Consider the following 114,938-nt stretch of genomic DNA (forward strand, 5'->3'; position numbering starts at 1 on the left):
CAATTGCTAGTATAATTTGGAAACCGATGATCACCACAATGGGGTGAAGCATGATATTCAAAAGACCTGTTGCACTGGGGCTCCACCCAAGCAAAGTCTCCTGTGCTGGCCTGTGTTTTTAACTGTAGCTGTTAGCCTAGAGATCTACTGGTTGTGGTGTTGAATCTCGAGTTTGCCATTTCCCCCCAAAGTTTGGAGCTTCTGCAGCTCAGTTTGTAAGGAGGGATGAGTTAATAGTCCCTTAATGGCAGTGAGACCTATTCCCAGTGACATGGGGGAAACCTCCTTGTAGAGCTCAGGATAGGCTTTCAAATATTGTACAGTCCATATAGGCACAGTAAACTTATTTACAATAGTAGTTATATTACAGAAACACCGATTAACGTAAGGCACCATGGGTTGTATCCAATGTTCATTAATCAATACAATATTACATCTTGTTCTTACACACACACATGATTTACCAGCACAGACAATAATGGACCCCTCTTCCTGGATAACATTGAAAGAACAGAGAGACTTATTCCCGGGTTGTGGGAAGAAGCATTCATCAGGTTCCTCCAATGCTTGGTCTTCACAGCTATAACCCAAACCTTCTTTTCTCCTACACCCTTTTACATTTACACATTATTTTTCTGCCAGGCCCAAGTGTTAGGATCTCCGGAGTACATTACTGAGTTATCATTAATCTGTAATCCCAGGGGGACTAGTGGGTGGATTACTCTAATTTCTTTTCCCGCCACAGTTATCAGGAATAACTGCAAGCTTTGCTGGTGTTGATTGTATGAAGCATTAACTAGTCTCCACCAGGGCCAGATGACTAATTCTTCCTCCATTACATGGGGCCAAATCAAGTTGATTGCCTCCATGGGAATGTGTCCTGCTATGGCTTGCCGAATCATTCTCATGATTACATTCCGGGTGAGAGTCTGAGTTTGCTCAAAGAACAGGAGTACTTGTGGCACCTTAGAGACTAACAGATTTATTTGAGCATAAGCTTTCCTGAGTTTGCTCATACACTGAGGTCAATGAGACATTATTCTGGAGGGACTATACACAAGATGTCATTAAACTCTTCATCTTTTTCTATGAGTCTTTCCCACCCAGGAAATACCTTACTTATTAACTGCTGTTCCTCACTGCTGTTGTTTATCTGCAGGGTCGGCAGTAATTTTGAAGTTACGGAAGAACTAGCTTCTGTGCATAGTATGCATGGAACAACCACAGGTGAAGAGATTTTCAAAGACGTTGAAAAGTCACTTTCTCAATACAATCTGCAATGGAAACAACTGAAGTGTGTTACAACCTATGGACGTAGAAACATGTGCGGTTCAAAAAAAGGTTTGGTTGGACAAATCTACAAAGCTTGTGAAAGTGCAGGCTGTCCCAAGCCTATGATTCTTCATTGCATTCTTCATCAGCAAGCATTGTGCAGGAAATATTTGGATTTGTCATGTGTTATGGAACCCGTAGTTTCAACCATTAATTTCATTCGCTCACATGGACTTAACCATTGTCAGTTCCAAGCATTTCTGGTGGAAATAGAATCATAATATCACAGTTTGCCCTACCACACTTCAGTTTGATGGCTTAGCTGTGAGAAGGTTTTGTTGCGATTTTTCGAGCTTAGAACTGAAACTGAAATGTTCTTAAATAAAAAAACCCGACCTCTACCTTTACTCAGAAACAGTGAATGGCTTTGCACTACCAAGCACATGATTAACTTCAATCTTAGACTACAAGGGGAAAACGGGCTTATGTGTGACATGTACACCCAGGTGAAAGCATTCAGGCAAAAACTAGTTATTTTCAAGTCCCAACTGACGAAGGACTGCTTTGCTCATTTTACATATTGTGAAAAGTTCAACCAAGAAACTGAATCACGATTCCCAACTAGGTTTGCACAAGAAATCATTCTGATCTGAAACTACAGTTCCAGGAGTGTTTCTCACCTTGATGTGAATAAAGGAGAAATGCAGATTGTGATCTCGAAAAACTGCCACCTGAACTTCAAATGGAAGTGATTGACCTGCAATCCAATGACTTGTTGAAGGACAAATATAAGGAAGGAAATCTGATAGAGTTCTATAAATGCCTGCCAAGTGATCAATATGCTCATGTAAAAAACTTTGTCCGTGGATTAACGTCAGTGTTTGGCACTACTTGTGTGTAAAAAAACATTTTTGATGATGAAATATGTGAAATCCAACTACAGATCGACCTTGTCTGATGAACATTTACAATCAATTTTGATGATAGGGAACACTAACTTTGACCACAGCTAAATGCAATTTTGTCAGGTAAACATCAGTACCATTCTTCTCACTAATCCTAAAATAATAATTCTTTTTTTAATGATTTTGCATATATTTAATTTTTTCACAGTTGCTTCGGCCCACGAAGCCCCTTCAAAAATCTAATATGGCCCTCATCTCATAAAGTTTGGAGACCCCTGCCTTAAATCACCATTCCTGTAAAACACACAGCACTTGTGAGCACTTATAATACAACAAAGGTAGGTTTATTTAAGTGGGAATAAAGATGTAACTAGAAGTGAGAGAAAGTGATGGAAACAAATGGTTACAACATAAAACAAACTAAAAAAATATGACGCTGGATCTACATGTCTCAATAGTTCCCTTTCCTAGTTAATAAAGTAGGCTTCTCCCCACCCCTCCACCCCCCAAAGTTCGGTCTGTTCCACAGCTGCCTGGTTTCACAAGAACCATGATCAAAACATTCATGAAACCCCCCTGCTCCTCAAGGGGTTTCTCAGTGAATGGATCCAGAGTGCTTCTCCCTACATTCTGTTATACTGAAAAAGCCTTTTGTCTTTAGTCTTGGCCAGGGCACTCTGCTGTAATGGTCTGGTTCACCTCCCAATGGTTTAGATCATTTGCACTTGGTTTTCCATTGACTGTTCTGGGATGTGGCACAAGTAGACAATAGAACCTTGCATTACCTCACTGGCTGACTACAGAGGGGTGATGACTCCCTCTTGTTTGAAAGGGTCATCATCGAGACACATTACTCCTGTGACTAATTTCTACTCCAAGTCCATAAAGCAGACTTTCATTATAAATACAGTATCCATAAACATTACCTGCATACACATCTCACAATGATTATGGGTCTTGACAAGTTACCAGCTTTCTGTAGATACCAACACATTCCTCTTTACAGATAAATCTCCTGTAAGACGTTTTTGGTGTGGTGAGAGTTATTTGCAAAAAACAGGAAATCCTTTGCCAAGGAGCCTCTGTGTCACAACAGATGCTTAGCAAAATAAATCAGTGGCATAAAATAAAATCCTTTCCCAGGTTCTTCAAAGAAACCTATTCGGTCATCTGCTGTGGATTTGACTGGTATGTACAGTGGCTTCCCATTCTCCTTAGTCTACTCTTGACAGCCTGGGTCTCTTCTCTGGAGGCCAGCAACTGAAAAAAAGACTGAAATCCAAATAGACAGAAAATCATCTTTCTTCAGTTTACTATCAAATGTTTAGTTACAATTATGACTGGAACTGTTCAGAAATTAATCAAAATTTTCTCCTCTTTCCTTCCCTGCTCAGTGCCAATGGCTCCTTAGTGGAAAATAATCATTTAAACCTTAGACGGGACAGGGTTTTACATCTATTTAAAATGAGAGTTGGGCCCAGCGAACTTTGATGGGCTGGAAGAGAGCATGCTGAGAGCCTCCTGTGAGAAAGGTGGGGACTGGCAAGCTTCAACAGATTGAGGAGGGAGTGCTCAGATAAAGAGCCTTTGCCCCTTACAAACTTTTGTACATTTAGATAGTACCCATCCCAAAGAGCTTCAATCTTACTGTTGTCTATATAGGCCTAGCACAATGGGGCCCTGATGTCAGCAGGGGCTTCTCGATGTTATAATAGAGGCAGAAGAAGAAATCAAGAGCACCAAGTGATGCATGAATAATTTGTGCCAAGCCATCAGACCAGACCTTCTCCAAGGAGGGAGAGCGAAGATCTATGCACTTACTGCAGAGCACTACAACCAAAGCAAGAGCAATGTGAAAGGGATGGGAAATTGCTGCGATCATCCCAGGTGTTTTAAATGGCATCTAAATCCCAGCTGTGGGGAGAGATCCGGGAAGCGATGCTTGTTGTGTCCAACGGAGGAGATTCAACCCTACCTCGAATAGCTCGGCTGCCCCCCCCCCCAGCCCCCTGTCAGTGAGCCAGGTGCTCTCCCAGCTCCACGGGGGCCCGGCCCCACACCGGAGTCGCCAGCACGTCCGAGGGGCGCAGGGCGGCCGTTGCGCTCTCCCAGCCCTGGGCCCCCGGGGCCTCCAGCGCTGGGCGGGAAGGGGCTTTCCTGACCCCCGTCCCGCCCGTGGCTAGCCCCGAGGGGACTCCCCATGGGCCAGCCCGCGGGGCCCGGCGCTAGTCCCGCACAGTGCCCCCGGGCGCCCCCTCTCCCCAGCTCCGGGGCGCGGAGCAGCTGCCCGGCCGGCGGAAGCGGGGCTCGGCCAGCGGGCGCTGCGCTGCGCTCCCGGGCACCGCGCGAGCCCAGCCCGTCCCGCACATGGTGCCCGCCCAGGCGGCGGGGAGGGCGCTGGATCCCGGCGCCGGCCGGGGAGAGCCCCGCTGCGCCCCCGGCGGGCTCGCGGCTGCGGGAGGAGCCGGCGCGGCTGCCCTCGGCGCGGTGTCCCCGGGGAGGGCGGGGGGAGGCGGCACACGCGGGCTGGGCTCGGCTCGGCTCGGCTCCGCCCGCTGCCCGGCTGCGGGGCGCTGTTGCAGGCTCCGGCGGGCGGGCGGGTGGCGCAGCGCGGTGCCCGGGTCTGTGCCGGCGGCGGGCAGGAGGGGCCGCGGGCTCCCCGCGAAGAGGCGGATGATGAACAAGCTCTACATCGGGAACCTGAGCCCCGCCGCCACCGCCGACGAGCTCCGGCAGCTCTTCGGGGACAGGAAGCTGCCCCTGGCCGGCCAGGTCCTGCTCAAGTCCGGCTACGCCTTCGTGGATTACCCGGACCAGAACTGGGCCATCCGGGCCATTGAGACCCTCTCGGGTAAGCGCCCGGGTGCACCGAGGCCAGGGGACCCGCGGCGCCTCGCTCCCCCGAGCCTCGCCGGGGAGCGCCCCCGATCCCTGCCCGGACCCTCCCAGCCCTGCCCCGGGACACCCCAGCTGCCCGAGGACCCCTTTCCCCGGGGAGCCCCAGCGCGCCCCTCTCCCGCGCGCCCCCCGGATCCAGCGCCTCCTCCCCAGGGAGCTCCAGGGACCCTCCCTGCCCCTCCCGGGATCCCTTCCTGACCCCCTTCCGCGACCCCCGGCTCCCCCTTCCGGGGATCCGCCGCAGGAATCCACTCAGCTCCCCACGCCCTGCTGGCCCCCAGCCCCACGGGGGTCCTGTCCCTCGCCCCGTGACCCCCGACTCCCGCCCGCGGCACGCGGGTCCCCCCTCGCCCCGGCCCTGCGGGACCAGCCGCTCCCGCCCCGCTCCCTCGCTTCCCTCCAGCCGGGCTATTTTTCCCTGATTTTTTTCTCCGATTTTATTGAGAGGAGCCGGGGCCCGGGGTCCGCCGTCCGGCCGCCCCCTCGCCACCCTCCCGGCCTCGGGCACCTTTTTACGAGGTGCCCTGCCCCAACTCGCCGGGGGCGCGGAGCAAAGAGCGGCCGAGAGGCAGCTGGGGGGCCCCGAGCGAACTGTAGCCCAGCCAGGGAGTTGGAGCCACACGGCAGCGCCAGGCCAACGCAGCCCCAAACACAGGGGACCCTCTGGCAGCCCCGGCGGGCCACTCCGGCCGAGCTGGCGCCCCGTGCCGGGTAGGGGGAAAGGAGAGGCAGGAGGAGAGCAGGAGAGGAGGCATGTGGGGCTGGGCTGCCGGGAGATTGCCGTGGTGTTCCGCCAGCAAGCGAGCGCAGCCCCGCGAAGTCCTGCTAGCTCTGGTTAGCGGAGTGGGCGGCAGGAGCCCTGGGAGTGGAAGCATGGCTGCCCCAGTCCTTCATTTTGAGGGCTCCGGACTCCAGCCTCTCCATTTGGTGCTGCTTGTGAAAATGACTATACTGTTGTCAGGGGCCCCGGGCGGGGACCCCTGGGCGCCCTCCCGCCCCCGGGCAGCACCCCCTGACCCCCCAGCAGGCTGGCCCCCTGCCCCAGAGCTCTCCACGCAGTTCGGGCTGCAGGGTAGATTTCCTGCCCCGGCTCCCAGACCGTGCTTCGGACGATGCTGAGTCTCTGTTGTTGTTGTGTTTTAAAGGTAAAGTGGAGCTGCATGGCAAAGTCATGGAGGTGGATTACTCGGTCCCTAAAAAGCTAAGGTAAATCCCTTTCCATGCATTCTCTGTCTCGAGTCCGTGTGAGGGGCGGCGAGTCCCAGAACGGTTCTGGCTCCTTGGCAGCGGGGTTGTTTGCAAGGGTGCTGAAGGTAGTTGCAAGAGTTGCATTTTTACTTTCATTATGGCTAGCTGCGTGCCCTAGCCATTGATTTACTTTTGAAGTCTGATGGGCTTTCCTCTCTCCACGCGGGTTGGGATGGAAAGCATTTCTTCCCAGTGCAGTAACTTGTTTACCAAATGCAAAAAGCCCCCCCCCCCTTTAAAGATCACAATGGTAACAAAGGCTTTGTGGAAGACTTCCTGTGGCAAGTAAGTAGTAAATATTTACTGTGTCAGCTGAAATTCCCTAGCTAAAATTACAATTAGTTAGTTTTTGCTTTTCTTTCCTCTGAAGTGCTTTCTGCTGAGGGTAACAAAATGTCCTTTGGATAAGTTAGTCAATATCTCGCAAGGCTTTGGAGGAACATCTTGATTTGTTTTGAGAGTTAAAGAAGTTAAAAGCCCTTTTTGGCGTGGCAGCTGCTTATGAGCCAAAGTTCTGAAATGTTTGTAACCAAAAGGCACTAGTGTGGGATGTGTGTAAACAGAACTTTCTGGGGATGGCATAGAATCTAATGCATGTCATTTAGATGGCTGCAGAGTGGTCTGTTCATGCGTGGGCAGATGGGGTCTCTTCTGTCACTGACTTCCTATTTGCATTTTCCTTGAATTAGTTTTTATTCTGATTGCGCCGTATGACACTTCTTTGCTTGGTCACTATTGTTCCCTCAGGACACAGCATATTCATAAAAACTTTTTGTGGTCATTTTGGTTATGGGTGTGAAGCCCTTGATCCAAATAAATCCAGTGTACTGTCTAATTTGTTATAATGTCATGTAAACAACTTGTAGTATTTTACTAGGGCAGCTGTTTAACACAAACTTTTATAAATGTACAAGATCTGCTGCCGTCTCTTGCTAAACCTCTAATATAGTGGTGGGCATTTTTTACCTTGAGAAATATAATTGCAAGCACTGTCACAGATCTGCAGTGGTATAGAAAGGCAGTAGTGATTTTTTCTGAGAGGCCTGCCTCTTGCAGGGATGGTACAGTTGAACTGTATTTATAAGGGGAAAAGGTGTTTTAGAGAATTTGTGGCATAGTTTGCGTGTTGATAGTCAGATGCAAAACCTTTTGAACAGTGGAGGATTTGCAATATTATCTAGTGTATGTTATTTTTAAGTGTCACAAGACGTGAACTTCACAATGCTCAGAGAGCGTGGGGCAGGGCATCTTTTCATGTGCAGCTTGTTGGTTCTGTTCCTGCTCTGAGTCCCCTCCCCCAGCAGTGGGTAAAGGGAAAGCTTTAAAGCAAATTTCACATTGAAAATGATTTGGTTGCCTAACGGAGAACACAGTAGGCTGCAAAATGTGGCTTGCATTAAATGCCAGCTTTGTAAAGAGGTTTTAGCAAAAGAAAAATAATCCAGGCTTTTGTTTCTGCAAGCTGAAGTTTCTCCTTCCTTGTTCTTTTTTAGAATAATAAACACCTAAATATATTTATGTTGCTGATTTGAAGTGTCTTTGAAATGAATCTTTTAACCAGGTTGTAGAATGTGTAATTAAAAAAAAAAAGTCTAGAATTTATTCTATAGCTCAGCAGTCAGAGTGTTCTTTGAACATGTGCTCCTGTGAAATGTCTGAAGTGGCACTCAGTGAAAATGCAGGCTTACTGTACAAATTGTATGCAAAGGCTCTTCTTGAATGTGTTAATTTGCTGATGCTGCTTCTTTAGCTTCATGCTGGGTATTTTCAGTGTGATTGTCAAGTATTATTTTTAGAATACGGTACATGGAAAATTAACTTAGGCAGCTTGATGAAATTTGGTGAGAAATGGCTAATGTCTGGCACTGGGTTGATATTGTTGGTTGTTGCTAATGCACATATGTGAAAGATGTGACAGTGTTCTGGTTTCTTATGCAGTGAGCATGCAGAATTTTACCTGGAAATAAAAAAGATTAACTCTCAAATATTTCAAAGAAATTAAATCTTTACAGTAAGTTTTTCTCTGTGTTCTTGCACTCTTAGGACTTCTTTAAGAATGATCGAGCTAGAGCCCAGTTAGTTAGAAGGGCAGTTCTCTGGGGATGTATTAGCTTCCAGGTCTGTTACATATGTTACACAAAGCAAAAAGATGTGAACAGTAAAAGCTTGGGGATCCCTGAAAAAAAAAATCATTGAACAGTTGAGAGAGAGAGAGAATCTAATATTTCTTTTGCCTTTTTCTGCTATATGTTCAGCTGTCCCTGAGGGTTCTATTTCAGTTTGGTTACTTGGTTTTCTCAGATTGTTGAGCTCATGTTTGGATTTGATCATGTCATTTTTTGATCTCTGAAAAAGCTGTTGTTAATATAAAGGTGTCTTTGGCCTAATATTAGTTAGCTTGGACATTTCATCCTATTTTTTATAACATGGTTTTATCATGGAATAAAGGCTTACATAGGCTTACATTTAGTTTTTCTTTGTAGAAAATCCACAAACTATTCTAAGACTTGTAAGAATTAGAATTTGTGCAGTGACTTCCATTCATGCAGCAAAACTTCCATTGATGTCAACGGCACCAATATTTGGGGACCCTTAACCTGCACACACAGGACCCTGCCCAACGCCCCTTGCTCTGGCAAAATTGCCAGTGGCTTTGTAGGGAGTTTTGTCTGAGTTAGCTGTGTAGATCTGAAAACTTTCCATGTTACACACAAGCTGATACTGTCCTACAGTTCTGATGCTATGTGAATGTAAAACTATTGAATAAAACTGCAGAGAACTTCCCCTAAATGCTAGCTTTGTCCCAGGTTAATTAGATGTATTATTTTTAAATCTTTTGGTCCAAATTTGTTTTGTGTTTTATGGTTTGGTTTTGTTACTTTTTATGTTGTGATATGTTTGGACTGAAAGTGTAGCATTGTAGCGTTTGGATTTAATAAAGAGGGAAAATCTCTGTTATGCCTGTTATTGAAATGTATCTGAAATATGTCTTGATGTGTAAATAATACGTTTTATTCTCGGTATTGTGTTTAGTTAAAATTTCCTTTAACCTTTTCAAGAATTAGATTTCAAAAACAGAAACAAAAATAACCCTCATTCTCATCTGTATGTTGTTATGTAGCTAAGAAATAGTGTAAAATAGTCAGAAGTAGCACTGCAAACTCCACTTTCTATACACGTCCTCATGGTAATGTAGAAGGGTTGGAGGTTACAGGGCTGGAGGTAGTGAAAAATAGCATGAAGTAGTGCAGAAGAGCTTATAAATTTGTCTTTCATGAGTTAAAAATCAGTAATTGTGTTCTCTCTACTGCAAGGGATTTTTGCCTCCTATAAGAATGTTAAAGAAAACAGTATCCCAATTGTTTTTTGTTTGTATGTACTACATTGTGCATAGACAAACTAATTAAAAAAAACCCCACTTTTTATCATGTCAACTTTAAATTCTCTGGTAACAGAGAATGCTTCATTTGCTTAAAATCATATTGTTTCAAGAATTTGCTGAATGAGAAGCTGTGTTTAAAAAAAAAAGTGCTGTAATTATGCTTTTTATGCTTTGATTCTTAACTCCAGATGCTGAATACATTGTTAATAATAATAAACATTAGAAAACTGTGAATTGTGAAATATGAACAAAACAAAATCTGTTAATATTAACTTTCATGTAATGTGTATTTGGCAGAAATAAAACAGATTAGTTTAAATAACTCAATTCAATGTTCACAATGTTTTAAATTTCCAGTTCCTTTATTTGAAAAGTCTTCTTTTTTGTTTTCAATATTATTTTAAAAAATCAAAATGTATAACATTAGTATAATCTAGAACAATGCACTGGGTGAGCTAATTAGAGAAGTCTTCAAATCTAATTTAGTAGAACATTTAAAAAAAATTACTGTTCTATTTAATGGCAAAACTTAAGTGGAATATTATATTTGTTAAAGTAAATCAGAAAAGTAAATATCTAATGCATACAGATCTAGATTTTTGCAATTCAATCAAAGCAATGCAATTAAAAAAAAAAAAAAAGACCCTGTTTCTAATAATCTGGAAACCTGCTGCACTTTTATGAAACTTGTCTTCATTTAAAATCCTTCCTTGCCCATGGCATGTCCTGATCCTCTTTTAGTGTTTTCTGTGAATATGGAACAGTTGTTCAGGAGATAGGGGCAAGGAATATCTGCCAGAATTACACTTGTGGATCTAATCCCGGAATGACTAGGAGAACAGTGTTCTTTCACAATTTTCAAAAGGAAAACCCTAGATCTTAGCAACTTTTAAAATATCAAATTAGAAAATTCCAGGCTGAAAGATACTGTGTCTCTGTAGTGCTGGAATCCCCCATTAAACAGTTTGCTACCCTTTTAAGAGGAAAAGGAGCATTAATATGGTGTACAAATGAATTCTGAAATAGAAAACTGTGCAAATGGTTTAAATATATCTAGGTATTTGCTTTAGTTGTTGAAATAATCAAAACACAGAGGTTTTTACAAAGAAAAATGTCCATTTTAGGGGTAGATTTTATTTTTGAAACTTCAAACTAGTTGATGTTTAAGTGTGAATCACCATTCCAGTCTGAAACTGAATGTTCACAACTGCCCCAAGTGGTTAGAGGCTCTGGTCTGAGCTTTGTGTGTAATTGTCATGATTCATTTTGGTGGTGGTAGTTTGAAATAAAGCAATATGTATTTTTTTAAAAAAAGGATAGAGGGGGCAGAGTGTTGGGATGGCAGTGGTGGTTAAATATTTTAGTACTGCTGTATCAAGGGGCAGATTCACATGGCACAAAGTGTGGACTACCAGAGGGCTAATGTCATGACCATCTGGTTGTTGTTTTGTTTGTCCCTGACCTGTATAATTGTGACAAAAATGATTTACATGTAAAATGATCCTGTTTAGTGCTTTAGCTAAGGAACCTCTCCCTTGATCAAGAGAAGTCCAATCAGGAGACATGACTGACACTTTTACATCTTTAGTTTCTCCCGCTTGCCTCCTTCTTGCACATACACACACAAGTAATTCTGTGTGGGATGCAATGGAAGAAATATGACTTTGCTGATCTGGGAATGTTTGACTTTTCCAAAGCCCATTCATACCACATTTTTCAAATATTAATCAAAGATTTAAATGTCACCTGCCCTTCTGGATTCCTAGAAAGGGGCAGGATGGACCTGAGTCATTTAGTGTTAAAAAATGTACCCGAGAATTTTACAAAGTGGAATCAAAGGATTCATATAGATACCGAGAGGGTCTTCTGGCTGCTGTGTGAACTGAGTCTCAAACCAATTTGCGCTCTGTCTACAGAGCACAGCTAACTGTATATGGAGTATCATTTATATCTTCTTAAACAGCCATGATTTAGTCACAGTTAGACATGAGTTAACTGGTTTATGGAAGAATGATGAAATTGAATGTATTTTTAAAATAATACATACCTTCCCTATAGCAGTGAAGGCAATTGTAATTAGTTGGCATTTGGACTGTGTTTTGAAAATGTGAATTGCTGCATGTGCCGAGTATTATTATTTTAGCAAAACAGAATGACACTTAGTGGGACCCAGGACTGAAAATATTTATTTCCTCCCCCCCCTCAAAGCTCACTGTCATTAAAACACTTTTTAAAAAGCTCTTTTACTTTATAATTCCACTGGTTGCTTTTGCAAACTTATAATTTGCATTTGGTGGCATGTATGGGTTCTATTTTGGGCAGCCAAATTGCAATGTTCTTCCAGCATTATTTTTAAGGTTTTCTTTTTCCTCTTCTGATTGTGAACTTCATTCTGGTTTTCCACATATTGTACCAGTGAGAGGGAATAGTTGCAATTTTTGTGTACGAAGATGTGGGAGAGAACTGGAGAGCCTATCATATGGGATTCCCAAATGGAGGAAAAAAGCTTGAGTGGTTTGCTCCATTATCTTGCTTCAGACCGTGCTTGTAGTAAATGCCATTTCATCAGGCAGGATAGTCCATTTTAAACTAGTGAAATGTACTTTTCCAAGAGGTTTTCTTCATTTCAAATTATGCCTTACATGATGCTTATCTGTGCCATACTCTAGTATGCTGGGGTTTGTTTCTTGATGACAAGATGTTCTCTTTTTTTTATAAGCATTCCACATGCTGCTGAAGAAGTCTAAATGTCTAGAATGGAATTAAGTTACAAGTCTCCGTGTCACTGTGTATAGGCAGCTATTCTCCTTTTACTATGTGTGTGTAACTTCTTTGAGTGTCAGGTACACATGTTTATGGAGAGGAGATTAGACCACTATGTAAAACATACCAATCTTTATCTTTATCTGCTTGTTGGAAACCCATGAATACCTATTTGCACAGACAAACTATTGTAAATACACCTGCTGAACCTTTGAATCTATAGTTTAGCGTTCTCTCGCTGCTTGTTTAAAGCAAAACGTAAACTCTTGAAGAATCTATCTCAGAAATACATCTATACAAATATTGTGGCTCATCTGTTGTGTGTATGTGTTCCTCCTCTCTTCCTATCACCAGCATGTGGAAGGCTATGTCTTGATAGGGGTCTGATTTGTGTCAATGGATGTATTATCCTGTCATAATCAGGAAAGGTGTCTACTGGGAATAAGAGTAGAGTGTTACAATTCCTAAAGAGCAACACACTGTTTTCTCCAAATGCCTTACTTGGGGGTATCTGGGGCTGAAAGTTCTGTGAAATGTGAGGAAGGAGCTTATGAAAAAGTAGTTCAGCAAAGTAAATTGTCTGTAGTGGCAACAGAGAGACAAGGTGGGTGAGAACATGTATTTTATTGGACCAACTTCTGTTGGGGAAAGAGACAAGCTTTCCAGCTTGCCCAGAGCTCTTCTGCAGGTCGGTGAAAGATACTGGTAGTGATGACAGGTTTTCACGTGTCACTTCTCCATTAGCCTGTTCTTTCCCCATTTTCCTCTTTGTGTTGCTGTTGGGGTGTGAGAATTGGAAGTAAAACTGAGAGAACAAGCCATTTATATTGTACTCCCATCCATCTCCCCATCCCTTTGCCTTCAGATAGCATAAGAAAAAAATCACTTATTTTTATAAAGTCAGTAGTGGATAGTTTGTTCCAGAAGCTGTGGTAAACGCCAATCCTAAATTAAGAAGCTCATTAAGTCACTTAAGCACACGGTTACTGGAAATTTTATCCATACAGTATATTGATCTAATCTGGAGGCAAAATACAGACTAGAGTGCTACAAGGAAACGTCCATCCAGGCCACCTTAGTTCCTATCTCAGGTAGCTAGTTTAAATGATCTCCAAACAGCTTTCAGTGTAATTGTATTAGAGACTCTCTCTCTGCAAAGTGACCTCCTTTGATTGGTTGCATGCAATGTTGTTGTGGTACTATAGCTCTGGAATGGCAATCTTTTCCATAGACGGGGGAGGAGGAGGGGTAAAGCACCTATATTTAGTAATGGTTAAAAACTAACATTACTGAGAGTTTTTGCCCGAGCCAGCAAAAGTTGGCATCTGTAATTTGGAGGAACTTGATTCCTTCCTCGAAGGAATCTCTCTGGTATGTTATAGCTATGTGCACTGATGCAATTTGTTTGATATAGATTGATCTCTATTTCTCTCTATTTCATATACCTCCCTAGCTGTACAATAGGGATAACAATATTATTTTCTTTCCCCCACCCCACCCTCTTATCTGTCCTGTTTGTTCAGCCTAAGAGCTGTTTAGGGAGGCACTATCTCTTATTTTGTATGCGTACAGCACCAAGCACAGTGCATGGCACTACTGTCAGACAATCAGAATACCAAGTCCCAGTGGCTATAAGCTTGATGTTTGTGGGGTGTATTGCTGGAAAGAGATCCAGCCAGCTACATCCTTCTGGGGAGACGTGCCGCTTGCTGCAGTGAAGTCTGCAGACATGCGAGATTTGTTCAGATGAGAAATGCGTAAGTAAGAAGTGAAGATTTTCATTCCACATTGAGGGAACTGATGCATGCAGCTGGCACTCCTGTTTCTCCACCCAAATTCTCAGGGGCCAGTGAGCAGTTTAATGCTGAAGTGGATGGTCAGAGTTGAGGACATGGCCGGTCTCCCACAGAGCTGCTTGTCACTGCTGTCCAATTCCCTAGGCCTTGGGTTATGGTGTGGAGATGGTGGCAGAGTGACCCGCAGATAGCTAGCAGGCTACTAGTGGAACCTCCGCTATGGTTTTTACAAGATGGCATGAAGCTGGGCTCGTCTGCTGCCGGCTGCGCCTGTAGGGCAGGCTGCGGAGGCTGCTCGCAGCCCTGGTCAGAGGAGAAGTGTTACAGGAATCCTTGCTTGATGAGCTCCTGCTCTGGTTAGAGTGGAAGCTGTTTAGCCTGGAGTGACATGTGTCCTCGCAACACCTCTTCTCCAGATCCACAGCCCACTTGGCACCTTTCCTTCTCTCCTCCTCCCTTCACCTCTGCTGCCTCCAGATGCCTGCTCCGGCTCCAGCAAATTAACCCCCACTCACAGTGTCAGGATCCCATTCTCCTGCCACCTCCTTGCTCCCGCACTGGCTCCTGGGGGCCTCTCCTGCGCCATCTACAGTCAGGCTGCTCAGATGCCTTCCAGCCTCTCTGCCTGCACAAGCCTTTCGCTCCTGTCTGCCTTCCCCTCCCTGCTCATACCTCTTTGCCTCCATCCAAGTAATCTGCCCTTAGCCTTGGCAAGGCCAGCTCCCACCCTCCAGACTCAGCTGGTTCTTCCTGCCTCTCTCTGGCTTCCTTATTGGCCCCCCCAGGCCTGGGTCAAGCAGCTCACTGCCCTCCTTGCTCTTTAGACCTGGCTTTACCAGTCGCTGCTCTGAGTTCCTTCTTCCTGGCCTCATCTTTCTTTGTTCTTCCTCTTTCCCCCTTCTCCCAGGACTGCCATGGCAGGGATAGTCTGTGTGGTCAGCCCCTCTGGGCACCAGCCCTCTCCTCCTTCCATGCTCCAGTTGCTCGGGGGAAACTCCTCCCTACCTGCCCTGCTCTCACTGCCATTCAGTCCTGGCATGGCTGCCTCCTGAGCGCTCTCTGCTGAGTGTGCTGGAAAAAATGCAGGCTCCTTGCTCGCATCCTCTTCTGTCAGCTTGTTCCCCCTTTTTTAGAGCAGCCCCGCCCCCTTGAGCCCAGTTCTGTCACCCTCAGCGATTCCTGCATGCCCAGCCCCAACCCCCTCTGCTCGCCCAGCCCCTCTGCTTTGTCCACCTCACCAGCATCTGTGGAGAGAAGTGACTGGAACTGGGGCGAGCTACTTCCTGTCACCCTGCTCCACCCTCTCCTCCTTCATTCTGGTTCCTGACACTGAGGTTTCTCTCTCACCCCGGACCCTCTCTCCTCCACCTGCAGGCTCTTCTTGCTCCCCCATTCACTGCGTCCCCCTTCACTTCCAGATACCTTCCTGGATGTTCTCCTGTGCTCTTGTTTCCACCTCCCTCTCCAAACATCATCCCATTTCCCTCCTCCCCTCTTGTCCCCAAATGTGCCATCCACAGCCCCAGCTTTGACCTTCTCCCCTCTCATTTCTTTTTGGGCCCCTCTGCCACCTGGCTTCTGTTCTGTCACCCTTCCCAAATGACTTGCCAGTGGGTGAGTCAGGTTCTGGCCACATGCCCTGCTCGGGGGAGCCATTATGCTAGCTCTGTGCCACCTGGGGTTTCTCTCTAGACAGGGCCGGTTCCCAGCTGGCCAGAAGTGAAGGGTTCCTGTCCTCTGTGTGCCGGCAGAGCCGCTCTAAGGGGCTGTAGTGGAGCAGAGAGTGTGGCCCCTTGTGCCTGCAGCTCCCTCCTATCTCCATGGTACCAGGTGAGCCCCCTGCATTCAGAATCCCCCTTAGAACTCACTCCTCGGACACCAGTAATTGCCCACCGTGGTAAGGCGCTGCCATGCCCTTCGTCGTCTGAGACTGGCTCCCTCAAAGGATAGAGCCTTTGCCCACCAGCCGTCCTGGGCATGGTGTCTCCACGAGGTTTTTCCTGGTTGTCTTTGGCTGGCCCCTAGGTGGGTGTGGGGGGTTGAGGGGTGAGGGAGGACAGGGAGTGGAGGAAGCGCGTTCCCCCCCAAGATATTGGTGCCAGGGCTCAGCAAGCACAGAGGCCACCCCAGACTGTGGGCACCACTGTAGCTCAGCCACCTGAAAGGGTCAGAGAGGGTTGAGATGGCTTTGCACCCGTTAGCACAGCTGGCACTGGGGGAGCTCATGCAGTGCATGATGCCATAAAACGCTGCCCCCTAGGAATTCCAGGGGAAACGTGGCTTCCTGTATCACTGCCTACTCAGGACTATGCCTTAATGGCACGACCCAGCTCCTAGATTACAAGCTCCCTGGGGAAGGGACTACATCTTGTTTGTGAGCCTATGGCCATAGTCTCCAGAGCAGTGGCCCTTTATTGTGTAGCATGAGGAATCCTGCAAGGTGCTTGTTGATTAATATCCATTCGCCAGCTCTTAATTATGGAATCCTGAATATCCTGAGTATAATTTTATGAATGGCCTTAGACAGCTTGAGAATGAAACAGTACCATGTGGCCTTTGTGACATTGCAAGCTACTGAATGAATGTCTGTTGGTGGGGAGGAGGGCAGGGAGGAGCTGGCATTGTTATGCAAACGGCGGAGTTTGAAAATTGTTTCCTCAAAGGCTTGACATTAGTAGGGCCTGTGAAAGTCAGGCAAAGAACAAACACAGCCGGATGGTTTGATGTGGATATGATCAAGAAAAAACATGCTACCAAATTAACCTCCCCCACACCCCCCAAAAGGAAAAAAAGAAAAAATGGTTTGAGAAGGGAAATTGGCATTCTGAATCCTAAGTGAATGACAAGGACTTCTGGGTTACTCCAGAGCTATTCTTACACTGAAATACTTGACACAACATTTTGGCAGGAATCTCAGGTGAGCAGCGAATATTGAATTCCTGATGACAATAGAAGATACATTCCTTGTTTTCCAAGTGGAATGTACAAAGAGGGACACTAACCACGTGCTTCTTGAAAGTGCAGACTTCTCTGTGTATTGACATGTATCAGTGTAGTGGGGTGGTCACCCGCTCCTGCCCTGAAGGGCTTGAAATCAGCCCTGGGAGAGGGCTCAGACTGTGAGAGGGCTGCTGATAGGAAAGCAGCAAGCCTCCGCTGATTGGGGAAACAGCCACAGCTGTGGCCACACCCCAATCAGGCCACAGCTGGCCCTATAAAAGGCCAGTGAGCCAGGAGCTGGCAGAGTCTCTCTCTCTAGCTGTAGAGGGAGACGGACCTGGCTACAGGGACCTGAGCAGAGTACCTGAATGGAGCAGGGCGGGGGAAAGGCAGAGGAGCTGGGGAGCTCCAGCCTGGAGAGCCCCAGGTTGCAGCCTAGCAGAAGGCCAACGGGTACTGGGGGTTGCGGAGGGCAGCCCAGGGGTAGGCAAAGGCAACAGGTCCAAACCCAACCTTGCGGGTGATGAGTAGGCTGATACTGCAGTCTGCCCCAGGGCGTGGGGCTAGATGGTGACTGGCAGTAGCCTTACGACTGAGGCGATGTGGGGGTTCCCTGGGGAAGGGAGACCCTGAGAGTGAGGGGTTACTGCTAGGGGGCAGCAACCCAGATAACGGGGCACCGGGTCTGGGAGGGATACGGGGGCCAGCGGCAGCAGGACACTGGCCTGCAGAAAGCACTCCTGAGGCTGGACAAGCTAATTCCCTGAGAGAGAGGGTGAGTCCCACACCATCACAAGCAGTTTACTGAAGGAGACCTGCTTCTGTCTCTGGACTCTTCGGTGTCCATGGGACTGACGACTTCAGTGCTTTTACATCGAAGCAGATCAGAGGTACAGCACATAATTGGTGTTGCAGAGTGTATTGTTTTCTGATACCACTGAAAATCTTAGATCTGGTGTAAGATACAGGGAAGATGCCTAGAGTGAAATTAGAGTATATACTTTAGTATATATTCACCATTAATGAACTATTAAAGAGTAAATCAGAAACACCATTATTCCGATGTGCAGCAATCTTGAAATTTTGTAACAAGGGGAGTTGTCACAAGTCAGTTACAAAGTCCAAACCAATTTTTATACATCTATATGCACGCACACTTGGTGCTTTAAAAGGGCCAGTTTCACAAAGCTGAAAACAATTATGAGCCAAATCAGTTGGGAGGAAGAATTTAATCAGAAAAATGTGAATGATAAGTGGGAATTGTTTAAGAACACTTACGAGATGCCCAAAAAGCCACAATTGAGGAAGAAGGGCCATACTGGTTTAAAAAATGACCTGGTTTAGCGGGGAAGTGAAGGCAGCTGTACAGAGCTGTGTGTGTGTGTGTGTGTGTGTGTGTATGCACATATACAAATGGAAGAAAGGGGAAGTTGACAGTAATGAGTATAAATCAGAAGCTAGGAATTGTAGAAATTTTGATAAGGGAACCAAAGGGAGACAAGGAGAAATCCATGGCCAACAGAGTTAAGAACAATAAGGAGATTTTTAAAGTATATTCAGAACAAAAAGAATCCTGACAATGGTACTGGTCTGTTACTAGATGGAAATGATAGAATTATCAATAATAATGCAGAAACGTTAGAAGTGTTCAGTAAATATTTCTGTTCTATATCTGGAGAAAAAACAGACGATGCAGCCTCATATGATAGTGATAACACTCTTTCCATTCCACTAGTCTCTTTGGAGGATATTAAACAGCAGCTACTAGAATTAGACATTTCAAAAAAAGCAGGTCCAACAAAACTTGCATCCAAGAGTTTTAAAAGAGCTGGCTGAGGAGCTTGCTGGATCATTAATGTTGATTTTCAATAAGTCTTGGAACTTCCAGAAGACTGGAAGAAAGCTAATGTTGTGCCAATATTTTAAAAGGGTAAATATGATCACCCATGGAATTGTAGGCTTGTCAGTTTGGCATTGATCCTGGGCAAGATAAAGGATGTGATTAATAAAGAATTAAAGGAGGATAATATAATTGTCAGTCAGTGTGAGATTATGGCAATAGATCCTGTCAAACTAACTTGATATATTTTTTTGATGAAATTACAAGTTTATTGATAAAGGTAATAGTGTTGATGTAATAGACTTTTGTAATGTGTGAGACTTGGTATTGCATGAAATTTTTATTAAAAAAACTAGAAAGATATCAAATTGACGTGGCACACATTAAATGGATTAAAAGCAGGCTGATGAATCTCAAAAATGTAACCGTAAACGGGGAATTGCATTGAACAGGTGTGTTTCCAGTGGGGTCCTGCAAGGATCAGTTCTTGGCCCTATGCTTTTTTACATTTTTTATTAAAAACCCAGAAGAAAACTTAAAATTATCACTGATAAAGTTTGCAGATGACACAAAAGTTAGGGTAGTGGTAAAGAAGAGGGAAGATCACTGGTACAGAGCAATCTGAATTGCTTGGCAAACTGGGCATAGGCAAACAATGTGCATTTTAATATAGCTAAATGTAAATGTATACATCTAGGAACAAACCATGCAGGCCATACTTACAGGATGGGGGACTCTATCCTGGAAAGCAGTGACTCCAAAAAAGATTTGTGGTTGTGGTAGATATTCAGCTGAACATGAGCTCCGAGTGCGATGCTGTGGCCAAAAGGGCTAATGCGATCCTGGGATGCATAAACAGGGGAATCTTGAGTAGGAGTAGACAGGTTATTTTATCTCTGTATTCGGCATTGGTGCGACGGCTGCTGGAATCCTATGTCCAGTTCTGGTGTCCACAATTCAAGAAGGATTTTGATAAATTGGAGAGGATCAGAGAAGAGCCACCAGCATGATTAAAGGATTAGTAGACATCTTTTAGCGATAGACTCAAGGAGCTTAGTCTATTTAGTTTAACAAAGAGAATGTTAAGGGTTCACTTGATCAGTCTGTAAATACCTATCTGGGGAACAAATATTTACTAATGGGCTCTTCAGTCTAGCAGAGAAATGTCTAACACAATCCAATGGCTGGAAGTTGAAGCTAGACAAATTCAGACTGGAAATAAGATGTCAATTTTTAAGAGTGAGAGTAATTAACCACTGGAATAATTTACCAAAGGTCATGGAGGATTCTCCATCACCGATAACTTTGAAATTGGCTGTTTTTCTAAAAGCTCGGCTCTAGGAATGATTCTGGGGAAGTTCTCTGGCCTGTGTTACACAGGAGGTCAGACTAGATGATCACAATGGTCCCTTCTGGCCTTGGAATCTATGAATCTATTTCTTACATCGGGACTGTAGCTGAAGGATGCTGTGAAATATACTCCTTCCTTTCTGGATTATGGTGCCGCAGGAATAAGACTGCAATAGAATTGACAGATACTTTCTGTGCAGCACGTAACCACTGTTCTTACTGTGATGTTTCTTTGTTAAATTTATCTGATAGAAAAACAGCTTTTCTGATAAGTGTGTATTGAGATCTCTGTGGGTATAATATACCCTTCCTGGCTGCTCTTCAAATTCCTTGATTGCAAACTGCAGTGGGCGTCTGGAGTGTGAAGGAAATCGGTACCGAGCACATCTATGTATCTGCGTTATATTTATCCCTAGCTCAGTTTGACACTTCCACTGCTATATTTCAGCCTAATTTTTACAGTCAAATTCATACCTCTAAATAAAGGTTTATGAAAGAAATGTTACTAAATTCATACCAATAGTTGCACTTGAATGAAAGGAAGGTGTAGCAAGAGAGATGCCATGAGGGCATCTAGTCCTAATTTTAATAAATCCTGTATGTAAATAGCCTTATTTTCATACTGTGTTAAAAATCCATACATATCTTTAAAAAACCAACCTCACATGTTAGATGAAATCAACAAGATGGTTGCTGAGTACAGACATTTAGGTGACTCTGTTGTTTGTACCTGTTTGCAGTCCCTGGATGTTCTGATAGCATTTGTGGTTTTTCCGCAGAGAAGTGGCTTGTTTCTGTTCCAGAGTACATCGAACAGCCTTTGCACTGGCCAGCTTGTGTTATTTCATTTGCTTTTATTGTCTACAGATCTAGCCAGCTATCGTTTGCCAGGTGCATGGAGATTATCTCTCACTTGTTTTATATTTTTTGTTTGCCCAATAACCAAAGATCGCTCCCTCCCTCCCCTCTAATGAAGATTAAGACTTTTTACACACAATTCCTCTACCAGCTGCCAGAGTTGTTTTGCCATCTTTGAAACTGGGTGAGGTCTCATTTTTCCAAGTCTGCTCTGTTGTGGTTAGACATGGCCTATAAGTGGAAAATGTATCTATCTATCTTTTTTTAATCACAGATTTTCCATGAAAGGTGCCACCTACTGTCCTGTACTAGTGGCCAGATTCCTTTCAAAGTCAAATACAATGTGAAAGGGTCTATTTGGGTTCAGCATTCTACCACTGAAAAAGAAGACCAAGCCTTGACTTTGCAGCAATTCTCTAAGTGTGTGTGTGTGCGCGCATGCACAGTTTTAAGATGACAGAAAATGTATCTGATCGCACCTACAATGAGCCCTGGGAGCTCAGCAGTAAGAGAATGCGGCTTTCATTGCTTCAGCTTTTTCAGCTCCATTGTTGATTTGATTGCTCAAAACATTAGGCCTTGTCTTTATTTCAAAGGTGTACTTCTACCAGCAAATCCTCCCAGGGTAGATGATGTTCTACTAGCAATAAATGCTTTGTCTGGTCTGACTTATTCCAATTCCCTGAGCAAATTAGTTATACTAGCACAGGAGTGTGTTGCTGCATAGCTGTGTCTACACTAGGGCTTGTGCCGGCACAAGCCCGGTCAGCAAACAGTCCCACTCCTAACCAACATAAGCAAGATGGTGCCGGCAAGCCTTTGATGTGTAGACTGGGCCTGAGACAGTCTGGCACAGCCTCGCTCTCCCCCTGAAGTAGAATTGTCCTGTTGATCACACAGAAAAGTGAGGGAGCAGCAGGGATTGAGCAAGGGAGGCTCATGGAGAGAAGAGGCCAGGAAGGTCGTTGAGCAGGTCTGGGGAAGGAAGATGCCCCAGAGTGTAGTTTAACACAAAACACCCTAGGAACTTTCAATCCCAAGTAATAACCTGGAGCTGTCAGTACGTTACATACAACAGGACAAGATACTGCACTGCAGATAAGTAAGGGCAAGTGCCATCCCCTATGCCTGCCCCATGCCCTCTTCCAGGGGACGGAGGTAAAAGCATTCAGTGGCTATGTCTTCCCTGCAATTAGACACCTGTGGCTGGCCCATGCCAGCTGGCTTGGGCTTGGGCTAAGGGGCTGCTTAATTGCAGTGTAGAGGTTCAGGCTCACGCCAGAGCCCGGGCTCTGGGACCCTTGCAGGATACCATTGTCAGTGTAAGCAGAGCCTCGGAGGAGTTGTAGATCCACTAGTCTGAGCCTAACCCCTCCTCTGCCCGGCCTCTGTGTCAGCAGGACCTCGCCCTAGAGCAGGGCTGCCAGGTGCATGGAGAGCAAATGGGGGCTCGTGGCTATGCCCCCCCAGTGCCTGGATACAGCACCTGATCTGCTGTGGATACTCTTGGGGCTGTGGTCAGCACTGGGCCCTGCATACAAGAGCCCCTCCCTGTTCGGATCCTCTCTGGATCCCTCACGGAGTAGGGCTGAGGATTAACCCCTGCCAAGGGCCTGTTGGCAAGGCAGCATTCCTCCTGTGCTTCCATTAGGAAAGAGTCTGCGTCTCTCCTTCCCCACTGAGGCCGTTGGCATTCCTAATGCCCACTGGGGCCGTCTGTTCCTAATACGGCCCCAGAGTTTCAGCCTGGTCCTGTAGCTTCCCATGTCCCCCAGAACGTCCCCTGGGGCACGGAGCGGGGATCACCTAACTCGGACCTACCACGCCGGCCTCGTGTTGGTAAGCTGTCGGGTACGGCTGCTTGGAATAAGGGATCAGCTGCCATGTGCTTGTCTGCACTGTCCTCTGCTGGACAGACCTGCCCCAGGCTATGGGACTGTCCAGGGGCTGCCCTGTTGGCATAGGCCCTTGGCCTCCATGAGCTGTACAGTGATCTCCTTTAGCTTGTGGTCCTGGCCTACGTTTGTGGAGATGGAGATCCTGTGCTCTGTTCCATGGTGTCACCTGTTTGGATTAGCAGGTGGCTGTGTGATCTGTTGTTTGTAGTCACAGTGCTGCCTGGGAAATATGTTGCTGTCATGCTGTGGGTGGGGGTGGGTGTCTGGGCCATGCTCTGAGTGGGGGCGAGTATACAGGCCAGGTGTCACGGTCTCAGCAGAGATCTTGTTTGATCTAATTAACAAAAAAGAACCGAACCACACAAGGACAAAATCAGAAAAGAATTCAGAGAAGCTATGGAATCTTTCCATGCTGAGGCCAGCATGGTAGAACCCTAATACAGAGGCCATAGATTGAGCCTAGACCAGTAAAAAGAGGCTGGTACATACCTGATGGAAGGTAAACCTAATTTCCTAGAATGTTAGGAAATTTTGCATTAGTTGGCTCAAAGCTTCATAATAGGCTGGGAGCTGAAAAAGCCAGTAATCTATTAAAAGTGTATCAGGAGCTAAAGGCAGATCCAGAAAAATGGCAGGGGCCCTACCTCGTTAGCGAACAGGAAACTCCAAGGCGCGCCCTGTGCACTGTGTGTTCCGTTTCCTAAAACCTGATGGGTAGTTTATTGGGGGAATCGTCAGGTTGTTTTAGACAACCACCACCACCCAAACCAAAGCTGACGATGGGACTTGGGGAGAGGTTGGGAGTGAATACTAACCACCCTGGTGCTTGGAGACTGGGCATGCTTCATGGCAGCAGCACCACCACCTCCCCCTCCTGCTTTACCATCTGTGTGGCGGTGTTAGTGCTAGCGTGCTAACAATAGCCAGCTGCTGTGTTCTCGGGAAAGGGAGCAGATCTGATTCAGACACGCACAGGTGGCTGGGCCGTGAAATAGGACTGTGCCTTTTTCTACATTGACTGTATTTCTGACTGGAACTGCACTCGCAAGAAAGACCATAGATGTTCAGAGAAAACACGTCTGCAGGCCTAGAACGTCAGGAACTAATCCAACTTGATCAGCGTTGTGATTCCCAGGCCTTGCGATGCAAGGAACGGTTTGCCTAGCTATGTAGTTAATCAATTGCATTGTCATGCTTAGGTTCATAGAAAGGGGAAAAACGCCCCAATTGCCCTTTCATAGAGATCCAATGTAGGGTGTTCAGATGGAGGGTCCAAGAGATTCAGGTGACTCCACAGTAGCTGTGCATGGCAGGGGCTCCTAGGGGCTATTTCAGAAACTCACAACTGACAGTCTGCAGGACATGGAGCCAAAGATGCTCTGCGAGAACACCCTGGGGCCGGGGCAGCAGGGGAGAACCACAATACCCTGTGATTCTGGAATGGAGGCAGGGGGCGATGGGGCAGAAGCAAAGAGGGAAAAGGGAAGGCAGAGAAATAAAAAAAAGGTTGGAAATAAAAGTAAGGAAGGAACTCAGAGATGGAAGGAGAGAAAGAGAATGGAATGAAGAAATGGAAAAATGTTGAACCCCACAATTTTTGTGTTTGTGTTCCTACACTGAGGTCTGCTAACTATTGCAGTGCTAATTGCAACTTATATTTAAGTATTTTTCTGTAAACTGTAGCCTCCTGCTGTATGCCTGTAGTTACTGGTTTTATTCTTCTACAAAACAGGTCAGATGTAATGCGACTGTTGGTTTATCAATATGGTGGTTATTTGATTTTGTGTTTGGCTTTCTCTGAATACTAAAATTAGACAGTTGATGCACTCCTAGCTGGGGGCTATATGGCTGTTGGCATGGCTTGGAGAAAGACTGAGCAGAGAGGGAAAGAGGAGAAGAAGAGATGAGGAATACAAGACCCTTTTCTGCTCCACAATCCTCACTGTTGCACTCTGGAAATCATAGGAAATTCTACATTTTGAGGAGTTGGCCTCAGACTTTGCCCTTAACTTTTAACCCCGCCAGCATTCGACTGTTCGCCAGGAGTATGTATCGCCTGCCTCCAGCTGCTGACGGGGTCCCCAGCAGGAGAGGCATCTGGCCCACAATGGACATCTTATGTCTGGCACATAAAGGCAAATGATTCCTCTAAGGGTTTCTGTACAGCCCGTTTATCACAGCAGGGCCTATGTGCTGCACAGAGAGACGAGATCTGCAGAACCAGGACCCTGGACATCAGACAGTCATAGATTGGGGGCCAAGAATGGCCTCTTTCCCATTATGATAGTCTCGCCTGACCCCTGCACACGGAGTTTGTCCAAGCAAAGGTTAAGGGGGGTAACTCTGTCAACAACCCTTAAGAGACCCAGGAGCCCAAACCCCATTTTCAGAAATGATGTAGGGATTTAGGCTCTTAAGGATGCAGATGGGTGCCTTGGGGGATTGATAAAAGCACTGAAGCAGGTTAGGTGCCTAACTCCCATTGGGAACAGAGCAGGGGTGGAACTCCCCATTGGGAGTTGGACACCTGACCTGCTTTGGTGCTGTTGTCAATCCCATGCGATGCCCTTGTAACTGTGGCCTGTTAAAGCCAATTGCCTTTCAGTGGGACATGGGCTGCTCAGGGCAGTCTCACTTCTGAAAATGGGACTTAGGCTACGAGCTGATCTGCACTGGAAATGTACATTGGCCTAGCTGCGTCACTCTGGGTGGTAGACAGCACAGGGCGACGGAAGAATCTTTCCATTGACTTAGCTACTGCCTCTTGGGGAGATGAATGGGCTGACTACAGCGAGAATGTCTGTCGCTGGCATAGGTGTCTAGGCTGAAGCTGTAGCATTTGAAGTGTGGACGTAGCCTACGTCTTGCGGCAGCATGTTCAGAGTGTGTCACTACATGCCACAATGAAAAGCAGGCTGAGTCCACACTGTAGTGTGTAGCTAAACGTGTCAGGGAAAGGCTCTGGCAGGGGAGAGCTAAACCTTTCCCTGCTGTCTGCCCTCTGCCAGAGCCTTCTGTACTGCTGGAGTCTTTCCCTGTGGCAGTGGGGAAAGGCTCTGGCAACGGGACATTGTGTTGCTAAGAATAGCACTGCTTGGGCCCTGTGGAACGTACCTGGGTACCTACCCACAGGGTTCAGATCTCTCTGTCTACACTGCTCTCTGTACCAGTACAAGGGGGCGTGATGTGTATGTGCTCTGCACGCCAGGTAGACGTACACTTAGGCATTTTTGAACATTTTACCCAAGTTGATTTGCTCACTCTCAGGACCTACATGGGGGAGAGATTTCTGTTAGCAGAGGGCTCCTCACTCTAGCCAAGAAAGATCCCATGGCTGGAAGCTGAAGCTACACAAATTCAGACCAGAAGTACGGTGCAAATTTTTAACACTGAGAGGAATTGACCATTGCAACAACTGACCGAGGGACGTGGTGGAGTCTCTGTCACACCCGGTCTTGATGTAAAGACTTCGGGTCTTTCTAGAAGAACTGTGCTTGTTCACTCACAAGTCCTGGGTGTGATGCTGAAGTTCCTGGGTGAGGTTTTCTGGCCTGGGCTATGCAGGAGGTGTCAGGCAAGATGATCCAATGGTCCCTTTTGGCCTGGGGAATCCAAGGCATTTGGTAGGAGGCTGGCAGGTTACAGGCATTGTGTAGATTTCCAGGAAGGACTTTTAAAGGCATATTTTAGTGGAGGAAAGTGGAACCTTGTCTAGCTGAAATGCAGTGTGTGTTTGACTACGTTGAGGGGAGGGATAGCTCAGTGGTTTGAGTATTGGCCTGCTAAACCCAGGGTTGTGAGTTCAATCCTTGAGGGGGCCATTTAGGGACCTGGACAAAAAATCTGTCTGGGGATTGGCCCTGCTTTGAGCAGGGGGTTGGACTAGATCAGGGGTCTCAAACTCAAATGACCCCGAGGGCCGCATGAGGACTAGTGCATTGGCCCGAGGGCCGCATCACTGACACGCCCCCTTGCTGCCCCTGGCCCCACCCCCAATCCACCCCTTCCATGAGGCCCCGCCCCTGCCCTGTCTCTTCTCCACCTCCTCCCCTAAGCGCGCGGCTCCCCGCTCCTCCCCCCTCCCTCCTGGAAAGTGCTAAGCGCCACCAACAGCTGTTTGGTGGCTTGGCGGCGGGGCACTTAGGCGGCGGGTCCCGGAACAGAAGGGGCCCCCCGCCGCCGAAGACCGGGCTGCGCTTCGGCGACGGCGGGTCCCTCTTTTCCCCACCCCGGCCGGTCCCGCTTCCCACCCCGGCCCCGGCCGGTCCCGCTTCCCTCCCCCACCCCCCGGCCCGGCCCGGCCCCGGCGGGTCTCGCTTCCCTTCCCCACCCCCGGCCCGGCCCGGCGAGTCTCGCTTCCCTTCCCCCCCACCCCCAGCCCGGCCCGGCAGGTCTCGCTTCCCTTCCCCCCCGGCCCGGCGGGTCTCGCTTCCCCCCCCCCCCCGGCCCGGCCCGGCCCCGGCGGGTCTCGCTTCCCTCCCCCGGCCCGGCCCGGCCCGGCCCCGGCGGGTCTCGCTTCCCTTCCCCACCTCCGGCCCGGCCCCGGCGGGTCTCGCTTTCCGGCCCGGCCCGGCCCCGGCGGGTCTCGCTTCCCGTCCCCCCCCCCCGGCCCGGCCCGGCCCCGGCGGGTCTCGCTTCCCGTCCCCCCCCCCCCACGGCCCGGCCCCGGCGGGTCCCGCTTCCCACCCAGGCCCCGACCCCGGCGGCTCCCGCTTCCCCCCCCCCTTACCCGAGCGCGTCTCCGGCGAGTCCTGAGCTTCATCCCGCTCAGAGCCGCGTGGTGAGGGGGCGGGGCTGTGAGCTCCAAGCCGAGCGCAGCGCTCAGCCCAGAGCTCCCAGCCCCGCCCCCTCCCCACGCGGCTCGGATCGGGGCGGGGCTCAGGCGCTCGGACGGAGACTCGGCGCTCTATGCGCCGAGGCTCCAGGAGAGGGGCGGAGGCGGGAGCCTCCGCTTTTCTCTTGGGGGCCCCTGCGGAGCCCGGGGCAAATTGCCCCTTTTGCCCCCCCCTCTGGGCGGCCCTGGGGAGCTCCGTGGGCTGCAGGGAAGAGCTCCGCGGGCCGCATGTTTGAGACCCCTGGACTAGATGATCTCCTGAGGTCCCTCCCAACCCTGATATTCTGTGACTAGCTGCCTGTTGTTCTCGGCTGGCCTGTGACATGTGCCTGCGAACAGCAGTCATGGGGATTTGGGGGAGCGGAAATCATTACATGCATCCCAACCCTCCTTCCCAGACAGGTTCTGGTTTCAGTGGCCTAGTGCCATCCTTCAGACACCAACCAACCGCTGGGATGGGGAGGGGGTAACTTGCATTCTGCTGGGTTTCCTTAGTCTCTTCCTAGGAACTGATCCTTCTGGAGCTGACTTGTTCTTTCAGTCAGGGTAGCCCTCCATGAGCACCCTGGGCCAAGGTGTGATCCAGTCTGCCTGCAGAGTGACGCTGTGGCACTAGCTGTGTTCCTCCTGCTGCGTGCATGCCTCAGCCCTGACTGCTTGCACTGGGTACTGATGGCTTTTGGGCTTTCCTCCTCTGCTCAGAGCAGAGCTAGAGCTCTTTGCACTTGTGGGTGGGGAGGATGGGCACCGGTTTCGTGATTTGTGTTTCTAGAGCCCCAGTCACAGATCAGGACCATGGACAAAGGCAGAACAAAGACCTGGTCCCTGCCCCAGAGATCTTCCAGTCTAAGCCCCCTACTAGCATCATGCCTTTGTGTGGAGTGCTGCCCCCTGCACTGGGGGGCACGCTGGGCCGGGGGACGTGCTGCACTCTGGGAAGGGTGTACACCACGCTCCCCTCAGCGCAGCTCTGCTCACAGGGACTCACGGTCTCCCCTGTGGGTTCCCCCCAAGGTTAGAGCTCCCCCTCTCGGGCGCGCTGTGTCCTTCCTCTTTCACACACAAGTGCACTGGGGCAGCCCGGCTGTGGCCCCTGGAGTGCAGGTAGATGTATGGGTAGGGCAGTGAAGGGGGGCCAGGTGGGGAAGTGGCCAGGTGCAGACAGTTGGCACTGAGTGTGTGCGACGCTACATAACCTGGAGTTAGTCATAGAGTTTAAGTCCAGAAGGAACCACGAGATCTGATCCGCTTGTGGGTACCAATTTTGATGGAGCGCGAGCCAGGATGCTGCTGCCCATGACCAGGCAGGAGCTGCCAGAAGCATTCAGCTGCTGGGTTTCTCCATCTTAAACAACAAGGAATCCAATGGCACCTTAAAGAAACTTGATGGCTGTGCTGCTGCGGTGGCTCGCACGCGGCCCCAGTTCCTTGCACCACCCCGCCCCTGGGCTCGAGGAGGGGGTTTGCAGCGAGAGAGAGCCCGAAGTGCTGAGCGCAGGATACGGGCTGACGAGATTGTCTTTTCCCTCTGCCTGCCACCCACACTGGGCTTCTGTGCCCCAGCCCCCATGCACGGCTTCCAGCATGGACCTCTGCACCGTTCATGTCATTAGAGCAAGTGCGTGGCCTGATGACATGCAGCTCTGGGTTCGCGGCTCTGGGGCCTGGGTGGGTCTTAGCTGGGTTATTTCATTGGGAAGGTGAATGCTGCCCTTTCCGTTATTGCTGCCAGGTTGTCACTCACGCTGACCGCTCCCCTGGCATGGAGCCTGTCCCAGCCACAGTAGCAGACTGGTAACGCTCACTCCCACCTCTGGCGGAGAAGCATCCTTCCCTTCTGAGTGACGTGGGAATCCCAAGGCCATGACAGCAGTGGGAGCTGCCAGCCATTGCTGCTGTGCCAGTGGAGGCAGTGCGTGTGCCAGCTGCATGCCAGGCACGGGATCAGGGCTTCACCTGAAACTCAGTCACTCCAACCAAGGTATGGGGGCAGGGAAAGAGTGGAGCGAATTGGAAAGAGGCAGCGTCACTTGTTTCTGTTAAGCCATTGATTTCAAATAAATTCTTACGCTCCCCTGGTCCATGCTGCATGTTCCATCCAGTCTCCAATGGCCTGAAATGATGCTTTCCCTTCTTAATCAACTTTGGGCACTCTCTCTCTCTCTCTGGGGCTGCCTGGTCTGAATCTCCATGACATCCACTTGCAAACTAATCCCAGCCCTTCCCTGAGGCTGGCCCATCACTCCTCATTCCTTTATTGATTATTGACTGATCATTTACTGCAGTAACCCTGTCGGTTCGATTTTCTCTGTGCCCACAGCCAGAGACTTGGAACATCATTGCTGGGAATGGAAGGAAATCACCATGTTCTTATTGAGGCTGTAGAGAGAGCACAATACACCCTGGAAATACTCTGCCATTTCTACTCCGCAATCACACACCTGCACTGAGAAGCAGCTGTAATGAATGGACTTGTCTGTGGCTGTGGGTAGTTCTGGCCTTTCTTCTTGGCAGCTGCAGGACAGAGAACAAGGCTGCACATTAGGAGCCTCCTCTCTTAGGCTCTTAGGGCAGGAAGTTTAACATAAGGAGTTACCTTGCAATGCAAGTGAATGGGTCTAGTCACAGGTCCTCAGCAGATGGCCAAGCCCCACCCCCTGCCTCCCATGCAATGGGAGGCACGCACACACCAGGGTGATCGGGGGTGCTCACAAGGGATGGTCAAAACTCACCATTTCTGTTAGGCAGGAAATTTTGACATTTAAAAATTTCTTTTCTTTTGGAACTGAAATGAAATCCCTGTTGCTGCAATGTGCCTCAAAGCAGAACTTTCCCCCAAATTTTGTTTAGCATATTGTGTTCTGGAAAAATTGCAAAATGAAATGTTTGTTTAGAAAATTATTTCCCCCACTTTTATATTATTATGTTTGCATTATTTTATGCTGTCAGTACGAATAGTGCATAGTATGACGTGAATGTTCTCCTACAACATCATACAGTAAAAGTATTCTGTTTTGTTTTATTTTTAAAATGATTAAGGGCAGTGCTACTTAATACTGATGAAGGCATCTTATTTTCTAGATAAAAGTGTCTCCTGTTTGCATGGTAATGAAATAGTTTGGCACTTTGATGTTTTGAACAAAAAAAGAAGACAGTGTACTAATTAGAGAAGCAGATGTTTTCAATATCTTTGTCAGTCTAGAAGCATTTTCCAAGGATATTCTAGAAAATAAGATACTTCACTCTAAGTACTAAAATTAAATAAAATAATAGGCAATTAAATAATTATTCAAAGTAATGAATTAAAACAAATACAATTCTTTTTTAAAATGGAAAAAATAAAATCACTTTTGAATAAAATACCATATTTAGATGAAATTTTCATTTTTTTCCAAAATGAAAAAAATGTTTCTTCCAATGGTTAGTTCCATAGGAGGTTTCGTCAATGTCCACAGGCCATCACAAAAAAGTTACTTCCCTGAAATGGCATTTTGCAACAGAACCCAGCCAGCTCTGGTGCTGACCCAGTGCAGATAGCCATGGCTTCATCATTTCCCTTCCATGTAGCACCTTCTGACATACGCATCAGCCAGTCATTCAGACCCTGCAATACCCCCTCTCAAGGCCTGATGAGAGAGCAGGAAGAGCTAGAAGTGGTGGTGTTACACCAAGAAAGGTGATGGGCAGCTGCATCCCTGTCGTATGTACCCCAGGGTCAAGAAGAGCGGCTTGGGCCACAAATGCCTCTTCTGGGCATGGTCTACAGTTTCTTAGCGAGGGTCCAGACAAAGGAACAGCACCCCAGAATTCCCCAGTCTGTGCTGGTGCCTTGGGCCATCAGGAGAAGAGTGCTGTGTGTAGGTAGGATGGTGCCTTCCACTGCGATCTTTCGAGCAGTGGCTCCCTCTTGAGACCTTCACCAGGCCCACACTTCAGTCCTTAAGCCTTGGTTAATATCCAGGTGGGTTTGGGAGTCTCCTTTTGAGCTATTTGTGTTGCCTTCCCTCCATTTTGGACTCGTAAGCTCCTTTTCTGGGTGGCCATGTCCTGGTCTTGCACACTTCTTTGGTCCTACCTTCTCAGCGTTCTGTCACACAGTGCCAAGGACTGGCCCAGCATTCCCCCTGGAGGTGCAGTGAGGGTGCTTCTCAGCCCAGCTTTTGTCCATGTGTGAAGGCCAAGGCGGAAGAGAACTGTCGTGGCTTCTGGAGGGCCCTGCAGTTCTGTCTGGAAAGAATGACGGATCTTTCAACTGCAGACAGCGTTGCTTATCTGTAAAGGTGCCAAAGTAGGATATACCATTGGGTCACGTCCCTCCTTGGATAAAACTGGTGCTCCTCCACTGAAGCCAGTAATGCCGGTTGACACCAGCAGAGAATTTGACCTATTAAGAGCAACTCCGGCAGATGGTTCTACTGGGGTACAGAGAATGCTCGCTGATCTCAGCGGCTAGAGATGCCAAAGGGCCGGATTGCTTGTCTCTGCTTGTCTTGCAGTATCGTTATAGATTGGACAGCTTTGTCTGGCAGGAGCAGCGCTCGGGTGAAGAGTTCTGAGAGCAGCGATATCTTGATTTGCTTCCTTCCCTGTCGGATGGGCAGGGGTGCCGGAACTATTTTTGTAGTGGGGGTGCTGCTGATGGTGTTTGTTATTACTACTTCAGGCCAGGGGGACAGCAGCGCCTCCGGAACCACTGTGCATAGTTGTATTTTGTGATGTTCAGTCTACTCATGAGATTGTTAAATCAGACCACAACTATCCAGAGTGAGTGTGGTGCAGAGATTAGATTTCTTACAAGGTGTGGTGTAGAGCTTTGACCCTGCGATTGGCACTCAGGCAGTCTGGGCTGAGCTTATCTTGGGTAAGTCACCAGAGTAGACCAAAATGACCAAATTGGAGAGCCTTGGGGAAATCCAGATTGGAGAATCCAGATGTGTGCCTTGATTTCCAGAGGTGCTGATGTAACCTAAGCGAGCCCAGTGTGGTGATCAGGGCCCCTCTAGTGGTCTGAGCATACAGAGGTTGATGAGTCTGCTAGAGCTTTGGCTAACAGAGTGGAGCCTTTTAGCTCAGACAGTAGAGAGAGGCTCCTGCATTTAGAACCAGAGGTCCCCAGGTTCAATGCCCACTGCCAACAGCCCACCCAGGGACATCTAGCTACACTGACATATAATAATCCTCCTCACAAACAGAGTGGCCTTTAGCTCACAGCCTCTGGGCACGTCTATGGATCCTGGTGGAGTTTAGGCTGTTTTCTCTGAAGTGGGGGGGTGGTATTGAAAAAATATCCCTTTCAGAGCACCAGTGAGCTCCCATCCTGCTCAGCATCACACACCAGCAGGAAAGAAAGGAGTCGGGAAGAGCAACGCCAGCCTGCCCGATCTCTCACCAGCTTCCGAGCGTCACAGCCATCAGATGCAGTAACACTGGTGTCTGCTGAACGGTCAAGTACCATTGCCATGGACACCGCTTTGCTTTATGTCATTGACCGTCGAGATCAGTGCAGCCTTGAGCCACGACCAGAACAGAAAGTGCTTCTGTGCCTCGTATGCCTGGGAGAGACCCTGCTCCGGCCTCAGGTGTGCTCCCAGGCACCGCGGGTACGGCTGTGAAGAGCCACCAAGTGCCTGGCCATGTACTACTCCCTGTCGCCTGAGTGGTTATCTGGAACCTTACCAGGCTGTTTGGGTCAGGAGGTTATTCAAGTTAGGTGTTTCTTGGAGTAATCCTGTGCATTTACAGAGCACGTCCATCAAGGCCTGTTCCCCTGGACCCAGCAGGAGCAACCGACAGCCAGCAGTTTCCATGCTGGCAATTCCCAAGCCTCCCTTTGAGCCAGTCCTGTGCTCCAAGGAGCTCTGTCTGCTCCCTCTCAGGGCCGTGCTCACCACTGCTGCTCTCATGTTCGCTGCCTCCTCTTGGTTTTCCGGTCCCTTGCTGCTGCTGACACATGCAGCTGCCCCCAGTCAATCCCCAGCCCCAAGGTTGGTCTATGTGGCTGGGCTGCTCATCGACTTTGCATGCAGCCTAGTGCCTTGGGCGTTGGCTTCCACTATCCCCAGTGATCTGACTGCATCAAGGAGTTCAATTGCTTCTTCTGTTTGGCCCAAATGAAGGATGGCCGGCATGTCTGTGACTGTCTAGCAAATGCATGCTTGATGGCAGCCATTAACCCTTCCAGCACCACTGCCCCAAGCTGCTGTTTCACGTACTCTGTAGGCTGACAACAAGGATGGGGCAAAATTCACTGAAACCCGTTCTTTGATCTTTCATTGTGAGTGGGAGGTTGCAAAGGGGAAAGACAGTAGATTCAACTCCCTCCAATCCACGCTGGTTGCTTTCTACCTGCCGTCTTAGCACTTTAAGTACTTCCTCTCAGGGCTGCTCGGGGGTGGGGGGGCAAGTGGGGCAATTTGCCCCAGGCCCCGCAGGGGCCCCCACGAAAGTTTTTCGGGGCCCCTGGGGCGGGGTCCTTCACTCGCTCCAGGGGCCCCAGAAAACTCACGGGGCCCAGGCCCCCCCGGAGCTTCTTCCGCTCTGGGTCTTCAGCGGTAATTCAGCGGTGGGGGGTCCCTTCCACCCTGGGACCCACCACCAAAGTGCTCTGAAGACCCGCGGCGGGGGGTCCTTCTGCCCCAGGACCCGCTGCTGAAGTGCTGGGTCTTCGGTGGCAATTCAGCCCGCGCCGCTGAAGACCCCAGGCCCCCTGAATCCTCTGGGCGGCCCTGCTTCCTCTTTGGGTCTGATCCAGCTCCCCTTGGCAATGGCAACATTCCTGGTGACTTCATGTCAGAAGGGTCAGGATCAGACCCGGTAAACTCCAATCTGTTGTCTTCCTCCAGCCTCCGCACCCGTTCTGTCCAAATATTGTAAATTACACTGGGGATTTGCGTTACCAATCGCTTGTGAATTTAATAATAGACAGAGGTCACTAGTCTGGACTGAGCAGGAGGCTGGTGAGCCAAGTGAGCCTAATACGTAACCAAGCCCAGGATAATTTAAGATCATAAGAACAATTATATGGCAACAATGTGACACCTTGGACGAGCCCAGGGTGGAATAGAAACTGTTTCCTTCAGTGACGTTACTCCTGTCATACACCAGTGAAGGGAGAGCAGGTCCAGGTTTCCTCTTCCACCTGCCCACTGCCGAAGAGCTAGAATGAACCTGCCAGGCAAAATGCCCTGTGCAGAGCGGTTACAGGTTTGTGGGTGCCAGCTGTTCCCCTGAGTGTTACTGCAGTTCACCACGTGCCAGGTTAATATCTCTGCTCCCTTTTGTCTCCTCTTTCTGGGTTCATCTTTTTCCTCTTTTCATCCTCTCTTTGTTCTTCCTTTCTTTGGGTTCAGTGCAGCAGCTGCAAAGAAAAAGAGTGTCCATTGCAAAGAAATATTTACCAGTGACATCTGCTGCATGAAATTAACAAGGATGGTATAACCTGTGCCTCTCTACATGCCTGTGTGCATGTGCGAGTGTGTGTGTGGGGAGGGGGTGGGAGGGGGGGTTGCAGGCTCCGTAGGTACTGGATGAATTGTTTCCACTACTGACATTCACTTTGATGGCCAGATTTTCAAACTGGCTGAGCACTTCTATCTCCCGCTAACCTTCGTAGGAGCTGGAGGTGATTGACTCTGACTCTGTTGAAAAACCAAGTCACTGGTGTTTCGTTGTCACTGAGGCAAGCTATTTAGCTGCCTTTTGCCCGTGACCTTGCTTGTCTTTTGGGTTTTCCCTCCTGAGCTTTGTGGAGAGCCGCAGGAGGAACTGGGCTCTGTGTCAGAAGCTGACCTGCTGTTGAGTGGCGCTGTCAGAGATGACGCTTGGCACAAAGAAAGCGAGGGACCCTTTTCTGAAGATGGAGTAAGATGGGTTGTATTTATAGTCCCAAGAGGTCAGGAAGGACAATGATTTCCTTGCAATGAAGTTGCGATGGAAACTGCAGAGCAATCAGCCACTGGCGGCCTGAAAATAGCCATGTGGCTGCTAATTCAGGGACCATGTAAGCCTTTGTAATTCTCTGTCTAATGTAGCTTTCTTCAGTAAGGCCAGAGCATTGGATGGGCTGGGTAAATTCAGCCTCTCACCCCCTGCAAGGCCGGAAGGGGCTGTAACCCCATTGTACCAACTGCCCAATTTCCATGAATTCCCAAGTGGCCAAGACAGCTTTGAACATCCCACAGGTCAGAGAGGGTGGCTGGGAGAGCATGGGATTGAGCCCAGCACCTGATCTACAAGTCCACCCTCCATGATGGAGCAGCTGGGGTTGAGTCAAATCTATCCTGTGCTGAGGAGGGTCTGATGCGCCGTCCATGCCAGCCGCTGAAGCTCTATCAGCATCTGTCTCTCTGCTAACCTACCCCCAAGCATGTTTCCACTCCAGGCACTCTTAGTGCCTACTTCACATTCAGTAACATCTGCCTGAGCTGATGCCTGGAGGAACCACCTTGGGCAGGGCTGTGTGCTAGAGCCAGGCTAGCACACAGACACCAGCCATCCAGTGTCGCGAGTTAGGGGGATCAGATAGTCCAAAGCGTGTGAAACTGAATCTTTCCTGTGAAAACTTTAGCTGTCCTTAGCAAAGGCTGAGATCCAAACTCTGCCCCGTTCGTCATGGGTGCGGTGTGAGTGATCCTGCAATCCACTGACGTGGGCATGAGAGAACTGGCAGCTGGGGCCTTGCCTGGAGCCAGCTGCCCTGCTCATGAGGTCTGGGGCCAAGCTGCCAGCCAGCCCCGTGAGCAACAGGAGACAGCGCTGTGCTCTCCAAGGACAGGGTGGCTATTCGCTGCTTTCTAGCTTCTGTCCTTTGCCTGCTGCTTTCCTAGTTCTGCCGCTTTCCTACAGTCACCAGGGAATCGCCTAATGTGGAGCTGCAAAACGCACCAGGACTGCTTGAACCCAGACCCAGTGTGACAACTCGCCGGAGCACAACTGCAGGATGTGTGAGAGAGAGGTACAGAGTGGGACCGGGGTGGGGGTGGGGGCAGTGCTCAGCCAGCCGAATGGTTCTTCACAGCAGGGTGAGTTTTCACCCTTCAAGGCTGCTGCCCTGGCTGGCACAGGTGATTGATCAGCTGTGTTCCAGCACACCAGCTTCTGAGGAGGACAGTACACCTAGCAAAGCACTAGTCAGGATCTGTGGCTGAGGTTTCCAGTGCTGCCTAAGGGGTTTGGAGACACAATTCCCTTAAGTGTCCTGGGAACTGGGTATCCAAATCTCTTAGGCTGAGATGTCTGAAGCTGCCGATTTGGGGGAAATCCCAGAAACCTGCCTAGTTGGAGGGAAGAAGCAGAACAAGATCCCCGAGTTGGGACAGACGCTGCAATGAGTTGTCCATAGTGCAAGCGATGAAAGAAGGTTTCCCCTTTGTATTGCACCGCTAACTGATAAACCCAGGCGCACGCTGTCTTGGATTTTGCTTGTGGTTCAGCGTGCTCACCACTCACATACAAGCCTTCTTGCAGTAGAAGGTCCAGCATATTGATGTTGGTCTTGTTGATCTTCATTATGTTTTTGAACTAATCACCCACCTGTTACTGTCTGACTGGTTCTGGTTGTTTTTCAGAGAAAAGCCCCAACAAGCTAACAAATGAATGGGAGTTCTGTGTCTGTCTCTGCAGTGTTTGAGCACCTCCCAAAGCATTACCGGGTTGCTCCTGGCCCTTCAAATGGGTTTGGGAGATGTTCATGTTACCCTGTGAAATATGTCATTTTCCTGCACCAGTCTGTCCCACTGTTCTGTGGCAGAGACCCACCCATCCCTGGGAGAAGTGAGACTCATCTGGAGGGCCAGGAAAGCAAGGGACTTGGTGTCTGATGGGAAATGGGCACACATGATTGTGTGCCTGCTGGGATCCCATTCACCTGTCCTTATGGGCTGATGGGAACCAGGCTAGATGGGTCCACTGATTTGTGAGCATTTTTCCCCCCAAGTAAAATCTGGTTTTGTACCAGTAATGATCAAACTTCTGGCCCCGACGCTATTTGTCACCTGATTAGAATGTTGTTTCGTGTTTCCCTCTCGGCATCTCCTCCAGCAGCAGGACCAGAGGCTTCTCTCGGTTGTCTCTGGCTGTAGAAAACAATGGGATATTTTACAGTGCCTAAGGCAGGGCTCAACTGAGCTGTTGGATTTGGTTGGTTGGGAGACTCTGATTGTAGCCAGCTGGGGCTTCACTTCTGTGCCTCAGGTATACTCTGCCCTCAGCCCTCCCTGCTGCCGTGCTCCCTGTCTGGGGGTTCGCCAGCTCAGAGCAGGGCACTTTGGCTCAGCTGTTACCCCAGGACGTGTCCTGATGGTGCTACTCAGAAAGGAAGAATTCATCCCAGGAGTGCCTTATCACAATGTCTTGCCTCCCATCGGCCTCCGGCTGGAATGGGGTGGGCCCACACAGAAGGAGCAAGAGTCAGCAGAGCCTCTTGGGGCCTGCGCTCCCAACCCAGGAGGGAAGAGGCTGGTGAGCCTTGTCCACACGAACGAGGTGCGCTCCAGCCCAAATCCAGATTCTGCAGCTCAGAGCCCTGAACAAGCGCACATTTCATCTGGGCTCCGAAAGAGACGTAACAAGATACTGCTCATTGGTGTGTCTATCCAGGGGACAGCAGGAAGTACTAGATGCTAGCAGCCGATGCTTGGGAGATTCCAGAGCACATCTATATGAATAAGGATCCAGCTCTGAGATGCTGTTCCAGGCAGAACATCTGGCGCTTCGCCAGTCTAATTTGAACACAAACAGCAGGATCTTTGAGTGCCGTCGTGTGCTGTGTTTGCTGCTGCTGACCAGGGACAGGTTAGTTTAAAACACTGACTCCACTTTGATTTCAGTGCGAGTTCTGAAAACCAGGACACCTATTTCAGTGCCAAAGTAGTAGGGATTTCAAGGGCAAGCTTTCAGCGCACACATTGGAGCATATGAGCTCTGCTGTAATCCAGGCACACTCTGTTTGTGGATGTTCATCTCTGAAGGAAGAAGGGTAAAAAGAAGAGGATGATTTTAACTAGCCAGCCAGCAGAATCATGCAGCAGTATTGTATCAATATTAGACTTACCTAGGGTGAGCGCTGTTCAACAGCACCTCCTAGAGCACAGGTAAGTGAGTGCATCTTGGGCCAAGGAAATGGAAGGTGTTGTCATAACTAGGACCCTACCAGATTCATGGTCCATTCTGGTCAATTTCACAGCCATAAGATTTGAAAATTAGTCAGTTTCACATTTTCAGATGTTTACATCTGAAATTTCAGGGTGTTGTAACCGAGGAGATCATGACCCAAAAGGGGGTTGGGGGGGTCGCAAACCTGTTGTAGAGGGGTCACGGGGTTGCCACCCTCACTTCTGCACTGCTGTGGGTCCCATCTCCTAGGTGGAGGTGGGTCCCATCTCCCCCATGCTGCTGGGAGCGCCCAGGGACTCCTAGCTACTAGTCCTGACAGGGCTGGGGAGGGACAGGACTTGCTCTCCCCCTGCACAGCCACTTTCAGGGGGAGATCAGACCCACCTCCAGGTACCTGCCCTGGCTGCAGGGCACTCCCCGCAGCATGGGGAAAACAAACTCACCTCCACCTCTGGCAACCTCTTGCAGCTGCAGGAATCTCCAGGGCTGCTGCCCAGCCCTGAAGCTTCCTGCAGCTGGGGGAGGTACCTGGAGGTGGGTCTGATCTCCCCCTGAGAGCGGCTGTGCAGGGGAAGAGTAAGCCCCATCCTGCTCCAGCCCACAGGGGACTAGCAGCTGGAGCCATGGGCCCTCCCCTCCAATAGCTCTATTTCCCAGAGGAGGTCTGATTTCATGGTCTGTGACCTGTTTTTCACAGCCGTGAATTTGTGGGGGCCCTAATAATATATATTTCCAACAGCAGCTGCATACATCAAACCAGATCAAAGGCGTAGGGCAGACCCTCGGCTGATGTGAATTGTCGCTGGCATTGCTGGGCCTATCACTGCTCACACCAGTTGAGGATCAGACCCTTCGATCTGCTCAGATTTTCAGAGCTGAAGCATGTTTGCCCCATGTCACTTCTTCATTGTAGGACAGTCTTGAAATTCTGCTGTTCTAGGGTTTGTATCTGTCTGTGATCTATTGCTCACAACGTGCAGCTGGGAGGGGACTTTTATCAGCCCCTCTAAGACCCAACAGCATTTGATCTGGTGAGTAGATGAATGTGAAGCCTTGAAACAAGCATGTCTGTCGACCACAGGGACTGGCTTCTTACATGTGTATGCGGCACCCAGCGTGATAGATACAGATCCCGACGGGTCTGGGCATTACGTGTGTGTGTGTGTGTGTGAGATTGTTGTATTTATTACTGGTGTTAGTGTAGAGACCAGGCCCCCATCATGCTAGGTGCTGTGCAGACCCAGAACAAGGCGACAGTCGCTGTTCCAGAAAGCCTGCGATCATGAGGTTTCTGTATCCTAGATTGTAACTATCCCTTCACTTTTCTAGAGCCCTTGCACTGTGCATGCCAATAAGGTATCCTACTAATAAGCATTGTACGCTCTGACCTGCACACCATATAAGATGCTCATGTGTCAATGGCCCCAGAGAGCAGGGGCCCTTTGCCTGAGGTACCAGGGTAGTGGTGTGGCCAGCTCTCGCAATGTCTTCTCCAGGAGTGCGATTTGGCCAGGACTGGAGCCAGTCTCACAATGATTGAGAAGCCTTGATGGGGCAAGGGACAGATGTGGGGCTCAGAGTGAATTGTGGGGCTGGGGGAAAGGGGCAGATGGGAGGGGTCAGCACTGATGTGGGGGTAGGGGGTGTATAGTAAGTTATTGGGCTAGGGGGCAGACATGGGCTGTGGGGGCAGGACACAGAATTAATGAGTTAGAATGTCAGGGTTTGGGGAGAAGCTGGATGCTGTGTGCCATGGGCGGGCACACGCGCGCTCACATGCATTTTTCAAAATCCACAAATGTTCCCCAAAACACATTACAATCTTTGGCCCCAAAATCATGAGGGTTTTTGGTTTTTTTTAATCTTGTGATTTTGGGGGTCTGGCTCATGATGTTTGACGTGGTTGGAGAGCAGTAGAGGGGTGGAATGGATAAAGAATGCCTGAGCCCCAGAGTGGGGCTGAAGCATGATCCTCACTCCATAACCTCAACCTAGCTCCACATTTTTCATAGATTGTTTTTAACCCAGGTGAAAAGCACAATAGGATCCTATAAAATAATCATATGCAACTGCAAGTAAGGTAGTTAGACATCTGACTGGGTGCTGCTGAAGGCACAAATAATAGTGAGTGAAGTGTATAGATACACGATGTCTGTCTACTCCTTCTGGGAAGTTTGGCTTGTAGAGTTTTACCATGGCCTGTTGCTTTTGGAAAGCATTTTACTCTCTCTAAATATAATCCAGATAGACACCTCTGTTGTCAAAGAAACCACCCACTTGGGAGTAAACTCATAACCTTCATCTCCCCAAACAAACCCCTGGGTGGCTTGTGCTAAAGAATCGCTCCTGCCCTCTTGCCTTGAGTAGGGAATGTGTATTTAATGTCATTAAACCACTTGGAGAGCACCCAAGAATAGAGATCTCCCTACCTAACGTGGCCTCACTCTGCCCTCTGCCAGTGCCACTAACTCAAGTGCCATCATCTGCATTTCCAGGAAACGGGATGACACAACCGCCCAGCACAGAGGTCAGGCGAAGGTAGGGGTGTATGTTCTTAGACTCTGCCAGGAGAGATGCCCTAGGCAGCTCTGTGCCGCCTGCCGTTGCATCCCGCCCATAGTGCCCAGGTGGAGTTTAAAAACCCATCAGTTGGAAATTGCTCTCAGTGCAGAGGGGAAGCTCCAGGCCTGGCACACCATGGACCAGTCCTCCCCAGATTGGCCTGATTGGTGGGGAGGGCTGTGCCAGGTGCCATGCTGTTGGGGTGAATTTCAGCCCTGCTGAGTATTCATGTACCCCACGTGAGCCCGTGAGCTTTCTGTGCCAATGGGGAGAGGAGAAAACAGCCCCAGAGCTGGGATGCTGCCAGGCCAAATCCAGTTCTGCTCCATCTAGCCCAGCCTGCTGCCCCACAGAGGAAGGTGCAAGGAGCCCCCTGAGTGGCTGAAGATGGAATGACCTGCTGTGGGGGATGGCTCCCTGACAGAATGATAGAGGATGCCCTAATGCACATGGGTTTATATCCCTCGTCCTCATTTCTGTCGGTGTTTGGAGCCAGGGTACTGAAGCATCCCAGCTCCAGGAACACCCTCCATCCGACACTCTGCGAGAGCAGCAAGCAGGCTCTCCATGCCCCAAACGTGGCTGCGGGTGATGATTTCCCTCTGCTCCGGCATGGGGTGCAGAGATTAAACTGTTGGTAGCATTCCCCCCAGCACTGAGATATCTGGGCAGAGAACCGGTTGGACTGTAAGATGCAGTCGGATCAGAGCAATGATGAGAACATATCAACATGGTGGAGATGATCACAATGGGGCATGAGAAACCTATACAGCAGTGGAGAAGAAGCCTCCCTCTCTCGTTATTCTTGCTAACCTTCCTGGAAGTGAAACAGGGGCTGCCTCTAGGGACATTCTTAGAGGAAACAAAGGTCACAAAGGGAGATGCATTAGGTGGTATCAGCCTAGACCAGGGGTCAGCAACCTTTCAGAAGCGGTGTGCTGAGTCTTCATTTATTCACTTTAATTTAAAGTTTTCCGTGCCGGTAATACATTTTAATGTTTTTTAGAACGTCTCTCTGTAAGCGGTGGATGTGGTATACCTAGACTTTAGTAAGGCATTTGATACAGTCTCGCATGATATTCTTATCAATAAACTAGACAAATACAACTTAGATGGGGCTACTATAAGGTGGGTGCATAACTGGCTGGATAACCGTACTCAGAAAGTAGTTATTAATGGTTCCCAATCCTGCTGGAAAGGTATAACGAGTGGGGTTTCGCAGGGGTCTGTTTTGGGACCAGCTCAGTTCAATATCTTCATCAATGACTTAGATATTGGCATAGAAAGTACGCTTATAAAGTTTGCAGATGATACCAAGCTGGGAGGGATTGCAACTGCTTTGGAGGATAGGGTCAAAATTCAAAATGATCTGGACAAATTGGAGAAATGGTCTGAGGTAAACAGGATGAAATTTAATAAAGACAAATGCAAAGTGCTCCACTTAGGAAGGAACAATCAGTTTCACACATACAGAATGGGAAGAGACTGTCTAGGAAGGAGTACGACAGAAAGGGATCTAGGGGTTATAGTGGACCACAAGCTAAATATGAGTCAACAGTGTGATGCTGTTGCAAAAAAAGCAAACGTGATTCTGGGATACATTAACAGGTGTGTTGTGAGCAAGACACGAGAAGTCATTCTTCCGCTCTACTCTGCACTGGTCAGGCCTCAGCTGGAGTATTGTGTCCAGTTCTGGGCACCGCATTTCAAGAAAGATGTGGAGAAGTTGTAGAGGGTCCAGAGAAGAGCAACAAGAATGATTAAAGGTCTAGAGAACATGACCTACGAAGGAAGGCTGAAAGAATTGGGTTTGTTTAGTTTGGAAAAGAGAAGACTGAGAGGGGACATGATAGCAGTTTTCAGGTATCTAAAAGGGTGTCATAAGGAGGAGGGAGAAAACTTGTTCATCTTAGCCTCTAAGGCCTGGTCTACACTAGGGTGGGGAGTCGAACTAAGGTACGCGACTTCAGCTACGCAAATAGCGTAGCTGAAGTCGAACTACCTTAGTTCGAACTTCTTACCTGTCCAGACGCCGCGGGATCGAAGTCCGCGGCTCCCCCGTCGACTCCGCCACCGCCGTTCGCGGTGGTGGAGTTCCGGAGTCAACGGGAGCACGTTCAGAGTTCAAACTATCGCGTCTAGATGAGACGCGATAGTTCGAACTCCGAGAAGTCGAACGCTACCTGTCGACCCGGCCGTAAGTATGGACGTACCCTAAGGATAGAACAAGAAGCAATGGGCTTAAACTGCAGCAAAGGAGGTTTAGGCTGGACATTAGGAAAAAGTTCCTAACTGTCAGGGTGGTTAAACACTGGAATAAATTGCCTAGGGAGGTTGTGGAATCTCCATCTCTGGAGATATTTAAGAGTAGGTTAGATAAATGTCTATCAGGGATGGTCTAGACAGTATTTGGTCCTGCCATGAGGGCAGGGGACTGGACTCGATGACCTCTCGAGGTCCCTTCCAGTCCTAGAGTCTGAGTCTATAAGTCTATATATTATATAACTAAACTATTGTTGTATGTAAAATAAACAAGGTTTTAAAAATGTTTAAGAAGCTTCATTTAAAATTAAATTAAAATGTTGATATTACGCCGCCGGCCCGCTCAGCCCACTGCTGGTCTGGGGTTCTGTTCACCTAGGCCGGCAGTGGGCTGAGCAGGGCCTGCAGCCGGGACCCCGGCTGGCAAGGCTCTGGCAGCCAGAACCCCAGGCTGGCAGCGGGCTGCGTGGGGCCAGTGGCCGGGACCCCAGACCGGCAGTGGGCTCAGCAGCTCAGCCCACTGCCGCTTAGGGGTTCCATCCGCTGGCTCCTGCCAGCCGGGATCCTGGCTGCCGGACCCACTCAGCCCGCTGCCGATCTGGGGTCCCAGCCCTGCCCTGCCCACATACAGTGGGTACCTACCTTCTCCCTGGTTCTGGCCCATTCTCTTCCCCTCTCTGCACTGAGCTGAGGGTGGGAGTGGACTGAGCACAGGGCTGGGGGTGAAGGATCTGGCCAGGAGCTAGAATGAGGGAGGGGGCTCAGGGTTGGGGCAGGAGGTTTGGGTGTGGGGCACTTACCTGGGCAGCTCCCATTTGGTGCGAAGGGTGCAGGTGGGAATGTGGGGGTGGGGGGTGCAGGAGCTCCCATTTGGTGCTCAGGGTGGGGATGTGAGGGGTGCAAGAGTCAGGATGTGGGGGCTGCATGGGGGTGGGGGGACTGGGTATGTGGGGGAGTGCAAGAGTCAGGGCAGAGGGCTGGGGGCATGTGAGGGGGTGCAGGTGTCAGGGTGGGGGGGGCTGGGTATGTAGGGGGTGCAGGTGTCAGGGTGGGGGGGGCTGGGTATGTGGGGGGTGCCAGAGTCAGGGCTGGGGTTGTGGGGGGGTGAATGAGTCAAGCAGAGGGCTGGCTGTGTATGAGGGGGGTACTGGGTTCAGGGCAGGGGCCTGGGGTGTGTGCAGGGCACAGGGCTTAGGGCACGGGCCTGGGTGGTGTGTGGGGCTCAGGGCAGAGGGATGGATGTGTGTGGGGGGGTCAGGGCAGAGCCCCCCCTCCACTCCTGTGGCCCCCAGCCAGCTCACCCACTTGGGGCCCCACTGCACACTGTGGCGCACCGCATGAGCGCAACTAGCGCCCTCCGGCAAGAGAGTACGGCTGTGTCTGGAGGAGCTGCTCCGGGTGGCGCATGACCCCGCAGTATGCGAGCTCCTCGCCCCAGGGCTCTCTGGCCACCACCAATTCCCACTCGCCCGCACCTGCTCAGTGCCGCCAGGCCGCGGGGCTCTCCGCTCCTCCCAGCTCATGAACAGCAGGTCATCCATGGCCGGGGCCAGGCGCCTCCTCCCGGGGACGCTCAGCAGCCGGCGCTGTTGCTGCTGCTGGCCTCTCCCGCCTCCACCGCCCCCACTTCCTGCTGCCGGGAGTCGAGACCAGGTCCCGCAGCGAACCCACTCGCCCGGCCCGCTGCCAATCCGCCATGGCCAGCTATATCAAGGCAGCCCAGGTGAGCGGGCCCCTCCGTGCCCCCGGGCAAGGCTCCTCGCCAGGTGAGGGGACTCAGGAGCCCACGGGCAGGCCGCTGAGGCGGCTCCTCTCTCAGGGGGCGCGGGCTCTGCCCCTCACTGGCTGTGTGTCCTCGGGGACTCCGGCAGGCAGCAGTGTGCCATTAAAAATTGACTCGTGCCATAGGTTGCCGACCCCTGGCCTAGACCCTGACAAGTGTTTGTCCCTGTAAGCCAGGTTCTGAATAAGCTCTCCACTGCCCTCTAGTGATGAACTGGGTGAAAAGGCCTCAGGAGCAGACTGTATTTGCATAGACACACCTACTCTGCCTAGTTGATCAGCTGACAGATCTGCCTTGCCAAAGCGTTCAATTTTGGCTGTTTGGGTTAAAATTCACTTTAGTCTTAAATGCGCAGGTAATAAAACATTGTTATCCTTATTGTATGTATAAAGGGCAGCAGAACTGTACTTAATATAGCCTAATTGAGGGGGTCAGCCTAACTGTTACCACACTTGTTAAGCAGGGAGTGGCAAAACTTAAATAAAAGAGTGGGTGGGGATAGGTGTTCTTATTTGGAGGAGTGTGGTGTTTGTTTAATGACCCTTACATCCCATTTGATCATCTTCCTTTAGTAAATCAGAGTCAATTGAGAGTCTTGTCTCTACTCAATGATCAGTAGAGCTGAACTCATTCATGAGCAAGTTGGAACCAGAGTCACCCAGGTGGAATAAAAGCCACTCCCTTCTTGTCTGAGCATCATCAATGATGGCAGCAGTACGATTTTGGAAGGAGGATTTATGACTGCATTTGTGTGCCTTTTGCTGGCTTGGCAGCAGTATTTTAAGTCCTCAGTACGACACATTGTAGGTCCTACATACACAACGCTGATTTGATTTTTCTGGTGACAAGGCGATGGGTTTTAAAACAGCAAGCACAGGCATTTAGCGTAATGTACAGCCTCCGATATTGCAGACTGTTTTCTGCCTGAAATGAAATGCAGGTGTAAAATGTGGGTGGCTTTTTGCCTCTGCAGTTGCATCTATAACTGTAAGTCTTGCTTCTGGACTGCAGTCACAAATCAGGCAGTTTTCTGTCTAGAGAGGTAATTTTGTAGGTACATCGGGGCTTGCATGTTGTGCTTGCACGTTAAAACCTCTCCTGACCATTAGGGGATGCGAAAAATGACACTGCATGATAAGTTGCTGGTGGCGACATTCTACCACTATTTATCAAGGGCAGGGGTCGGCAACCTTTCAGAAGTGATCTGCCGAGTCTTCACTTATTCACTCTGATTTAAGGTTTCGCGTGCCAGTCATACATTTTAACGTTTTTAGAAGGTCTCTTTCTATAAGTGTATAATATATAACTAAACTATTGTTGTATGTAAATAAGATTTTTTAAATGTTTAAGAAGCTTCATTTAAAATTAAATTAAAATGCAGAGCCCCCCCCCCCCCCCCGAACTGGTGGCCAGGACATAAAAATCTCCACCTTCTTAGGTCTGAGTTTGCCCCCTGGTTTTATCAGGCCCATGTCACAGTGGCTTGGTGAGCCTGGAGCTTTCTCCTGGAGGCGGCTCTCTATGGCTCCAGAATCTGTGTTGGGGGTGTTTTTTTTTTTTTAAATTAGCCTCTCACCTTCATGGTTATGAATAAATCTTCAAAATGTGAACCAGAGTGTCACTGATGCCTGAGTCTACAGACAGCTAGAAACAAAAGCCCATAGATCTACAAAATGTCCCATTCATCTCGTTGGCGTGTTAACTCAGAAGCCTAATGATGATGACTTAAATGTCAACACTGTTAACTATTTCACTGCTGATCAAGGCACATTGTAAACATAGCACATTTTGTTACCTATCTTACTAATAACATTGTAGAACATCGTGAGAAGTGGAAGAACTTTTAACATCCAGCTTATGCGTCTTCCCTGCAAAGGTGCTAGCCTTCCTCCCAGCAGGAAGTACTTTCACTTTCTCTCCGAGTTGGTTTCGCTCTCAGGTGCTCAGTGCTGCAGTGATTGGGGTTTTAGATACATGGGAGGGATGGTTTGTTGGTTTAAAATACTTGCTTTCACTGGAGTTAAGCCAAAACATGGTGGCAGCCTCTCTGCCGAGCTGCCTGTGTTAATCACAAGCTGGTTTTTACATCCATTATCAGTTATCACTGTCTTTTGAGCTGCATTTCCAGCTGGGCAGGCTGGTGCTGCTAATCAGTGGGGCAAGGGTATGTATAACACAGCTTGCTCCAGGGTGCCCAGGCCAACGCTGGAGCTCCAGCATGTTCACACTCCGTAGTAAGTGCTGCCTCTCGTCACTCCAGGGATGAGGGAGCTGCTCCAGCCACCTCTCAGCATTGCCCCCAGGACTGGAGAGCATCATCAGCCTCCTCTTTGGTTTCCTGCTCTAAGCTGAGGTGGGGGTGGAGAAGCCCTCAGTGAACGTTGGCACAAAGTCCTGCAGTCAGCTTCTGTTCTGTTGCATGAGTGTAAATCCGGAGCCACTCCCATGACCAGGCACCAAGGCCCTGCTCTGTGTATAAGCAGGCGAGCCCCAGATGGCATCAGCAGCTGTTTTGCTGAACAGGGACTTGCAGGTTCATCTCGCCACGCCAGGTTTCAGTGCGTCCGCAGTCACTGCGAGCGACTTCCTGCGCTGTCCCTTGTACTGGGTGTGAAGCCAGTCATCGTGGTGCTTTCAGAATGGTGCTCGAAGGGAATGGAAAAGATGCAAATGCTTCCAAAGCCAGTACGGTTCTGACGTTTGGAGCACTGTGTGAGCTGTTGTAGCAGTGACTTTGCCTGCAAGGGTGCGGGAATGGGCTATTGAATACCGGCTGGTCTGCAAACAGAGCAGTGGGGAGCTCACAGCCACTCACAGCCCCGAATTGACTTTGCTCATGTATTTGACCAGTGTAGCATAGGGTTAATTGTTTAGGAGAATGTTTCATCGGCTGTTGGGTGCATTGGTACATGTCTATATCAGCAGTGAAGTCTTAGGGCCTCTCTGCAGCAGGCATTTAACACAGTTTTGGAGGAGCCCAGTTTGAACACACTTCAAGCCCAGCCACATTTGCTGGCCAGGTTGTGTTAGAACCTGCTTTGGCTCTTTGTGTAACCAGAGCTGTTTGCTTTGTGTAGGTGGGGCACCAGAGACGTCCCTGCAGCACTGTGCTATCCAGCCCTGCTGACAAGCCGAAGGAAAGGGCTGGGAGCTAGGAGCTGTACAGGTTAGCCAGGCTCTGTTGTACAGTCACAGCTGAAACCTGGCTCACGAAGGGCTGGTCCACACACAGGCTGTGTGTACCTTTCACTACCCTGCAGTGTAGATGCAGTTACCAGTGTAAAGGTGCTTTGTACCAGGATAGCTGCTCCTGTACAGGATTGGGGAATAAACTATACTGGGAGAAGGCTCCTTTATGCTGGGATAATTGCAGCCACACACGGGGTTGGACTGTTTGGTAGAAAATCACACCCCTAACCAAGAGTTTAATAAGAACAAAATCTGTGTGTCGCCTGTAGTACCTCTTGGGTCATCATGTCCAGCTGTACCTTCACTAGTAACACGCAGCCCTTGGACGACACCAGCACGCTGGATGGGACAAAGTTCAGGGAGAAGGAAGAGGCAAAGCATGGCTTTGTGTGCCCAGGTGCCCAGCAGGTGGCGCTTTGTGGAGCAGTGCCCACACCCACATAGCCTCAGGGCGGTCACAGCCACTGCCCAAAGGGAAGAGGGCCCCTACAGGAGTCCCCATAAAGCACTGAGAGGCCTGGTCTGCACCCAGCGCGGAGTCCCTGTAGGGCAGAAATGCTGTGGGCAGTGCAGCCGCAGGGCGGGCAGCTGGGTATGGGCTCCGGGCTCCAGCCCCCAGCTTGTTTTCATGGCCCGAGCTAGAAACGCCCAGCACACGCTAGGTGCCAGTGCTGCCCCTACTCTTGGGGCATGGCGGACCCCGCGCCACACAGCACGGGGAGCAGGACTGGGGATCCCGAGCACGGGAGTGTGCCGAGTGCCAGCGTGAGCAGAGCCCTACACTAGGGTGACCATCTTTTCAAAATTAAAAAACTAGACACGTGCAGGGGCCTCGCCCCCCCCCCAGCCCTGCCCCTTGCTTCTCTTCCCCCTGACGCTCCGCCCCCTGGCCAGGCCAAAAGTGAAAGCCAGGCAGTGGTAAGAGCCACTCGGAGCCGTGGACCCTCCACCTGCACTGGGGTGCCTGAGAGCAGCCCCAGTCTGTGTCCCTGCCCCCTGGGGTGGCTCTTATCACGACTTGGCACCAGTTTGCAGCCTGGCCAGGTGGCAGGGGCTCGAGGGAGAGGAGGTGCGCGGCCTCATGGTGGGAGGGGAGGCTAAAGCCCATCTCAGCACCATCCCCCCTACCCCCCAGGAAGATGCTAGGGCTGCCCCTAAGCCTCGGGCAGATGCAGAGCAGCGCCTCAGGGAATCTGGGACAAATGCTGTCCCGGAGTCATCCAGCCCGGGACCGGGACTTGAACTCTGCATTTCAGGACTGTCCTGCCCAGTTCGGTATGGGTGGTTACACTACCCTGCGCATCCCCGCCGCTCTGGATGCACCAGCCACCCTCCCCGCCCCGGCATGGGACACAAGCACTGTCATGGCTATGCTACTGCTCCATGGCAGGTGGAGGCACTGTGAGGCGCTGCCAGCACCCAGTCACTTTGCTCATGCTGTGCCTGGCCAAGGGTCCCACATCAGAAGCTCCCAGCTGACACGGAGAGGTAGTCCACACTGGGATGTTCAGTACAGGGACAGAGTGACCTCCAGAGCCCTGCTCCCCCGCAGACACCTCCCCTCCTCTGCGCACAACCTGGCTGCTGCCCTAGCAATCCTAGCAGGGCATGAAATGTAGATCAGCTCATCTCCCCTTGTTGCTGACCCACCTGGAGCCCTGCCCCCATGTTCCAGCAAGCAGGAATTGGGGCATCTGGGGCAAGGCAGACTGACAGCAAACGCCCTGCTGATGGCCACCTTTAACTGCAGTGAGGGGGAAGCTGGGAGGAGACACACCCTGGCTGGCGTGGGGCACACATCCAAGTCATGGGAGCAAACCACTAGCAGGCAGCACAGGCTGGAGGCAGTCAGAGCCCGGCTGTGAAGGACACTGGCTTGTGTGGCACTGCTGTACCCTCGTGCCCGGCTGAGGCCTGTTGATTTGCTCAGGCTCTGCCAGCCTCCCCCCTCAGTAACCTGGTTTTGTTTGTGGGTGTCTCTGCCTGATGGTTTCCTGCCCTAGGGGCGGGAATGAAGGTTGGTTGACTCATTTCCTGCACTGTCCTCGGCATTGCTGCTGACTGGTGGTTGCATCTCAGCTGGGCTGTGCTTCCCACCCGCTAGGCCTGGAGCAGAGGTCACCCCTTGCTCTGTGCTGTCGAGCTCCCAGGCAGGGCTTCTGTTTTGCAGCAGGCTTTCAATCAAGTCCAGGACCCTTCCCTGTGCCGTGCATTGTCAGGGAGCTCTTGGGGCAGGGCCAGCAGCACAGGGAGCTGAGGGCTTTTCTCCACAGGCCAGGTCAGCTGGGCAGTCGCAGCTTAAGCCCTGCTGTGCTGCCCCAGGAACGGCTGCCAGCCGGCCCAAGTGGACCCTCTACCCCTTGGCCCTGGAGGGGCCAGCCACAGGCTGTGGAAAGTCATATTTGTTTGCAGCTAAATAATTTTGTACCCAGTGAGTCTCATTTCCCTGCTCCCCTTCTGCTCCATCCCGCTGGGGAAGGGGGAACCCCCAGCTCCTTTACAGTGGGCATTCAGCCTGGTGGCCAGAACCGGACCTGTCAGTGGCTGGGGACAGGGGCCCAGTCCTGGCATAGGCCCCTGAGTTCCTGTGCTCCCACCCAGTGTGGTTGGCACAGTGCGCTCAGGTCCTAGCCTGTGTCCCCGTCTTCTCAACCAGCCCAGGCAGTGAGTGTCCTTGTGGGGATGGGATTTCCCAGCCAGCTGGGTGCTGGGCTACTGGGACTTGTGGAGAGACCCCGCCCCCATCCCCTCCTTTGGCATCCCCAGGCTGACAGCTCCTCGCGGTGACCCCAGGGTTACCCTCCTGCCACCAGCAGGAGTTGGGAAGCAGTTTCCCTGGAAGCGATGGATCCTGTCTAGTGTGGTGCTGAGCCAGGCCCGGAGCTGCCCTGGGTGCTGAGCCAGGCCCGGAGCTGCCCTGGGCGCTGAGCCAGGCCCGGAGCTGCCTTCTGTGGTAGCTGCCAGCCACCCAGCATTGAAGTCTCTTTCTCACTGAACCGTGAGAGGCCAATGGCTCTTTTGCTCCCACACGGCCAGGACCCTGGAGATGAGGTTGCTCCAGAACTGTCCTGGCTCTGTGCACTCCCACTGCATCCCAACCTGGGGTGCGGAGTAGGTCTGCACGGCTTTACCAGGAGGGAGCTGTTCTATTGGCAGCATCAGGCTGGCTGATGTGAGCTCGATCCTGTTGCTGGGCTCAGATGCTCTGGGGAACATCAGCCCCTCCGAGCGAGGCTAAGGTTGAATTGGCTTCCCGGTACTTTGAGGGGCTCTGAGTGAATAGGCACCAGCATGTTCCCTGAAGTCATGGCACCTACCTGGCTTCTCACAGAGTCATAGATTCCCAGACCATGAACATCTAGTCTGACCCCCTACACAACACAGGCCCTAGGACTGCCCTGAATTAAAGCCTGTTAGAACTTCAGCAGAGCTTTTAGCAAAACATCCAATCCTGATTTAAACATTGTCCATGATGGAGAATCCTCTGAGACCCTTGGTGAATTCTTCCAGTGGTTAATTACCCTCCCTGTTAAAAATGTGTTGCCATGTGGTGGGTCTGGTGCATTTCCTGCCAGGCATAGTTGCTGAGCTGCAGGAATCCTAATCCCTGCGAGCAAGGGTTAATCAGCAGAGCGCATTTGAGCAATACAATTCTATAAATAAACTGAAATATGATACACCCCTGAAGATCTGAGCTGCTGTTTATTTCTTGTCTTTTAAATATTGTGGGCTGAGAAATTTCAGGTGAACATCTGAAAAATTAGTAGTAAAAAAAATCCAAGTCCAAATTCCATAGCTGTTCGTTTTTCTCTCTTGCTTCCTCGCAATATAAAATGGCTGGATTGATTTTAAATTGCCCAACTCCAAGTTTCCACTTTCAACCCCAGCAGAGTTTGAAATCCCGGGCAGTGCAGACCAACGCTGAACTAGGACTATAAGAAGCTGGTCCATTCAGAAGCCTTGTTTCCAGGGAGTAGCTCACCTGTGCTTCCCATCAGCCTTTTTTCACCAGGATGTCCATGCAGAAGCATCTCTTGCTGTCCTGGGTGCTGATGCCTTGAGCTGAGATTAGTAAAGTGGTGTTTCCCAGTGGGCAGGAGCATAAATCCAAAAGCCGTTGCTAACATCTCCAACTTCTGCTTTCAGTGGAATTTCTTTATATCAGGTCTGGTTTGTAACTTAGGAAAGTCTGGCCAAATGGCTCTGACACATTGCACGATCCTGGTGCCGGGACAAGGGCCTGTTACATGCTTTCTTGTGCTGATTCTGCCCTAGCTTTTACAGGTAAAATACACTTGTGATTAGTAAAGGGAAGGATGGTGTTTAGCCTGTGGATTCCTGCCAAGAGCTGAGAGGTCTGGCCTAGGTCGGGGTAACTATGTCACACAAGGGTGTGAAAAATCCACACCCTTAGGGACAGTTACACCGACCTTACCTTTGTGTAGACAGCACTATGTTGATGGGAGAGCTTCTCCTGTTGACGTAGCTATTGCCTCTCGCAGAGGTGGATTAACCACGCTGATGGGAGAGCTCTCTCTGGTCAGCTTAAAGCATCTCCGTTAAAGCACCACAGCAGCATAGCTGCGCCAGTGCGGTGTTTTAAGTGTAGACTTGCCCCAAGTGTTAGAGCTCATACCCGTCCCACCCAGCCTCTGGAGGCAGCTGCGCTGGGGAGTCACCGCTTTGCTGGCTTGCACCATGGCTGTCTGCATAGAGTTCTGGGTGATGCCGGAGAATGTTTCAGGAGGGCAGCACCCCTATAGCGAGGGGCTGTGAATACACCCTGTGAGGAGGAGCCTGTGGTTGCGGATGGGGAGTTTGATACTCAGCTGCTAAAATGTGCGAATTGCAGTTGGTTTAAAATGAGACAAGTGCCGGCCTCGCTGATTTCCTGGCCTGCATCTCCTGCTGAGATTAAAGAAGCAGCTCTGAGATCCTCCAAAGCGGTATTAGAATCATAAAATCATAGAATATCAATGTTGGAAGGAAACTCATTAGGTCATCTAGTCCAACCCCCTGCTCAAACCAGGACCAGTCCCCAACTAAATCATCTCAGCCAGGGCTTTGTCAAGCCTGACCTTAAAAACCTCTAAGGAAGGAGATTCCACCACTATTTAGAAAAGTTTTCCTAATATCCAACCTAAATCTCCCCCACTGCAACTTGAGACCATTTCTCCTTGTTCTGTCATCTGCTACCACTGAGCACAGTCTAGATCCATCCTCTTTGGAACCCTCTTTCAGGTAGTTGAAAGCAGCTATCAAATCCCCCCTCATTCTTCTCTTCTGCAGACTAAACAATCACAGTTCCCTCAGCCTCTCCTCATAAGTCATGTGCTCCAGCCCCCTAATGATTTTGTTGCCCTCTGCTGGACTCTTTCCAATTTTTCCACATCCTTCTTGTAGTGTGGGGCCCAAAACTGGACACAGTACTCCAGATGAGGCCTCACCAATGTCGAATAGAGGGGAATGATCATGTCCCTCGATCTGCTGGCAGTGCCCCTACTTACACAGGCCAAAATGCCGTTAGCCTTCTTGGCAACAAGGGCACACTGTCGACTCATATCCAGCTTCTCATCCACTGTAACCTCTAGGTCCTTTTCTGCAGAACTGCTTCCTAGCCATTCGGTCCCTAGTCTGTAGCAGTGCATGGGATTCTTCCATCCTAAGTGCAGGACTCTGCGCTTTTCTTTGTTGAACTTCATCAGATTTCTTTTAGCCCAGACCTCTAAATTTGTCTAGGTCCCTCTGTATGCTGTCCCTACCCTCCAGCATATCTACCACTCCTCCCAGTTTAGTGTCATCTGCAAACTTGCTGAGGGTGCAGTCCACACCATCCTCTAGATCATTAATGAAGATATTGAACAAAGCCGGCCCAAGGACCTACCCTTGGGGCACTCCGCTTGATACTGGCTGCTAACCAGACATGGAGCCATTGATCACTACCCGTTGAGCCCGACGATCTAGCCAGCTTTCTATCCACCTTATAGTCCATTCATCCAGCCCATACTCGTTTAACTGGCTAGCAAGAATACTGTGGGAGACGGTATCAAAAACGTATTGATGTGCTAGGAGTGATATGTGACAAGGTGGTGCTTGTACCAGTTTCCCAGGTGTCCCTAGTGTGTTCACCTGGGACCAAAGTGTCTGCAGCCACCCAAGAAGTATGTGCACCCAGCACACACACACACACTGCTCCAGGGAAAATACACATGTACCATAGAGGTTTGCCCACGGGGCGCACTCTCCTGCACTGATGTTGTGGAGCATGTGCCCTCTTGTGGCCACATGGGGAGATGTCAGGATGCTGGTGATGGACACAAACTGCTGGATCTCACACACCTGGATTCTTCTTGTCTCTAGAAACCTTCCCTAGAAAGAGGTAATATTGCTGGCATTTATATCAGATCATTCACTGTGTGTAAATAGGCCTTTCGCACACTGCGCTGGCTGCCTGGGCTGGGTTGCTTTGGGCTTTTTCCCATTCTCCGGTCCTTTTCCCCTTGTCTTGCTCCCAATCCAGTCGGCAGTACAGCTCCCATTGACCGTAGCTGGGCAGGACCAGTCCCCACTTTTTGCTCTCTGCCCCCCTCACTTGCTCCTCTCCCCTCGTCTTTCTCTCCTCTCTTCTGTATAGTCCATGTTGGTCCCCCCGGTTATTTCAGCAGTCCTGCCTTGTTCTCATCTGGCATCCATTCCTCTTTTGTGTTCACTTTCAGTGGCAGGTTCTGCTCTCACTTTACCTGCCTCTGCCTCCCATTGATATCACTGGGCAAGAGCAGACCTGGGCCCCAGGTGTACCCCTCTGTCTCTGGAGTTAGCTGTGGCATTTGACCTTTAGTCTGGTTCTCTTTTTATTACTCTCAGTTTGTTTCCTGGGATCAGGTGATTGTGGATTTCTGTTCCAGGGAAGCCCCTGCATTTTTCTCTCCAGTGCTTTCCATTTCCCTAGCACACTGCTGTCTTTCCCAGTTGCATGCATGTCACATAGACTACTCGTGCCTCCGATACTGGAGGGTACAATCAAAGGGGAAGACACGTGACTGCCCCATGTGTCTCCTCTGCCCAGTGACACCTCCACTCTGCACCCAGCCCAGGGCTGCCGTGCTCTCCCCGCCCCACGTTACTGGGGAGGGGGGGTGGGGTTCTGTCCTTCTGCTACTGCGCCTCCGCCCCAGCACGTTCGGCTGCTCTCCCTGGCACCTGGGCAGGGGGCGGGAGGGAGCCACTTCTCACAGGACTGAAACTGGCCGCTTGGGGTGGCTGCTCTGTGCAGCATAGCAGCTGCCTCAGAGAGCCCGGCTGGGGAGGTGGCGGCAGCCTACCTCCCGCCCCCAACAGGGGCCAAGTGAGCCGGACATGTGCTGGGAGGGAGAGGGGACTCCGACTCACTCAGGCCTGGTCCCCGGGACTGGGGGGGAGGGGGGGGCAGAGCGGCCTGCTGCCACTGCCTCCTGAACTGGGCTCTCACAGGCAGCCGTCGCACTGCACAGAGCAGCAACCCAGGGTGGCTGGCATGAGAAGTGGCTGGTCCTGCCCCTTCTGCTCCCTACCAGGGACAGGGGCCGAGCGTGCAGGGGGGCAGGTGCAGCGGGAGAAGGACAAAGCCCGTCTCCCTTCCCCCACGCCAGGCCAAGCAGAAATCCGGGGGGGGGCATGTCCCCCGTATGCGTTACCTATGCCCTGTCCCCAGCCTGTTTCCTGACTGATATGACAGTTTGAATTTGCCAAGACTCTGCCTGTCTTTTAGCTCAGCACAGCAACACGGTCACCGCTACAGTGGCCCAGCTACTGTGTTGACACTTCCTACTGCGATGGAAGGGGTTTTTCTGTCAATTGTAGTTAATCCATCTCTCCTAACTGCATCTATGCTAGAGACCTAATACAGTGTGAAATTTTTCACAGCCCTGAGTGATATAGCTACATTGGTCTAATTTTTAAGAATAGACCAAGTCTCAGAGTGACAGAAGCAGAAAGGTTTAATTTCCAGCTGCTTAACTGTAGTGCTGTACCAACTGGAGAGGGCTGCTCTGACTAATCATTTTCTATGGTGTCTGTTTTTATACTAATCACAACTTTCTATGGTGCAAGTGTTTTTAAGAACATAAGAAAGGCCGTACCGGGTCAGACCAAAGGTCCATCTAGCCCAGTATCTGTCTACCGACAGTGGCCAATGCCAGGTGCCCCTGAGGGAGTGAACCTAAGAGGCAATGATCAAGTGATCTCTCTCCTGCCATCCATCTCCATCCTCTGACGAACAGAGGCTAGGGACACCATTCTTACCCATCCTGGCTAATAGCCATTTATGGACTTAGCCACCATGAATTTATCCAGTCCCCTTTTAAACATTGTTATAGTCCTAGCCTTCACAACCTCCTCAGGTAAGGAGTTCCACAAGTTGACTGTGCGCTGCGTGAAGAAGAACTTCCTTTTATTTGTTTTAAACCTGCTGCCTATTAATTTCATTTGGTGACCCCTAGTTCTTGTATTATGGGAATAAGTAAATAACTTTTCCTTATCCACTTTCTCAACATCACTCATGATTTTATATACCTCTATCATGTCCCCCCTTAGTCTTCTCTTTTCCAAACTGAAGAGTCCTAGCCTCTTTAATCTTTCCTCATATGGGACCCTCTCTAAACCCCTAATCATTTTAGTTGCTCTTTTCTGAACCTTTTCTAGTGCTAGAATATCTTTTTTGAGGTGAGGAGACCACATCTGTACACAGTATTCGAGATGTGGGCGTACCATGGATTTATATAAGGGCAATAATATATTCTCAGTCTTATTCTCTATCCCCTTTTTAATGATTCCTAACATCCTGTTTGCTTTTTTGACCGCCTCTGCACACTGCGTGGACATCTTCAGAGAACTATCCACGATAACTCCAAGATCTTTTTCCTGACTCGTTGTAGCTAAATTAGCCCCCATCATGTTGTATGTATAGTTGGGGTTATTTTTTCCAATGTGCATTACTTTACATTTATCCACATTAAATTTCATTTGCCATTTTGTTGCCCAATCACTTAGTTTTGTGAGATCTTTTTGAAGTTCTTCACAATCTGCTTTGGTCTTAACTATCTTGAGTAGTTTAGTATCATCTGCAAACTTTGCCACCTCACTGTTTACCCCTTTCTCCAGATCATTTATGAATAAATTGAATAGGATTGGTCCTAGGGACTGACCCTTGGGGAACACCACTAGTTACCCCTCTCCATTCTGAGAATTTACCATTAATTCCTACCCTTTGTTCCCTGTCCATTAACCAGACTTTTGTTCAGACTTGGAGTGTTTTACTTGCAGGAGGTTTTGGATCAGAGATCTTTGTTCTTTAAAGGAGTTATAGGAATGAATCCTCAGTTGTTCTGAGAGAATTTTTGATAGAAACTTTATGGAAGCAAACTTCAACAGGGCTTCAATACAGCTCTCTGCTGCTGAATCAGACCATCATCTGCTGTGCTATGCATTCTTTGCTTAGCCTGTCTGGTGAGTTCTAATAGTTTCCTTGTGAAAAATAAACCTTCCTGAGTATGACGAGGGAAAAAATTGAGCTAGGTTGGTGAATTGGGCAGAGCTTGAAAGTTCATTTTCTCACATGCACACGCGTGCTTGCAGGCATAGAAAAGTCCCGAACTTGCACTGGGGCAACTTTTCTGACGTATTCAAGTCTTTCATTTTGTGATGTTTCGACAGGTTCGCCATGCCATTGGCAAAGTTGTTTATGTCAGTTGGAAGCTGCATAATGAGTAGCACATTACTCGGTGAGTGGTCCCACTGAAGAGAGTGTAAGACGCTACCGGGTGTGCATAACGGGGGCAGTCAGATCTCTGCCACCAGTTTGTGGGAAGTTGATGGAGAATTCCTGTATCTTCCAGCTGTGTGTTTTCAGGTTAGGCTTGGGAGGAAACTTGGAGACAACTGTAGCTATGAGCTACCCTCAGCCACTCTTACTCACTCTGAGCAGTGCCTTACTTTGTGAGTAGACTGAGCCACGTGCAAATTAAGATGCTGCTGGCCACGAGTAAGGGTGGCAGAATTTAGCTCTTCGTGAAAGGAGCAGGAGTTCAGACACAGGCTATAATCTCTGTTTTGCAGGTGTTATAATCTCTGCAGGAGGCCTTGTGGGCCTTCCAGCGTTGCAGTGCATGCTGAGTCTTTATGGGGAACGTATCTACTTGGGGGAAGCCTGTCAGGCCTTTGGTAAATGGTCTAAAGTTCACCGAAGGTGGACAGAGAATTCATGCGGGCTGGTTTTGGAAGTGAATAGCTCTCGGAATGAGGGCCATGGCTTTCAGAACTAGCCCTGTACGCTCAGTCTAGCAAAAGGCTCCTGAAGGAAACTGATGGGAAGTTTGTAGGCCAGACTTCTTCCCAGCGACGAGGTGACCGAAAGTGTTGGGCGACTTTCTCCAGAGCAAGCAGCTTTGTTTTCTAAGCCTTGTCTCTCCGGAGCTACCTCTGATTCCCCACAAAGGCCGTCTGACATTCTCCTCAGCTCGCAGCTCATATGCAAAAGTTGAGGGGTGCAAGGGGCTTTTCCAAGAATTCGTTGGGGGGTGGGAAGTGGATATCATCCTGATCTTTGAAGCCTTGTCTTGGCCTTCACTGCTGAGGCTCCTGGCTCTCCAGAAGACAATTCCGTTTCATTGTGAAATGTGCCGTGAACACGACAGCTAGAATGATGGCAGTCCAGTCAGAAAGGATGGGCCTGGGTGGGGCAGCCCGCAAGGAAGGGCCATGCTGGTGTGGGAAGCAGCTGGCTGTTTGCTGGTTGCAGGCAGCATGGAAGGTGGGGTTTGAGCTTAGTGGAATGGAGAGCATTAAGCAGACAATTCCATGGAGCGACAGCAGCCACTGGGCCATCCGTGGAAGAGCCTCAGGCACTGCAAGCAGAGAGGAGAGGGCTGAGGCCGGAGTGGAGGTGAGATCCCGGGGGTGGGGGTGAGAGGGACTCGCAGGCCAAGCGTCCAGGAGGAAAGCTGAGGAGACATGACTGCATTACTCTAGATAGTGAGGACGGGACTGCAACACTCTGACTGGCCTGGAGCTGGCACATGGACCCAAGGGGAGGCCGCTGAGAGGGAGCAGCGGTAGTGGAGGCAGAGCGTGTGGCGGAGGATGGGCAGAAGATTCCTGAGGCAGGTGGGGGTGGGCATGTGCGGTGTTCAAAGCAGGTAGTAGGGGATAGGCCAAGTTAGAGTCATTCCAGTGGCACGATGAGTGAAGGGTTCAAGGTCCAGAGAGGGCCGTTTCAGCCCATGCTGAGCCTTCCTTGCACTGGTGTGAACTGCGCTCATGGTGGGTAGCTGCTCAGGCATGTGTGCCCCAAACCAGGCAGCTGATGCTGGGCCTGCTTTGACCCCATTGTCACCAGCTGGTACGGCAGGGACTAAAGCAGGGTAACTGCATCCGATCTCTGGGGTAGGAGGCTTCCCCCTCCAAAATGGGATCTGATGAGTGTGCTACTGAGCATGACGGTCCCTGGCTGTCATTTGCCACTCGCCCCACTGTGCTGCCCCCTCTGCATCCTGTGGCAGTGGCAACAGACACCCAGAGATCGATTGTTCTCAGTGACTTCCCTCTGCATGCCCAGGATGAGTTTTCTGAGCCAGGTCCACATCTCCTGGTCTATCCCAAGTAGCCACTGGCTCAGCTCATGCAGCTGATCACACTCGGGACCTGGCTTTTGGGTTGGCATTGGAGGTGAGGCAAGTGGAAGTTAGCCCTGGGTCAGCAGCCGTTACCTCATGCGCTTTGAGATTGGAGCATCTTTCCTGCCAGGGCAAGGGTCTGGTTGGATGCTCTGCCCTCAAGGTTAATGGACCCAGGGATGTTATTAATCAGGGGGCTGGTTCTGACCCACAGAACCCTTTGTGGCCTGGGACTGGCCTACCTGAGGGATCACCTCTGCCCCATGCCACGCTGCCACAGCTGGCTCTTCCTCGTTATCCAAGGGAGCGGGCAGATGGCAGGGTGTTCAGGCTCTGGAACTTGGTCCAAAATACCCCAGATTTGGTGACCGAGGCACACTGCAGATGCCATCTGTTTGAGGAGGGGGCACATTCCCAGGCATGACTTGGGGTGAGGGTCATTTCTCGTAGTCATTGTCTGCTGGCTGAGGTACTGGGAGTGCTGATGTTTCTGGTCTTTGTGGCTGTGGGGGAAGAAGGCCTCTGCCCCAGCTGTTGTGCTGCACCCGGGGTATGTCGCTCGGCACTCTGGAGCGCTCCAGCTGTATGATATCTATTGGCAGAGTGGGGCAGGTTACCGGAGACAGGCCGTGACACCACTAGGACTGTCAGGCGGGAGAATGCCTGGACTTTACAAGGGTCCTCAGGCAGTGGATGCTCCACTCAGTGGCCTCCACTGAGGGGAGCCATGGAAACACCTGGCTCAGGACCGAGGGACCGGCTGTTCAGGTGACACAAGTGATGGCTACACTGACACCTTCTCAGCAGCAACTCTGTTCTCCTTAGTGGGGGGAGGGGCGCAGCATAATCCTGCAAGGAAGGGGGAGTGAGTGAGTCCCTTCCCCAAGCCCTAGATCTTGGCCGCAGTGCCGGGAGGGGGCTCCATACCATTATGCAGACATCCACTAATCTTTGGGAGCGACTGCAGTTGATGGACATTCCTCCTGAGGAAGGACCTCAGGAGCCAGCCCATTGCAGGGGAAAAGGGACTTTTCTCTCTGTGTTTTTTTCTTGACTTTAGAAATGAGAGGTTTCCTTTGCAGCAGGCTTTTGAAAGTTAACAGAAGCAGGGCCCTGGGACCAGGGAAGTGTCTTTTCCTTGCCCCATGAAATTCCAGTCAGGTTTGGCTGCGATACAAATGTATAAAAATGGCCAGTGCCCTGCCCTCGCTTTGGGTGCTAATGCGGCTCATCTCGCATTGTGCAGCATGTCAAAGTGAGTGACGCCCCGACAAGCCCAGGAATTGTGCCTCTGAAGGCAAAAGGGCAAATGAAGTTCAGTCCATGGAGCGCTGTGCTCCAGCCGCTTCGCTGGACAGTTCTGTCAGTGTGGACGAACGGATTCCCTGGAACTGAGGATTTCTAGACAAATCAACCTGTTCTCTGCTCTTCTCTGCATTGCCAGTATGGTCCGGGAGACAGTGACCAGCAGTACCAGAGCGAATCCAGAAGCACCACTAGCCCCGGCCTCAGGGAAATGTGCTTGGTGGGGAATCCTTGGCATGTTGGAACCGTTAGCTGCTCCTCTCTGACTGCACTGGCTGCAGGAGTGAGTGGAACTGTTATAGGGCTCGAGATGGGAGGAGAAATCCTGAAAGCACCAGGTAGCAGATGGAAGGGACCCTGGGACCTTGGTTTTAAGGGCAGAGGATGTGAACATAGGACATGCCAGACTGGATCTGACATACCTTCTGGAGTAGGGAGGGTAATGAACTCGTAAGACTGGTTTCTTGTTCTGAGCTGAAGCTCTGATGAACTAGTGACCACAAAGATGTCCCCTGGGGAATGGGAGAGGGACTGATGCCTGGTGAGCTATTAGCAGGGGTGCAGGTTGTTGTATTGTTTTTGATACCTTTTCTCTGTAAGGCGTTTTACCTGAAGAATAGAGTGGGCTGGCTTAAAAAGAGATGGGTGGTAACATATCTGGAGCAATCACTGTTACCAGTCTCTGAGGAGAAAGCAAGCAGGGCTGTCTGTGCTGGGGCTAACACAGTGAAGGCAGCCTGGGAATACCCCAGTCAGAAGGGAGAGAGGCGCCGGACTCCACCCAGGAAAGGCAATAGCTAGGGAGCTGGAAGCCTGAGACTGGGGGCCCTTGCTGGACCTCTGAGGGGAAATGCAGGTGCAGGTCCCTGAACTGGGATGCCCCCCAGGAGCAGATGTGGGGCAGTCAGTGCCAATTGCGTCTCTCAGATGTGAGGTCTGTGAGGTGTTGCTGCTCAGAAGTACTGTGCCTCTCCCAAACTGCTGCTGGTAAAACTGGTACACCACCTCCCAAGGCGGAGTCTTTTCCGTGCCTGGTATCTGTTTCTGTAGCAGAGCGGGGCTGATCACATGTGGCACCTCTGCTTAGCAATGCATCTCTTGCTCATCCTTGTGCTTTGGTGGAAGGGGAGCGAGGGATAAATGCCCCTGTCCCAGCCCCAGGCGGGTGCTCCCCAGCCAGAGGAGGCGTACAAGGCAGTAGGTTTCCCACCTCTGAGCACTGCTTTGGGGGTTGGGAAAATAGTTGTGGGGAGAACAGAAAATGTTCCTCCCTCTCCCCCCACCCCTCCACTAACCTGCAGGAGCTGTGAATTTCCACTGGCTTGGCTGGCAGGGGCATTTGAATCATTTCCAAGGCAGTTTGTCAGCTCCCCGTTGTGTGCCCTGGGGCGGTGGGGCACTGGCAAAGCCAGGCCGTGTTTCTTTAGTGTGCTGCGCTCTCCATGCTTTGCTCGAACCGTTGTTGCTCCCCACTGCTGGAGGAGGACAGAGGAGTTGCTCTAATTGCCCTGCTGCCGGAGGAGGTGTAGGCGATGCTGGTTCGGAGTCACCGGAGAACACAGCTAGCAGCAGGAACCAGCAGCCTTGCTGCAGAGACCAGAGGTGCTTTCAGAAGCTGTGGTGATGTTAGATCCCCTTTCAGAGCAGGAGAGATGAGTACCTGGCGAGGGCTTCCTGGTGGCCAGCGGTGTGGTGGCACTGTGCCTAAAGTGGGCACTTCTGGGGCACTGTGCCAGATTAACAGAGGGAGTTAGGCACCTAACCTGCTTAGGCGCTTATGTAAATCCCATTAGACACTGAAATCCCTTTGTAAATCTGGCCTGTTATGCTTAGGGCCCCCCAGACCTCACAGGATTGCAGGAACTGATGGAGTAGTGGGGATGGGCCATGGTTGCGTGCCCTCTGCCCGGCCTCTGCACTGATGTGCAAGGGAGAGGAAGGCTTTGCTCACCCCCGGCACACCCGTGCAAGGCTGGGCGCAGTCAAGCCATAGAAAACACCTCATCAGTATCCAGGGCACGGCAGATACACTTTATCTACCCACACCGACTGAGATCATCTGCTTTTCATTCCCTCCCGCAACGCCCCTGAGTGATCCCAGGTCTCTGTGTCATCCCAGCTTCTCTCCCATGACCTTTCCAGGCAGTGTGTTGTCCTAACGTCGTGATGAACCCGAGCTTGTTCAGGAGGGCTGATTAGTAATGATGATGTCACTGCAGGTCATCAGTGCTGGCTTTTCGTGGCTGGAATCTGAACTTCGATGACAGTGGGGCTCTCACCCAGGACAGAAAGCCAAGGGAGAGGTGCTGGAGGAGACACTCTGAAATGTGTGGCTAGCTCTGACATCTTGGAGTTTCCTAGCTGCCCTTTGCCATCCCGTAGTATATGAATGGTGTGTCTTGGAAGTCAGATGTGCATTATTGTCTATAGTGGACTTCAGTGGACACTGCTCTGTGCCAGTTGCAGTGCAGCAACTTGTCCTGCCTGGGGGGTCTGGCGGGGTCGTCCTTCCCTGGTTTGGTTGTTGCACAGAGGTGAACCCTGCAGCGTTCTTTGAAACTGGCTCAGCTCCGATCCAATCGTGGTTCCTCCACCAGGCCGTGCAGAGGTCGGGTCCCCTCAGTGGAAAATCTCCATTGTGTGAGAGTTCCGCCCAAAGCACTGCCCTGGCGTTGTCTCCAGCTACATCTTCGCTATCGGTGGAGAGGGGCTTACAGCAGGATAACCAATGTGCATGAGCTGTCCCACTGGAAAACCCTAGTGGAGGCAAGGTGCTGGTAGGTTTTACCAAGAGGTCAACACTGTACCCCCTGCCTACCAGGATATGACCTCACCTAGCCACATTGCGGTAAACACTCCCACGCCTAGGCTCTGCCGGGGTCTCACAGTGGGATTGCTAATGCCCATGGCAATCAGAGAGTATGGACAAGGTTTGCTTTGCCCACCCCATCTCTCTGGGTACAGCTTCACGGGAGCTGGTGCCATAATTCCCAGTTCAGGCGGATGTGCCCGCCGTAATATGCTAAAAACAGCAGCATGACTTGGTTGCCCCGAGAGCATGATCCTGTGTGAAACTCTGTGTATGAGGGCAGGGGCAGCTCTAGGATTTCCGCTGTCCCAAGCACGGCGACAAGCCGCGGGGGGCGCTCTGCCGGTCGCCGGTCCCGCAGCTCCTGTGGACCTCCTGCAGATGTGCCTGCAGAGGGTCCGCTGGTCCCGCGGCTCCGGTGACCTCCCACAGGCACGCCTGCGGATGCTCCACCGGAGCCGCGGAACCAGCGGACCCTCCGCAGGCACGTCTGCGGGAGGTCCGCTGCCTGCCGCCCTCCCGCGGGACGCCGCCCCAAGCGCACGCTTGGCGCGCTGGGGTCTGGAGCCGGCCCTGTATGGGGGGCAGCCAGCCCCTCCTGCCATCTGCACTGTTGGATCAGCGCTAATGCGGGTATGTCTGCCTGAGCTGGAAATTCTACCTCCAGGTCCAGTGTAGGCACACCCTCTGCTAAGAGCCTGGCGACTGCCCTGTGCTGGCTGGCATTAAATTAGCCCGTCCCCTTTCCTTCAGCTGCAGCCTGTCTCCTCTAACCATGTGTTGTTCCCAAATCGCGCCTGCCAGTGGCTCCAGAGGTAGAGGCCTCTGCCTCCTTGGCCCTAAGTGCAGCTGCAGCACCGTGGGCTTTGTCTTGGCAGAATTTCCTCCCTGCAGTTGTGTCTAAAGAAATTCTGCCATGGTTTTCCTGACCCAGCATTCTTACTGCCTCCTGGGCCGCCTCCCTTTGCTGCGCCCCGCGTTGTTAGTTCCAATGCAAAAGACTTGCACGTGGCTCCAAATTGTTGGCAAAATTTCGACTCCTCCAGGGAGCGACCTGATCACCCAACCCTGGAGCATGGGTGCGTGTGTAATTGCAGATACGCACATGTGCCAGCCTTCCATTGGCTTTCCTGGGTGTCGGGCAAACGCAGGAGATTGAAACAGACAAGGCTCCTGCTCTCAGAGAACTGTCTGAGAGCACTGGGGCTCTTTCTGTTCTCCCAACACCACCCAGGCAGCATTTTACCCTGCCACTGGGTTTGCTTCATGCTCTGTAAAATGCCATCATACCTGTTCCCTTAGCAGACGGGAGTTACTGCTTCACAGCCGGGGGAGGGGCAGGGTTGGGATTTTTTCCTCCACATTAATTGTGAGACAAATGAGTAAGTGAGGGGAATCATGGGGGTGGCGCATCTCACAGTACATCCTGGCTGGAGCGTTAGTGAGGGGGATTGGCCTCTGGCTCTGAGCACCTGGGTTAACTAGCTTGAGTGTAAGCAGCCACACTCCCAAGCCCTGCCCATTACTGTCCTCACTTGTGCTGTGGTCCCCCAGGTCAGGGCAGGCTTTAGGGGGTGCGGGGCCCAATTCGAACAGTTTCGATGGGGCCCCGGCAGAGATGACTTAAAAAAAAAAAAAACACGTAAAAAAACACGGGCTTGTACTCACCGGGCGGTGCTCCAAGTCTTTGGCAGCACTTTGGTGGCGGGTCCTTCACTCACTCCAGGTCTTCAGAGGCACTGAAGGACCCATCGCCGAAGTGCCGCTGAAGACCCGGAGCGCTGCCAGGTGAGTAAGAATTAAAAAGGTGCCTCTAGCCAGGGAAGAGATTCTCACTGGGCGCGGGGCCCTCTTAGGCTTGGGGCCCGATTCAGGGAAATTAGTGGAATAGGCCTAAAGCCGGCCCTGCCCCAGGTGTGTTGCTAGAGTTTCAGATGGTATATCCCACGTGCACCCCCGACTGGGATAGCTGCTTGGCTGGGCAGCCCAGGAACTGGAGTGGTGTCTGGGCTAATTTGTGCTGGTTTCTTTACAGGAGCAGGAAGATTCAGATCCGGAACATCCCCCCTCACCTACAGTGGGAGGTAAGTAGATTCCCGCTTCCTACAAAGTCCCCCTGTCATTGCATCTGAATAAACCTTGGAGGCTGGGCAGGAGCTTCAAGCGCAGTCTGAGCTTTGTCCTGTGGCATCTTCCCGGTGGCTTGAGGAGGGAAGCAGAAAGCAGCCTTTGCAGAAGCTGTTCCGGTGACACTGTGTTTCCTAGCCTGAGCCGCACGGTGTGGGTGTGGCTTGGCTATAGCTCAAGATGTCCCATCTCCTCAAAGTGGCTACAGTATCGCAGTCCTGGGAGAGGAGCTGCCTTGTGAAAATAATCCACCTGCTGCTTCTGCCTGGCACCAGGTGCCAGGCTGGGGAGTGGCTCATGTTGGGGAGCGCCCTGGGTTCCTTGCCATCAGCTGACCAAAGCCAGACCCAGCATGGAGCTGATGTGATGGGCTTTGGGGAAGTACCTGCAGCTCTTCCAGGGTTTCTTTGGAGGTGGCATTTCCCCACTGTTCCTGCTGTGGCGATGTTCGCTGGGGTGACCCAGTAGGTCTGGAGGCGGCCGAGTCCAATTCTGATGCCAGCAATAGCTGCCATAGGGACAGTGTGCTTGAGAGACTCAGCTGCAGGTTCATTTGGGCTTCAGTGCCTGTTTACACTAGGAAAAGGACGTCTTTCCCTACTCAGAAGGCCAGGCCCAGCCATTGTCAGTGCTCCCTCCAAGAACGTGCCTGAGGGCGTGCTCTGCCGGGAATCAAAAAGTGGTTTGGTCCATCCAGCCCTGCAGCTGGGCGTGTTGAACCTCAGGCAACAGGGGCTGAGACGACACAGTCAGCAACCGGTCACTTGTCTTGTGTAAAAACAACGAGGAGTCCAGTGGCACCTTAAAGACTAACACATTTATTTGGGCATAAGCTTTCGTGAGTAAAAAACCCACTTCTTCAGATGCATGTCTCCATCCTGGCTGGAGCGTTAGTGCATGTCTCCATGCATCTGAAGAAGTGTTGTTTTTTTTTAACCCACAAAAGTTTATGCCCAAATAAATCTGTTAGGGTACGTTTATACTTACCGCGCGGGTCGACGCGGCGAGTTCGACTTCTCGGAGTTCGAACTATCGCGTCTGATCTAGACGCGATAGTTCGAACTCCGGAAGCGCCGCGGTCGACTCCGGTACTCCACCGCGGCAGGAGGAGTTGGCGGAGTCGACCTTGGAGCCGCGGAGTTCGCTTCCGCGGCGTCTGGACGGGTAAGTCATTCGAACTAGGGTAGTTCGAATTCAGCTACGTTATTCACGTAGCTGAATTCGCGTACCCTAGTTCGACCCCGGGGCTGTGTGTAGACCAGGGCTGAGTCTTTAAGGTGCCACTGGACTTCTCGTGCAGGGGTTCTCAAACTGGGGTTGGGACCCTCGGGGTCACAAGGTTATTACCTGGGGGGTCGCGAGCTGTCAGCCTCCACCCCAAACCCTGCTTTGCGTCCAGCATTTATAGTGGTGTTAAATATATAAAAAAGTGTTTTTAATGTATAAGGGGGGGTCGCACTCAGAGGCTTGCTGTGTGAAAGGGGTCACCAGTACAAAAATCTGAGAACTATTGTTTTTGTGGATACAGACTAACACGACTACCTCTCTGATACTTGTCTTGTGTAGGTAGAGCCGGAACTCTGCTCTGCTCCCCAGGTCAGCCAGACGCACAGGGGAGGGTCCCTATCACTAGGTCTTTAACCCTGGGAGCCTTTCCAGGCTGACTCACCCTGCATTGCTTGATGCTTTCTCTTTCAGGTGCTAGATGGACTTTTAGCTCAGTATGGGACAGTAGAGAATGTGGAACAAGGTAAGAAATGGGTAGGTGGCATCGTCCGTCGTGTCCCCCTCCCCCCCCCGCTTAGGAGACTTCCCCCCCCTTCCTTGGGAATCTCTATGCTCAGTCCCTGCCCAACCCATCTCTTCAGATACATGATACTGTTTTGCCTGGTCATTGTGGACCAGGCCAAAGTGTGACAAAGTGCTCCTAGCTCGGATGTATTGCCAGTAGGTGGGTTTCCAAGCTACTTCCTACCTGGCCTGTAGGTGAGGAGGGGAGAAAAGCCCACGCTGTCTGTCAGGGCGGGGCTGGGATGGTGGCATGCCGCCTTGCAGGACACGGGCCCGCTCAGTGCCACTGCCGTGAGTCCCATTATCTGGGATTCTGGCTGTCGTGCAGACCGGAGCCGACTGGCCTGCAGCCCTTTGACTCGGGAGCAGTGCGGGTTGGCAGTAAAAGGCCATTGGAATCCAGAAGCCATCTAGACAGCACCTGGAATGGCAGGAGATCCCCAAACCTATCCTCACCCGGCCACCTCCTCTTTCCGTGCTTCCACATTGCCAGGCACGGGGCTGCCCACACAGGGCAGGCCCCAGGCCCACTGAGACCAGGCAGCGGTTCGGCTTTTGCTGATAACACTTGGGCTCATCTGATAAAGTGATGCGTGGCTTGGGGCCTGATCCTGCCATCAGCGCTAGCTGCTGTTGAGTAGGAGTGCCTCATTTCTCTGGCAGTCCTGCTGGGTCTGTTAGCAGGGTAAAGGCCTACTCCCCCTGCATGAGGCTGCCAGAATCTGGCCCTGGGGGCACCACAAAATCCTGCACTCATCAGAGCTGCACCCCATTGTGCTCAAGCAAGTAATGGAGATTTGCAAAGTGTTCTCCAAGGCAATACACACGTGTGCACACACGTGCACACACGCGTGTGTGGACACATGATCTTGCAAGACTGCACCACAGGGATGCAGGGCGTAGCAGCTACCTAGAGCATGTCCCAAAAGCTCTGTTAGCATACTAAAAGGGTGCCTTTGTTTTCTGCTAGGCCGTTCCTGGGGCAGTTGCACACGGTGGGCAGGAGCAGTATTTTTATGTCTGATCTTTAATGAGACTTTTCCGTACTCTGTACTCAGAGTGCAAGGTATTTACGAGAGCTGTCCCGGAGCCCCTCTCTGTGACATCAGCGGTGCGTTGGGTGTGAGCTCTCGGCAGTGCCTGAGAGATCAGTGCAAGAGAAATCCCCCAGGGTCCCTGTTGAGCTGAGCCTAGAACAGGATCAGATCCATGCCACAGGATAAATGGCCCCATTAAGTCAGTGGTATTTTTGCCTGAGAGAGGATTTCAGGACTGGGCGCTCTGGCGGAGCATCTCAAACCCCTCAGGGGCATCTAGGTCCCCTGGGCAGCTTTGGGAATCAGCTTCTGAGTATAAACCACCCTTTAAAGCAGGGGTGGGCAAACTATGGCCCACTAGCCTTTTTAAGCCGGCCTGCAAGCTCCCGCTTGGGAGTGGGATCTGGGGCTTGCCACACTCCACACTCCAGCCAGGGCGCAGGGTCAGGGGCCGCTCCATATGGCTCCTGGAAGCCACAGCATGGCCCCGCTTTGGCTCCTATGTGCTCCAATGTCCCCCTTCGACGCTCCAATGGGAGCTGCACAGGCGGTGCCTGCGAATGGGGCAGCGTGCAGAGCTGCCTGGCTGCACCTCTGCATAGGAGCCAGAGAAGGGACATGCCGCTGCTTCTGGGAGCCATTTGAGGTAAGCGCTGCTCGGAGCCTGCACCCCTGAGCCTCTCCCCACACCCCAACCCTCTGCCCCAGCCTTGATCCCCCTCCTGCTCTCCGAACCCCTCATCCCAGCCCGGCGCACCCTTCTGCACCCCAAACTCCTCAGCCCCACCCCAGAGCCTGCACCCCCAGCCGGAGCCTGCACCCCTTCCCGCACCCCAACCCTGACCCCCTGCCCCAGCCCAGAGCCCCCTCCTGCACCCCGAATGCCTCATTTCTGGCCCCATCCCAGAGCCCGCACCCCCAACCAGAGCCCTCACCCCAATTTTCTGAGCATTCATGGCCTGCCATACAATTTCTATTCCCACATGCGGCCCTCTAGCCAAAAAGTTTGCCCACCCCTGCCACCGGGGGTGCTGTAACTGCATAACAGTAACACTGCTTGGCCTTTGTCTACTGCCTTTTCTCTGAGATCCATTGAGCCTCCGTTAGCCCTTGCAAGAGTTCTGTGAATTAGGGAAGTGTGATGCTCAGGTGGAGAAACCGAGGCACAGATCGTCTAAGTGACTTGCCTGAAATCCCACAGCAGATCAGTGGCCTAGCCTGGATTAAAACCCAAGACTCCCATCTCTCCAGCTGTTGCAGGGTGCAGCTCCCACGCGGCTGTGAAACCGTAGGGTAAAGGGTGATGGCAGCAACTAGCCTAGCACAGACCAACCTTCCTGACTCATCCCGCCCGGACAGGGGAGAGGGCAGGAGAAAGCCCTGGGATGTTTCATGCAGTGTGGGGGCAGAGGGTTGGGTCCCCAAAAAGCACAGGACATGAAGAGAAGAGTCACAGGCATCCACACAGCAGAGAAGCTTGGCCAAGCGCCCTCCCCAGTGCCCCAGCAGGTCCATGCCAGGCAGCGCCCAGGAGAGGCCCCTCCTAGCTCCCGGCAACTGCTGTTGGTTCAGATAAGAGCTTCGCTTCTCTCCCAAAGGGTAGGGACGGCCCTCTAGTATCACTGCACTCCGCTAGGAATCCTGCCCTACCAAGAATGGGAATCTTCCCCTGGGCACATGAGAGAGAGCCCCAAGCAGTCATTCACCGGCTGCTCAGAGCCAGCGTGGGGGGCACTTGGGCTCCTGATAATGCCACAGGACGCCAGCCAGGGGCATCTTGTTTTTCTGTTGCCCCTTGTTCTCTGGGCCACTTCACTTAGCTACGCTCAGCTCTCCTCAGCTGTGTCACGCAGCACAGAGCCAGCACCTGCCAGCCTGGGCAGCAGTGATCAAAGGGCTGGACTGCCTGGCCCACTCGCAGTAGGAAATAGAAAAGTTTCCCTTTGCAATTTAGTGTCTGTATAAAACATCCTGGCTATAGGGTGACGCTGGGCTAGAGAGATGTCTCCAAGAACTCCTGGAGAGAGGCGATCCCTTCTGTTCGCCTTCAGCAGTAGACAGAGCCCTGCATTAACCATGCATCAGTGCTCATCCTCCCCTGGACGCAGCTGTTCTTCAGCCCCATCAAAGAGCAGAATTGTTTACCAGCGTAACAGGCTGGGGATACTAAATCACTGGTGCAGCACCTAGAGACGATGGTTTAAAAACTGCTGACCAGGTCACAAAGAAAATGAGTTTGGAGTTCTCATCACAGTTAACAGTGGGCACTCATTCACCTCCACCCACAGCCAGACAGAGCGACACACACCCCGCTGTGACCCAGCTGGTGCGCAGGATAGGCCTCAGATGGCAGGAGCAGAGTGTGCAGCTCCAAGAATGAGGCCCACACCCAGCTACTCCTGAACTTCGTATCCACAGGGGGCATAGATCAGCCAGTGAGCAAAGATTAACCAAGCCCACCATCGCAGGCATCCGGCCCAGGGGAATGGCTTCCCTCCCAGCCTCTCACTGTAAAGAGCAATCAGACCCACCCCTGGCCAGGAACAGCTGACCGGCTTAGCAACTGTCACCCAGGAAAAGGTGACAAAGACCTTCTCCGTCCACGAGCTAATGCCAGTGTGTGTTGCTTTCCCCTTAGTCAACACAGACACAGAAACGGCTGTTGTCAACGTAACTTATGCAACAAAAGAAGAAGCAAAAGTGTAAGTGGCTCTTGTTCTCTTTCATCCTTCCTTTCACCCTCTCTCTTTCTTCCTCCCTCCGGGCAGTGCCTTTCCTTGCATTCACCTTTTGTCGCTCCATCTCGCTGGGGCGGGGCTCATTTATTTCCATGTAACAAATACTGGGTTTGCCTGCGACTGAGCCAGTGTTCTGACATGCTGGCAGTGACCTGCCCCTCGACTCAGGGGAGGGGAAAGACATAGGTCCTGAAGGCCTGGTTGGGATGTGCCACGCAAGGGGGGTGTTGCTGATCCCATAGTGGTTACTGAACTTGCTCTCAGGAAGATTTTCCTTGAAATTCAGCCTCATTTTTCCCAAATTATTTCACCTAGATGTTCAGATTGCATTTGTCCAGATTCTGTTCATGCTCTTACTGCTCTGCCAGTTCGTCCTGTCTTGCTAGGCCTCCTGGTTTTATTTTCTGTTCTCATAATTTAGTATAAACTGAGTTTCCTCCTTTCTCTGGATCATTAGTGAAGCTGTTGGCTAAGCCCCATTCTTCTTTAGGACCCTTTCGCTAGTTTTTGTTTCCGCTGACAGTCCAAGGCGATTTGAATGAACCGGAGAATGTGATTTTGTTGGGCCCTGTATCAGATGCCCCGTATGGCCGTGTGCACTGCAGAGCTTTTCGCGCACGCTGGCAGGATACACATGGTCAGTTAATGTGCAGCAGGCTGGCATCCTGGCTGGCCACACACTAAGTGTCTGTGTGTGGAGGACAAGCCCTGAGTCCATCCCAGTGCTCCTGGTGTGGAGCAGCTAGCACTGCCCCTTGCCTGGGTTCAGTCGAAAGGTTCAGTGTTGTCCAGGGGTGAAATCCTGGCCCCGCCGAAGGCGATAACAAAACTCCCATTGGCTTCAGTAGGGCCAGTACTTTGGCCAAATATGCAGCAAACTAAGCCACCTGATTGGCTCAGTTTGGAAGGGAGCCCGGCAGGAGGTGTGGCAGTGTTCCAAATGTCCCTGCATATCTAGGTACTGTGGGGGGTGGGGGGGTCACTGAAATCAATGGGTTCACTCCCTCCATCCCCTCTCCAGGAAAGTACTGCTCAGCATGCAAAAGGGAGGCAGAATCTGGCCCTTCCTGGTTCCCCCCTGTGCTGTGCAGGATGGGGCACTGTGCCCACCAAGTGGCTGCATGCCCAGTTGCTTTGTGACCAGTCCCTCGGCGCTGGCGTTGTTTGTCACTTGCCCTGGGCGAATGGTTCAGCTGGCCCTGGCCAGGAGCCAGCCCTGCTGGTGAGATCACGTTGGCTCACATGTTCAGTCACACACAAGTGGTCACTGCAGGCCAGGGCCTGATTCAGCCCCCTCCCCACCACTCCATGAAACCCACAGGACAATCTGTGGTGTTGTGATCTGATCATTGTGAGAAAGGGAGCATGGCTGGGCCCTTGATGAGCTGAGACTCTGAAGCCATCACACGCTGGAGATCCCAGAAACTCACTGTATCCTGAAGAACAAGGAGTATCTGGAAGGGGGGTCAGACATCTCCCATCCAGCTTGCACTCCCCCGGGGCCAGCTGCTCTGTCGCAGCTCCCGCTGGTCCGTTACCTAACATTCCCGGAGCGAATCCTTCAGCTCCTCCCCCGTAGCAAGCTCTCACTGCACAGTAGGGGCAGTAAGCAGCTCCCTGCTCCATTACCATTGGCATCGCTCTGGATGAGCCCCCAGCACCTTCTGTTGCTCTGCGAATCCAAGGTGGTTCTGTTGGTCATCTGCTTTCAACAAGCATCCTCGAGTGCTTCCCACTGAGCGGTTGCTACGGCCTCGCTATTGTAAGAGGACCCAGAACCCCATCCCCCCCTGGCTTTCTCTGGCACTAAAGAGTGAGCTGTTCCCAGGTCAGAGTTCAATAACTGGCTGGGAACCCCCCTGGGCTTGGGGGAATTGCCAGAGTTATTATCAGTGGGTCAGAGTGGGCTAGAAAGTTCTTTGGCCCAGAAATCCGTGGGACCCATGTCCCCATCAGCTGGTCTGAGACACCCCCGCCCCGGCGCTCTCCCACTTCTGTGCCGCTGGTCACAGAACCTGCCCCAGCTCCAGGAGCAGGAACTGCAGGTAGCCCACAAGGAGCCGGGTGCTGACTGGATTTTCAGGGGGGCTCAGCATTGGCCTCGCTCTGCTGTCGCGGGGGGGGGGCTGGCCACAGAGAGCGGTCCAAGCGGCGGTCCGATTTGGGATGTGGACTGTTCTATACAGCACCTTACAGCGTACGTGCGAAGTGGAGCTTGGGCAGCTTTCCAGCCCCATGGCTCCTAGTCCCACCTGTGCTGGTTAGGTAGAGCAGCCCCTATCCTGGAAGCTGCCCCATAGGCTATGCCCCTCTGTGCAGAGGGCCAGGAATGCAGAGCCGATCAGCTGCTCTGACCATGCCGGCTTTAGGATATATAAGGAAGATTAAACCCAGTGCCCTCCATGTACGCTGAGGGCTGTTGTGTTCAGTGTGGCTCCAGCCACTGGTGACACTTGATTTGCTGCTAGGCTCCCAGTGTCCCATCTCTGCTGTCTGGCAGGGCTCACAGGGAAGGCGCATGCCGGCGGAGCACAGCTAGCCAGATGGTGGCAGAGGTGAAAGTAAGCCGGTATGGTCCGGTATGGCGTACCGGCAAGAGCCAGTACACAGCTGACCATACCAGCAGGGCGCTGCTTCCCCCAGTCTGTGATTTAAAGGGCCCGGGGCTCCCGGCAGTGGCCGGAGCCCTGGGCCCTTTAAATCCCTGCTTGAGCTCTAGGGTAGCAGCAGCCCTTTAAATCATCAGCCTGAGCTCTTTAAGCCGCCTCTGCTACCCAGGGGCTCAGGCAGCGATTTAAAGGGCCTGAGGCTCCACTGCTACTGCAGCTGCTGGATTTAAAGGTCACGCCTCTTCTGGTGTTAGGCTCCGCCCCCTTCTGGTTGAGGCCCCGCCCCTTGCTAAGGATTCCAGCGTACCAGTAAGTCCTTTAAGTTACTTTCACCCTCGATGGTGGGCTTAGGAAAGTGCTGTTAGCAGGTGGCTGTTGCCTGGGGAGTCTCCAGGGGTGTTTGGGGGTTACAGAGCTGGGGCGGAGGGCGCTCCTGGAGCTGCGGGGAGGGAGAACTGGCCAGGACCCCTACTTGTGCAAGTTCCATCTGGCCTGGTTGTCTCCTGCCAGGCTGGGATGGAGCTGGCGTGCTCCCTTGCTGAGGAGTGGAGAAGGGGAAGCGGTCTCTCTAGTCTGGGGTGTGACTTGGGCAGCCTTGGGAGGGGCTGGGGAGAGCTACTGAGTCAATGTTGCACTAATGCCTTCACGGTGCAGCTCCATCAGCTGCGATAGGATCACACCAGCCATCAGTTAGCCGAGGCTGCGGTAAGCTCATCACCCCCGCAGTGTTCCAGGGGCACAGAGCACCACGGGGAGCAGGGGTGGGGGACGTGCCCTTGAGGGGCACAGGGCAGGGAGCAGGGGTTGGGGGATAGAGCGCTGCGCAGGGGACATGCCTTTAAGGGGCGCAGAGCAGGGGTGCAGGACGCGCCTTTGAGGGGAACAGAGCCCTGCCAAGTGGCAGTGGGTTATACACACCCTTTGGACATATTGTGACTGTCTGAGGCATTTGGATGTCTCTGATGAGGCGAAGACCCAGGCTTGGGGAGCCATGAGATCTCTGCTCTAGGGATGCCCATGCTCCTAGGAGAGACCCTGGACCATGCCCAGACAGTGTGGCCATTTACCCAGTCCACAGGGACGGGGACAGTCTCTGCACCTGGTCGGGTCAGTGGCTCGCCTCCTGGCAAAGGCGCCTCAGGCCTGGCACCCGCAGCTAGTGCATGGCCTAATCAGTGGCTTCTTTTCTCTACCTTTCAGAGCAATTGAGAAGCTCAGTGGCCACCAGTTTGAGAATTATTCCTTCAAGATTTCCTACATCCCGGATGAAGAGGTGAGCTCCCCTCCGCCCTCTCAGCGGTCCCGCCGGGGGGGCCGTGCCTCCAGGGAGCGGGGCCCCTCCCCGGGGGGCTCCTCACAGCCCAAACAGCTCGATTTCCCACTGCGGATCCTGGTCCCCACGCAGTTTGTTGGTGCGATCATAGGAAAGGAGGGCTTGACCATAAAGAACCTCACTAAGCAAACCCAGTCCAAGTAAGTACTGCGAACGGTTGTGTTTCCTTCCCCAGGACTCCACAGGTGGCCTGTAGCTGCCCAGCTCAGATTGAGCGCGCTCGCCTGTATGCCGGGAATGTGTCATTGCCTGTGCTGTTAATGCAATGCTGCCTTGTCTCAGTCTGATGTCTAGGATGGTAGCAATCAGCAGCAGGGGGCACACAGCACGGCAGTGCTGGCTATCACAGTACCTTGGCCAGAACAGTCCAACCTGGGAGTCATAGATCATAGAATCATAGAATATCAGAGTTGGAAGGGACCTCAGGAGATCATCTAGTCCAACCCCCTGCTCAAAGCAGGACAAATCCCCAGACAGTTTTGTTTTTATTTTTTAAACCTGTTCCCTAAATGGCCCTCTCAAGGATTAAACTCACAACCCTGGGTTTGGCAGGCCAATGCCCAAACCACTGAGCTATCCCTCCCCTGAAATTAGGCACAGGAATAAGTGGCCCAATTCTTGGAGCTGGTGCCCCGTGCATTCACCCTGCTGCTATTGGAGGGACCATGCCTCTGTGCTACACCGTGCATTCCCAAGCTCCTCTGGGGCAGGCTGGCTCAGCACCGCATGCAGTGCTGGCCAGTGACCAGACACCCTAGTTTGAATTAAATTGGTGTCTGGTCACAAGATCATCTCCTGCCTGGGGTCACAGTTCCCAAACCATTCACATTGGCTCATGGGAGGGAGAGTCTCTTCTCGGATGAGATCAGTAACAGGGCCCCCTACTCCTGATCAGAGTGTGTGTTGTATCTGAAAAGATGTGTAATGGCTGGATGCCTGAGCGCTGCTGGCAGCCAGAATCAGGAGGCAGCTCTTGCCGGGCTGTGCGCATTCAGAGACTGAGCCCTGTCACTGCTGTGCGATGCTGGCACACGTCGCAGCACAGGAGCAGGGCCCACAACATAGATAGGCCAAGAGTCAGGTCATCTCAGCCCATTTTTCTAGCAAGGAACACACAAATTGGGAAGAAAATCCCAAGTGGCATGAGGCTGATCCCAGGATTAGAGAGCAAGGCCCTCCTGAGCGATGCCTTTAGGGCACTTTCTAAAATCCCTGACATGAGAAGTAGAGGCTTCAGAGGAGAGCTCTGTGTCAGGGGTACATTACTTGGAAATGGGAGAATTGCTAGTAGATTGCAGCGTCCGGGTTGTGCGTCCGACTTTAACTCTTTCCCCCTGCTCTAATCTTGTGTTGTTTAAAGAAGGAGTCTGCTGCTGGTGGGGTTTTTCAGATCTGCCTCCCTAATGCTGAACATGTATGTAACATTCTGATTTTCTTCACAGTTTTCCCTCTCCAGTTTGTTACTGCCCAAAGCTATTTGTGTTTAACCCAAAATTCATCAGTCATCATCTGCCGCCTGACCCTGTACATGAAGACATAGCAGGACAAGGAAATTATCATCCCAGAACCGATCCACAATCATTTAGTTCCTCTAGGTGTCCTACTTCTGACAGCAGCGTCAGAGGAAAATGTTCAAATCCTGATAATACACCTACTTGGGCAAAAAAATGTCTTGACCCCAGCTGGTATTCAGCTCACTCTGAAACACACTGAGGATTGCTAACCTTTGTAGCTTCAGCCTGGCAGTCATAAGAGAAGATGCTGCTACCAGATCCATTACGGTACTCAGCATTAATGTGACATACAATTGTCTGGTTACCTGCATCAGCGACTCCCACAGGTTATCATTAAATTATTGATCTTCTCAAGAGCCTGAACAGGATTAGACCTGTTTTGAGGGAGACTAACATCCTGGGTTACACGGAGTAACCGAATGCCTTGTAGCAGCTGTCATGAATTGTGATCAGCCCTATGTCGGAGGAGAAGGAGCATGGCACTTTCCCCATTCCGCCCCCCTGAGCAGGACTCAGCCACAGCTCTCCCGCACGCCAAGTGAGCACAAGAGCTGCTCCAGGCTAGTGTTCTCAACAGCAGCAGCCACACCAGAGTGGGCAGCATGAGGACCAGTCTGTAGCCACGCACCGACCAGCAGAGCAGAGCCAATGTGGGGAGTGAGGGAAATGCATGCTGCACCCTGGCTAGCAGCCCAAATGCTTCCCGGGCTCCCCCTGCAGCACAGCCCTCCCCAGTACACCTCCTGGAGCCCCAAAATGCAGGCTATGGAGTGAAGCCATAGTCCAGCCTGCTGGCGTGAGCTGATCTCCAGCCAGGGTCTGAGAGAACAAGAGTTGCACATATGGCCAGGTGCATTAGGGGAATATTTGGTCTCCTTCAAAAGCATCCAGTACAAGCTGCTGTTGGAGAAGGCTAGCTGGGCTAAATGGACCCCTGGTCTGTTCCTGTCATGTCACAATCAGCTGTGGGAAGGTGAAAGCCCTAATTAAGACACAGCTGTCTCCAAGAGTACCAAAACTGAAGGCCAAATCCCTCTCTTGGTGTAATTCTTTTCCTATGTGATGCTGCCTAAGTGTGACTATTCCTCTGTAATATACAAGACATTTCCTAACAAAGAGAACAGCGCTCACACGTGCACACAGAGCGGGGTCATCCTCTCCAGCTGGGACGAACACACGCACACACGTGCAGAGACACACACTCACACACTCACTTTACCCTTTTGGTTTTTAACATACCACTTGCGCTGTGCAGCGGCTGTGACGCCTCTCCCTGCCCTCAGGCCTGTGGTGCCGCAGCAGAGCTCCGTTGCCCTGCCGTGTTCTGGTGGATCCCGAAGAAGCTGAGGAGAAGAACGTATAGCAGTACTGGCACCTGCTGGAACCGGAAAAACTCTACTCTGCATCTTAGGGACCGGCTCTGTGCTGATCTGTGTTGGCTCAGCTCCCCCCACCCACTCATTCTCTTTAATTTTCACTTGCAAATGAACCCCAAATCTTAAAGTCAAATCTGATGTGAACCTGGTTTAGTGCCAACACTGTTTGAAACCCCATGTTTAGTAGACATCAGTCTGGGTTCACGCAAACCTGGGCCATCAATCATTCAAAACTTAGGCTCGGATTCCTGCAAAAAGTTTAACAAACCTTGAAACAAACCTGTCCTGAATGGTGAGTGCATCTGGTGAGTTTTCCACGGTTCTGCACAACTGTCAGTGCAGCCACTTGCTGAATTCTGATCCGTTCAGGACGGTTGGTTCAGAGCTGGTTTCAGCAGCGTGAGTGTGACTCCTGGTTCAGAGGTACTGTCTGTAGACAGCAGTGTAAACACAATGTAACACAAATAGATGCACTATCTTTGATGCATCATTGAAGTTCCTTATGATGTCAGCCTGATCTCGGGCTTCTCTGTGCTGATTCTCTTGGTGCAGGGTAGACATCCATCGGAAGGAGAATGCCGGCGCTGCTGAGAAGCCAATCACCATCCACGCCAGCCCCGAAGGGTGCTCTGAAGCATGCCGCATGATCCTCGATATCATGCAGAAAGAAGCGGACGAGACTAAATCGTAAGTGTTCCGCACAGAACACTCCACAGGAGGAGGATTCCTGCAACCACATGCACCAGGCAGGAGAAACAATGACAGAGAGCAATGAGCTGGTTTGAAGAATAAATCCCCAGAGGTCCAGCAGAGAAAATGTAATAGTTGCCCATGTCAAAGAATGGGGATTTGGTTTAATATGTTCGTGTGTTTAAAAGGCTTAGTCAGCACAACTAACTGATGTACAGTTTGGTACTAGAACGTGCCTGGTCTGACAGTAAAGGAAGCCAGCCCACGTGTAAAGCCGTAAGCTTTCAATAATGCCTTAGGACCCATGCTTTCAACACTTTTCTGCTTCTCTCCCCTTCTCCCTGCTGGAATGGGAGTCCATTTCCTGTGTTCTGGAGATTTGGGTCGATTTCCTTTTTCCCAAACAGTAATTTGAAACAAATAGTAGCAATTCATCTTGTTTCATTGAAAAAATTTAAAAATCCCTTCAAGAAGTTTGAACCAAATGAAAAATGTTTTTTGTGTGGTTTGAATTTTTTCATGGAAAAATACCAGCCCATTTTCGACCAGCCCCAGTTGCAATCAGTCTTTCTAGATCAGGGTTCTTTTGATTCCCCTCCTGCCCCAAACGGTTAGCTGCAGGAGGAGCTGTTTGTCTGGATTTCCTGTAAGTGTGGAGAGGACTCTACAAACGTGCAGGTTTTGCAATGAAAAAAGTCCATGTGATGTTTTTGTCTTGCTTTTCTTTTCTTTTTGTATGTGTTCCTGGTCAGGAGAACTCCACAGTTTGGAACATACTGGTGAGAGGAGAACGGGGGAAAAGGAACTTTAAAAAACACCAAACGCCTTTTGTTTCTTTTAGCGCCGAAGAGGTTCCCTTGAAAATCTTAGCACACAACAGTCTGGTTGGGAGACTTATCGGCAAAGAGGGACGAAACCTGAAGAAAATTGAGCAAGACACAGGGACCAAGATCACCATCTCTCCGTAAGTTGTGATATCCTGGCGGAGGAGAACAACCCACCTTCAGCCCAGAGAGCTACTGCATGGCCCAAAACCGGGTTCCTTGCTCTCTGGCTGCGGGAGGGGAGATGATGAGGGCAGCCCTCAGGGTACACGCTGGTGAGTGTGTGGAGCATAGGACTCCTCCAAAGGTGCACAGACACAGGCAGGGGTGCTCCACCCAGCCCGGCACTGGTGAAGACATAGATGCCAGTAAAACGAGCCATGTTGGGAAGGTCTGGAGTGGAAACAGGACATCCAGGCTATGCTCCCTCCCCTGCACAATGGCCAGTGGAAGTGGCTGGCCAGTGGGGGATAATCTGCAGCCCTGGGTTCTTCCTGGCTGCTCCAAGGAGAAGGTTCCCTGCTCTAAGCAGGAGGGTGAAGGCAGCTTGCTTTTCTGTTGCTTTGATGGCAGCAGTTTCACCTGTTCATAACTGCTTAGTTTACAGGATTTAACCATTTATAACCCTGAACGGACCATCACGGTGAAGGGCAGCATCGAGGCCTGCTCCAATGCCGAAGTGGAGATCATGAAGAAGTTGCGAGAGGCCTATGAGAATGACATTGTCGCTGTCAACGTAAGCGCCCCCTTCCAGCTGTTCCCATCTTCCCAGTAGAGACCTCAAATGTCAGGGCCAGAGCCAGACTTAGTCCAGTGGGAGCAAGTGAAGTTGGCCCCAGGGTGTTTGCAGGCGGTTCTGCTCGTCATGGGGCTGATGCAGAACGGGCCCTACTGGATCGAGCTGTCTGGGCAGACATGTAGGAGTCATTGGGCACTTCCGCGCGTGTGGCTTCCCCTCTTCTTCCCCACTTCCCCCCATTTGTTCCATGTTTTCCACGTCTCTGTGTTTTGCATTTCTAGCAACAAGCCAACCTGATCCCAGGGCTGAACCTCAGCGCACTGGGGATCTTCTCCACAGGGCTGTCCATGCTGCCCTCTGCAGCGGGGGCCCGCGGAGCTGCTGCAGCTGCCTCCTACAACCCCTTTGCGGTGAGTACCCGGCAGGCCAGGCCTGTGGGGGGGGTGTCCCCCTAGCTCAGTGGGGTTAGGAGGAGACACTCTCACGCTAACCCTCTAGTGAGGAAAGTTATGGCTTTGGCATGAGGTGTCCCGTATACACTCTTGTATAAGAGCACTGATTTTTTTTCTTGATGGTTTTGGGAGGATTTGTTTATACCCTGATCCCTCCCCCCCTGGGGCTCCAGCACCAGGGAGATCCTGCTTCTTGCAGGAGTATGAGCTCTTCAGGCGCCCACAACTTTCCTCAGCCTGCGGAGATTTGGCGCTCCCAGCAGGATGGGGCCTCACGTGCTATATTTGAGGCTGGGTACCCAGAAAGGAGAAGCAGCGCCCCAGCACTGTATAGACTTGTGTATAATCTCTCCCAGTTAGGCGTAGGTCAGTACTTTCGTACGTATTTTTTCCTTTAAGGGCTTGCTGTGGCTTTAAATCTCTGGTCTGCATTTGGAGCAGCATGGACCTGCACTGCGCCAGCAGGAGCAATGCACCTTGTGCTTCTCTTCGGGGGTGCAGAGTGTGCTCCCTTACCCAGCTCGCCTGTGGAATGGGGCGGGGGCGGGGCTGGGGTCTGCATGTCTGCAGGTGACAAGCTTGTAGAACAGCACGTATTGGTGGTGGGTGATCCCAGGCTCTGCACACACCCCTGCAAACCCTGAAATAAGCACACTTGGCGTTCACGTCAAACGCTCCTACACAGGGCCCAGACCTAGTGTCCATACTCAGCAGCTGCTTAGGCAGAAGTCAGTGGGAATTAAAAACAGTAACAAGGCCAGGATTCAGGCTATGGAACAGTTAAAGGAGGTAGTGATGAACCAAATCCGGCACCCTCTGGATTCGCTCATCTCTACCCATCCCACTGTAGACTTTGAGACATGGCCAGCTGGTGATTCTCAGCTCAGTGTGAAGCCAGGTTCTGGAGCCTGCTTGCTTTCCTAGTGCCTGAGTGAGCGAGGTTTCTAGGCAAAAGCTCATCCCAGACAGAAATGGTGCAGCTGGGCAGGAGCAGAGCAGGGTTACTGGCTGAGTGCATGGGCAGGAGTAGTAGCCATGAAAGAGCTTGATTTTAGTAAGGCTTTGACACAGTCCCACGTGACGTTCCTGTAAGCCAACTAGGGAAATGGGATCTAGATGGAATTCCTATAAAGGTGGGTGTACAACTGGTTGAAAGACCTACTCAAAGAGTCGTCATTAATAGTGTGCTGTCAGACTGGGAGGTTGTATTTAGTGAGACACGTACAGCTCAGTCCTGGGTCTGGTGCTAGTCAATATTTTCATTAATGACTTGGATAATGAAGTGGAGAGAGTGCTTATAAAATTTGGGGGTGACACCAAGGTGGGAGGGGCTGCCAGCACTTTGGAGGACAAGATTAGAATTCAAAACGATCTTGCCAAATTGGAGAATTGGTCTGAATTCAAACAGACGGAATTCAATAAAGACAAGTGCCAAGCACGACACTTAAGAGGGAAAAATCAAATGCACAAGTACAAAATGGGAACTAACTGGCGAGGTGTCGGGGCTGCTGAAAAGGATCTGGGGCTCTAGTCAAGAGTGTGATGCAGCTGCAAAAAAAGCTACTATCAATCTGAGATGTATTGAGAGGCATCTCCTATGTAAAACACGGGACGTGATAGTACTGCTCCACTCGGCACTGGTGAGGCCCCAGCTGCAGTACTGTGTCCAATTCTGGGCGTTACTCTTCAGGAGAGACATGGACAAATTGTAGGGAGTCCAGAGGAGAGCAACAAAAATAATTAAAGATTTAGAAAACCTGGCCAATGAGGAAAGGTTAAAAAAACTGGGTCCGTTTAGTCTTGAGAATAGAAGACTGAGGTGGGGACCTGATAGTCTTCAAATATTTTAAGGGCTGTTATAAAGCGATCAGTTGTTCTCCAGGTCCACTGAAGGTAGAACAAGAAGTTCAATCTACAGCAAGGGAGATTTAGGTTAAATATGAAGAAAAACTTTCTACCTATAAGGGTAGTTGAGCTCCAGAACAGGCTTCCAAGGGAGGTTGTGGTTGTGGAGGTGTTTAAGAACCAGTTGGACAAACATCTGTCAGGGATAATCTAGGTTTACTTGATCCCGTCTCAGCGCAGGGAGCTGGACTTAATGACTTCTCGAGGTCCCTTCCAGCCCCGCATTTCGGTGATTCTGTGAAGAAGATTGTGAATCTTTCCTCCTCCTTGTGATGGGTCTTCACAGCCTTTGTCTGTGTGTGTCCATCACCGCTCCGGAACTCCCACGGGGCAGTGCTACCCCAGGGAGTCCTTTATCTGGGGTGGCCTGTTAGGGGCAGGCTTCAGCTGTGACTTTGGCTCTTCCATGCTCTCCTGGTATAACATGTTCTACAGCTGAAAGTCACTCAGAAGCTTCATGTGCTGTGGCCAGCTCTCAAGTGGGGTGGGCTGACAGACACATGACTTCTGCACGCTTCATTCTGCACTGCCTCCCAACCCATTTCTGGTGCAACTCTAAGTGTGCTGTCCTCTGTAAAAGCCTGAATTACTTGGGGTGGGTTACCTCGGAAACAGCCTTCCTGGCCATGCCCATCCTTGCTTTGGCTAAGTCGGGATCTGAGTACCCCAACAGAGCCCATGCAGGGTGATTCTCAGGAAGCAGGGCCAGGCTCTTTGAGGTGGCAGCGAGAGAGAACTGGGAAAGGCTCCTGCAGGGGTGAAGAGCAGCCCTTGGCTTGGAAGTGGATGAAATACCATAAAGCAGACATAGCTAGTGTGAGTAATGCTGAGTAATACACCATACCTCTGAAGAATGGTTTCATCTTGGAGGAGGGCTGTACGTTTGTCGGGTGTCAGACGACTTTGATGTCAGTTCATGGGAACTGTGTTTATTACTTGATCGTTTCAAAACGAGTGGGATAATTTTTTAACCAGCCATGCTGGCGTTGCCCCGTTAACGGTGCAGCAGTGCCTCTCCAGGGGTGGGATTATGATGACACGCACAGCCACTGCACTCTCTGGAGACGTGAGGCAAAACCAACCCAATCGGACCAGTTTTCAAAAACTGCCCTGGCAGGTGCCAGACACGCCTTGGAGTGGACACTTCACTCTCTGTGCCTGTGTGTCCAGAGCTGGGACAGCTACCTTGGCATCCGTTTGTGAAAGGTGATAGAGAGCCCAGAGCCATATATGATAAGTGACTGTGTATTCTGAGCTGTGTTCTTCCTAATCTGCCTGCACAGTACGCAGACAGAGATGCATAGATAGAGCATGTTGAGAGGATTGACAATGGAAGCTGTACGATCAGCTTGATTTGCTGGTATGGAGTGATAACTTCTTGATTTTGGATAGCACTGGAGGAAATCACAGAGATGGCTTTTAACTCCTGCAGATAAACCCCTGAGCTACGGCGTATCTAACAGTCCGTATCACCATTTCAGTTCAGCTGCTGTAACTATATTTGGGGCTGAGAACAAGTCTATTTACTTTTATTATTTTTTCTGAAAACCATAGCGGCCAAGTGATTGGAGAGGGATGGTGAGTTTTACACCGTTCAGAGTTGAAATACTTGGGTGATGGTGCAGAAAGGACACAAAATGTTGACTGCAAAACCAGCGTGTGTGTGTATCTGTCAGGGCTTTGGAGCGGAGCCCAGAGCTGGAGCGCAGAGCAGCTCCAGAGCAGTGGAGCTGCAGGTTTTTGCCTGGAGCTGGAGCGGAGCTGGAGCACAGCTCCAAAGTCCTGGTATCTGTGTCCATGCTTTTCTGCATGGTGTATTTGTGTGTGTGTGTGTGTGTATGTTTTGCTCATGAGCACTGCATGTCGATGTTCACAGTTCTTAGGACTGGTGCATTACTTTGGGAACGTGCACATGATATAAGGGAGGCGTGTACATTCCCAGCAAACTCCTGTGACCCCAAAGCCCCAGCAAGGCTACTTGGCCGTTTATTTTTAGAGAAAAATTAAATGATTTATTATGCCAAATATAAAAAGTGCTCCAGGCCAAGCGTTGGCTCCCTGCCCTCTCCTTGTCAGTCTCACCACGAGTGGAGAGCTCTCACACTAAGCTACTTCCTTCCCTTCTGGAATGTTTCTTGGGCAAAGGGGGAGGAAAGGTAAAAAGCCCTATTCCCATTCTGACACCTATAGGTTACGCAACCTCTAGCGGTATATGCGCAACAGGTGAGGAACGGAGTGAAATTAGAAACAGGGCATAGTATTGAAAGAATGTGCCACTCAGGAGAGCTCTCCTGGGAAGCAGAGGGTGCATGTGTGTGCATGGGCGGTGTGTGCGGGAGGATGGGGGGGATGCAGACTTGTGTATTAGTGCTGTGCATGTGCATTTCTGTCTGAGGGGTACAGTTCTGCCTCCGTCCACCCAGACAAATTGTCCTGCAAGCAACTAGCGTCGTTAGTCACTGTGCATTCTGAGCCTGTCATTTGTGTCACTCTGTACAGTCATAGCAGACATGAAAGAGCTGCAAACGCTTGGCTGTATCCTGCAGCTCTCCTGCGATGAGTGAGGGTGACAGCTGCTTGTGATCAGCCCCCCGAAGATCTGATGCACGCTGTTTTAGAAAAAGGGCTAAAATTCACCCTGCCGTCCAACAAACTGGGCTCTGTTTGGTTTTTTATCAAAGCCTTTGTAAGGTGATTTGCAAACATCTATTGTATAAAGTTCAGTCAACCAAAAGGGAGAGAATCCTCTGTGGAAATCCTATTGCAAATTAAGGCCAAATAATACATCCATGTGCACTTTGATATCAAATATGCCTGCTTGGAGATGCTTGGGTGACTGAAAAGTTGAAGGGAATTAATGCTCCTGGAATCAAGGCTTAGATGTTTCACTTGGTGGCTTTAAATCCCTTCTAATAAGCCAGGACATGTAGAAGCCATTTGTGTTTGCAGTCTTTGCTCCTGGAGGGCCAGGCACTCCCGGTGTTCAGGCAGAGATTTCTTCCACTAGCGAGTGATATGGCAGGCAACGCAGACACCTGTGTCAGTCGCACACAGTAATATCAGGTGACACCATCTGAGGCTGCTGCAGATCAGCAAAAGCCCCACAGAGCTGTGCAATGTTTCTGTTGAGGATATTGCAAAAATGGACTTAATGAAATACATAACGAGAACAGGCGAGGATGTCTCAGCAGAGCTGTGCGGGTCTCCCACAAAAGCACTGTTTGGTGAGGCACACACATGTCTTGTATTCGTCAATACGTGCACACATCAAGTCATCTGTTTCTTGTACCTCCAAACTATTCAAGCTCTAACAGCTTTCTCTGGGAGGGTGAACGCACTGAGAATGGCTTTGGGCTTTGTTCGGATGCTGTTTGTCTGTGGGGTGTTTGGAGACAGACCCTTGGTGGACAGCAGGCCCCTCTGCCATTTTTGTTCTGAGTGTGTGTTTATGGGTGTGAGCATGTAGGACAGCGTGGCAGCTGGCCGCATGGCCTGGTGGGTAGGCCAATGGCTTGGAAATCGGGAGTCCTGGCTCTGCCACTCACCTGCTGGGTGACCACAGGCAAGTCACTTCACTTCTGTGCCTCAGTTTCCCCTCTGTAGAGCGTGTTCTGTGGCTTGCAGTAGTGCCTCGTGGTCCCAGACCCATTGTACCTAGCACTGGATGGACAGCACCTCTGGATGGAAAAGGCTGCAGTCTACACAGACCAGACAGGGTAGGGGCAGGGATAGAACATACCAGCCAAGAGACCAGACTGTCTCCCCCTGAGTGCGCGCCCAGCCTGCACAGGGGGCCCATGCGGAGCTGAGGGCTGGGCCTGAGGCCCAGGGGAGCTGTGAGTGTGACAGGAATGGATAGGATGGGAGCCAGTGCTGAGCACAGCATGGTTACCTTGCTGCTGTCATACGCAAAGCTCTGTAATCCCAGCCAGCCTGCTATGCCCTGGCTCTGCTGCAGCAGCTGGAGAGTCACACTCAGAACTTGTCTACACTACAAAATTAAGTCGACCTGTGTTCAATTTATAGCCCCCCCAGTGATTACTGCTGTTTTTCATATCCCTACTACCATGCTGTCGGTGGTGTGTGTCCTCACTAGGCAGACTTCCACCTACTGAAGAGGGGTAGTATGGGGGGCTGAGAGCCCGAGCTTACCCCCACGCCCGGTTCTCAGGAGTCCAGCAGCTGCCGAGGATCCAAGTGTGGAGCTCCGTGCCTGGAGCCCAGGTGTCTGCCCTTCTCCCAGCAGGGAGTGGGGCGCCAGGAGCCGCAGGGGTCAGCCGGGCTCGCAGTGAGGAGCTCAGCATCCAGAGCTTGGGTGGCTGCCAGGGTTCCAGCTGGTTCCAGCTGGTTAGCTCTCTGGGGAGCTGAGAGCCCGGGTGGTAGCTGGGTTCACAGCTGGAGCCCCCGCACGCTGAGCCCAGCATGGGGTTCGCAACAAGGAACCTACTAGCCTCTCTTGTCAATTTCACAGCTTCAGTGTGGACCCGTGACATTGACTAACAACAGCTGATGTAAGTATGGCAGCATCTACAGAGACGCTGCATTGCCTAACGACACCACATAAGCCCTACGCCTCTCGTGGAGGTGGAGTTATCCTGCGGGTGCAGTCAGGCACTTACATTGGCAGGAGCAAGGCTGTAGTGTAGACACTGACACAGGTCGATGTAAGGCAGCTATAGTGTAGCCCAGGCCTCAGTTTCTCACACACCCTGGTCCCTTCTCTGGTTCCGCTGCCTTTCCTCATGTCCCCCAAGTTTAACTGTGGCTAGGGTTAGACCTGCCTGTGTGAATCTCTTCCTTCTGGGAGGGAGTGCTACAGGTGACTGAGATCACGCTGTTTTCACTGTGTCCTCATGCCCAACTTCCTCCTCTCTGCAGGACCAGGTGGCTAGTGCAGCCTGCTCCCTCCTCAGGGCCATTCGCCAAAGTATAAGGTTCCTCCTGCCTTTTGCTGCCTCCTTTGGACCAGTTGGTGATATGTTTTATTACAGTCCTGATCCCGTCAGCAGCCAGGCCAGAACTCCACCGCATGGCTCAGCTGTGCACTCTGGGTCAGCTGCAAGGTCTGAGCGTGAGCTGTCCCATGCCACTGAGCTCAGTGGGAGCAGGGTCAGGCCGTTATCAGTTACCCCCACATCCATCCCTCATACAGGGAGCACTGTCATGGTGTGTTCATGGGGCAGCACCCTGCGGACTCTGGGTGCCAGCCCCTGCGCAACCCTGGCTGTTCTCTCTCTTTGTCTCTTGTCTCGTTCTCCACTTCACAACAAGGCTCCAGCCTTGGGACCCCTCCTGTGGTGCCTGGCTCTCCCCAGGGGGACGCTGTCAGACGCCAGGTGTGGCTGACTAGTGTATTTTCCTGGAAATATTGTGCTAGCAGGAACACGAGAGAGCTCCCTGTAGAGCAATGTACAGAGATTCTAGCATCACTGGGGAGCACCCTCCCCAGCCTATCATTGGGTGAGCCACTGAGGGCTAAAGTGCTGCAGAAACCAGACACAGCCATGCTGTGAATGGGGGTCCCCCGGGGGGGTTGTCAGGATATGCTCCAGGTTTGCATGGCCATCTCCATCAGTTTCAGTGGAGATGGGCTCGTTTACATCAGCCCCGGAGTTTTGATTTCCCTGGGGGAGGGAGCCAACATTTCTGCTGGGTCCCAGCAGGGGTTTTGGTTGTTCCTCAGGCCTGGTTCTCGGTTCATCTTGGCCCCCCCGTGTTAGGAAGTACGGCATGCGCAACGCAGGGGACGCAGGGAAGCCGGTGTACATGCACACTGCGAGGTGCTGGGGGTAGATTCCCAGCAGCCAGCCCCCGGACGTAGCACAGGTGCGGTGTATATGGACCGTGCTGTCTGGGAACCTGCACTGACTGTGTTTTCTTTCCTGCCGTAGAGCCCCTCGGCATACCTCTCGGGTCTGTACGGAGCCTCCCCCATTGGCGCCTTCCCACAGCAGCACTCTGTAAGTGCCCACTCTGCCCATGCTGGCACCGCTCGCCCTGCTTGGCCGCCGCGTTGCTCTCTTGGCTGTGATTCTGTCCGGTGCTGCTCTGCCATTGCAGCGAGCGTGCCAGGTCAGTGCCCCCCTGGCAGCCGGCGGCAGTGACGCGGCCACTGGAAATGAGGCTGTGGAATCCAGATGCCTGCAGGGAAACGTTGAGTCCTTTTCAGAGTGCGTTCCCGCTCCCCTCTGCACAAGCCAGCACATCGGCTCCCGTGCAGGGCTCCCCCGCAGCACGGCACAGCCTGGGCACCTCTCCTGTGTCTCCGCAGGCCTTGGTGCCAGAGCTGTTCCAGTCCCCAGCACCCAGAGGCCTGGTAGCGCGCTCTCACTGCACGTGATGTGATGTCGTTACAAACCCGAGCCCCGGGATTTAAACCCAGCCACCAGGAGGAAGCAGCAGGGGCTGTGGTTTTCTTTTAGCCCCCGAGAATTCCCGTCTGTCCCACTCCCACCAGGTGGCCCATGGTGCATTTACTGTCTCCCCATGTGTGCTCAGCGGGGAAGGGGGTGATGAACTGATCCTTTTAAAGGGCAGGTCAAGGACACATGGCAGGACCTTCCCCGTGCTGGGGTGTAGAGTGGTGGGGGCCCTTTCCCTGCAAGGGGCACGCGGGTACGGCTGCTGCAAAGGAGGGATGGCTGATGCAGTGCGGCACCAGGTGCTTCTGACGACCATGCAGAGAGCCGCAAGGAGAGCACCGGGTCCCTGGTGTCACTGCTCTGCCTGTGTGGGCAGCAAGGCACTTCCAGCCCAGCGCCTCCACAGGAGGCTCATGGGTGGGGAGCCCTGGTGGCTCCTATGCAGCCCTGGGGTCCCCTCCGGAGCAGGGTCTGTAGTGCTGGCCTCCCCGAGAGTCTGCCCCAGGGGGTTTGGGCTTACGCTCCTGGGCTTTGCCCCTGAGAGTGGTTCATTGCCAGGCTCTCCCTGACCCTGAGCCCCTACCCCGGCGCTAGCCTGGTCCCAGGATGAGTACGGAGCTAGCAGTTCGGTGATCTGGCCAGCCAGGGCTGGAACACAGACGGGGGGCTGAAGCCGCCTCTGCCTGTATATCGGGCTGCAGGACAAAGCCTCAGGAAGAGGCACCGTCTGCCTCAAGCCAAGAGATCCCCGGCAAGAGCCCCAACCGCTGGCTAAGGCAGCGTGTTTTCTCCTCATGGGAACCACTGGCCTAGGGCTCCACGAAGGCCTCACAGCCTTTACGGATGAGCCAGAGATGAGCGACTCCCCGAAAACGCCCTGCCGCCGCCCCTGCCATTGCCTCACAATTTACCCTGCTGGACCATCTGTCTGGAGATGCCACTGCCCCTTCATCTACTGCCCTGGCACAGTGCCAGCCTCTCCACACAGCGCCCTGAGCACCTCAACCCCACCTGCTGGCACCGGCCCTTTCCCTGCTTGGCTCCAGGCTGGGACACTGAGCCACACACACATACGCACGCCCCCCAGTGAGAGGCGGACCGAGCCCACCCACACAATTCATGTAGGCCCCTAATGCTACCAGCCTGGGCTGGAATCGGGCATGGCCCCCACAGAGCAGGCTGGGTACCTCCATCTCCTGAGCCAGCTGATGCCTGGGGAGGTTGTAAAGCTGTCGCATGCTCCGGGCTCCAAGCGGGCATTTGCACATGGCCGTGGCCACAGGTGGTTTCTCTGTTCCTCCGCTGCACATGGGAGCTGCTACGGCAGCTCTCCTGGGCAGCTTGTTGCTGCTGCCGTCTTTGTGCCTGGGCCCTTTCCGGGGGGGTAGAACCCCGGGCTGGGAGCTGCCCCAGGCGAGGTCCTAGATAATGGACACACCCCTCTGGGCCAGGCTGTTCACCTGGGGGAGAAGTTGTGGGTGTTTGTTCCCATCGGGGGTAGAGCCACATGCAGCTCCTGTGAGGAAAGGAGTGTGACCTGGGGTCCTGTGCTGAGCCCTGGTGGAGTCGGGAAAAGACCAAGAGCCAACATTTCCCCAGAGAGAAGCCTGATGCTTCACTCCTACAGCCCCACTCGGCCCTCTGAAGAAGGGCCAGTGTCCATTGATGCTGGGTTTGGAATGGGCCTTGGAATGAATGATGGGTGCAGCCCCTTGGATGAGGAGACCAGGACTGGCATCTACTCAGTGCCTTCCTGCAGCATGCACCAATGGCTGCTCTGCCTGTCAGTTCTGTGCCAGTACAACTGCGTCTGTATTAGGGGTCCTAGCGCTTTCACTAGACCAATATAAACTCCCTACCCTACCCGAAATAGCTAAATCAGAATCAAAACTGTGTGTAGAGCAGCCTCAAACAGTACTTGCTTTTACCAGGGGCGTCTTTTACCAGGGGCTTTTACCAGGACAGCAGAAATGGCCTCTAAATCTGCTGTAAGCCCTATCTGGGGGTCTTCTTTTCCCACCCTCTTTCACCACGCTGGCAGTGTTTAATGATGATTATGGTGTTTTAGCCAGTCAGAGACACACACGGGGGACCCATCCTCTGGCAAATGCTCTTCTTTCTAGTGCTTAGGGGAGGAGGCTTTGAGAAACGCTCAGCGGTGGGTTGGATTGTTGAACCTTTTAAACATGGCACGATTGGATTGTTGGTTTTACCAAATCGAAACCTTGCACGAAGCAGCCGAGATGAGAAATGCAGATGGTAAAAGTGAAGAAGCCATGAGGAGAGAATGTTCACTGGCCCGGGACGGCCGCGTGGCTACTAGGTGGATCTCAAGGATCCTAGGGAAGTTTGGATTAAGAACTGGCAGGTGTGTTAGGTGTGCTCCAGATTGTGTGCAGAACATGGTATGTCAGCACTAACTAGGGACTTGCGAAAAGGGGCCAGTTGCCTGGCCTTGGTGGATGTGGAGTGGCCCCCGAATAAGGGAGCTGCAGTCAGAGGAGGAGGCCACATTGCTATGTGTGCATAGGAACCCCAGCCAAAGCTGTGGGTGTGGCTTCTGCTTCAGAGAGGTGACTTTTGCTTTTTGAAACAGAAATTGCCAGCTCTGGAGATCAAAGCCCTTCATCACCCAGGCAGGGGCTGCTGTGGTTGTAGCAGGCTAAGATTTCCCTCACCACCATGCCAAAACCACAGGAGCTGGTAACATTGCCTTTCCCCCAGCCCTTCCTCCAGCCCGTCCTTCTCTGAGCACTGGGATGCACATGTACTTGAGGACACTGCATCTTCAAGGGTCTTCCAAGCCAGAGCAGCAGAGGGGCACTGGTAAAGCCTGCTGGGCAAGGTGGTGTGTGTCCCTCCCACTCCCCTGCAAATCCAGCCGGCGAGCAGCAGGAGAGCAGGGCTGTGATGTGTGCCTCCATGCTCACCCGCTGTGTGTGAGTGTGGCCTCCTGGCTGCCCTGGGCATGAGTGTGGTGTGACATGGAATTGGGGGCAGGGGGTAGATCACAGCGGTCTCTGTATGCACGTCACTTGGGTCAGCTAATCTGAGAATGCAGGTGCATCACAGGGCTTTCAGAAGGGGGAAGGGCCATGTGTCCATGACCAGTCGTAGCAGCACCCCAGCATTTCCTGCATGAGCGTATCCGGGAATCGGCCTAGGTTTCTAGCCATCACACTGCGTTCTGGGGGCGCTAGCATTTCTCAGGGCTTTGCAGAGCGACACACGGTGTGCTCAGGGCAGTCAGGCTCAGCCTCCCGAATGAGCCCTGATTCAGTCAGCCTGTTTGAAAAGCAAGGGGGTTCATTTAAGCGATGCTCATAATATGCTTGGCTTCCATCAGCTAGCTCCGCAGTCATACACAGCAGTGCTTCGGATGATTGTTTATGGAAATGGCTCTCCTAGACCTTTCACCAACACTTCCCATCATATTCTCACAGCTTGGCTGAGAAGTCCTGTTGTGGCTGGTGTGATTCCCTGGGTATGAGTTGCAAGATCAGGCCCGACGGTAGTAAGGGAAGATTCTTTTTGTTCAGGATCTTGACCTGTGTATCACTGTGTGTCTGAGCCACATTATCTGGGTGACTTCTGTCTGCAGCTGTGGTTATGACCTGGGTCTGCTCCAGTTGCAGTTCTCCAGGGGAGTTCAAAGGGAAGTGGGCTGGGCCCTCCGTCTCCCCCAGATCTCACCTCTCTGACTGCGTGTCAGCTGGAGAGCCTGTGCGGAGACCCGCTCTTTGCTGTGTGCACCTACGTGGCGAGCAGTGAACCTGTCGTGTCAGTGTTCCAGCCCCTATTGCCCTGGAAAGGGCTCAGAGCCCTTTGCCAATGCTCACTGAGCAAGCCTGGCTCGTTAGGTCGTTAACCCTGCAAGATGGATAAGGATCTTCAGTTTAAGCTGACGTGTGCGCAAAGCCATGTCAGCATCTCCCCCTTATTGGTGCTGTGGGGACAGTTACTGTTCTGCCGCTGGGCCCTGCACCAGAGCCAGGACTAGTCGCTGGACGCACAAACCCAACCCAGAGCCAGGCAGTGGGTGGGGGCAGCCTGCCTGCGTGCTGGGGTGAGAGCCGATGGCCAGAGCGGGGAGCCATGGTGCAGTGAACGTGGGGTAGTTCACTCTCCGACACCCCTGTGCCTCCCACCCCCAGGGGCAGGGAAAAGGGGGCCCCCAATTACCATAGTACACAAGGCCCCAAAATTTTTTAGCCTGGCCCTGGTGCTGGCAAGGGGACGGGACCCAGCTTTGGTACAGCATTAGTGGCAGCCTGCATCCAGGTCTTTCTGCAAAGTCCTGCCTGGCAGCACAGCAGGGGAGCAGAGACCCTTTCTCAAAGCCAGAATTAAAGACATTTAGATCCCGGGGGCCCTAGCGACTTACCCAGGGGCTGACGTCTTACCCGTGGCAGCTCTGTGATGGATCAAGGAGGAGCCTGGCATCCTGATCCCCCACCCCAGCCTCTCTTTGCTACGTCACGAGATCAGTCTAGCTGTCCTCGTACCTATGTTAAAATCAAGACTGGCATTTTCTAGGAGATCGTCCCTAGTTCACACCCACAGGAGTCCCTGGGGAAGGGTCTCCGGTCTGTTCTGTGCAGGCACTCAGGCTGGGCCCTTCCAGCCCAGGAATCTCATTTTTCTGGGCTGTGCGGATCAGAGCACATGGAAGCTGTCCACATACTTGTGCGTGAGGATTTCGTTTGCATCGCAGCTGTCTCCACGCTTCTCTCTCCTGCCCTATCGCTCGCTGCACTGTGCCACACGCAGGTCGCATCTCTTGCATGCTGCTCTGTGTGCCCACTTGTTTACGCATCATCTGAAAACTCAAGTGCCTGTTCAGATATTTAGATGCCTTCCTGGAGTGTAACATTTCAAATATCTAGGTCTTCATAAGCAGTGAAATGCATAACAATAAGAGAACCCTCCCACCCCATCATAGGAGAAGAGCATGGTTTCATGGGCATTTTAGACATGCTCAGCTTTGCAGGTTTAATTTCTCCCGCAGGGGGCAAATCAGCTGTACTCCGATTGCATGCGTCCAAGAGCCATGAAATGGAACCCTGCCCTGCCTGCCGAGCGGCTGGGAAAGCATCAGGCAGGCCGGGTTCCGACTGAGAGCTCTGTGTTTGTGTTTGTCTCTCTCCTCTCAGTTGCCGGCCCAGGAGGTTGTGAATTTATTCATCCCGACGCAGGCAGTGGGTGCCATCATTGGGAAGAAAGGCCAACACATTAAACAGCTGGCGAGATTCGCTGGCGCCTCTATCAAGGTAAGCAAAGAGCCTGGCTGGCTGCCTTCATCCCCACCCTCCTCCTCTCGGGTGTCTTCCGGCCAACTGCCAAGCTGACACGGAGAAAGGAATCGGTACCTTGACACACTGGGGCTCAGAACCCCAGCAGTCAGGCACCTAAATCCATTTCAGGCTCGGGTGCCAAATGCTTCTTCATCTCTGTCCCCCTGAGGGCTCTGATCTCTCCCCTCCCGCATCATGTCTGTTGATGGTGACATCCTCTCGTGAGCCAGCGGGGGGATGTCACTCCAGAGCGTCTGCCATCCCCAAATCTCTCAGCTTCCGTGAGCTACAGGGGGTGGTGCTGCTGAAACCTGTACAGCTCTTCTGATGTGGGGAATACCACCGCAATGGTGATTAGCTGACTACTCACAGGCAGGCATTGTACCAGTGCTGCTGGCCCCTGGGGTGGGTGAATGGGATGGTCCCCACCACACCGCTAGGGAAATGGAGGGGCAGAAATGCAGTATTCAGACCTGACCGCTTCAAAATGAGACATTTGTCAGAATGGCTCCATTTTCAGCCGGTCCCCACTAAAGGTGACAGGAGCTGCAGGTACTGAGCCACTCTGGCAGGCAGGTGCCTCAGTATGGACCTAGCTGCCTAATTTGATTCCCCCCCTTTGACATTGTTGGCCAGAAGTTTGAAGTGATTTGAGTAAGACCACTGATGACGAGGCCAGGATCTCCTGCCCTCCCAGTCCTACTCTAACCACTAGACATACTAACCCACAGCAGAGGAGAGACACACATGCCACCGTTGACGCCTGTCTCTTCAGTGCAGCTTCCTTCCCCATCGATCCAGTCCTTGTTTTACTGGAGCCGCCTGGGGAGAAACCAGAGTTCAATCTAACCAGTGTCTGGGTGTAAGGAGCTTTGGGGAAAAGCATGCCAGCGTGAACCCCTCAGTCCGGTGTCCTGGGTGCAGAGTGTGTTTCTGGTTGAACAAGACGGCTGCAAACACAAATACTTCTCTAATGGAATAGCCCCCATGTGCTTTCTAGTGCACAATTATAAAACCATCAGGAAAGCTGAATGGACAGGGATATTTAATACTCGACACAGCCCAAGACCGCTCTAGAGCTCTGACTCACAGGTCAAGCCCCCCTCAGATCCTTTAGAAAAAGCAGGGTCACTTGGAAGATAAAATAGTTTGCCATGGTTGAATCACTGTAACGGGAGACTGAGTCTCCTTCCTGGTGTGAAGGACTTGCTCCACTCGCTCACCAAGTATCATTTATTTTTGCCTGCCACGAGGCTGCAGCAGAAGGATAGGGTACAGCCCAGTACATTTTTCATGGTGAAAGTGCACCCATGGAAGAGCCAGAAGGACACCCCTGCAAATAAAATGGGTAGCACAGCACCCCTACTCCCTATATTTGGAGGATCTCTCGCCATCTCTTTTTTCCTTAGTTTTTCTTTTCTCAGAAAAGAGATATTGGAATTGGAAAAGGTACACAAAGGGGCAACAAAAATGATTAGGGGTATGGAACGGCTTCCGTATGAGAAGCGATTAATAAGACTGGGACTTTTCAGCTTGAAAAAGAGATAACTAAGGGGGGGATATGATAGAGGGCTATAAAATCATGACTGGTGTGGAGAAAGTAAATAAGGAAGTGTTATTTACTCCTTCTCATAACACAAGAACTAGGGGCCACCAAATGAAATTAATAGCAGGTTTAAAACAAACAAAAGAAAGTGTTTCTTCACACAAATCACAGTCAACCTGTGGAACTCTTTGCCAGAGGATATTGTGAAGGCCAAGAGGATGACAGGGTTCAAAAAAAGAACTATGCTACTGCCTTACGCACACTGGCTGCCACATGTGATTCTGGGGACTTGTCAGACTCCTTGATTCAGGACAGGACAGTCTGCGGCACTGGGGATCCCGCCTGTGGGAGCGGCTGCTCTGGGAAGGTGATCTCAGACTAGACAGATGTTTACCCATGGGACATGCAGTGGAAGCTGCAAGAGAAAGAATGACAGCCCCAGAAGTATGTACAATGAGACAACAGCAAAGGCGAGCAGGTGGCCAGGGCTCCGTGAGATGAATTTACCATGGGAGACGGCTTGAGCAGGTAGAGAGAGGCCCTGTGCTAGGACAGTACTGCAAGGAACAAGACAAACTGAACCAGTGTGGGCAAAGCAGACAAAGGTCCCCAAAGATTGTCAGACTTGTCCAAGATGGGCATATCGGGCTCAGGTGTTGGGACAGGAAAGCAGGAGGAGACAGTACCAACCTTCGTGCATGCTGCAATGTTAACAAGGAAACACCCTGTGCAATTTCAGCTGAAGAGTGGGGCCTCCTGAAATGTGATTCCTCAAGGTGAATTGGACTCTCACACCCATTTCGAAGAGCAGGTGCAATCTAATAATGTAATAATAATGAGAGCACAATGCAGCCCATAGAAAAATATGTCACCTCATAGTAACTAGTCTGGAAAACAACAGCCAGGGCCAGCTGAAGTTTGTGGTGGCAGATGGCAAGCACCACAGACCCCTCTTGGGGCATACAGCTGTACAAGCCCTGGATGTGACTGAGGGCAGCATCAGAATTTCACAGCTGCAGAGCAAGAAGAAAAAGGAGGAGTCCCATGGACAATGGAGGCAATGGCAAAAGCATTTGGGGATGTGTTCTAAGGCAACGGGGGCCTAGCAGGAAAGCTGTTCCTGGAAATAGACCCCACAATGGAACCTGTGCGCTTAGCGCAAAGGCCAACTCTGGTAGCACTGTGTAATCTGGGGCACAAGGAGCTCAACAGTCTGCAGAGTGGGGGTATCATAGCACATGCAGAGCCAGTATAGCCTCAGTAAGCAGCATGGAGGTGTACAGAAGCCATCAGGCAAATTACACATCTGCATAGACCCAAAGCCACTGAACCAGGGATTGAAAAGATGACACTATCCACTGCCCACCATTGATGCCATCTTGCTAGAACTCTCCAAAGGCAAATCTTTATGGTCTCTGATGTAAGGAATGGGGTTTGGCAAATAAGCTGGCTGACAACCTTTGCAACAACATTTGGTCACTACAGGTGGCTGCACATGGTGATGGGCATAAGCCCAGCACCAGATGTGTTCCAGAGAAGACTCACCCAAGTGCTGGAAAGACTGCCTGGGGTGAACATAATTGCAGATGATATCCTCATTGTAAGTGAAGAGAGCAACAATACAGATGCTGAACGAGACAATGACAGAAAACAGGCTTTTCTACAACGATGCTGGGACAAAAATATAAAACTCAGCTCCAAAAAGAAGCCAATCAAACAGCATGAGGTGCCATACGCTGGACACCAGCTCATAGCAAGGGCACTGAAAGTGGATCCCAACAAGCTCAAAGCATGCTCCAGAGGGTGTGAAAGGGATGCAGTGGTTTGTAGGAACGACAATGTTCTGTCCAAGTTCTGGCGGCAGTGGCGGAACCCATACAACAGTTCCTGAGGCAGGATATTGAGTGGGACTGGCAGCAAGCGTTGGACACACTGAAACAAATGATAATGGATTCCCCGCCCTGAAGTACTACCAGGCAGGAGAGCTATCTCCCAAAGAGGCTGCAGAAAAAGACATCCAACCAGAGAGGCCAGAAGACGAAAGCCAACTTCTGGTAGGAGCAGAACCAAATTTTCAATTGAAAAATGAACTGAGAGTGTAGGTCAGAATCATATTTTGAGGACAGAGAACTGTTTTCCTTGCCACAGTAAGGAAAGATGTCAGGCAAAAAATACACACCTCACACCTGGGCATTGACAGCTGTCTGAGTCCGGCTTGAGAGTGTGTTTTACTAGCTGTGAATGGATACACAACTCTGCCCATGGATAGAAGGGTGTAACACTTGTCTGTCACATGATAGCCGCCAGCAGAAGGAGACCGTGTTACCACGTGAGCTGCCAGCCTACCCATGGGAACAGGTGGGAGCAGACGTATTTTCCTTCAAGGAGAAGCAGCGCTATTCAGTGCTATTCAGATGCAGCGTACCCCCAGAGTAATAGAAAGGTGGAATCAGCCATGAAAACAGCTAAGAGACTGTTACACAAGGCTGTTTCCTCTTCCTCCTCCTCTTCTTCCTCTTTGTTAGCAATTTTGGCACACAGGGGTGCCAAACAGTCCAGATCAAGGAAATAGTGGGATGAAGGACCAAAACCCTGCTACCAGTAAAGGGAGATCTGTTGCAGCCAGAAGAATGGAGATGCTGTGAAAGGAGATGGCCAAGAAGCAGAGAAAGCAGGTACTAGAAGGGAGGGGTAAGGAGTGCAGTGGCACACAGATCACACGAGGTGAATGCACAGGAGGGACGAGTGACCCGAAGGAAGAGGAGACACTTGGGAGCCAGCAGACACAGCACCCAGAGAGAGCCCACAGTGATACAGAGATCCCCCCCCAAATGGAGGGACAGAACCATGCCGAGACCGACCCCTCAGGGACGGAGGAGACTCCAGAGACAGTTTGCTGGGCTTGGAGAGAGATGACAGGAAGATGGAGCTAGGTTGCTCCTGGTGCAGTTGCCTGCTGAGGAGACCAAAGTGTGTTCCAGAGCCTGTGACCAGCTGAGTCTGGGTAAAGACAAGCCCAGCTTGGCTCTGTGCTAGGAGTTTCTGGCCGAGGGACCTGGGTTGGGAGCTGGGTGTCAGACTGTATCGCAGTGTCTGTAAAATCGTGAAGATGGACCATGACCAGCGGGACTGGAGTCATTGGGCCCATGCTCCCTGGAGGGACTGTCACTGAGGGGACACCAGCAGGCCAGGCAGTGCAGGGAGCTGGGCTGGATGCAACGCAGCCACGTGGACAGCAGTGCACAGGATTTAATAGTTCCACTTGTTCAGCTTACCCCGCCTCCAGCATCACTCCTGGCTGATGCGAGGAATACAGGACGAGGGGGACAGAGTGCTGGGGGAAGGGCTTTGTCATGGGGGTGCCCAGCCCACACTCAGGCTGGGCTAACCCAGGTGCCCAGACCCAGGCGCCAATCACCAGGCTGACCTGTGCAGTGAAGACAGCGGTGACCTGCCGCTCTTCGTTCATTCCCCTAGGAGAAACGAACTCTCCCTCCTCTGGGCTGAGCCAGCGTATACTGAACATAGACACCATTGGCAGCTTCCCATTCCACTGTAACTGGGGACACAGCTCCTCCCCTTGGGTCCGGGGGGAGCCCATAGTGAGGGGCAGGCTGAGCCCCCGGCTGCTCACATGGCTTTTGACATGTGAAGACCGAATATCTCCGCACAGCAGTGCCCCTTCCCACACACACACCACCCCCTCAGGGAAATGTAGCTGGGTCCAGGGAAGGCAGCTTGCCGTAGGGAGCAGCTGATACTCATGGGCAGTGACTCAGTGATACAGACAGACACACAACCACTTGGGGGCTGGGTTCCAGGCCACCGCAACGTGGGTCAGCCGGTGTGTCATTCTTGAGTCAGGGTGAACGTAACGCATGAATCAGTGTTTAACTCTTCCCATGTGAAGGCAGTGTGAATGCCATGGCAAATGCTGCTGGACTCTCGTGTTGAGCTTGTCTCAAGACAGAGGGCCTGTCCGATCCCATTTCCACAGAACAGACCCCCACAGTGCCACTCCCCTGAAGTCGGCGGGGGCTAGATAAAGGCATGCTGCCCGCTAGCATCTGCTAACACACCTTGCAACTGACCCCCTCAAGCCTCCAGGTGCCTCTGTCATCAGGGGCACTGTGACTGCACACCTCCCTGCTTGTGCAGGACTCGGCACAATCCAGCGCAGCCAATTGCATGTTCAGAGCCTGCATTATTTTTTCAGCAACGTGCAGGCAGAGATCTAGGGAGCTGGGCACGTCTGCAAGCCCTTCTGCACAGCATCCAAATGCTCAGATCTCGGCAGAGTTTGTCAGGCCAGCTCAATGGGCCTTTCAACACACCAGAAATGTTTGCAAGCAATGTCCCCTTTTGCTGAAAACCCTCAAAGGGAAATGCTGATGAAAAGGAGAGGGAATTCATTTTTGTCTAAACTTCTCCTGGAGAAAATCCTTGTTTCCCAGCCAGTCCAGTTCTGAACTACTCTAGTGTGAAATCAGGCTTTTTGTAGACAGAGCAAATTCCACTCTGCATCCATTAAAGAACATGAAATACTGTGAACACTCTGACGCCTTCCTGAGATCTGGCTGAGCTCCCCATGACACACACAGTCTGAGTGCTCTGATGGGGGGGGCAGACCCAGGGTCAGGTGCGGGGGCTTGGGGAGAGAATGCCAGGCTCATGTTGCTGTTAATCACTTGCCTCTCTGTGGCTCGTAGATTGCACCAGCAGAGGGTCCAGATGCCAGCGAGAGGATGGTCATCATCACTGGGCCCCCGGAAGCCCAGTTTAAGGTCAGTGGGAAGCGGGTAGGGCGGAGCGAAGCAGGGGCTCTGTGACACTGTACAGATTCAAAGCCCCCGGGTGCTCGGCCCTGGAGAAGCCAGAGCAAACACATGCTTTAAAGGGTAGCTCTGAGAACTCCGGGTTAGCAGGGAGGGGAGAGAGCAGACTGATGGGCCTGATCCTGTGTGAAGGGAGCTGAGGCTCAGCAGTAGCATCTCCTCCTTGTTGCCAGTGGGAGGGCCGTGCTGTTTGCAGGCCCTGCTGCTGTGTGCCCCCACACCTATCTGAGGGGATGTTTGTGCCCCAGAGGAGTGGGGGGAGGGCTGGCAAGGTGCCCCGGGCACAGTGCCTTGCCTGGTTTTGCTAATGAGGCAGCCTGCTCTGTCCCGTCCATGCAGGCTCCATGCATGAAGAGAGCTAACTGCCCAGATGTGCTCCCGGCCTGGGGTGGAGGCCCCCTGCCTGCAGACAGCCACCCAGAAGGGGGGCTGCATGACCCTTTTACAGCCAGGAGAGGGTGCTGCTGCCCAGCAGGGAGCCAAAGCTCAGCATTATAGGGACACATTGGCAGAGCTCAGCTCCGGTTCCGCCTGCAGTCTCGGGCTCCCCCTACAATTCCAGAGCAGCTGAGTGTCACTGCAGAAGCGATCAGTTCTCAGACAGTTAGCCATGTTCATGGGCGTCATGTTGTCATTATGATTCTGTGTCAACACCTCCTTGAAAGGAACAGGGGTAGAGCACACCTCAGAGTTGTATCCTCTGCACTCACAAGAGCTATGGACCTACAGGACTAGTAACAGTTGCATTCTGCAAAAGGCAGTTGGGCTATCAGCAGGGGGCAGCACTGCCTCGATGGCCCGCTTCCACTCTGCACTTACCGGAAGGAGTCTGCCAACAGTCCTGCCTCGGGATCCCAGTGTCCTCCTCTGGCCTTCACGATGCCCTCTGGGCTCGTGGTACAGAACTGGCCATGTAGAATTTCAGGAGTGCAGGGCCCTGGCGCGTGAGGTGGCGCCTGGATGGAGCCCCAGAGCATGAGGTGCCACACACACAAGGCAGCCCCAGGGAGTGGTGTTATTCCCATCGTGCAGGCAGGGAGCCGAGCTCCAGTAGGTGAAGGACCAGATGTCCCAGCGTGCTAAGTACCCAGGATAGGGGCCTGATCCAGAGTCACTGGACGCTAAGAGCATTTGAAAATCTGGCCACTTCAGCAAGATGCCTAACTGGGAGCTGCTGCGTGTGGGGTGCCTCTGAACCCTGGCCTTGGCCCCCCAGGGGGTCTAAGGGAGCCAAGAACTCACCTTGCCTCCCTGTCCAGTGGTTTAGCCCATAGACCACTCTTCTCCCTCACTGTGGCCAAGTCCAGTTCTCCCTTCCCTGCCCCACGTGCACAGAAATAGAGAGCTTGAGCCTGGAATTCACCATGGGATCTTCTTCCTCTCCAGGCCCAGGGCCGGATATTTGGCAAACTGAAGGAAGAAAACTTCTTTAATCCCAAAGAAGAAGTGAAGCTTGAAGCCCACATCAAGGTGCCTTCCTCTGCAGCTGGACGCGTGATAGGCAAAGGTGGCAAAACGGTACATCAGCCAGACCCAGGAGAGGGGGGAGCCGTGGAGCTGACATTCCTTTGGCTTTGTTTGCTGATTGTTCTGTAGCTTTTTTATAGCCGCCCAGCATGGAGAGAGAATCACATGGGACAGGACACCCCTGCACACACACCCAGCAAAGCAGCTGGGGTCACTTCAGGGCCTTCAGTAATGCAAACAGCTCTGATCCTGCAGCAGACATGGACCACGGTCCTGTGCTGTTGGGTCTTTCCCAGTGAACTGCACCAGCAGCCCTGGCAGGAGAGTCTCTGCTGCGTTAGGTTGGCATCACCGCCTCTGGCGCCAGTCCTGCTGATGCCTGAGCCAAAACTGTCTCTCACTGAGTCCTTCCCTATACTTATTGGCCAGCTGGAGGCACTGCAGAGCCATTAGCTACCCATCCTTCAGTCACTTTGGGGGATGTCCTGATTCCTTAGGGGGAGGGTATTTGGAATTGCTGGGCACTGCCACAGCTGGGTGAGCAGAGCTGAGCTCATACTGCTGCTGATCTGAGAAGCCCAGCAAGGTAAAAAGGTGTGTGGGAAGAGGGGAGAGATCCCTCCAGTCAGCTGGTTGGACTCTGCCTATGGCTAACAGTGCAGAGTCCAGTCTCCAGTGAACAAAGCCGCGGTAAACATGCTTTGCCTGGAGGTGCTAAGGAGGGAGACAGAGAGCTCCCAGTCTGTCCGCCGGGTGCAGCCCGTCCAGGATCCATAGAGCGCTGGATCCATTGACCACAGCCCTAGCCCATCTCTTCCACATCCCAAGCAGCCCGCTGGAGCAGACAAACCAGAAGAGCAGAACACCCCTGCTGGCTGTCCTGCTCCTGGCTGGGCTTTGAGGAAAACCCAGGATCAGTTTGGGGGTAGGTGCAGTAGCTGGAGTGGTTAACAATGCACACAAACTGTTGTTAAAACTTCTCTTGCTACAGGTGAACGAACTGCAGAACTTAACCAGTGCAGAAGTCATTGTCCCCCGTGACCAAACTCCTGATGAGAATGAGGAAGTTGTCGTTAAAATCATCGGGCATTTCTTTGCCAGTCAGGTACAGGGCATGAATATTTTTCAATTTCCAAATTATTTTGTGGCAGAAGGGAAATCTGTCCGCCCCTTCACATCAGGGACAAAATCTGTATTATCTATGCAAATCCTGCCTTGGTTCTGATACAAGGGTGTGAGGCCTGGCTTCCCATAAATACAAAACCATTTCAGTACGTGCATTTGGGTATGTTGTCCCTAGATTTAAAGTGTACGTATCACACACACGTCACTTGGTTTCCTATATGTGTAACCAGCTCTGTTCATGTGATACTGAAGCAGTTCATTTGTAAATGATTGTTACCATTCTAGTACTGTTAACTTTCCCACATTGCACACATCAGCTCTCACCCTGTTCCCATTGGAGTCAATAGGAACTTGGGCATTGATGTCAAGGCAAACTGGATCAGTCCCACTCTGGATATCAGCGTACACACATTTCACAACCTAACCCGTGAGCAAAGAGGTCAGAGTTGTATTCACCTGAACCTTTCCATTGCCTGACCATTAGTTTGCTTAAATTTGCCTCAGTCACATTGCATCTGAGTAGAATTTTGCATTTAATTTCCTTCCTCCCTGCCCCCCCCCCCCCCAAAAAAAAGAAGTCTACCCCTCACACCATCCCCAGGTGACAGCTGGGGTCTTGCAGGTCTAACTGCTGATTGGAGCCATTCTGTCAGTGTTAGTTTGATACAGATCTGTGTCCATATCTGTCCACCTGGAGAGCTCAGGGCTATAGGTGGTTATTTCCCTGACCCTTCTAGAACAGGGGATCTCAAAGTGGGGGTCGGGACCCCGCAGGGGGTCATGAGGTTATTATATGGGGGGGTGAGCACCCCAAACCCTGCTTTGCCTCCAGCGTTTATAATGATGTTAAATATATAAACAAGTGTTTTTAATTTATAAGGGGGGGGGTCGCACTCAGAGGCTTGCTATGTGAAAGGGGTCACCCGTACAATAGCTTGAGAACCACTGTTCTAGAATGTTCCAGCCCTGTGGTTGGCAGGAGCCTGTTCCGTAGCACCACAGTGAGCGCCCCCAAGCTGACAAGGGTGGAACATGCTGGTATATGATTTTGTTGGTTATAAATTATGGACTAGGACTGAGATTTTCAAACATAAGGGGCCTGATGAGCACACACAAGCACCTGCCGATGCCCAGTTTGTGGCCTCTTTGTGCTGCAAGAGCAAAGGGGGAGAGAACCTGTCCGGTCATCGCCACGGGCAGCATCCATCCTGTACTGACTGTCTCTAGGCTAATGGAAGCCATTAGAGTCTTCCCTAAAGGCTAAATAGAAAGAGCATCTCCTTAGTCCTGCTCACCTGGCCACACATCACGGCACAACCCAGCATAGAAGAGGGGGGGTATTTATTATCCAGGGTTTTCAGAACTCCTTGCAGTGGTAACTTAACTGCTTCTCTCTAGGTGGTGTCAGGAATAAATCAGTGGGGATACAGCTCCTCCATCTGATAAATGATTGGTACAAACAAGAGAGCTTTACCTAAAACTACTTTTTATTAGCTCTTAAGCACACATACGCATACATACACACGTATGCTGTAGTGTAGCAGCAGGGTTAGCGCATCCCAAACGTCTATATTTACCCAAAGTCTGGAATGGTTTTGAGGAATCAGCTACCAGCCTTTCGGGTGCCCTTCTTCTACCTAGCTGCTGGGGAATTAAGGTGCCAGCTCCTTGCCCAAAGGAAAGCTTCCTCAGGCTGCTCCAAAATGTATCCTTTTGCCTAATCTTTTATAGCTAACTTAAACAAAGCACATAACTCATAGTGACTCCTGGTAGGTCACCATAGTAACCCCTAATTTCAGCAAACTATTCGTTATTTCTCATCATCAAAACATTTCTAGTATTTCCAGTCATAACAACAATAAAACACGTGTGTCAGGGGCACTTAACCAAGGTCGATTCTCCAAACATGCCTCCCGTTCTCATGGTGCATTGACTCTCTGCCCTTTCCTCCCATTCTGATTAGCAAACCACAAACATGCAGCTGCATGGCCTTGCCCTTCAGGGCCTAAGACTATTCCTAGCTCTGGGGCATTTGGTTTTCAGCTAGTGGTTGCTGGACACACAAGATGGCTGACTGCAGTACTGTCAAGTTCTGGGGTTACACACAGGAATTTCAAATTATGGGGTCACATGGAGTCAGGATTTAGCAGCTGAGCGGTGACTGACACGCTAGGCCCAGTAGAATCCTGCTCTGCTGTAGGCGCTGCCGTGCCAGGCTTTCACTGCATGGATAGGCAGTGTGAGGGGCAGGCATCACTGTCACAGTGTGGAAGTGACAGCACGACTGGCACACAAGGGTTTGCTTCGTACAGCTGAGCCAGGTCACGGAGGGATGGAAATTCAGCCCCAGCCAGCCCAGCACTGAGCACATTTGAAAACCCCACACCCTGGGCAGCATTGCAGGCCAAGGCTGTTTGCAAACTCGCTGTGTGCCCCCCAACACAACCCCAGGCCTGTCTCTCTCCTGCCCCGAGAGACACAGGCCTCTCTGCACCAGGTGGGGGTGCTGCACTGGGCCACTGGGTCCCACCCCACCTAGCCCATCTCTGCAGCTGTTTCTCTCTCTCTCTCGCTTTGCCTGCAGACTGCACAGCGCAAGATCAGGGAAATCGTACAGCAGGTGAAGCAGCAGGAGCAGAAACATGTTCAGGGAGCCCCTTCCCTACAGCGCAGCAAGTGAGGCTCCGACACGCCAGCCAGCAACAACCGATGAATGTAGCCCTTCCAATACCTGCCAGAGCGCCAGATCGGGGAGCCAACCAAAGACCCTCCTGAGGCATAAATGTCTGCCCGCGGCTGGGCTGCGCAGAGGACTCACAGTGGGGAGGGGGTGGGGGAGGGTTCCAACCCACTCACACTGATGCTACCACACAGCAGGGGCTTTGCAGACTCTTCCAGCCCACAGCCTCCACGTTCCTCTATTTACTAGCACGACGCTATCCCTTTAGTTGGACTAACATAGGCGGAGATGGGGCAAACCACCCCCTGAGAGCTCTTTAGGACCCACTCTTTGTGCATGTGTGCACATACTAGATGAGAAGATTTTTACAGTGCATGGGCTGCAGTGCGAGGTGGCGCTCGCAGCATTAATATATTTTAGAATTAATATATCTAACGAAACTAACCGATTTTTCTTTTTTGGGGGGAAAAAAAGTAATTTTTATTTTTTACTTGTTTTTTGGGGCTTTTGTTTGACGAAAAAGCAGGCTTTTTTAGACATTTAAGGAAAGAAACGAGTCCACTTGGATATCTAATATACAATAGACTGAAGATACTGCCAGCAGCAAAATTAAAAGAGGGTAAAAAGTGGCAATTTCCGTAAAGGCTTTAGGAAGAGCAGCGTTTGGATTGTCTGTGCCAACACAAGGGATACCGTCTCTTAGAAGAGGAATCTTTCTATATATCTCTGTCCAGCTCACATACCTGTTTCTCTTTGCTTCACAGATTCCACACTGGTTTTTGCATCCTGTCCTATTCCCTCCCTCTCACTTTCTCTCTCTCTCTCTCTCTCCACCACCACATCAGCCGTGCTCTAAGTAACACACCACCGAAAACAAACACAAGAAACACCCAGCCACAACTTCCACTTTGGTTATCACCCAACCCAGCCACCATGGTACTTGTACTAGCATTTTTGCAAAAAAAGAAAGAAAGAAAAACAAGAACCCTCGGCGCCCCCAGCGACGCAGAAGCTTCAGCCCTTGCGAGGGGAGGACACTGCATCAGGATTGGGGGAAGGGGCTTCTTTCTTTCTTTTTGTTTTTTAAATGGGGGGGGAGGGGAGACAAAAATAACTTACAAGATGTTGTTGGCCCAGGGCATGGAAATTGCAATTTTTTTTTCTTTTTAAAGAAGAGAAAAAAAAAAAACTACCTCAGGTGTTTTCGTACCTCAGCACCTTGCCCTCGTGTTTCCCTTTTAGAGATTTTGTATGCCTTGTAAAACTGATAGTTGGAGCATTTTTTTATTTTTTTAATAAAAATGAGTTGGAAAAAAATCTAGACCAAGTCAGCTGCCCAGCGGGAGAAGGTGCCGTCCCGCGTGTGCAACGACAGCTCTGTATTATCTTTCTGCTAGCTGAGAGCCGATGGCCTTTCCTTTGGAGAAACCTTGAAGATGTTCTTAGAAACAAACTGACAAAAAGACAACCCGAGAGAGAAAGGATTGAAGAAGAACTCCTGAGTTTTGATAGGGCACACGCCATTAGAGTTTTCTACGCTAAAGGATGACCATGTACTGGTTTACGTGAACATACCATTGTACCAACAGACTGCAATGCCAGTTTTCTCTACTGCAAACAGTGTTCTGTGAAAAAAAAGAAATATATCCAGCTAACAAGAGCCTCACCTTGGTATTTATTTTCATTTAATGTCATGGAATTGACTAGGGCTGTAAGCGCTGAGAAGCCTGGGCCGCAGCCTGGCTGAAGGGGGGGGCAGTGGGTGGGCTATAAAAGGTCCTAGTTGCACCCTAGAGCCATGGCCAGACCACCATTGGGTCCACCAGGAGCTGTGTAAGGCAGTGAATAGCCCTAAAAGAGGGGACATGGCAACATTACTCAGAGGGAATATAAGAGTGGGAGAAATTGGCAGCTGCCTCAAAGCAATTAGACCATCAGGGAGTAAGGCAGGCTGCCTGCCTGCCCTGGTGCCATGCAGCTCCTGGCATGTCTGGCTCCTAGGTGCAGGAGCAGCCGCAGGGGTTCCACATGCTGCCCCCGCCCAGAGTGCCGGCTCCTCAGTTCCCATTAGCCAGGAACCGCAGCCAATGGGAGCTGCAGGGGGTGGTGCCTATGAGCACGGGCAGCGCACAAAGCCCCCTGCTCTTTCCGCCTAGGAGCCAGACATGCTAGCCGCTTCCAGGAACCACCAAAGGTAAGCGCCGCCCTCTCCCAAACTCCCTCCCACATCCTGCACCCCAAAATCCCTAGCCCCACACCAGAGCCTGCACCTCCCACACCTTGCCCCAACCCCGAAGCTCCCACATACTCCCAGCCCTGAGCACCCCCCACACACACACTCTCTGAACCCCTCAGCCCCAGATGTGAGCTGCCTCCCACACCCCCATCCCATCATCCCTGGCCCCAGTGCCCACACCCCCTAGACAGAGTCCACACCCAACCCCCTGCTCCAGCTCTTAATCCCCTCCTGCACTCTGAACCCCTTGGCCCCAGCCCAGAGCCCTCTGCACCCTGAACCCCTCAGTTTTCATCAAGTGCTTGCTCATGTCACTTCCATTCTAGGTGTGTGCACACCCACATGCAGTCATCAGAGATTTTTGCCTTAGCAATAGCTGTAGGATCAGCTGGGGCACCCTCTGGTGTGCTTTGCTCATGCGGCAGTACATTAGGTGCCACTGGCCCTACGCCCATGACAGTTGGTCAGAGCTCTTTGTCTTGCATCCCAAAAGCATTGACAGTTCTTAAGAGCCCATTGTTATTCTCTTTATATATAATTCTTAGGTACTTAGTGAGCCAATTTAATTGTTGGTAAGAGACCCGGCTGGGGCTTTGCCCTGGAGCAGGGGTTCAAGGCGTGTTCCTCATGCAACAGGCCAATGCCTATCAGTGCCCCCCACAGCAGCTGTTTGAAGAGCTTGGGGGAATCCCAGCTAAAGGACAAGTGCAGATTTAAAAAAAACGTTCAGCCCCAAAGGAGAGGGACGTGCTGGAAAACCATCCTGATCAATACTCAGCACAGCGCGGTCTCCAAGCCCTCCCGCCAGGACGCCTCCTAGCACCTCGGCATTGGTGCAAAGTGCCCTGCCAGCACTGTTCCCTCTCACCAAGAAGCAACTGAAGGAAAGGGTTCCCTGGGACCATCCAAGGAGGGGAAGAGGGTGCTAGGCAAAGGACCTAGTTCAGGCCATATGCCTGCCCCAGAAATATAGGGAAATACTGCTACAGCCCAACCCCCTAGTCCAGCCAGGGATCCACCTCCAGCTCCTGGGAGTGGTGGAGGATTCCAGCTCCTATGGGGATCTTCGTCACCCCAGGCAGTCCAAGCAGCCAAAAACCTGGTAGGCCTGCCAGCACCACCAGTGCCATGCCAGGCACCAGACATGGCTATGGCCCTGGAGTCCAAGGGCAACCCAGTCATAGGACCTCCACAGAAGGCAGGGGAATACGATTGGTCTCCGGATCACAGGCATTCGTCCCCATCCCCACAGCCTCGGACACTGGGCCCGCAACCTCAGTCGCTGGCTAGAATGCCCAGGTCCCTAGCACTGCGCTCTTCTCCCCCCAGGCACAGATTGCTGGAATCGAGGCACCAGTCCTCACACTCCTGGTCCCAGCCCTCGCACTCCTGGTACCAGCCAGCCTCCCACCTAAGATCACCTTAGCACAGATCCCTATCACCCAGGTGGTCTCCTAGGCACCGGTGCCTGATGATACAGGACCCCCCGCCCCAATCTCTGCTGCTCAAAGGACAGGCAGTAATCACTGGCCCATAGACACCTATCTCTGCCAAGGCTTAGTTCTGTGCACGCCCGTTCCATTTCCCCCATCCCAGGGTCCCCCATTCTCCACCCATGCCCATCCCAGTCTAAACCCTCTCCATGCAAGGGGGTTCAGTGTGCCCCTGTAGCCCTCTCCCCCCCCCATACCAGGGTCCTCCATCTCCCCTCCCCTACTTTGTTCATCTCTCAGGCTCCCCCACCCCCCATTCTCTTCTTTCAGTCACCTGCTGGTGTTTTGGTCCCTGAAGCTGCACCCATTCCCAGCCAGTTTGGAAGCGAGCTGCTGCAGCATTCAAAACTTACGGTGGTTGAACCAGATAGCAATGGCATCAAGGTGTGTGTCTGACCAAAACCAGGGCAGCCGAGACTCATTCACACAGCCCAGTGGCCTCAAGACATAAGCAACTCCTGGACAGCTGTGTCTGCCACCAGGCTGCATCCGCTGTGCCTGTGCCAGCCCCCGGCCACCAATGGGGAGGTGGTGCCTAAGCACCTTGGGCTGTGACCTGCCCTCAAGCCCAAGTGATAACAATGAGCAGTAAGAGTAAGGTTTTTGTCTGGGTATTTTTAATAAAAGTCACATACACGTCGTGGGCAACAAACAAAACATCACAGAAGCCCTGGCCACGACTTACTTAAAATACCCACAACGAACAGGCTGAGGCTGACAGCTGCTGACCAGGGAACTGAACAGCCTGGAAGTACCCCAGTCAGAAGGGGGCAGAGAGGTGTATCTCTACCCAGGAGAGGTGAGAGCCAGGGGAACCGGAAACCTGAGTGGAGGCCCTTGCTGGACCACCGAGGGGCAATACATATACAGGCGCCCTCCCTGGGACATGTTCTAAAAGGGAACTGGTTCACGTCTTTTGCATCAGTCTTTGCCCTTCACACTGGAAGTGCAGACAATGCCCTGCTCTTCCCTTCTTTTTTTCTCTAGCTGAGGAGGAAAGGGGCTCAGAAAAGAAGAGGGATGAGAGACATAAACCAGCAGCCCAGAGTCCAATGTAGAAGAGCAACTCATGGCAAAGTCAAACTCTTCCACCACCAGCCAGGCTCTCGCCCCCCTCCCACAAAGCAGCCATCTCAGTCTCCGGCGATCCTGGGCCTTTCTTGGCCCGGTTCGAATCAAGGCTGACCTTTCAGGTGGCAACAGCACTCAGCAGCTTTCCAGAGACTGAATGGGATAGCAGCATAGCTTCCCTCTGTCAGTCTTCACCATGTGCATGAGGCTGTGGCCACAGCCATGTTTGGGCCTGATTAAAGGATTAGGATTATATCGTTCAGAGAGGGAGGACAATGGTAGCATCTAAGATTCATGGGGGGAGAAGGTCTCTGAGAACAATTACAAGCTAGAGGCAGCAAGTGGGAACAGGCTTTGCACAAACCTCTGCAGCATGAGGCTCTGAGAGGTATCAATTCACTGCAACATCCCCACACAAATAACTGCAGGCTGGAGATGAATACAGCCATATAATAGTGCAGAGTGGGAATAGACCTGTTCCTCTCACTGGCTGTTCTTCTCACAAAGCTCATGGGTACAGGGAGAAATTTACTGGTACAGTCACACAGATAGAACAGTCCCTGGGCCAGGCAGAGTTCTTTTGTCCAACATAGCTTATCCCACTCTCTGAGCCAGAGCGTCCACATAGGAGTTGGAGCAGTTAAGTGTCACATGTAAATAAGTCCCAACTCTAGCCCATCTCTGTTGGGGAATAACAATTGTCAAGAAAATCTCACAGCACCTATGGGTTTTAGAGCCCTTTGAATATTAACGCTGAGGGGAGCTTTACCTGAGGAATCACTGGACCACATGACCCCAAACTTGCACCCAGGGCCCTACTGAGGCTAGGGTTTTATCAGAGATCACAGAAATCATGAAGTTGAATAAAGTCTGAAATCTTGGAAATGGCTGTAAAAAGACATTGGATTCATCCAAGTGGTGTTTGACTCCTTGCGGTAGGTCACACTGCTACACAGGTTTGGCCCACCCACCCCACTGTAGATGGAGAGGGAGGTGCAGATGAGCCAAAGCTGAGAGGTGCTGTGACCCTGGGCAGCAGTGCCCGAAATGGGGAGCCAGGCCCCATCATGCAGAGCTCACTCGCTAATGCCCCCACTATACACTTGTGTATGTGGATGTCATGAAAACTACGTTCTTTGGTGACCTCTCCATAACTTATTTTTTCCTCACACCTCTGCCCTGAAATATGCTAAATATCACAGTGCTAACATTGTGGCCTTGCTGATGAGACATAGCAAATTTCAGAACAACTTGAGTCTGCATCTGGCTTTTGAAATAGATCTTAAACCAGGCCCAGTTCTTCAAAAAGGTATTTAGGCCTCTACTTCCATTGAAATCAAAAGGAATGCGCTTTCAGGGTACTTGGGCAGCTAAGACAACACATGCAAAAGCAGCCCTGGCAGGAACCAGGCAAAGAGCAATGAACATGCACACCACAGATTCTTCAAAAGCTGCCAAGGGCAGGTGTAAACTCCCACTATGTGGGTGCTGCTCAGGTTGAATGGCCACAGCATGTTGTGGTGTGGCAGTTACTCGTCACTTTGCCTGCAAATACTGGCTTGCAAAGGAATCCCAATCCTGCTGCACATGCATGACTATCTCCAGCTTGGCTCAAGCCCCATTGTAGATCCAACTTTTATGTGAAAAACTTTCACTATTGCTTCCTCAAAAGGGGTAGTGGGGGCTAGCTATTGATCTCAGCTAATCACTGTGAGCCTACTGGAGTGGAAGCCTTAACAGTGGAAACTGCACAAATATAACTGCAGGAAAAAATGTGAAGTGAGTTAGGTTTTATGTTTATATGCAGCACTAATCTGATGTGATCCCCTAGACAGATCTCCCTCAGCACCCTTTGACATAATCAGAGAAATCAAAGCCTCGATTTTTTTTGCTACAGGCACGTGCAGATGTGTGGAAAGACCACCACCACCTCACCACTAACTAACACTAGTTGGTGTGTTCAAAATATTCATTTGGAAGAAGAAATAAGAACTTGAAATGGGTGAACAATTAAATATCAGGAGCTGTGTTCCCCTCCCACTACACCTCTGAGACCTCCCAGAGGTCCCCAGAGCAGCCCGGGAAGATAAATTTCAAATTCTAAGGTAAAACAAAAAAGAGAAATAGCTTGCTTTGGAGGCTATTTAATAGTGGTATTTCTTCAGCATTTGAGTTGATTCTGTCCTGTACTACACTTTGTTTTGAAGATGATCATTTCAAAATCATAATGACTGTAGTGCAGGGGTGTCAAACTCGTGTGTCAGGCCTGATTGGACACTTTGCCACTTGATACAGGCCACACTATATAAAGTCTATTTCTGTGTTAATTTCTGTTGGTAATTACTTACATTTATTTTAAATGTTAATGACAGCTACTGCTGCTTCCAGAAACCTGGCATCTCTTAACTTGAACCAGAGCATCAACTTTGGAGCAAATAACTGCATCGATCAGAGTTGTCCTAATAATGAAATTAAGGGCTTGTCTACACTGCCCCATGTGGACTATGTTGGTGTGGAACCTACCAGTGTGTTATGCTCCAACTTCTCCAGGTGGGCCCTGCTGGTATGCACTCAGTGTTCTTTAGTGCACACTGATGCAGTCCTGTTTGAAACATGACTGCATCAGTGCACACTAGCAGAGTCTATGGGTGAGTTAGAGTGAAACACTTTGATGCACTCTACAAACCACATGCCTGTAATGCCGACTCTGATGTCATGAAGACAAGCCAGAAGATTCATGGGAAGTCTGCAAGCTGGATGAAACTATGTGGGATAGAGGCAGCTGGCAGGCAGTATGTTTGACATCCCTCCTCTAGAGAGCAGGGTTCGCCTTCTCTCATGATAAACCTAACTGAACAGAAATCACTGCCATGCAATGATCTTTTGTTTCCCTCCTCTAGTAACATCTGCCTGTTATGGTGAGTGTCATCTTCACTTACATAAGCTACTTATGAAGATGGTCTTGTAGGTAAATTGTGGGATTAGGAGACCAGGGTTCCTCCCAATTTGAGAGTCCCACCTTAACCAAGCCACTGTGGGC

At 51.5% G+C, this 114,938-nt stretch overlaps 1 protein-coding gene across 2 annotated transcripts; it reads left to right on the forward strand.

The window, feature by feature from the left end:
• Positions 1-4,767: 4,767 nt before the first annotated feature.
• On the forward strand, positions 4,768-108,758 carry IGF2BP2 (insulin like growth factor 2 mRNA binding protein 2). Of its 2 annotated transcripts, XM_045029762.1 has the most exons (16): positions 4,768-5,028; positions 6,221-6,281; positions 66,690-66,738; positions 68,480-68,531; positions 72,248-72,311; positions 76,157-76,429; positions 79,732-79,866; positions 80,711-80,833; positions 81,294-81,429; positions 81,714-81,842; positions 89,681-89,749; positions 95,305-95,421; positions 101,701-101,775; positions 103,213-103,344; positions 104,285-104,398; positions 107,003-108,758. In XM_045029762.1, exons 1-16 carry the CDS (start codon positions 4,851-4,853, stop codon positions 107,096-107,098), a joined length of 1,803 nt encoding a protein of 600 aa, XP_044885697.1. In that variant the 5' UTR covers positions 4,768-4,850; the 3' UTR covers positions 107,099-108,758. The 2 variants fall into 2 exon arrangements, with proteins under 2 accessions (XP_044885697.1, XP_044885699.1); XM_045029764.1 differs by lacking the exon at positions 89,681-89,749 and having other exon boundaries at positions 4,769-5,028.
• The last annotated feature ends 6,180 nt before the right edge of the window (positions 108,759-114,938 follow it).

The sequence above is a fragment of the Mauremys mutica genome, chromosome 9 (assembly GCF_020497125.1).
Source record: "Mauremys mutica isolate MM-2020 ecotype Southern chromosome 9, ASM2049712v1, whole genome shotgun sequence".
In the NCBI taxonomy this organism is placed as follows: domain Eukaryota; kingdom Metazoa; phylum Chordata; order Testudines; family Geoemydidae; genus Mauremys; species Mauremys mutica.

Bases quoted from the DNA above. Each gene is read 5' to 3' on its own strand.
- IGF2BP2 (XM_045029762.1), top strand. From the start codon at position 4,851: ATGATGAACAAGCTCTACATCGGGAACCTGAGCCCCGCCGCCACCGCC. The intron at 81,430-81,713 runs GTAAGCGCCCCC...TTGCATTTCTAG, and splicing joins ATGACATTGTCGCTGTCAAC to CAACAAGCCAACCTGATCCC. The intron at 89,750-95,304 runs GTAAGTGCCCAC...CTCTCCTCTCAG, and splicing joins CCTTCCCACAGCAGCACTCT to TTGCCGGCCCAGGAGGTTGT.